Raw genomic sequence first — 144,179 nt, 5'->3', positions numbered from 1 at the left:
ATGGGGCATTATTCCTCCCACTGACACCAATGATGGGCACTATTCCTCCCCCCACTGGCACCAATGACGGGGCACTATTCCTCCCCCCACTGACACCAAGGACGAGGCACTATTCCTCCCCCCACTGACACCAAGGACAGGGCACTATTCCTGACACCAATTATGGGGCACTATTCCTCCCCCCGCTGACACCAATGACGGGGCACCGTTGGTGTCAGTGGGAGTTATAGTGCCCCACCATTGTTGTCAGTGGGAGTTATAGTGCCCCACCATTGTTGTCAGTGGGAGGAATAGTGCCCCACCGTTGTTGTCAGTGGGAGGAATAATGCCCCACCGTTGGTGTCAGTGGGAGGAATAGTGCCCCACCGTTGGTGTCAGTGGGAGGAATAGTGCCCCACCGTTGGTGTCAGTTGGAGGAATAGTGTCCCACCGTTGGTGTCAGTGGGGGGAATAGTGCCCCACCATTAGTGTCAGTGGGAGGAATAGTGCCCCACCGTTGTTGTCAGTGGGAGGAATAATGCCCCACCGTTGGTGTCAGTGGGAGGAATAGTGCCCCACCGTTGGTGTCAGTGGGAGGAATAGTGCCCCACCGTTGGTGTCAGTGGGAGGAATAGTGCCCCACCGTTGGTGTCAGTTGGAGGAATAGTGTCCCACCGTTGGTGTCAGTGGGGGGAATAGTGCCCCACCATTAGTGTCAGTGGGAGTAATAGTGCCCCACCGTTGGTGTCAGTGGGAAGACTAGTGCCCCACCGTTGGTGTCAGTGGGAAGAATAGTGCCCCACCGTTGGTGTCAGTGGGAGGAATAGTGTCCCACTGTTGGTGTCAGTGGGAAGAATAGTGCCCCACCGTTGGTGTCAGTGGGAGGAATAGTGCCTCACCGTTGGTGTCAGTGGGAAAAATGATGCCCCACCATTGGTGTCAGTGGGAGGAATAGTGCCCCACGGTTGGTGTCAGTGGGAGGAATAGTGCCCCATCGTTGGTGTCAGTGGGAGGAATAGTGCCCCACCGTTGTTGTCAGTGGGAGGAATAGTGCCCCACCGTTGATGTCAGTGGGAGGAATAGTGCCCCACAGTTGGTGTCAGTGGGAGGAATAGTGCCCCACAGTTGGTGTCAGTGGGAGGAATAGTGCCTCACTGTTGGTGTCAGTGGGAAAAATGATGCCCCACCATTGGTGTCAGTGGGAGGAATAGTGCCCCACGGTTGGTATCAGTGGGAGGAATAGTGCCCCATTGTTGGTGTCAGTGGGACGAATAGTGCCCCACCGTTGGTGTCAGTGGGAAAAATGATGCCCCACCATTGGTGTCAGTGGGAAGAATAGTGCCACACCATTGGTGTCAGTGGGAGGAATAGTGCCTCACCGTTGGTGTCAGTGGGAAAAATGATGCCCCACCATTGGTGTCAGTGGGAGGAATAGTGCCCAACGGTTGGTGTCAGTGGGAGGAATAGTGCCCCACTGTTGGTGTCAGTGGGAGGAAGAGTGCCCCACCGTTGTTGTCAGTGGGAGGAATAGTGCCCCACTATTGGTGTCAGTGGGAGGAATAGTGCCCCACAGTTGGTGTCAGTGGGAGGAATAGTGCCACACCGTTGGTGTCAGTGGGAGGAATAGTGTCCCACTGTTGGTGTCAGTGGGAAGAATAGTGCCGCACCGTTGGTGTCAGTGGGAGGAATAGTGCCCCACCGTTGGTGTCAGTTGGAAGAATGATGCCCCACCGTTGGTATCAGTGGGAGGAATAGTGCCCCACTGTTGGTGTCACTGGGAGGAATAGTGCCCCACCATTGGTGTCAGTGGGAGGAATAGTTCCCCACCGTTGGTGTCAGTGGGAGTTATAGTGCCCCACCATTGTTGTCAGTGGGAGGAATAGTGCCCCACCGTTGTTGTCAGTGGGAGGAATAATGCCCCACCGTTGTTGTCAGTGGGAGGAATAATACCCCACCGTTGGTGTCAGTGGGAGGAATAGTGCCCCACCGTTGGTGTCAGTGGGAGGAATAGTGCCCCACAGTTGGTGTCAGTGGGAGGAATAGTGTCCCACCGTTGGTGTCAGTGGGAAGAATAGTGCCCCACCGTTGGTGTCAGTGGGAGGAATAGTGCCCCACTGTTGGTGTCAGTGGGAGGAATAGTGCCCCACCGTTGGTGTCAGTGGGAGGAATAGTGTCCCACTGTTGGTGTCAGTGGGAAGAATGGTGCCGCACCATTGGTGTCAGTAGGAGGAATAGTGCCCCACCGTTGGTGTCAGTGGGAAGAATGATGCCCCACCGTTGGTGTCAGTGGGAGGAATAGTGCCCCACCGTTGGTGTCAGTGGGAAGAATGATGCCCCACCGTTGGTGTAAGTGGGAGGAATAGTGCCCCACTGTTGTTGTCAGTGGGAGGAAAAGTGCCCCACCGTTGGTGTCAGTGGGAGGAATAGTGCCCCACCATTGTTGTCAGTGGGAGGAATAGTGCCCCACCATTGGTGTCAGTGGGAGGAATTCACGGACTTTTGTGAATGATTGAACTGCAAGTCCCAACAGCCTTAGCGGCTGTTGGCTTGTAGTGTTCAATGAACTACCATGGTGCTGTGGAGCGCCGTGGTAGTTCATTAAATCTTCCTGTCAATATATCTGCGTGGTCATACATCCCGTATGGGCTAGCCAAGCAGATATTCTGACAGATCTACAGGAGACCTGCATGGCACCAGAGATCTGCTGATCGCTGGTGCAATGCTTTCCAGGCTCTTTCAAACAAAAATAATAACCTGCCAAAAAAAGGTGCAGTTTTTTTTATTTTAAGAGGTAAATGTATCCTTTAAACACTTATCTTTGTATTTTTTCTGCAATTATTCCTTTGTGCATTTTGGCTTGATAATACAGTGGGGCAAAAAAGTATTTAGTCAGCCACCAATTGTGCAAGTTCTCCCACTTAAAAAGATGAGAGAGACATGTAATTGGCATCATAGGTAGACCTCAACTATGAGAGACAAAATGAGAAAAAAAATCCAGACAATCACATTGGCTGATTTGGAAAGAATTTATTTGCAAATTATGGTGGAAAATAAGTATTTGGTCAATATCAAAAGTTCATCTCAATACTTTGTTATATATCCTTTGTTGGCAATGACAGAGGTCAGACGTTTCCTGTAAGTCTTCACAAGTTTGGCACACACTGTTGCTGGTATGTTGGCCCATTCCTCCATGCAGATCTCCTCTAGAGCAGTGATGTTTTGGGGCTGTCGCTGGGCAACACGGACTTTCAACTCCCTCCAAAGGTTTTCTATGGAGTTGAGATCTGGAGACTGGCTGGGCCACTCCAGGACCTTAAAATGCTTCTTACAAAGCCACTCCTTCGTTGCCCATTTTTGGGATCATTGTCATGTTGGAAGACCCAGCCTCATTTCATCTTCAATGCCCTTGCTGATGGAAGGAGGTTTGCGCTCAAAATCTCACGATACATGGCCCCATTCATTCTGTCCTGTACATGGATCAGTCATCCTGGTCCCTTTGCGGAGAAACAGTCCCAAAGCATGATGTTGCCACCCGCATGCTTCACAGTAGGTATGGTGTTCTTTGGATGCAACTCAGCATTCTCTCTCCTCCAAACATGACGAGTTGTGTTTCTACCAAACAGTTCTATTTTGGTTTCATCTGACCATATGACATTCTCCCCATCCTCTTCTGGATCATCCAAATGCTCTCTAGCAAACTTCAGACGGGCCGGACATGTACTGGCTTAACCTCCCTGGCGGTATAATTATTTCAGATTTTGGGTGCTGAAAGCGTTACCATTTTTTGCATGGAAATATGTATTTTTTTTTATTGTAGGCCTGTAATTTAGGAATAACTCACTGAAATCTGTCCGAACAAGAGTCTAGTAAACATCTCAGGTAGGATAAAACTTAAAACACAAAATCATAAATTATAATTTAATAAATAATCATAAAAAATAAAAATATAATAATAATAAATTTAATTAAACAATATAATCAAACCAAAAACACTGAAATTTGAAATATAGCGCCAAGTTCGCACATCGCTGAGCAAAGTCGAAGAATCATTTTCAGTGTCTGATGACGAATTTCCCCACGAATCATTATCACTCAATTCTGCAAGTGGTTCTGATTTACTATCGCTGTTGTCTAGCTGGTCTAAAACCGCTTTTGACATAATGGGACGCTTTTTGGACGCCATGGACGTTTCTAAGTTTCCAGGCAGAAAGAACAGTCAAAATGCAGGCAGGGCACAGGACAAAGCAGTAGGGACAAAATGTATGTGAAGTGTTTTGAAACAGCAATGTTTTACTATGTAATAATCATTTTTTAAAAAATAAAATTTTAAAAAAATTTAAAATTTGCCGCCTGTTCCGGCGCCCGTACGTCCCGCTGTCACAGGGACCGGAACACGAAAGCCGGATGCTGGCATCGGCCGAGGAGATGGCCGGGGACGCTGCAGGGGACGCATCGCGAGAGCGAAGGACAAGGTAAGCGCTGCAGGGGCTCCCTATGCAATGCTACATGGTAAGCCGAGTGTAGCTCAGGGTTACCGCTTTTGGTACTGAAACTCTACCCCGAGCTACACTCGGGAATACCGCTAGGGAGGTTAAGCAGGGGGACACGTCTGGCACTGCAAGATCCCTGCTTAACCTCGAGTCCCTGGCGGCGTAGTGTGCTACTGATAGTAGCCCTTGTTACATTGGTCCCAGCTCTCTGCAGGTCATTCACTAGGTCCCCCCGTGTGGTCCTGGGATTTTTGCTCACCGTTCTTGTGATCATTTTGACCCCACGGGGTGAGATCTTGCGTGGAGCCCCAGATCGAGGGAGATTATCAGTGGTCTTGTATGTCTTCCATTTTCTAATTATTGCTCCCACAGTTGATTTGTTCACACCAAGCTGCTTGCCTATTGCAGATTCAGTCTTCCCAGCCTGGTGCAGGTCTACAATTTTGTTTCTGGTGTTCTTCGACAGCTGTTTGGTCTTCACCATAGTGGAGTTTGGAGTGTGACTGTTTGAGGTTGTGGATAGGTGTCTTTTATACTGATAACAAGTTCAAACAGGTGCCATTGATACAGGTAATGAGTGCAGGACAGAGGAGCCTCTTAAAGAAAAAGGTACAGGTCTGTGAGAGACAGAAATCTTGCTTGTTTGTAGGTGACCAAATACTTATTTTCCACCATAATTTGCAAATAAATTCTTTCCAAATCAGCCAATGTGATTGTCTGGATTTTTTTTCTCATTTTGTCTCTCATAGTTGAGGTCTACCTATGATGCCAATTACAGGCCTCTCTCATCTTTTTAAGTGGGAGAACTTGCACAATTGTTGGCTGACTAAATACTTTTTTGCCCCACTGTATGTGCATATGTTATTAGATGTTTGGAATGAACAACACACTGTATATAATGTTATCTATTTATAGCAGCGCAGCATTATATTATTTTATTCTATTGTTTGTGTCATTTGGAGGAATAATGCCCTGTCATTGGTGTCAGTGGAAGAATTGTGCCCCATCATTGGTGTCAGTGGGAGGAATAGTGCCCCATCATTGGTATCAGTGGGAGGAATAGTGACCCATCACTGGTGTCAGTGGGAGGAATACTGCCCCACCATTGGTGTCAGTGTGGGAGGAATAGTTCCCCATTATTGGTATCAGTGGGAGGAATAGTACACCATTATTGGTGTCAGTGGAAGGAATAGTGCCCCATTGTTGGTGTCAGTGGGAGGAATAGTGCACCATTATTGGTCTCAGTGGGAGAAATAGTGTGCCATTGTTGGTGTCAGTGGGAGGAATAGTGCCCCATCGTTGTCAGTGGGCAGAGCTCTAATAGGAAGAGGTGGAGCCTTAATAGGAAGGGGTGGGGTTTACAGATGAAGGGGTGGATCTTAAACAGGAAGGGGTGGGACAAATTTAGATGCGGGGGTGCCCGATTTTAGTCTTGCCTAGGGCAGCACAAAACCAAAATATACCACTGCATTCCAGGACATGCTCCCCTGCGCGCCCCCAGCCCCGCCGGTGATTGCTGTATCCTACTGACACAGCTGATCACGGGGTGCGGTAATTGGCCAACCACGATGGCCTTTTACCACGTAATCAACTGTGTCCAATGACACAGTGATCACCGGGTAAATGCAGTTGTCACAGCGTGAGGAAAGTACTGCCGAGAACCGGCAATTGTCAGTGAAGGGATCGGCACTGATCATCAGTGCCCTGATGATCAGTCCCCAGCAGTGCCATCCACATAGAAAAAAGAATAATTAACGAGCGCTTGGATATGTATAACAAGCAGCTGGCATAAAAGGCACAAACCTCAAACCTTCACACTAAGACAATATCACATGCAGCGCTGTAAAAAATTAATATAAAGTAACATATACAGTAATATGTGGTGGACTACTAGTGCTTAGTAGTGATTTATAGGTGTCCTCATAGCATAATATAATAGTCCCAATAAACTGTGCAAGACGTGATGAACTCCGTGCTGTAAAATGTTTAATACTATGCACTCACCAGAAAGCGCATAATATGCGCATTTGAGTTGTCAGACCACTCCTGGTCCCAGAGGAGTTGAACCTATATGGATCATCTGGCAAGCTGTCACTCGGTCACTCCTTGGCCAGCAGGGGGATTCCCGACATCCAGAGACCCTTATAGGGTTAATCCAGGTTCCTTAACCAGGGCACTCATATGAAGTATCCACCTTAAGAGAGGGGGGCTTGACCAGAAAGCCCACCCCAAAAAATACTGATAGTGTAGTATGTTCCAACAAAAAATCCTTTATTGAAGATAATGTAAACACAGGTCACTCACAGGATTTCCCAGATTCAAAGATGGCCGCCGGCCTCCACGAGGTACGGAACGGCGTGACGTCACCGGCTAGGCTCCACCCTGACGCGTTTCGTGCGGACGAGCACGTTATCAAAGGGAGCAAGCACTAGCCGGACAAACCTATATATACTGTTCCACGCGCATGCGCGGTGAAACAAAAAAGCCGGTGACGCCATTTTGGCCCGCTCGCGCATGTGCAAAGCATGCGATAGCGGCCATTTTCTTGGTTGTCACGGCTCAGGGTAGGCGACTATTGTGCATTTCAGACGATCTCTCTCACCTGCCCTGTCATAACAAAGACAGGTATAACGGGGGGCGGCAGACCATGACTATAACGGTATATACTGACCGTAGGGAGTGTTATATGTATTATTAGACTGCCCATAACTCTCTTACAGTCGAGTTTGGTATAGGTGCAGTCGAGTTCACTGAATAAAGGCTAATTGCATAGCACTTATTGCACTTCCCTAGATATATATTTAAATATGGCCAAACATCAATCAAATTCAACAAAAATTTTATAAATGCTAGAAAACATGTCTAAAGACACCCCCCTGAGCCATGATACTTTATGTTTCACATAATATGGGAAACTGCTGTAAGACATATGCATAGAATAAAATATATAAAAAATATATATAAACATATAAAAATATGCAAGTGATGTAAATCGAAGTTAAAAAATATAAAATAATTAAAACATATCAACGTGTATCAATAAAACAATTGATGTCAAGGTCTACATTCAGGCCTTGAGGGAAAAAAGACTGTAGCTCATAAATCCACTTTGTTTCAAGTTTGGAAACCGATCTTTTTTTTAAAAAAAAAAAAAATATTAAAAAAGGTTTCAAGGACCACTCACTATCTTTACATTACAGGTTGTGCCATAACAATAATCCCAAATGCCTGAAATTTGCTGCGATAGATATCGTGAAACCATATTGGAGGGGCACCTATAAAAAAAGATCGGTTTCCAAACTTGAAACAAAGTGGATTTATGAGCTACAGTCTTTTTTCCCTCAAGGCCTGAATGTAGACCTTGACATCAATTGTTTTATTGATACACGTTGATATGTTTTAATTATTTTATATTTTTAACTTCGATTTACATCACTTGCATATTTTTATATGTTTATATATATTTTTTATATATTTTATTCTATGCATATGTCTTACAGCAGTTTCCCATATTATGTGAAACATAAAGTATCATGGCTCAGGGGGGTGTCTTTAGACATGTTTTCTAGCATTTATAAAATTTTTGTTGAATTTGATTGATGTTTGGCCATATTTAAATATATATCTAGGGAAGTGCAATAAGTGCTATGCAATTAGCCTTTATTCAGTGAACTCGACTGCACCTATACCAAACTCGACTGTAAGAGAGTTATGGGCAGTCTAATAATACATATAACACTCCCTACGGTCAGTATATACCGTTATAGTCATGGTCTGCCGCCCCCCGTTATACCTGTCTTTGTTATGACAGGGCAGGTGAGAGAGATCGTCTGAAATGCACAATAGTCGCCTACCCTGAGCCGTGACAACCAAGAAAATGGCCGCTATCGCATGCTTTGCACATGCGCGAGCGGGCCAAAATGGCGTCACCGGCTTTTTTGTTTCACCGCGCATGCGCGTGGAACAGTATATATAGGTTTGTCCGGCTAGTGCTCGCTCCCTTTGATAACGTGCTCGTCCGCACGAAACGCGTCAGGGTGGAGCCTAGCCGGTGACGTCACGCCGTTCCGTACCTCGTGGAGGCCGGCGGCCATCTTTGAATCTGGGAAATCCTGTGAGTGACCTGTGTTTACATTATCTTCAATAAAGGATTTTTTGTTGGAACATACTACACTATCAGTATTTTTTGGGGTGGGCTTTCTGGTCAAGCCCCCCTCTCTTAAGGTGGATACTTCATATGAGTGCCCTGGTTAAGGAACCTGGATTAACCCTATAAGGGTCTCTGGATGTCGGGAATCCCCCTGCTGGCCAAGGAGTGACCGAGTGACAGCTTGCCAGATGATCCATATAGGTTCAACTCCTCTGGGACCAGGAGTGGTCTGACAACTCAAATGCGCATATTATGCGCTTTCTGGTGAGTGCATAGTATTAAACATTTTACAGCACGGAGTTCATCACGTCTTGCACAGTTTATTGGGACTATTATATTATGCTATGAGGACACCTATAAATCACTACTAAGCACTAGTAGTCCACCACATATTACTGTATATGTTACTTTATATTAATTTTTTACAGCGCTGCATGTGATATTGTCTTAGTGCCATCCACATGCCCATCAGTGCCACCCACCTGTGCCCATCAGTACCACCCATCTGTGCCACTCAGCAGTGCCACCCACCTGTGCCCTGCAGTGCCACTCACCTGTGCCACTCAGCAGTGCCACCCACCTGTGCCCTGCAGTGCCACCCACCTGTGCCTATCAGTGCAACCCATCAGTGCTGCCCATCAGTGCCGCCCATCAGTGCAGCATCATCAGTGCTGCCTATGAGTGCCCAGCAGTGATGCCTATACGTGCCACCTCATCAGTGCCCATCAGTGCTGCCTATCAGTGCAGTCTCATCAACGCACATCAGTAAAGGAGAAAAATTACCTGTTTGCAAGATTTTATAATATATACAAAGATTTTTCAAATTTTTTGCTCTTTTTTGTTTATAGTGCAAAAAATAAAACACCCAGTGGAGATTAAATACCACCAAAAGAAAGCTGTATTTGTGTGAAAAAAATTATAGAAATTTCATATGGGTACAGTGTTGCATGACTGCGCATTTGTCATTCAAAATGCAATAGTGCTGAAAGCTGAAAATTGGGCAGGAAAGGAGTATAAGTGCCCCGTAGGCAAGTGGTTAAATATGTACAGTAAAAAAATTTAAAAAATCTAATTTCATCATAAATGTATGCCAGAATGTGTTCTGCTACATGTCTTTGCATTAAAAAAATCCCAATGCATGTAAATTAATTGGTTTACATGAAAGTTATAGCATCTTCAAATGGCAGTATAGGTACTGGAATTTTTTTTTCTAATACTAGTAATGGTGGCGATCAGGGACCTATAGCGGGACTGCGGGGGGTATTCTGACACTTGGGGGGAACTGACTAACTGTCTCTGACATCCCCAGGGAAACCAATACAGTGACCAGTGCTAATAAAAAGCACTGACACTGTACTAATTACACTGGGCAGGAAGGGGTTAACATCTGGGGTGATCAAAGGATTAACTGTGTGCTGTATGTTTTACTGTGTAAGCACACTGCTTTGTATTGATCTGATAAGCAGAGCAATACAAAGCAGCGTGCAGGAGCTGACAGGGGAGAGATCTGTATCGTTCACATACACACCTTTCCCCCATCAGTGATACTTGGAAATCACTGGGTGCCAACGGGGAATCACCAGTCAGGATCCGGTGATCAACAGCTGAAGCTGCCAATGGTGTGCACCCCCTACCCGGAAATGCGAAATCACGTATATATATGTGATTTAGTGCAGCTGTGCCGCAGTATTTATGCTATAGGGTGGCGGGCAAGCAGTTAATATGGCTGCAATGTTGGTTTGTCAGAAACATACTGTATTTAGATAGTGGAATGATTGGAATAAGCTACTAAACATTTTTGAGTACTCACAAAAGCACAGTGAGGGTGTAATTTATCAATACAGATTAACACTTGTGTGTTTGCAATCAACCCATATGGTACAAGTCACTGAAAAATTATGTATTGTAGAAAACCCATAGCTCCCAACAGTCCCTCATTTGCAGGGACTGTCCTTCCTGTCCCTTATGCAGCCTCAGTTGTCTCTCTTTTTGGCTTGATCTGTACATCTCTACTGTATATAAAAAGGCACTATTTTACTTCCAAAGTTTTATGCTGCACTAAAAATGAATTCAACCTCTATATTTCTAGAGCTCTTATTTTAAAAAGACAACATAAATTAAAAAATGGAGGTAAAAAAAAGCATTTTTGTGGGTTATCATTTTCACATCCTTTTCTGATGTATCCCTTTTTATCATTTCAGAAAGGTAGGAGGTATGGCAAAATGCTAACTCATTCTGGAAAGGTCAAGATGACAAATGATTGCCATTCCTTGGAAATTTCCATGGAGGTATTTTACAGGGCGATCTAAATTATGATATTCTCTACCTGATATTGTCTTTTGTTTTGTCTGTTCTTCCTTGTTTGTCAAAGGTGTTTGCACAGCTGCTTTTCAATGTAAAAAAAAAAATATCTGGACGCAATGGTTACAGGCTGTACATTTTTAAAGTGGTTACGGATTACTTTCTCTTCCCTTAGGTTAGAAAATATCTAGACTGGTGACACAGAGGCCTAATTTATATTTGCTGTTGTGATTTTTTAACATTTACAACTGTGACGCCTGCATCAATCTAGCCTGTAGCAAATTATTTACATTTCCGTGTTTAACTAAGATAAACAGAAATAAAAGATTAAAATAGAAGTTTATACATATAGTGAACATCCTTATTCCACCAGACAGCATTAATGTAAATACAACAAAAGCTTAAAAAGGTCTGGTCAGAACAGTGGAGTGTGGAGTGAAGGCCATAGAAAAGTAGAAAACTGAACGCAAATGTCGATGGACAGAGCTTTCAGTTTTCGTGATTTTCGTGCTGCAACTGGAAGTGCCTGATTGAACATTTTTTTTTGTTTTAACCTCCCTAGCGGTATTCCCGAGTGTAGCTCGGGGTAAAATGTCAGTGCCAAAAGTGGTAACCCCGAGCTACACTCGGGCTTACCATGCGGCGCTGCATAGGGAGTCCCAGCAGAGCTTACCTTGTCCTTCGCTCCCGCGATGTGTCCCCTGCAGCGTCCCCGGCCATCTCCTCCGGCCGATGCCGGCATCCGGCTTCTGTGTTCCAGTCCCTGTGACATCGGGACGTACGGGCGCCGCCGGCGGTGGAAATTTGAAAATTTTAAAAAATATCATTTTTTTCCAAACACATTTTACATAACAAAACATTGCTGTTTCAACCCATTTCACATACATTTTGTCACTACTGCTTTGTCCTGTGCCCTGCCTGCATTTTGTCTGTTCTTTCTGCCTGGAAACTGATAAAAGTCCATGGCGTCCAAAAAGTGTCCCTTTAGGTCAAAAGCGGGTTTAGATCAGCTAGAGAACAGCGATAGTAAATCAGAACTACTTGCAGAATTGAGTGATAATGATTCTTGGGGAAATTCGTCATCAGATACTGAAAACGATTTTGCGACTTTGCTCAGCAATGTGCGAACTTGGCGCTATATTTAAAATTTCAGTGTTTTTGGTTTGATTATATTATTGAATTAAATGTATTATTATTATATTATTATTTTTTATGATTATTTATTAAATTATAATTTATGATTTCGTGTTTCAAATTTTATCATACCCGGGATGTTTACTAGACTCTTGTTCGGACAGATTTCAGTGAGTTATTCCTAAAAATTATAGCCTACAATAAAAAAACTACATATTTCCATGCAAAATAATGGTACCGCTTGCAGCACCAAAAATCTGAAATAATCATACCGCTAGGGAGGTTAAACAAAGGAATTTCTAATCTAAAAAAATAAAATAAAAATGAAATGCGTAAGAGCTAGGAAAGTATGAACTGGAACTAAAAAAATGTTCCCTGTCGACATTTTCTAACGCAACTGAGAAGTGAGTATCAACTGCCGCCTCCACTTATCCCATTTGAGAACTTATGCTTGGAGACTGAACCTGTACAACACGGTCTCTTCATACCAACTCCTATCCCAACCACCTGAGGACTTCACCTCCAAATTAATTTCTATGTGGGAAAGAGACCTAGATGTTACGTTTACAGATAAAAAAAGGATAAAATGCTCCGGATGACATAGGGCCTCCATATCAAGCTCCACTCAGGAAACGGGATACACAATTATTTCCCGGTGGTATAGGGTCCCTGTGACTTTGCAGAAGCTTTTTCCTCAACGCCCTCCAACATGCTGGAGAAGCCAGGAGAGGGAGGGCTCCATGATTTACATAATTGGTTCCTGTCCAAAGATAACACCCTTTTGGAACCAAGTCAAACAAATCTTCTACATACTACAGATGCTGAATGATCCAGGGGCCTTCTTACTGCACTTGACCCCTGACGAGGAAACCCAAAATTCATGGGTTTTGGTAACATTTTGACTGCTGAAGCCAGATTGAAAAGTAGATGTGTTTATTATACAAGCATGTAACTAGACCTTCATGCAGGGAGAGCAGAACAATACATAGTGTTGGATTCAAAGTAATGCTCCAACTGTCTTGGAAAGCTAATGCAATTTATATGTTTATATGTCCTAAGATGGGTGGTAACTAGCTACCTAATCATTCTTTGAAGTTTCATTCTGGTTTCTGGTGGAGTTCTTTGAAATGTAAATGGAGATTCACAATGGTATGTTACTTCCCATAGCTCCTTTATATAGCAATCTTCCCAGCTGGAGGTATAAATAGCATTCTAACACAAGAAATACAGGTATTACACAATAAGACTTCTAATAACAATCAAAACAAAATGTTTGATATATAAAATGGCTGTTCCATTTTCCCTCACACCCCGTTGTCATTCAGGAAATATGTAGGGATGAGCTCGATGTTTTAGTCGAATGTAAGTTTGACTCGAACATCAGCCGTTGGTGTGTTCACCGAACACTCAAACAGTAAGGGTGTTTGGTGGACTGTTCGCCCACTACGTACCCCACAATGCACTGCACTCTCACAGTGCATTGTTAGAGCCATGATTGGCCAAAGCAATGCACCTGACCACAGGTCAGATTCAATGCTTTGGCCAATCACAGCACAATTGGGTGGAGCTAGCAGTGATGTCGATGTCACCGCTAATTCCACCCAATTGTTTACATCTGACTGGCAAATGGCAGACCTGTCAGGTTTTTTTTTACATTTTGGCAAGTCGGCATCATTGTGATAATGCTGGATGTCGTGATTGACAATGGATTACAACAATGGAACCATTTTTTTTTTTATTTTTTTTTTTACGGACTGTTGTTTTGTTTTCTGTTCAATTACAGGATTTTTTCAAAAGACTGGTCTCTTTATTTTTTTCTGAATTTAACCCTTTAGTGAATGGGTAGGGGTACAAGTACACCTTACTCGTTAACAAGGAGGGGGGGGGGGGTAGCATCAGGATGCTAATGAACAACCCTGCCCGCAGACCCCCACAACCACTGGGCCAGGTTTGTGGGGAGGAGGTCCTTGTCCCCATCAGCATGGGGACACCATCTGCTGAGAGTACGTGGCCTGGTAAGCCGCACGGTGGGGGGCACTCATTCCCCCCTTTCCTGCCCTTCCAGGCCTGTGCTTGGATCAAGGGTCCAGTAGGAATTTAGGGTGGACCCCAGAGTTTTTTCCCCCATTGTTTGGGGGTGGAGTTCCCCCTAACAGTCCTACCAGGCCTAAAGAGCCTGGTAGGGCTTTCAGGGGAAACCACAAGCACTTCCCCTTTTTTTTTTTTACTTTAACCCCTTAACGTCGGCACCTCCCGGCCCTTTAAGGGTTCCAGAAGCTGGGAGGCGGGACCTTTCCATGAGTACCGAACGTGTGTACTGGGAGCGAGCAGGGCGCGCGCTCTCAGCACATATGTTTTTTTTAATAGAACACAAATGTGCGGTCGCTCGGCGTCTAGGCCCAGACGCTGGGAGGTTAAGCAACTAAAAATGACTGCCCCTTTAAAAAATGGTACTTTTTTTTTTTTTTCACTGATTCATGTCCCTCAGGGCAGTACCCGAGTCCCCATACCTCTTTTATGGCCAATAACTTGCGTATAAGCCATAAAAATGGACACTTTTGAATTTACAAGTTCAAGTCCCATAGACTTACATTGAATTTGAGGTTCACGGTCGAAAGTTCATTAGGTTCGAATGTTCAACCGCAAACTGAACACGGGGATGTTTGGCCCATCACTAGAAATACAAACGTTCCCTACTTATCCACTTGCTCAACGCAGCCAAAGCATGCACTCCATGTTGGAGAAAACTTCAACCCCATTTTTTGGATTGTGATTCACCAAGATTAACCAGTTCCTGACTGTGTTATAGCCAAAAGACAGCTACAGCACGGTCGGCTAGTTCTGGGAGTATGTCCATGGACGTTTTTCCAGAACCACACCCCCTGCTTGCCCCCTGGGGCATGCACAGTGTGTGATCTGTGATCGCTGTGTCCTTCAGACAGAGCTAATCAAGTGTCCAGGTAAAGGGTCAATCAGAGCTGCCTTTACCATGTGAACATCTGGGTCCAATCACAGCTGATCACAGCGTAAAGAGGAAATGCCGGCAGTCCTCTCCTCATTCTGACAGCATGTGAAGAGAAGAGAGCCGGTAAGTGGCATTTCTTAGGGGGACATCTACACTGATCATCAGTGCCCTGATGATCAGTGTAGCCCCATCAGTGCCTATCAGTGCGGCCAATAGTGCCCATCAGTGCCCATAAGTGCTGGCTATCAGTGCCCATTAGTGCTATCAGTTCTGGCTATCAGTACCCATCAGTACTGGCTATCAGTGCCTCCTCCGTGCTGGCTGTCGGTGGCAATCAGTGCTGACTTTCAGTGCCGCCTGTTAGTGCCCATCAGTGCCACCTATCAATACCCATCAGTGCCGCTTATCACATACACATATGACATTATGCATATCCAGATATACTACACATTCTTGTATGACTCCCTATTATATGTACACTGCTCAAAAAAATGAAAGGAACACTTTTTAATCAGAGTATAGCATCCATTCAATTAAACTCCTGGGATATTGATCTGGTCAGTTAAGTAGCAGAGGGGGTTGTTAATCAGTTTCAGCTGCTTTGGTGTTAATGAAATTAACAACAGGTGCACTAGATGGGCAACATTGAGATGACCCAAAACAGGAATGGTTTTACAGGTGGAGGCCACTGACATTTTTTCCCTACACATCTTTTATGACTGATTTTCACTAGCTTTGCATTAGGCTAGGGTCAGTGTCACTACTGGTAGCATGAGGCGACACCTGGACCCTACAGAGGTTGCACAGGCAGTCCAACTCCTCCAGGATGGCACATCAATACATGCCATTGCCAGAAGGTTTGCTGTGTCTCCCAGTACAGTCTAAAGAGCATGGAGGAGATTCCAGGAGACAAGTAGTTACTCTAGGAGAGCTAGACAGGGCAGTAGAAGGTCCTTAACCCATCAGCAGGACCAGTATCTGCTCCTTTGCGCAAAGATGAACAGGATGAGCACTGCCAGAACCCTACAAAATGGTCTCTAGTAGGCCACTGATGTGAATGTCTCTGACCAAACAATCAGAAACAGACTTTATGAGGGTGTCCTGTGGGCCTGATGTCCTCTAGTGGACCCTGTGTTCACTGCCCAGCACCACAGAGCTCAATTAGCATTTGCCATTGAACACCAGAATAGGCATGTCCGCCACTGGTGCCCTGCGCTTTTCACAGATGAGAGCAGGTTCACCCTGAGCACATGTGACAGATGTGAAAGGGTCTGGACAAGGTTATGCTGCCTATAACATCATTCCGCATGACCGTTTTCGTAGTAGATCAGTGATGGTCGGGGGAGACACACCCATGGAGGGACGCACAGACCAGCACAGGCTAGACAATGGAACCCTGACTGTCATTATATATCGGGATGAAATACTTGGACCCATTGTCAGACCCTACGCTGGTGCAGTGGGTCCTGGGTTCTTCCTGGTACGTGACAATTCCTGGCCTCATGTGGTGAAAATATGCAGGCAGTTCCTGGAGGATGAAGGAATTGATACCATTGAATGGTCCTCAAGGTCGTCTGACCTAAATCCAATAGAACGCCTCTGGGATATAATGTTTGGGTTCATCCGACACCGCCAGGTTGAACCTCAGACTGTCCAGGAGCGCAGTGATGCCCTGGTCCAGATCTGGGAGGAAATACCCCAGGACACCATCAGGTAGTCTCATTAGGAGCATGCATACAAGCACATGGGGGCCATACAAACTACTGAGGATCATTATGAGTTGCTGCAATTAAATTCCACCAAAATAGACTAGCCTGCTGCATCATTTTTTCACTTTGATTTATTGTCTCTTCTCTCCAGATATGCACCTTCATGTGATCCATTCTAAATCCAATGTGCTGAACATACAGTTGTGTTCAAAATAATAGCAGTCAGACATCACTAACCTGATCAATCACTGTTTTTGGTAGAAATGATATTTCTACATGGTAATTAATTTACTAGCAGGTGTAGTAGAGTAATAGAAATCCAACAGACCCAATAGTCATGACATGCATGCTGCTGATTCTGTGTAATTGAATCACTAATTGAAAGGGGCATGTTCAAAATAATAGCAGTGTGGAGTTCTATTAGTGAGGTCATTCATTCTTTGAAAAACAGGTGGCAATTATTGCCCTTATTTAAGACAGGAAGGCAGCAAATGTTGTACATGCTGGTTACAGTGCATTTCTCTCTGAAATTCTGAGGAAAATGGGTCGTTCCAGACATTGTTCAGAAGAACAGCGTACCTTGATTAAAAAGTTGATTGGAGAGGGGAAAACATATAAAGAAGTGCAGAAAATGATAGGCTGCTCAGCTAAAATGATCGCAAATGCTTTAAAATGGCAACCAAAACCTGAAAGACGAGGAAAAAAGTGAAAAACTACCATTCAAATGGATAGAAGAATAACTAAAATGGCAAGGACTCAGCCAACAATCAGCTCCAGGAAGATCAAAGAAGGTCTAAAGTTACCTGTGAGTACTGTTACAATTAGAAGACGCCTACGTGAAGCCAAGCTATCTGCAAGAAGCCCCCACAAAGTCCCACTGTTGAAAAAAAGACGTGCTGAAGAGGTTACAATTTGCCAAAGAGCACATTGACTGGCCTAAAGAGAAATGGCGCAACATTTTGTGGACTGATGAAAGTAAGATTGTTCTTTTTGGGTCTAGTGGCTGGAGACAGTTTGTCAGACGACCCCCAAACACTGAATTCAAGCCACAGTACACTGTGAAGACAGTGAAGCATGGTTGCGCAAGCATCATGATATGGGGATGTTTCTCATACTACGGTGTTGGGCCTATTTATCGCATACCAGGGATCATGGATCAGTTTGAATACATCAGAATACTTGAAGAGGTCATGCTGCCTTATGCTGAAGAGGAAATGCCCTTGAAATGGGTGTTCCAACACGACAACGACCCCAAACACACCAGTAAACGTACAACATCTTGGTTCCAGACCAACAAGATTGACGTTATGGAGTGGCCAGCCCAATCCCCGGAACTTAATCCAATAGAAAACTTGTGGGGTGACATCAAAAATGCAGTTTCTGAGGGAAAACCAAGAAATAGAGAAGAACTGTGGAATGTAGTCCAATCATCCTGGGCTGGAATACCTGTTCACAGGTGCCAGAAGTTGGTTGACTCCATGCAACACAGATGTACAGCAGTTCTCAGAAACAGTGCTTATACAACTAAATATTAATTAGGTGATTCAAAGGAAAGCAAAATCTTCAAACATTTATCAGTTTATATAGTAAATGTTTGAGTTTGTAAAGAAGAATACAAACACTGCTATTTTTTTGAACAGTCTAATATTCACTTTTCTTCAATTTTTTTAGAGGAACAACACAAATTTGATATATTTTTCTTCATGTTTTGATTTGGAATAGAATGTGTAGTGTTCCCAGTGCATTTGTGTATATGGAAATAAAAGCTATTAGAAGGATTTTGAGCTTTATTCACTTTTTTCAACACACTGCTATTATTTTGAACACAACTGTATACCATCATAATGTCATATCTTCCTAAATTACGCTCCTTACAAACTAAGGTCTTAAAATTTATTTGGGGCCCTGTCAGACCCAAGCTTAATAGGTGCACCCTATATAAATCTAAATGATGTGGAGGTCTAGGAGTATGCAATATATTTATAAAGCTGCCCAGATTACGCCCCTATCCCATTACCATTATGGACTACCTTAGACATACTAGATGTTCATCCAGTCCCTCTTCCCTCTCGTATCTGGACCTCCCATCCTTATGGCCCAAACCCCTGCTGAACTTTCAATATGTACAGTATGTACTCTTTGTATCTCTATGCAATACATATGTGTTTTAAATTCCAATGTAGAAGTCAACATTTATCCAAAGAAAGAATAAAGCTGGCCATACATGAATTGAAATTTGGCAGGAAGAATGTCAATCTACATTTGGGCTAGCTGGTTGTACACAAGTTAATCTATTGATCGACTTGTGTAAACCAGACTGTAGAGTTTTTCCTGAACAATCAGGCCTTCCTGCTGGCAGAATACATGGATATATACCACCACATATATATACCAGTATCCGGTAACTGGGTATCATGTGATCGCTATGAATGGTAATATGGTCTATGATTTTCCATTCATGATCAGCTTGCTTACTGTTGTGATCTGTGATTGGTCCACAGCAATCACATGGTACCTGGTTACCTTCACCATATGATTAGCTTAGCTAATCACAAACAAAACTATATAAGCAATAACAGTGCAAAAAAAATCCTGGATTACCCCCATGGAGTACGTCACGTACCTGGTGATGGAGGCCAATGGAGAAAGGTCTTCCCTTGCGGCTAAGTTCCGGACTCCCCTGAGAGTGGGACAGCGGGGGTCAGGCCCAAAGTTGCACAGGTCACCTGTAGGAGTGCTGGTTGGTGGTCCACTCAGAAGCACAGCTGGTGCACGGATTTAGGTCTGCAGACAGGAGGCGCCTGTACGTGGTATGCAAGCCCTTCCAGGATTTAGATGTTTACTGGGTAATCGGTTCAAACCAAGGTCAGGTACCAGGTCTGAATCAGAGCAGACGTAGTCAGATGGGATAGCCAAGGTCACACACAGAGGAGCGAGAGAGAGTATCTGTAAGCTAGGCCGAGGTCAGATCAGGGGTAAGGCAGAGTAGACAGGTCCAGGAGCAAGTTGAGTCGGTAACAGGAAATCATGGGTCAAAGTCACAGGAAACAGGAACAGGGCACGGGGATCAAGAGATCATCCTGCAACTTGAGGAAGTGATGAGCCTCCTTATAAAGGCTGTCTGGCACCAGACTGAGGCTGATGAGTCCTTCTGCGGCCATGCAGAGTACTGACACAAATGCCAGATCTTCCAGAGCCTCTGCCATGGACAGGACCCTGACAGATTAGTACAGTGCTACTATAGTGACTCTGAGCTACTCTGATGACAGGATGTAAAAAAAAATAAAAAATTAACAATTAAAATAAACAATGTTAATCAAATTAAAAAAAAATTTAAAAATTGAATTAAAAAATATATTTTTATTTAAAATAATGACATCAGTCACTATTCCTGATCACAACCACACCAGTCATATGCACTGGTGACGGTATGTAAAAAAAAAATTGTGAAATAAAAACAATTTTACTTAATTTCTTTATCTTCCAAAAAATTATGACAAAAAAATTACAACTTAAAAAGCACACCATGCCTCTTAAATAACGCAGACTGTCTACTTTACAAAAATGAGTCATGTGAGTGGTAATTGTACTGCCCTAAAGTTTTAGGACCTCAAGAAATGAGACAGGCCATCAGTACATTAGGACTAATCAATTTTCAAATACTGTGTATGTGTATATACAGTCAGGTCCATAAATATTAGGACATCGACACAATTCTAACATTTTTGGCTCTATACACCACCACAATGGATTTGAAATGAAACAAACAAGATGTGCTTTAACTGCAGACTGTCAGCTTTAATTTGAGGGTATTTACATCCAAATCAGGTGAACGGTGTAGGAATTACAACAGTTTGCATATGTGCCTCCAACTTATTAAGGGACCAAAAGTAATGGGACAATTGGCTTCTCAGCCGTTCCATGGCCAGGTGTGTGTTATTTCCTCATTATCCCAATTACAATGAGCAGATACAAGGTCCAGAGTTCATTTCAAGTGTGCTATTTGCATTTGGAATCTGTTGCTGTCAACTCTCAAGATGAGATCCAAAGAGCTGTCACTATCAGTGAAGCAAGCCATCATTAGGCTGAAAAAACAAAACAAACCCATCAGAGAGATAGCAAAAACATTAGGCGTGGCCAAAACAACTGTTTGGAACATTCTTAAAAAGAAGGAACGCATCGGTGAGCTCAGCAACACCAAAAGACCCGGAAGACCACGGAAAACAACTGTGGTGGATGACCGAAGAATTCTTTCCCTGGTGAAGAAAACACCCTTCACAACAGTTGGCCAGATCAAGAACACTCTCCAGAAGGTAGGTGTATGTGTGTCAAAGTCAATAATCAAGAGAAGACTTCACCAGAGTGAATACAGAAGGTTCACCACAAGATGTAAACCATTGGTGAGCCTCAAAAACAGGAAGGCCAGATTAGAGTTTGCCAAACGACGTCTAAAAAAGCCTTCAAAGTTCTGGAACAACATCCTATGGACAGATGAGACCAAGATCAATTTGTACCAGAGTGATGGGAAGAGAGAGTATGGAGAAGGAAAGGAACTGCTCATGATCCTAAGCATACCACCTCATCAGTGAAGCATGGTGGTGGTAGTGTCATGGCGTGGGCATGTATGGCTGCCAATGGAACTGGTTCTCTTGTATTTATTGATGATGTGACTGCTGACAAAAGCAGCAGGATGAATTCTGAAGTGTTTCGGGCAATATTATCTGCTCATATTCAGCCAAATGCTTCACAACTCATTGGACGCCGCTTCACAGTGCAGATGGACAATGGCCCAAAGCATACTGCAAAAGCAACCAAAGAGTTTTTTAAGGGAAAGAAGTAGAATATTATGCAATGGCCAAGTCAATCACCTGACCTGAATCTGATTGAGCATGCATTTCACTTGCTGAAGACAAAACTGAAGGGAAAATGCCCCAAGAACAAGCAGGAACTGAAGACAGTTGCAGTAGAGGCCTGGCAGAGCATCACCAGGGATGAAACCCAGCGTCTGGTGATGTCTATGCGTTCCAGACTTCAGGCTGTAATTGACTGCAAAGGATTTGCAACCAAGTATTAAAAAGTGAAAGTTTGATTTATGATTATTCTGTCCCATTACTTTTGGTTCCTTAATAAGTGGGAGGCACATATGCAAACTGTTGTACTTCCTACACCGTTCACCTGATTTGGATGTAAATACCCTCAAATTAAAGCTGACAGTCTGCAGTTAAAGCACATCTTGTTCGCTTCATTTCAAATCCATTGTGGTGGTGTATAGAGCCACAAATGTTAGAATTGTGTCGATGTCCCAATATTTATGGACCTGACTGTATATATATATATATATATATATATATACACACAGTGCCTTGAAAAAGTATTCATACCCATTGAATTTTCCACGTTTTGTCATGTCACAACCTAAAACGTAAATGTATTTTATTTGGATCATATGTGATAGACCAACACAAAGTGGCACATAATTGTGAAGTGGAAGGAAAATGATAAATGATTTTCAACATGTTTTACAAATAAATATCTGAAAAGTGGGGCGTGCATTTGTATTCAGCCCCCTTTACTCTGATACCCTTAACTAAAATCTAGTGGAACCAATTGCCTTCAGAAGTCACCTAATTAGTAAATAGAGTCCACCTGTGTGTAATTTAAGCTCAGTATAAATACAGCTGTTCTGTGAAGCCCTCAGAGGTTTGTTAGAGAACATTAATGAACAAACAGCACCATGAAGGCCAAGGGACACACAGGCAGGTCAGGGATAAAGTTGTGGAGACGTTTAGAGCAGGGTTAGTCTATTAAACAATATCTAAAGCTTTGAACATCCCACGGAGCACTGTTCAAATCATCGTAAGAAAATGTAAAGAGTATGACACAACTGCAAACCTACCAAGACATGGCCATCCACCTAAACTGATAGGCCGGGCAAGAAGAGCATTAATCAGAGAAGCAGCCAAGAGGCCCATGGTAACTCTGGAGGAGCTGCAGAGATCCACAGCTCAGGTGGGAGAATCTGTCCACAGGACAAGTATTAGTCTGCACTCCACAAATCTGGCCTTTATGGAAGAGTGGCAAGAAGAAACCATTGTTGAAAGAAAGCCATAAGAAGTCCTGTTTGCAGTTTGTGAGAAGCCATGTGGGGAACACACTAAAACACGCAGCTATGTGTGGCAGAAAACTAACACTGCACATCACCATGAAACATGGTGGTGGCAGCATCATGTTGTGTGGATGCTTTTCTTCAGCAAGGGAGAATGTCACCAGCACACCAAGGATCACATGCCTGTTGAAGGGGTCCTGCGAGACTCCAAAAGTTTGCCTTGCTGTAACTATGTGATCGTTTATTAAAACTTTTGGACCCATATTGATGATCCTCGTGTGCTGGTGACATTCTCCCTTGCTGATTCTGTTCGGTTCCAGCCGATGGTCACTGTAGCACCCACTTATACACACAGCCATTTTTAATGCAGGAGCGTGTGCGTTTGGATTGTACACTTGCTTTTCTTCAGCAGGGACATGGAAGCTGGTCAGAGTTGATGGGAAGATGGATGGAGCCAAATACAGGGCAATCTTAGAAGGAAACCTGTTAGAGTCTGCAAAAGACTTGGGGCGGAGGTTCACCTTCCAGCAGGACAACGATCCTAAACATACAGCCAAAGCTACAATAGAATGGTTTAGATCAAAGCATATTCATGTGTTAGAATGGCCCAGTCAAAGTCCAGACCTAAATCCAACTGAGAATCTGTGGCAAGAAAATTGCTGTTCACAGACTTTCTCCATCCAATCTGACAGAGCTTGAACTATTTTGCAAAGAAGAATGGCCAAAAAGTTCACTCTCTAGATGTGCAAAGCTGGTAAAGACATCCCCAAAAAGACTTGCAGCTGTAATTGCAGCGAAAGGTGGTTCTACAAAGTATTGACTCCGGGGGGCTGAATACAAATGGACGCCACACTTTTCAGATATTTATTTTCAGTTCCACTTTAAAGCAGTATCAAATCCAAAAATGGAATTTATTGCAGCTTACCAATCATTAGATGGTGGGTGCATCAGTTTTCTTTTCTTTGGCTTTTTCACCTAGTGATCTGGCCAGTAACACACCTCCTATATTAGTGAGACATAACTCTGCATGAATGAGGACAAGAGGCACAGCAGACAGCAGCATTGTCAGTTTTTGGGGGGGAGGTTGTAGTGTTAAATGTATTAGCAGATTTAAAAATAGCAAATAATAGATCTGCTGCAACATGTACATCTGCTGGAACATGTAGCCCCCTTCTGGACCACTCTTCTGGGGTTCTCCCTAGATTAGGAAGTTTCTGTCACTGAACTCTTGCTGGATGGACCTTGCTCTCTGGAAAGGTATGGCAAAGGATTCTCTGGTAGCATGGAGGTCTGTGGATCAGCTCCCTCCCCAGTGGTCACATTCCCCATTCCCGTACCAACCGGAACCAAACCCGCATTACGGAGGCCCATAGCCTGGCCGAATGGTACAGAAGTGAAAGCGTTAAGTGTACACATGGGGTCCGAGCTGGGTGCGTGGCAAGACCCCAATCTGTCATGGAAGTCAGGGGGCACAGGCTCAGTGGTGTGTCCCTCCAAATTGCAACATACATCAAGTTAAGGTGTGTAGTGACACTGGACAACGTTTCAGGAGGAACTCTGTATTATTGCAGACAGTGACATGACGCATCTCTAAGTTGGGGAGCCGTCATACTTTTTTATTCTCACGTGAATGCGGTGCCCGCCAGGTCCCAGGTATTGATGAGTGCGTTTATAGTGAAAGGTATCCCCACATGCAGGGTGAGTGGCCCAGCCCAGAGGTATGCTATGCATTGCTCATACTTCATGATTAAATTCAATTGTTGTATAGCCTCCGAGATTGTTAGGAATCATGTTGTCTTTCCTCAGTATAAGCAGTCTAGCAGTGAATAGTATATGCATAACCACAGGTCTATATAAATCTATCTGCATCTATACTAAGAAGAGCTAAAACCAGATTAGGGCTTGTTAAGCAGCTAGTAAATTCAGAAAGGAGTTTAAATATTCTATTCCAGTAACTTTTAATATGTGGACAATCCCACAGGATATGGAGCTGTACAGTTGCAAGAAAAAGTATGTGAACCCCTTGGGATTACGTAGAGTTTTGCATGAATTGGGCATAAAATGTGCTCTGAACGTCATCTAAGTCACAACAATAGAAGAACACAGTCTGCTGAACATAATACTACACAAACATTAGATGTTGCCATGGTTGAATTGCACATAACATGTAAACATTCACAGTGCAGGGAGGAAAAAGTATGTGAGGCCCTAGCTTAATGACTTCTCCCAGAGCTAATTGGAGCCAGGAGTGAGCCAACCTTGACTCCAATCAGTGTGATGATATTGGATGTGTTGCTGACAGCTGTCCTGCCCTTAAAAAACACACACATGTTTTGGGTTTACTGGTTTCAAGAAGCACTGTCTGATGTGAACCATGCCTCGCAGAAAAGAGCTCTCAGAAGACCTACGATCAAGAATTGTTGACTTGCATGAAGCTGGAAAGGGTTACAAAAGCATCTCCAAAAGCCTTGATGTTCATGTGTCCATGGTAAGACAGACTGTCTACAAATGGAGAAAGTTTAGCACTGTTGCTACTCTCCCTAGGCGTGGTCGTCCTGTAAAAATGACTGCAAGAGCACAGCGCAGAATGCTGCATGAGGTAAAGAAGAATCCCAGAGTGTCAGCTAAGGACCTACAGAAATCTCTGGCACATGCTAACATTTTTGTTGACACATCTACAATAAGGAAAACATTAAACAAGAATGGAGTACATGGGAGGACACCACGGAGGAAGCCATTGCTGTCCAAAAAGAATATTGCAGCACGTTTGAAGTTTGCAAAAGAGCACCTGGATGTTCCACAGCACTACTGGTAAAATATACTGTGGACAGATGAAACCAAGATTGAGTTGTTTGGGAAGAACACACAACACTTTGTGTGGAGAAAAAAAGGCACAGCATACCAACATCAAAACCTCATCCCCACTGTATTACATGGCGGAGGGAGCATCATGGTTTGGGGCTGCTTTGCTGCCTCAGGGCCTGGACGGATTGTTGTCATTGATGGGAAAATGAATTCCAGAGTTTATCAAGACATTTTGCAGGAAAACGTACGACCATCTGTCCACCAACTGAAGCTCCGCAGAGGATGGGTGATGCAACAGGACAATGACCCAAAGAATACAAGTAATTCAACAAAACAATGGCTGCAACAGCACAGAATACGCCTTCTGGAGTGGCCCAGTAAGAGTCCTGACCTCAACCCGAATGAAATGCTGTGGCATGACCTTAAGAGAGCGATTCACACCAGACATCCCAAGAATATTGCTACACTGAAACAGTTTTGTGAAGAGGAGTGGTCCAAAATTACTCCAGATCGTTGTGCAGGTCTGATCTGCAACTAGAGGAAACGTTTGGTTGAGGTTATTGCTGCCAAAGGAGGGTCAACCAGTTATTAAGTTCAAAGGTTCACATACTTTTTCCTCCCTGCACTGTGAATGTTTACATGTTATGTGCAATTAAACCATGGCAACATCTAATGTTTGTGTAGTATTATGTTCAGCAGACTGTGTTCTTCTATTGTTGTGACTTAGATGACGTTCAGAGCACATTTTATGCCCAATTCATGCAAAACTCCACGTAATCCCGAGGGGTTCACATACTTTTTCTTGCAACTGTATATACCATTTATTATAGCAGCTTAGGTTACTGTCTGAGTTGGGATATTTAACAAGCCAAATAGTAGTGAAATCCCATTTGTGATAGATTTATTGCAATGGTTCCCAAATGTTAATACATTTGGTTTATCGCAAATGCTGTTGTAGGGCTGTCAACCACTGGGTGTCTGAAAAGGTAGTATTGGTTCCTGCTCCCTTTATGATAGGGAAGAGCTTTTGCTGAATACATTCTTAGATCAGGCTTTTTTCCCCATAAAACTGCAGCATTTTGGCATGGGATGGGATGCATCAACAATTAATTACCTGGTTATATTTCTGAATTTCCTGACAAAATTCTGCATTGATCAAAGGGGAAAAATCACTGTAAGAGTAGAAAACCTAGCCCATTCATCATGCATTTCCCTGTGTACTTACTTTATATACTGTACAAATAAAATATTACTTTTCAAACATATAAGCAGATTAAAACATGACTCACTACAGTATCCTTGTGGTGATGCATATGAAACACGTTATTCATGTGTTACATCTCATTGTGTACTTACGGTGGTAGATAGAACTATTTTCCTTTATGGACAAAGAGGGCATTGCATACTTTTATCAGGATTTGATTACGACAATAATAAATTCACCTAGTATTACCTCTTGTCTTGAATCATTCTAATACAGGAATTTAAGTCAAATGCCACTGTATGCATCACAGCTTTTACATGCCAGATACTTTATTGAGGATGATAATAGACCACTAATCCCCCAAATCCCCTACCACCCATACTAATATCATGTAGCACCATTGCCATGTGACAGCCTTCACTCCACTCATAGACTACACCATAGGCTACACCATAGACACACCATAGACTACGCTTTCTGTTCATTCCACCAGGAACTAGAAATATTTAATCGTTAAAGCTTATTTACTGAATGGAGCTGGGAGGATCAGTGTAGCTGGTGCAAAAAATGAAGGAGCAAGGCCCAGGCTTGTCATCCCATACTTTCATACTATTAGATTGGAATTACCAGTCAGATTCAGGGTTGGCTTTGATGTTTATGGTAAGTTTGAAGACAGCAATAATTAAATTGTAATTCATTTAATTAAGCTTTCCTGAATCTGTTGGCACTGAATGCAATGCAATGCAATGCATACTAGCACATTCTGATATTACCTTGCAGGGGGAAAACTTTTTTTTTAAGCTTTACTACCACTTTAATAATGTTTAATAACACAGCAGAAGGGAGCCCATGGTTTCATACACAATGTATAACAACAGAAGGAAATTCAGTTAAGCGTTTCCTTTTTGAAACCACCCGGATGCACATATTGTATGTCTTTATGTTATCCATACCTATAATTTATTTTAAAACCTAATACAAATTATTGAAACAAAAAAGTGCACTAGCTTCTTTGTGCTACAAGCTTCAAGTGTTTTTAGCCATAATACACTTCAATGGGAGCATTTATAAATGCACAAACACACAGGTTTCTTTTGCTAATAACCAAGATGTGTATAACTGTTATTCCAATGTACTGAAGATGGGTATAATTTTTTACAGACAGTGAATGAGTCCTACATAACACAACAGAAGGGAGAACATGGTTTCATACACAATGTGTAACAACAGAAGGTAAGTCAGTTAATGTTACCTTACCTATTTGAAACCACCCGGATGCACATACTGTATGTCTTTATGTACTGTTATCCATACCTATAATGCATTAAAACCTAATGAAAATTATTGAAACAGGAGTTTTACCAGTCCCTGTTCCCTCACATATATTGCGTATTCATCAGCGAAAACTCCTGTCTTTCATTTGGAATTCCTCTCGACCCAGGATTAACAAACAAATATCATTTGCTCGTAAGACCAAGGGTGGGTTGTCTGTCCCAAACCTTCAGTCTTACTATCTGGCGGCCAATATTGCCCCCTTAGCCCATCTCCATGCATCTCATCATTTTCCCTTGTGGGCTACTGTAGACTTGATGGACTCTCACCTGATACCACTCTCTTCTTTGCCGTGGCTTCCTTCTACTCATCGACCTTCATCCCTTAGTCCGACGCTGATGCAAATGCTTTGTCTTTGGGATTCTATTAAATATTCAGCTGACCTCATTTCTGCCCATTTACCGTTACTACAGTTGCTACATAACCCTTTATTTCCCCCAGGTCGCGACAATCCTGGACAGTTTGCTTGGTGGCAAGCAAATGGCTTCCACGATGTACATTCCATTCTCTCTCTCACTCGGATACTCACCTCTGCGCTCTTACGATATCCCATTGCGGGAACATTTTGGCTACCTTCAACTCCGCCACTTTATCAATACATTAATACAGACGCATTCGGGACCCTACAGGTTGACCCCATTTGAAAGTCAATGTATACATAGACCCCATGCTCCAGGCTTAAACTCCCTGGTCTACTCCTCCATTATTTCTCATAGAACTCCTCCAGTCCGTTCTTATCATCAGCGTTGGCAGTCGGAACTCGGAGGCACTCTAGATCAGCAGGATTGGCGGACTATGACCCAAGCATTATCTAAATGTCCTAGGAATGTTATCATTCTAGAAAATGCCTATAAGGTTCTTTATAGATGGTATTACACGCTTGCTCGCCTGGCTCGTTTTATCCCCACATATTCCCCGACTTGCTTTTGGGGTTGTCAACAAATGGGCACTATGGTGGACTTGCCCCAAGGTTTGCAGACTGTGGATCAGAGTTTATGCCCTTCTCCGCACTATGTTTCACACAGACATTAAGCGCAACCCGTATGAAGCGCTGTTATTTAAACCATTAGTGAGCCTACTTCGTCCCGAACGGCAGCTGGCTTCGCACCTTTTATGGCCACCAAGCTGACGATCGTGAAGGCTTGAAGACTCCCCTCCTCAGCTTCGAGGCTGTCAAAAACCGGATGAACTTTGTAATGGTTAACGAAAAGCTGACAGCCATACTGTCAGACACCCACACAAAATTTCTGCAGACATGGCGTCCTTGGCTTGATATTGCTCAACCGTCGAGATTCGACCAGTCCCTTTTGTCGATATAAAACTTACATATCAGTTTATTATTATTCTTTTTTTTTTTGCTGCGGGCCCCTGGAGCCCTTTTCTTTGTTTTTTGTTTTTTTTTCTGTATGTTTGTCTCCTTTCTCTTCATTCCTCTCTTTCATTTTGTCTAGTCTGTTTTTATGCTATTTGTGCTGATTGTGATTTCTGCTTTGAGTGCTGTACTAGCAATACTACATCCATATGCTGGACTCCTTTGAGAGCCCTGCGTGTGGAGTACCTATCTGTATTCAGAGAGGCTCCATTTCCTGTCTTTCTTGCCTTCTGTATGCTGATATAGTGCCAATTTTTCCTTAGAGTTTATTATGTCATTGGTCTCTAAGGCCCTGATTCACTATTGGGCGTGGGCGCATATTTATGGGCTTAAGCCCAATTTTCATGGGCGTCCGTCCATTTTTGACCCTGCAACCTAATTCACTATTGACCAGAGCCCATAAGCAGACGCCCAATCTAATTCACAAAAAGACACACGCCCGGAATCAGACTCACAAAAGCAGACTTGCTAAGAAGCACGTCTAACACCATGAAAAATCACTGTAGAGACATGTTCACTTAGAAATTTGCTTTGCCAAATATCAGGACTTCACTTTAAACAATATCTGCTATTTCCAAAAAAATTAAGAATGTGTTAAAAATCGTTTTTCTCAAGGAAATCGACACAGTAAAAATCTAGATGCCCGTGCAGTGTCTTTGGCAGATAGAACTGAGCATGTGCAGAACACATTTTAGTCCTCTGCCATGGGCGTTTGCTTTTTAGCCACTGACTAATAGTGAATCTGATTGTGGATTCCTCTGACAGCCGGCACTCGGTCGCGACTACTGTGTTTAATAAACAGCATTAAGCATATCTTCATGTAATCTAATTAGATTTCCTTCGTTTTAGTGATTATATTTTTGTTTCTTATCCTTTATAATTATTTCTGTTATGATTTTACTTATTTTGAAGGTCTAGATAAAATTTATTTTGAAAGCTGAATGTAAAAATAAAGGTCCGCAATAAAAAAAAAAAAAAAAAAAAAACAGCGTGGGTCCCCCCTCTCATCCATACCAAGCCCTTCAGGTCTGGTATGGATATTAAGGGGGAACTCCATGCTGAAATTTAAAAAAAAAACGGCGTGGGTCCCCCTCAATATCCATACCAGACCTTTATCCGAGCATGCAGCCCGGCAGGTCAGGAAAGGGGGGGGGGACGAGCGAGCGCCCCCCCCCTCCTGAACCATACCAGGCCACATGCCCTCAACATGGGGGGGTGCTTTGGGGCAGGGGGGCTCCCCCCCCCCAAAGCACCTTGTCCCCATGTTGATGAGGACAAGGGCCTCTTCCCCACAACCCTGGCCGGTGGTTGTGGGGGTCTGCGGGCGGGGGGCTTATCAGAATCTGGAAGCCCCCTTTAACAAGGGGGCCCCCAGATCCCGGTCCCCCCCCCTACGTGAATGATTCTGCGGTACACGGTCCACAGACTCATTCACAAAAAAACTAAGTGTGGTGTAAAAAAAACACAGTACAGGGTCTTTGACAAGTCCTTTATTAAAACAATGTCCCCCGAAGTAGATCCAACGTCAATCGCGGCGGCGGCGACCCGAAAAAAGGAAAAAAAAAAAAGGTTCCGCTCCCGTCCGAGGCTTCCAGCCTAGTGAAGAAAAGCCTAGCTGACAGTTCTTATATAGGTATGGGCGGGGCCAGCCGGGGACATCATCCCAGTGACCCGCCCCATGTCACATGCTTGCTGTTCCCGGCTGGCCCCGCCCATACCTATATAAGAACTGTCAGCTAGGCTTTTCTTCACTAGGCTGGAAGCCTCGGACGGGAGCGGAACCTTTTTTTTTTTTCCTTTTTTCGGGTCGCCGCCGCCGCGATTGACGTTGGATCTACTTCGGGGGACATTGTTTTAATAAAGGACTTGTCAAAGACCCTGTACTGTGTTTTTTTTACACCACACTTAGTTTTTTTGTGAATGAGTCTGCGGACCGTGTACCGCGGAATCATTCACGTAGGGGGGGGGACCGGGATCTGGGGGCCCCCTTGTTAAAGGGGGCTTCCAGATTCTGATAAGCCCCCCGCCCGCAGACCCCCACAACCACCGGCCAGGGTTGTGGGGAAGAGGCCCTTGTCCTCATCAACATGGGGACAAGGTGCTTTGGGGGGGGAGCCCCCCCTGCCCCAAAGCACCCCCCCCATGTTGAGGGCATGTGGCCTGGTATGGTTCAGGAGGGGGGGGGGGCGCTCGCTCGTCCCCCCCCTTTCCTGACCTGCCGGGCTGCATGCTCGGATAAGGGTCTGGTATGGATATTGAGGGGGACCCACGCTGGTTTTTTTTTTTATTCCAGCGTGGAGTTCCCCCTTAATATTCATACCAGATCCGAAGGGCTTGGACCAGATGGGAGGGGGGACCCCACGCTTTTTTTTTTATTATTTATGCAATAAAGGGAATTATTTTACATTCAGCTGTCAGTGGGGAACCCCGCTGACAGATGAAACATTAACTCATGGCTGTCGCTCCTACAATCCCGCATGAGTTATGTTATCAACTCATGCAGCATTTTAGTAATGAAAACCAATGCAGCGCTCATGTTTCAGCTGTCGGCGGATTTCCCCACTGACAGTTGAATGTCAAAGTATTGCAGTGATTTATAAACAGTTCTTTAAATAACTGGCGTGGGGTCCCCCCTCCCATCCATACTAAGCCCTTCGGGTCTCGTATGGATGTTAAGGGGTAACTCCACGCTGAAATTAAATAAAAAACAGCATGGGGTACCCCCCTAAATCCATAACACATACTTATCCGAGCATGCAGCCCGGCAGGTCAGGAAAGGGGGGGACGACGACGAGCGAGTGCCTCCCCCCCTCCTGAACCATACCAGGCCACATGCCCATACCAAATTATTCAAACATTTGTAAACAGACCAATTAACTGAAATGGTTTGACATTTGTACCCCAAATATGACGTTCCCTGAGGCGTTGGTAAACCGAGGTACGCCTGTATTAGTATTGCAATCCTTTGTATTGGGATACATAGAACCAACATACATCTGAATTGGCAACATAGCACAACATTTGTGTCACATTGGAGATATCTGGCTAGTTAAACTGACCATGCCCAGGGACCTAGGATTGATTCACAGCACAGAAATACAGGCTGGGTTAGCAATGTAGCTCCGTGGGTTAGTGGTTAGCACTGCTGCCTCACAACTCTAGGGTTGTCGGTTCGAATCCCAACCCCAGCGAGGTAGTAGCATGATCTCCGTGTGTGGCTGTCTTCACATACATGTTCTGGCAACATCTTTGCATTCTGTCTAAATGATCCCTAAAATGTGAATTAGAATGAGGCCTTGTCTGTTGAAACACCTTCAAAGCTGCACCTTATGTGAATGTCATACAATGGGATAAGATAAGGGCCTGAATTATTTGATAATGATGGTTTACACTCCACCCGCTTTTGTGAAGGATTTGGCAAGCAAAGAGCTGACAGAGAGAGAGAAGAGTGAGACGAAGAAGAGTGAGCGAGAGATACATATGAAGAGTGATAAAGAGAGACATTCAGAAGAGTGAGCGAGAGAGAAGAGCGAGCCAGTGAGACAAAGAAGAGTGAGCAAGAGATACATACTGAAGAGTGATAAAGAGAGACATTCAGAAGAGTGAACGAGAGAGAAAAGACTTGGTTGGTGAATCCACACATCAAACTTGTCACAAATCCTGGCGTGCATTTTTCCCCCAAATGCATAGCAGACCCTTATCCCAGCAGGCAGGTACCGCACGCCTTCAAAGATTTATTTCCTTTGTTGATTTTCCTGCTTCGCTCACACTATATGCAATTGAAAATTACTCTTTAAGTTGCCAATTTTACTGTGTTTTCTAGAGAATTACTAACTAGTTGTGTTTTCAATTGTGTGTAGCATTGCGATTTCTATTTGAGTCTAGATGTTAAATTGCTAATAAATGGCCACAATTCTCAAATACCTTTGAACTCTCGCTGCAACAAATGGTGTATGTTAATACACTCACATTCATTATATCCAATATCAGGTACGATGTCAATGCACAAATCGCACCTGAAATTGCACACCCTGGATGTGACTTGTCATGTGATTGGCATGGCCAGCAGCTTGCTCTTTGCATGGCAAATTGCACCCAATGTTACTGGGGGCCAACACCACTGTCACATCTAATCCGATGCTGCAATTGTCCAACTTACAGTGAAGTTGCACGAGTTCACAATCCAATTGGATGTGAACAGAGCCTACAGTGGCCAATAGGGTGCGACTTGGTCTACGATTTGCAAGTCGCCTGTCATGCCAATTGCATGGCAATCGCAAACAATGTTACTGGGGGCTACCCGGTCACATTAAAGCAGATTTCTAAGTGGTGTTATTGACACCACAGTCACATCATGTGACTTGCATAGAAGTTGCATGATTTCAAAGTCGGGGTACATGGTGATTTCAAGTGCAATTTGCAAGACATTCGACATCGATCTCTCAGCAAATTGCATGAAAAGTAGTGTATTCATTACTCTATTATTACTTGCGGCTCCTACCAAGTTTGAACCACAACAATATGAACGCTCCAATAGCGTGCTCATTGAGTGGGACTTGGCATGTGATTTGCACAACATGCAAGCTGTAAATCGTCTGCAAAGTCGTACCCTATTGTCTGCTATTAGAGTGACCACATGGGTGCATTTCAAACACTGATTTCTATAGTAGTACATGTACTACTTTAGTGGCAATTTGCATAGAGATCTGTGTCAGATGTCTTGAAAATTGCATTGAAATGGTCAACTTTACTGTAAGTTGCATGATTTGTAAATCAGCTTTGCCCAGAGTGTAATGTTTGGTGATGTTTGATTTCTGGAGTGTTTTACCAATTGATGGGAAATTCACCATACTAGTCAAATCGATTTGTCATTTTCAGTATTGCATACAAGATGTGGTCATGTGACTGTCTTAACTCATGCGAGAATCTGGAGGGAATTGTGACCATAGTAGCAATAAAGGTTCCAATTGGGGTTCCCTTTCACATCCCTGCTCAATGTTCTGTTGTATGCTGTACAGGTACATTTCACTGTATATATCTTTCTGATTTGTGGGGCCTGTATACCAAGGGTTAATGCAGGTAGGAAGCGGATTCATCAGGTGAAAACACTTTCACTGACCAAACTAAGGTCAGTGGTGGGTGTGGCTTCATTGGGTGTGGGGCCTTGTTTGGCACGCTCCAAATACAACCTAGCTTATATAAAGACGTGCAGTAGGGAGTGATTTGGCCTGTTACTAGGCCGGGTGGTTTGTGACTAAGTCCTTGCTTGTAGTGGTTTGGGGGAGGAAGAGATTTTGTGCTGAATTGCCCCAGACACCACTCAGGCTGTGTTTGGAAGTGGGCTGGAAATGTTTGCATATTTTTGGCCTTGTAAAGTGTGTTTGTGTGTTATTGCACAATGATTGTGTTTTTTCTTTTTGCATTGAAAGCCTCACACATGTCAATCGTTTTGTTTAAAATCTGCTCTTGTTTTAATTTTGCTTGCTTATTTAGACTCAAATGCATTTTTCTTACAAACCTGCTGACAAATGTATGTGTAGGGGGTTTGTAGAGGTGGGAGGGGTTTTTCACATATGTCTTGTTTTCTTTATATTTTGATGTGTAGACTTTTTTGTGAATGGATCTTTATACTAAATGATTGTGTAAGTAAACCTTATGTGCACGAAAATGTTACTTGATTCATCTTCCCCTTTGTTTCCTGCTATAACCTGAGCACACACAGTTCATTAGAAGTATCTTTAGATTGTAAGCTCTTATGAGCAGGAGTGTTTTCTTTTTGCCACATCAATCCTATTTTTGTGACTCACCAAGATATTGACTGTACCTACTTGTTCCTGCTGACCAAATAAATGAAGATATATTTGATCAATAAATGTCTGACCGATGTTTTTGTGTTTATTTTATGTTCAATATATGAAAAACCTTAATAGTTACTTTGTATACTTATATAATCTGCTCAAATGTAGCTTGTAAGAGCGTGAATATGCAAGTGGGTGCAAACTGGCTTTTTCAAAACCAAACAAAAAAATAAAAAACCTGCTTGCACCACAATATTATGTACTAATGAATATGTCACATTCACTGTGCAGCCAGCTACAGGTTTTCTACAATTTGATTTACAGTAATAAAATAGTCCCCACTGTATGTTGATTTTTGGCCTTTGGCAACAAAGATATATTAGCCAAGGTTTAAAAAGAAAAAAAATCACTAAAACACACATTCGCGAAAGCTATCATAGCCGTGCATAGAAATGAGCGATCGTGCATAGATATGCGCGATCGTGCACAAATAAACGCCAAACAGGTGTCCCCCATGGCGCACGAGCAGCTATCCTCCTGGAAGTCCGTCATCTGGTGCGCACGCACCCGGAAGTGGTTGTGGGGAGTGTAAGTGGATGAGAAGTGGTTGGAGGTTTTGTGTTGGTTGAAAATTTTGATAACTTTATTGGCATTTGGACATGGCGAGAGCACAGTTCTCAACTGAGGAGATGATCCTTATATGTAAAGTAACTGTGGCCATTGCAAATATGTTTATAACATGTGAGGGACAAGTAATTGTAATTTTGTGGGTGGGGCCTAGCAGAATCTCACTTGGTGCACATGCTACTTATCTGTACATTAGCTCCTGGGTATTGATGGGTCAATTATATTAACCACTTGCCTACTGGGTACTCATACCCCCTTCCTGTCCTGGCCAATTTTCATCTTTCTGCACTGTTACCCTTTGAATGACAATTGTGCGGTCATGCCACATTGTACCCATCTTAAATTTGTATCAGTTTTTTCAGACAAATAGAGCTTTCTTTGGGTGGTATTGACTTGCTGCTGTGAGTTTTACTTTTTGCTCGATAAACCACAAAATAGCTCATAATGAATAAAAGGCTGTTTATATTATAACATTTGGTAAACTGGTAATTTAGCAACACTGATGTGCGTTGATGAGGCGGCACTGCTGGCCACAGGTGGGCGGAACTGTTGGGTGGCACTGGTGGGCACTGATCATCGGGGCCGACCCCTGCTTTGATAACTGCTGGTTCTCGGCAGTACTTTCCACACATTCTGACAGCGTGATGAAAGTGCAGCCAAGACCCGGCAAATGCATTTCCCAGTGATCAGCGTGTCATTGGACATGGCTGATCACATGGTAAAAAGCCGCTGTGATTGGTCTTTACCACATCACGTGATCAGCTGTGTCCTTAGGACACAGCAATCACGGAGAGCGCGTTCTGCCAGGATGTCATATGACACCCTCCCAGAGCTGCCTGGATGCAGTGTAGCGTTATTCGGCTATCTGCGGTCGCCAAACAGGTAACCAGCTAGGCCTTCATGGCTAATCTTTGAATATCTGGACATGTATACTGCGTATAATGCATTACATTCTACAATGTGTTGGTGTACACGGTATCACAATGTGCAATGTGTTGCTGGATTCTGCATGACAGTGGACAGCGTATCACAGTGTGCAATGCGTAGCTCCAGCCTGCATGACAGTGTACAGTGCATTACAGTCTACAATGTGTGGGTGTACACGGTATCACAGTGTGCAATGCGTTGCTCCATCCTGCATGACAGAGTACAGTGCATTACAGTCTACAATGTGTGGGTGTACACGGTATCACAGTGTGCAATGCGTAGCTCCAGCCTGCATGACAGTGTACAGTGCATTACAGTCTACAATGTGTGGGTGTACACGGTATCACAGTGTGCAATGCGTTGCTCCATCCTGCATGACAGTGTACAGTGCATTACAGTCTACAATGTGTGGGTGTACACGGTATTACTTTGTACAGAGTATTACAGTGTGCAATGCGTTGTACACTGCAGTGTGCACTAAAGCATTTTACACTCATGCACTGTACACACTAACGCATTTGACATTTCTAGTGTGCAATGCATTAGTGTGCAATGCCTTGGACAGTACAATGCATTTGCAGTATTGGTGTATGTTTATTAAGCACAGATAATTCATCTGATTTTAGTTATCAAGGAGAAGTCTTCTCTGTCCCCCTGTTTATGAGGTGGAGGACAATTGTTTTCCGAAGAGGAGAGGAGACATTTTTTCAAGGAGATCTGTATAGATTTCCAGAGATATGTGTAGATGGTTGAGGGGCTGCATGTGATCTCCGGAGATAATTGTGATTAATGATCACCTGAGTTAAACCAGTGAATGAAAAGTGTAAAAAAACATGGATTGAAAATAATCTGCACTGACCACTGTGCTTTGTCAAGCCACATATTGGCACATTCTGGTGTCACACAGATGCCATGTGAAATTTGCAGTGTTTTCTGTGCAAGCGCTGCACCGCATCACAACCGCAACCCCTTCATGCCACCTGCTGCGGCTTTCTAGGTGAAGTTACCAACACACCAATATTGGTACACAAAGCGTATTGCGATTTGCCAAATTGGATGGCATGCCTATTCACACCCATGTGCATACCCTGAAAAAGGGTCCTGCACATTTTTGGCCCGGATGCGGTGCAATTTGAGGTGTGCAAAATGTTTGTCTCTAATTGCAACGCACACAAATTGCATGTGATTTGCCCAGGAGTGCGGTGTTAGACCACAATGCATGTATGTGAAGCCAGAATAAAAGGATGTGGATTTTGTCTATTTTTACTTGCGCATGTTAACATTATGTAAGTGCATTTTTCTTCTGTTTAACATGCTATAGAAATGCAACATGCATTTGGATGGAGTGTTTTTGTATGTGCATTTTGGAAGTATTCTAAACACACATTGACCCTAGGGCCACACCATATCTTATGCAGGCCATAGATGGGTCGAAAATCGGCCGATTTTTCGGCCGAAAATAAAATCGGCCGATTTTCGGATCGTTGGTGGGCTATTTGTTCGGCCGTTTTTCGGTATTTTGGCAGATTTTTTTTTTCGGTAAAGTTGGAAAAAAACGGCCGAATTTGCCGATCGGCCGATTTTTGCGGCAATGATGGGCAAATCGGCCGATTTTTTTACTGATAAAAAATCTGCACATGAGCAGTGACCTGCAAGAGGAAGACAAAAAGAAGAAAAAGAAGAAGAGGATGATGATGATGAAGATGATGAAGAAGAGGATGATGATGATGAAGAAGAAGAAGATGATGAAGAGGAAGAAGAGGATGATGATGAAGAAGAAGAGGAAGAAGAAGAGGAAGAAGAAGGATGAAAAATGAGAGGAATTCCAGTATGGCAAAAAGTGTCCCTGCAGAGAGCTCCGCTATTTCTTTGACAGTTCCTTGACATTTACAGCGGTTGCAACATTGTATCTATTTGTTTCCGAATAAAAACATCTGTATCCGAAATGGATACAAATACATTGTTGCAACCGCTATAAATGTCAAAGAACTGTCAAAGAAATAGCGGAGCTCTCTGCAGGGACACTTTTTGCCGGCTGTAGACGGGATGAAAATCGGCCGATTTTTTTTTTTACCATTGCTGGTAACGTCGGCCGCTTGAACAACCGATTTTTCATTTTTTAAAAGAAAAATCGGCTGTTTTTCTCCCCGTCTATGGCCTGCATAAGCATTAGTGTGCCTGGGGGAGAATTGACTGTCATGATGACGTGTCAATGATTATTTGCTCTCATTTTTGAGGAGTGGTACTGCTTGCGGTTGAAGCTGGTAGAAATCCACCTTCACGTCCTCCACTCACCTTCACTTGTGGCCAGTGGATATTTTGTGGCCGCAGGCAAGAACTGGCATCGAGGACCTGCATAATGACCCTGGCATGCCAGAGGTGGTTTGGAAGCAGCACAGCAATTTGACCATCCCTTTCCTCTATGTTGGTTTTAGGGGTGCAGAATTGCTTCTCGTTCGTGAACGGACTGTCGCCGGATATCAGAGTCCCCATATTTTCAAGATATGTTTTAGCCATGTTGGCTTATTTTTATGTTATTTTCCAAGTGTGTCGCACCTAACCGCACAGTAGTGTGGTGCCATGCGTATTTGTGGCTGTGAATGGGGCTGTTTTTAATAGACGTGTGTAGGTGCAACAACGTTTTCATCATGGTACCTGCGCACATCTACACAGGGCATTGCATTTCTTTGCTGTGCTGGAAAATGTGTGTTCTTGCATGCGTTTCTGCACCACCAATTGTGTGAACAAGTCCTAAGGGCTGGTTCACACTATAGAAACAGTCTAGATGTGTTCCTGATGGGTTTTTTTCATGCCCTTTTGGCATGCATGTTTAGTGTGTTCCAGTACATTTTGGATGCGTTTTGGACATGTTTACATTGCATTTTTGTATCCCTTCCACTTATTTTTTTCTATTTTCTTTGTATTCAATGTAGTTAGGGACATGTGTGTTTTAGTACATTCAAGGACATTTCAATGTGTTCCAGTACAGTTCTGTGCAGAAACAATGCAGCGTGGTCAACTTTGTTTACAGCACCTGCAATGCATTGAAAATGCAAGCGCTGATGTGAACTATGACATTGACAACCATATAACCTTCTTTCTGTGCGTTTGTGATGCTGAAAAAGCAACTGAAACACATGTAGTGTGAACTGGCCCTAAAGGTTATTAGAGGTCAGGGAACAGGACTGACCAGGAATTGTGAATTCAATCAGACTAGTGGTGAGATACAATCAGAAATTGTATAATAATGTGAGATCTGAGCTGTAGCTGATAGAAAATGAGACACATTCACTTGATCAGTAAATAGATAGTTAAAGAGTGGGGCGGTGATCCATAGATTTGCATATGGGACAGGTGATGATGGGGTGGGGGAGGGGGTCAAGTTGTATAAGGAGACAGATTTAAAAGAGAAAAAAGTTACAATGAAATATACACGGCATGAAACTTGCACATGACCTAATTGGCAGAAGAACAGTACGCAAGTAACATTCATCCACTTTCTAGTCATTAGGCAAAATCATAATTGATTGATCAATATTCCTGCCACAACCCAGAAAATTGATCTCCATTTTTTTGGGATGTTGCCAAGACTGGGATTAGAACCCATGACCCAAGTGCTGTAAGTTCTGAGCTCTAACCACTAAACCACTGTGGGAAACACAGTTTGAGTTATAATGTAGAATAGTTACATTGTTTAAAAATGATAAAGCGAGCGCTGGTCAAATGATATAGACTAGTAAAATGGTATTACACAAGATAAATATAACCACGAACAGTAGTGCATGAACTCGTGAAAGGTCATCCACCCCTGTGACAGTGTACTACACTATTGAGCACCTTTCTGGCTCCTGTGGCTGAGCTAATTCCTCCCCAGGACCATTTGGGCACCCACCCTGATGGATGGATGGATGGATGGATGGATGGATGGAGCTGGATGACTAACCCATAGCTGCCAGCATACCGCTGCACCCCCAGATGTGCGATGTGTATAACCCATGCACATTAATACTTTTGTTCTGGTGAGTGTAGACCAGTCCCAAGGGTGGTTTACCTTTCACGAGTTCATGCACTACTGTCCGTCACGGAGAGAACACATGTGCCATTCATAGGCACTCTCTGAGTTGGTACTCTCACACCAAGGACATTCCATTATTCAGGAATAATTATATGAACTTATTTTAGCACGATTTACCAGTTTACATCATTATTGCAATTCTTTACACTTTTTGGTTTTTACATGCGTTCATTATTGATCACATGCATTTATAGCGCTGCACTTGTCTTTAACATAGAATAGTTATGTGATTAAAGAGAATGAAGATATATAACTATATTGGGAAATTAGAAGTATATAAATTATTTGAGATATAAGTGTGAAAATGTTTAACATTTGAAAATAGAATGTATGACATTCATTAGTAAATGCAATACTTTCCTGATCATTTTGGAGAAACAGCAAAAAAAAAAAATAGCAAAAGAGAATTTTCAGAATGTAATAGTACAGCTGTATTAGAATTTTCTATCAGAAAAACGCCAATGTTAATAAAGCCCGCGCTTGTGCGCCATCTAGCGAATATATCCGGTATTGCACCTAAAAATGTGCCAGACAGGATACCTCATTCACTAATGGCAAAGTAGTCAGTAGACGCTCGTTAATGAGCTTGCTAGACGCTGGTCAGACCACTGATTGATTGACCGGAGTCTGCCTGAATGGTCAGTCTCTGCTATTACACTCACATCTTAGTGAATCAGGGCCTAAATGTCTATCATTTTTGCAATTTATTGTGTTTTTTTCCCTTTTTTTAAATTATTATATATACAGCACTTGTGTACGCAGTTTATTTTCATGTCTTTTCATCAGTACATATTCTGTATTACTCATCGAATCCCTTGTATGTTTCATTCCTGTCGGTCAATGTATCTGTTTTCAACTGAATCTCTGCTGTTACCTATTCTATAATAAAACTCTTTGTAAAGGAAAATTATTGAAACAGAAAATGTGTACTAGCTTCTGTGCGCTACAAGCTTCAAGCCTTTTAGCCCCAATACACTTAAAAAAATGAACAAACACGCAGGTTTCTTATGCTAGTAACTAGCTTTAAAATGGCAAAAAAATAATAAAATAAAAACTCAAGACTCAGACGTCCTTCAAAACATGCAAAAACACCTGTACAAAGGTTCAAAAAAACAAGAAAACAAAATAATAATTAAAAAACAGCCTGTAAAAATGCTCAGCTCAACTGTGAAGGCAGCCTTACACAAGTGGTGAAGGCTGATGGAATCTAGCAGCCTCCTGTTACTAAATTGGAATAAGACTGATATGGTTATTCAGGTTTTTCGACATTTTTGAAACCGCTGACCCAGAACAAGTATGCGCATTAGAAGGTCTGATGCCAGCAGCTACATGTTTCTTTCACAGGTGAGGAAAAGAAGCAATAGGGTTCTTTCAGACAGGCGGTCTGTTTTTTTCATCAGTTCAGTCACGTTTTTTCAAAGAAAAAACGGATGTTTTCATCAGTTTTTCATCAGTTTACATCGGTTTTTTCATAGTTTACATCCATTTTTCATCAGTTTACATCAGTTTTTTCATCCCTTCTTCATCCGTTCACATTCTTTTTCATCTGTTTTCATCTGTGTTTTGTCCATTTACATCTGTTTTTCGTCCATTTCAGGGTTTTTTTATGGAAGAAAAACAGGGTTTTCTGCCGTTCAAAAAAATGGATGTTAACGGATACAGAAATTAACAGATGTAAACGGATGATCATCCATTTATATCTGCTACTCTATAGAAATACATGGGTGTCTGGTGTTCATCCGTAAATGGACAGATGAAAAATGGACATGAATAATGACGAATAATGATGATGAATAATGGCCCATGTGAAAGAGGCCATAGTGATGATAATAGTAATGATCATTTCTTGCAGAAACTGCAGTGTCTCAGTAAGCTGCACTAACTACACTGTGAATTGAATGTTTATAAGTCCTGATTTAGGGATGGTTCACAATACCCACACTGTAAAAAGCCATGCTCTATCATGCAGGAAATTTAATTTCTGGCTGGCAACACCCAGAGCAGAACACTGTTTGCTTTTTTTAACTTTATTGAAAAAACACAACGTGATATTTCATTTATTTCTATACACCGCAGCAGAGCTGAAATGCATAGGAACACAGACAGACTAGAGCTGCAGATGAGCAAAAATGTAGACCTGTTGCAGATTTCCGCATTGGCACCACAGCTCACCTGAAGGCTGCGTTTGAGTGTGAACAGAGCACATAGAAAATAACAGTTTTCTGTGTGCCCATGTGGAGATCAACATATTTCTAGTACAGAGAAACATCAGTCTCTGTGAATGAATGTGTATGAATGAATAGGTTGCCATCGCTGATAACGCCAATTGTATGACTGTCATCCTAATAACCTCAGTACTTAAAACTCCTGATCCCAGATTATGCATGGGGGAGTGAGAGCACTGCTCCCGTTTGTATCCGACACAGCTGATTTCAGCGTCAGCTGCAGGGGAGTAAGGAGGACAGGTAAAGTTTTTGGGTTGGGGGATGCCTTTTGCAGAGACTTGCATGGGCAGGGTGACATTCTTTTAAAAAAAATACATCTTAAGAACCTAAAAGCAGAGATCTAAAACCAAAATAAAATTGTAAAAATATAGTATAAAAAATATACACACAAAATAATCCTTGTTATATATCTAGCTCTGTCTGCAGCCAAAGAAGGGAATAATTCACTATAATGTTAGTTGATGGACCCAAATTATGATATTATTATCGCAATTGCAAAAGAATAGATGAACACAGCAAGATGTATATAACTGCTATTCCAAAGTATTGAAGATGTGTATACGTTTTTACAGTGAATAAATTCTACATAACACAACATAAGGGAGTCCATGGTTTCCTACACAATGTATAACAACAGAAGGAAAGTCAGTTAAGCGTTGGGATGAGGTATTCTTCACAATACACATACACTCCAGCCTGGCATTCTGCTCCATCTGTTCTTGTAATACCTATCAGCTTAGCTTGTGTCATTTACATAAACACAAAATAAGAAAAAACACTCATATAGTTAATATAATATGGACTTTAGCTACAAAAATGGCTGCACTTCAGTATAAGCAAAGCACATTTCTCCTTCATTTACCCACTTTTGGTCATAAAAGTGACCGCATCCTACCTCTCTGAGTTCACATATTCCAGAATACCCTCTTTGTCTTCAGCTCTTTGTGTACTTTCATTTATTAAATGACTGTTATCTACTTGGAATAAATTAGCTTCAGAGTAACAAATGTTGTGATTTGGCTGAGACATAATTGCCTTTTCTTACATAATATATGCTATAAAATCCCCATTATCTAATTCCTTCAGCCACTAGATGAAGTCCATGTCACTTACTCATCGTCTTGTCACAGGAAGTGCTGTTGTAGGATACCTCACATCCGATCTTTATAGGTTTCTTATTTGTCTTGTAAGTTTCTAAATGTTTCTCACTTGACCATTTGTACTCAGTTCTGAACTCTTTTGTATCAGAGTACTCCAGTTATGTCCAGGCATTGTATTATGAAGTCTCACTGACCACATTCAGTCTCATGCTCTCATAGCAAGTTTTATCTATGGTACACAGTTACATTGCATCCAGAAAGTATTCACAGCTCTTAACTTTTGCCACATTTTGTTATTTTACAGCCTTATTCCAAAATGAATTAAATTCATTTTTTTCTCAACATTCCACAAACAATACCCCATAATGAAAACGTGAAAAAAATTTGTTTTGAAATCTTTGCAATTTATTAAAAATAAAAAATGAAAAAAAAAAAAACACCTGAACATAAGTATTCACAGCTTTTGCTCAATACATTGTTAACATAAAATGTGGCAAAAGTTAAGCTCTGTGAATATTTTCTGGATGCACTGTATACATCAAAGGAACATCAGTCACTTTTGGTATTATTGCCATTTTAGCATTTATGGTAGGAGACCAGGCATTTGGGAGACGTCAGATATTAATGGCCAATAGATACAGTCATGGCCGAAATTGTTGGCACCCTTGATATTTTTCCTGAAAATCAAGTATTTCACACAAAAAAGGTATTGCATTAACACATGTTTTGCTATACACATGTTTATTCCCTTTGTATGTATTGGAACAAATATAAAACAGAGGCAGAAAAGCAAATATGACATAATGTCACACAAAACCCCAAAAATGGGCTGGACAAAAGTATTGGCACCCTTAACTTAATATTTGGTTGCACACCCTTTGGAAAACATAACTGAAATCAGTCGCTTCCTATAACCATCAATAAGCTTCTGACACCTCTCACCCGGAATTTTGGACCACTCTTCCTTTGCAAACAGCTCCAGGTCTCTCTTATTGGAAGGACACCTTTTCCCAACAGCAATTTTAAGATCTCTCCACAGGTGTTCAATGGGATTTAGATCTGGGCTCATTGCTGGCCACTTCAGAACTCTCCAGCGCTTCTTTGCCATCCATTTCTGAGTGCTTTTTGACGTATGTTTGGGGTCATTGTCCTGCTGGAAGACCCAGGATCTTGGACGCAAACCCAGCTTTCTGACACTGGGCCCTACAGTGCGACCCAAAATCCTTTGGTAATCCTCAGATTTCATGATGCCTTGCACACAGTCAAGGCACCCAGTGCCAGAGGCAGCAAAACAACCCCAAAACATCATTGAACCTCCACCATATTTTACCGTAGGTACTGTGTTTTGTTCTTTGTAGGCCTCATTCCGTTTTCGGTAAACAGTAGAATGATGTGCTTTACCGAAAAGCTCTATCTTGGTCTCATCTGTCCACAAGACGTTTTCCCAGAAGGCTTTTGGCTTACTCAAGTACATTTTGGCAAACTGTAGTCTTGCTTTTTTATGTCTCTGTGTCAGCAGTGGGGTCCTCCTGGGTCTCCTGCCATAGCGTTTCATTTCATTTAAATGTCGACGGATAGTTCGCGCTGACACTGATGCTCCCTGAGCCTGCAGGACAGCTTGAATGTCTTTGGAACATGTTTGGGGCTGCTTATCCACCATCCGGACTATTCTGCGTTGCAATCTTTCATCAATTTTCCTCATCCGTCCACGACCAGGGAGATTAGCTACAGTGCCATGGGTTGCAAACTTCTTGATAATGTTGCGCACTGTGGACAAAGGCAAATCTAGTTCTCTGGAGATGGACTTGTAACCTTGAGATTGTTGATATTTTGCCACAATTTTGGTTCTCAGGTCCTCAGACAGTTCTCGTCTCCTCTTTCTGTTGTCCATGCTTAGTGTGGCACAGACAGACACACAATGCAAAGGTTAAGTGAACGTCTCTCCTTTTTATCTGCTTTCAGGTGTGATTTCTATATTGCCCACACCTGTTACTTGCCCCAGGTGAGTTTACAGGAGCATCACATGCTTGTAACATTCTTATTTATCCGCAGTTGTGAAAGGGTGCCAATACTTTTGTCCAGCCCATTTTTGGAGGTTTGTGTGACATTATGTCGAATTTGCTTTCTTTCCTCCCTTTTTTTGTTTTGTCCCAATACACACAAAGGGAATAAACATGTGTATAGCAAAACATGTGTTAATGCAATACGTTTCGTGAGAAATACATGATTTCCTGGAGAAATATCAAGGGTGCCAACAATTTCGGCCATGACTGTACATAAACAAGACCATAGCTTTGTCATCATTCCTCAGCTGTGGCTTCCTTCTGGTTGTAGCCTTACAGTCAGTGGATTGCTGATGTTATTGGGCAACAATGCAAATGGCAAGCAGGAAATCTCAATAGTGCAATTCTTTGCCCAATAACGAGAAGATTCAGCAGCACCTTTAGTTTATACAGATGGGAGAAGGACATGCAGGTGTGCAAGGCAATTACTGAAACAAGTGTCAGCGGAACCCAATTACTGTATCTATTGCACAAATGTACATTTTATGACCTATTTACTAACATGGCTTAGTTCACAACTAGTTCAGCATTCCACACTTCTTGAAAATCTATTTAAAGAGACAAAAATAATACATAAAATACACAAAACAGAATTGAGGTGTATATTAAAAAACATCAAATTACAAACATTATGTCTCAATTAGTCAGTAATTGTCTTATAGGTGTGCAGTTAAGTGCCATATTAAATACTAACATACATAATTCATCCAAAAATATCTACTCGGAAAACAGCAAAAACATAACTGCTGCACAATTTAAAAAATTAGAAAACATACATAGTGACATATGTGAGTTCTTATCCGCTTCTTAATCAATGACAACAACAGGGCACACAGATAAAGTTTTCGTTCTCCAGAAGTCTAGGAGGAAACAAACAGGTTTTTTGTTCTCCAGAAGTCTAGGAGGAAACAAACAGGTTTTTTATCTTTTGACATGCAAAGTAGTGCTGAACAGTCATGTTGATGGTCCTTCCTGAAATGAAACACCTTAGGTACTGTAGATTTTTACTCACTGCTTTCAAAAAGCACAAGACTTGAACAAAAATTGATGTTAGACTATAAACATATATGCTATATATTTCCTAAATTCAGTTTCATAAAATGTTTTTTCTTTTTTTTATGGTCTCTGCTGTGAGATACTATGTATATGACGCATGCACACATATAAAACAAAAGAGTATATTATGTATTTAACAATCACAGAATGTACTATTTTATGTCTGTCAGATTATATCTTAATTAGAGATGAGCGAATCGAAGTATCCGAAGTGGAATTCGAGTCGAATATCGGAAAAATTTCGATTCGTGCCGAATCCGAAAAATAGCCTAATTCGGACGCGCGAATCGAAATTTTTCAGAAAATGGCGGCTGACATGTGCGGCGACGGAGCGGGGATGTCTGGGAAGGCGCGCAGACAAGGCGCGCTGACCCATAATGCATTCCTCAACTACATGTGATCGCATCAGCCAATCAGCAGCCAGCCAGCCAGCACTGTGTAATGGTCGAGCTATAAATAGCGGCCATTTTGGAATTCTTCATTTGCCTGCAGTTATTGAACAGAGGCAGACCGCTCTGTACTAGGGACAGGGACAGAGTTAGGGCCACAGAAACGATAATTGGGGACAGAGAAAAGTTACTTAGGGACAGAGAACCATTACTCAGGGACACAGACTTGTTAATGAGGGCCACAGAATCGTTATTTAGGGACAAAGAAACGCTAGTTAGGGCCACAGAATTCATAATCAGGGACAGACAGAATTGTTACTCAGTGCCAGAGAATTGTTACTTAGGGCCACAGAAACGTTATTAGGGCCACAGAATTTTTACTCAGGGACAGACAGAATTGTTACTGAGTGCCAGAGAATTGTTACTCAGGGACAGACAGAATTGTTACTGAGTGCCAGAGAATTGTTACTTAGGGCCACAGAAACTTTACTTAGGGCCACAGAATTTTTACTCAGGGACAGACAGAATTGTTACTGAGTGCCAGAGAATTGTTACTCAGGGACAGACAGAATTGTTACTGAGTGCCAGAGAATTGTTACTCAGGGCCCCAGAAACTTTACTTAGGGCCACAGAATTTTTACTCAGGGACAGACAGAATTGTTACTGAGTGCCAGAGAATTGTTACTCAGGGACAGACAGAATTGTTACTGAGTGCCAGAGAATTGTTACTTAGGGCCACAGAAACTTTACTTAGGGCCACAGAATTGTTACTCGCACAGACACAGAATTGTTACTCGCACAGACACAGAATTGTTACTGAAGGCCACAGAACTGTTACTTAGGGCCACAGAATTGTTACTCGCACAGACACAGAATTGTTACTCGCACAGACACAGAACTGTTACTGAGGGCCACAGAACTGTTACTTAGGGCCACAGAATTGTTACTCGCACAGACACAGAATTGTTACTCAGGGCCACAGAACTGTTACTTAGGGACAAAGAAACGCTAGTTAGGGCCACAGAATTCATACTCAGGGACAGACAGAATTGTTACGGAGTGCCAGAGAATTGTTACTCTGGGCCACAGAAACTTTACTTAGGGCCACAGAATTTTTACTCAGGGACAGACAGAATTGTTACTGAGTGCCAGAGAATTGTTACTCAGGGACAGACAGAATTGTTACGGAGTGCCAGAGAATTGTTACTCAGGGCCACAGAAACTTTACTTAGGGCCACAGAATTTTTACTCAGGGACAGACAGAATTGTTACTGAGTGCCAGAGAATTGTTACTCAGGGACAGACAGAATTGTTACGGAGTGCCAGAGAATTGTTACTCAGGGACAGACAGAATTGTTACTGAGTGCCAGAGAATTGTTACTTAGGGCCACAGAAACTTTAATTAGGGCCACAGAATTTTTACTCAGGGACAGACAGAATTGTTACTGAGTGCCAGAGAATTGTTACTCAGGGACAGACAGAATTGTTACTGAGTGCCAGAGAATTGTTACTCAGGGACAGACAGAATTGTTACTGAGTGCCAGATAATTGTTACTCAGGGCCCCAGAAACTTTACTTAGGGCCACAGAATTTTTACTCAGGGACAGACAGAATTGTTACTGAGTGCCAGAGAATTGTTACTCGGACAGACAGAATTGTTACTGAGTGCCAGAGAATTGTTACTTAGGGCCACAGAAACTTTACTTAGGGCCACAGAATTGTTACTCGCACAGACACAGAATTGTTACTCGCACAGACACAGAATTGTTACTGAAGGCCACAGAACTGTTACTTAGGGCCACAGAATTGTTACTCGCACAGACACAGAATTGTTACTCGCACAGACACAGAACTGTTACTGAGGGCCACAGAACTGTTACTTAGGGCCACAGAATTGTTACTCGCACAGACACAGAATTGTTACTCAGGGCCACAGAACTGTTACTTAGGGACAAAGAAACGCTAGTTAGGGCCACAGAATTCATACTCAGGGACAGACAGAATTGTTACGGAGTGCCAGAGAATTGTTACTCAGGGCCACAGAAACTTTACTTAGGGCCACAGAATTTTTACTCAGGGACAGACAGAATTGTTACTGAGTGCCAGAGAATTGTTACTCAGGGACAGACAGAATTGTTACGGAGTGCCAGAGAATTGTTACTCAGGGCCACAGAAACTTTACTTAGGGCCACAGAATTTTTACTCAGGGACAGACAGAATTGTTACTGAGTGCCAGAGAATTGTTACTCAGGGACAGACAGAATTGTTACTGAGTGCCAGAGAATTGTTACTTAGGGCCACAGAAACTTTACTTAGGGCCACAGAATTGTTACTCGCACAGACACAGAATTGTTACTCGCACAGACACAGAACTGTTACTGAGGGCCACAGAAACTTTACTTAGGGCCACAGAATTGTTACTCGCACAGACACAGAATTGTTACTCGCACAGACACAGAACTGTTACTGAGGGCCACAGAACTGTTACTTAGGGCCACAGAATTGTTACTCGCACAGACACAGAATTGTTACTCAGGGCCACAGAACTGTTACTTAGGGACAAAGAAACGCTAGTTAGGGCCACAGAATTCATACTCAGGGACAGACAGAATTGTTACGGAGTGCCAGAGAATTGTTACTCTGGGCCACAGAAACTTTACTTAGGGCCACAGAATTTTTACTCAGGGACAGACAGAATTGTTACTGAGTGCCAGAGAATTGTTACTCAGGGACAGACAGAATTGTTACGGAGTGCCAGAGAATTGTTACTCAGGGCCACAGAAACTTTACTTAGGGCCACGGAATTTTTACTCAGGGACAGACAGAATTGTTACTGAGTGCCAGAGAATTGTTACTCAGGGACAGACAGAATTGTTACGGAGTGCCAGAGAATTGTTACTCAGGGACAGACAGAATTGTTACTGAGTGCCAGAGAATTGTTACTTAGGGCCACAGAAACTTTAATTAGGGCCACAGAATTTTTACTCAGGGACAGACAGAATTGTTACTGAGTGCCAGAGAATTGTTACTCAGGGACAGACAGAATTGTTACGGAGTGCCAGAGAATTGTTACTCAGGGCCACAGAAACTTTACTTAGGGCCACAGAATTTTTACTCAGGGACAGACAGAATTGTTACTGAGTGCCAGAGAATTGTTACTCAGGGACAGACAGAATTGTTACGGAGTGCCAGAGAATTGTTACTCAAGGCCACAGAAACTTTACTTAGGGCCACAGAATTTTTACTCAGGGACAGACAGAATTGTTACTGAGTGCCAGAGAATTGTTACTCAGGGACAGACAGAATTGTTACTGAGTGCCAGATAATTGTTACTCAGGGCCCCAGAAACTTTACTTAGGGCCACAGAATTTTTACTCAGGGACAGACAGAATTGTTACTGAGTGCCAGAGAATTGTTACTCGGACAGACAGAATTGTTACTGAGTGCCAGAGAATTGTTACTTAGGGCCACAGAAACTTTACTTAGGGCCACAGAATTGTTACTCGCACAGACACAGAATTGTTACTCGCACAGACACAGAATTGTTACTGAAGGCCACAGAACTGTTACTTAGGGCCACAGAATTGTTACTCGCACAGACACAGAATTGTTACTCGCACAGACACAGAACTGTTACTGAGGGCCACAGAACTGTTACTTAGGGCCACAGAATTGTTACTCGCACAGACACAGAATTGTTACTCAGGGCCACAGAACTGTTACTTAGGGACAAAGAAACGCTAGTTAGGGCCACAGAATTCATACTCAGGGACAGACAGAATTGTTACGGAGTGCCAGAGAATTGTTACTCAGGGCCACAGAAACTTTACTTAGGGCCACAGAATTTTTACTCAGGGACAGACAGAATTGTTACTGAGTGCCAGAGAATTGTTACTCAGGGACAGACAGAATTGTTACGGAGTGCCAGAGAATTGTTACTCAGGGCCACAGAAACTTTACTTAGGGCCACAGAATTTTTACTCAGGGACAGACAGAATTGTTACTGAGTGCCAGAGAATTGTTACTCAGGGACAGACAGAATTGTTACTGAGTGCCAGAGAATTGTTACTTAGGGCCACAGAAACTTTACTTAGGGCCACAGAATTGTTACTCGCACAGACACAGAATTGTTACTCGCACAGACACAGAACTGTTACTGAGGGCCACAGAAACTTTACTTAGGGCCACAGAATTGTTACTCGCACAGACACAGAATTGTTACTCGCACAGACACAGAACTGTTACTGAGGGCCACAGAACTGTTACTTAGGGCCACAGAATTGTTACTCGCACAGACACAGAATTGTTACTCAGGGCCACAGAACTGTTACTTAGGGACAAAGAAACGCTAGTTAGGGCCACAGAATTCATACTCAGGGACAGACAGAATTGTTACGGAGTGCCAGAGAATTGTTACTCTGGGCCACAGAAACTTTACTTAGGGCCACAGAATTTTTACTCAGGGACAGACAGAATTGTTACTGAGTGCCAGAGAATTGTTACTCAGGGACAGACAGAATTGTTACGGAGTGCCAGAGAATTGTTACTCAGGGACAGACAGAATTGTTACTGAGTGCCAGAGAATTGTTACTTAGGGCCACAGAAACTTTAATTAGGGCCACAGAATTTTTACTCAGGGACAGACAGAATTGTTACTGAGTGCCAGAGAATTGTTACTCAGGGACAGACAGAATTGTTACTGAGTGCCAGAGAATTGTTACTCAGGGCCACAGAAACTTTACTTAGGGCCACAGAATTTTTACTCAGGGACAGACAGAATTGTTACTGAGTGCCAGAGAATTGTTACTCAGGGACAGACAGAATTGTTACGGAGTGCCAGAGAATTGTTACTCACGGCCACAGAAACTTTACTTAGGGCCACAGAATTTTTACTCAGGGACAGACAGAATTGTTACTGAGTGCCAGAGAATTGTTACTCAGGGACAGACAGAATTGTTACTGAGTGCCAGATAATTGTTACTTAGGGCCACAGAAACGTTATTAGGGCCACAGAATTGTTACTCAGGGACAGACAGAATTGTTACTGAGTGCCAGAGAATTGTTACTTAGGGCCACAGAAACTTTAGTTAGGGCCACAGAATTGTTACTCAGGGACAGACACAGAATTGTTACTGAGGGCCACAGAACTGTTACTTAGGGCCACAGAATTGTTACTCGCACAGACACAGAATTGTTACTGAGGACCACAGAACTGTTACTTAGGGCCACAGAATTGTTACTCGCACAGACACAGAATTGTTACACAGGGACACAGAACTGTTACTGAGGGCCACAGAACCGTTACTTAGGGCCACAGAATTGTTACTCGCACAGACACAGAATTGTTACTCGCACAGACACAGAATTGTTACTCGCACAGACACAGAATTGTTACTGAGGGCCACAGAACTGTTACTTGGGGCCACAGAAACGTTAATCAGGGACACAGAATTGTTACTGAGGGCCACAGAACTGTTACTTAGGGCCACAGAATTGTTACTCGCACAGACACAGAATTGTTACACAGGGACACAGAACTGTTACTGAGGGCCACAGAACCGTTACTTAGGGCCACAGAATTGTTACTCGCACAGACAGAATTGTTACTCGCACAGACACAGAATTGTTACTCGCACAGACACAGAATTGTTACTCAGGGACACAGAACTGTTACTGAGGGCCACAGAACTGTTACTTAGGGCCACAGAATTGTTACTCGCACAGACACAGAATTCTTACTCGCACAGACACAGAATTGTTACTCAGGGAAACAGAACTGTTACTGAGGGCCACAGAACTGTTACTTAGGGCCACAGAATTGTTTCTCGCACAGACACAGAATTGTTACTCGCACAGACACAGAATTGTTACTGAGGGCCACAGAACTGTTACTTGGGGCCGCAGAAACGTTAATCAGGGACACAGAATTGTTACTGAGGGCCACAGAACTGTTACTTAGGGCCACGGAATTGTTACTCGCACAGACACAGAATTGTTACTCAGGGACACAGAATTGTTACTCAGGGACACATAATCGTTTAATTAAAGAGTATGTCAGACAACATGCAGAGGAGTGGCAGAGGAGGCAATGTTTTAGGAGCGAGCAGACGTGGCAGCAGAGGAAGGGGTCGAGGCAGCACTATTCGCAGCCAGAGGCCAGTGCTCCCAGTGTCATCCAGCGGTCGTGTCTCCACCGACAACCCTGCCGTCATCGATTGGTTGGCTCGGTCGTCTTCCTCTTCCCAGGTCACCTCTGACACCTACAGCCAACGGTCGGTGGGTACGTCAGACACAACCGTTAGTTGGCATGGCCCGGGACCAAGCCCACTGAAATCACGTGTCCTCTACCTGCCCCTGTCCTTTGGTGTTCCCTCACCAAGCGAAGTATCGCATGCTGTGGGCTCAGCCCCACTGTACAGTGAGGAAGAGCTAACAGAGGGCGGTCAGGAACGGGGGGAGACATCCGCCTTTTCAGCAGCTAGGCGAAGAAGTAGTGGCGAGGAGAGTGGCCCGGTAGCCGGTCTAGAGACAGGTCTGTCTCCTGACCCAGACGCAGCCGAGGGGGCTAGTAGTGAGGCGGAGACCCTACTTGATGATGAGGAGGTTGATCGCACTTGGCAGCCTCGTCGTCATCAGGCAATTTCTTCCGCATCATCAGGAGAAGAGGGTGGCAGCTTGGCAGTGAGCGAAACAGTCGGTGGGTTGCCCAGGAGACAGCAGCAGGGTCGCAGCAGTGTCAGTGGAAGCAGTGTCAGTGGAGCCAAACGGCCACGGAGTAGAGCACCAGCTCCACTGCAGCCTACCACCACGGCCAGTAGTGGTGCCGGTGTGCACGGAGGAAGCAGCAGTCAGCCAGTGAGGAGTATCGGGGGCAAAGTTTCCTACTCGGCGGTGTGGCAATTTTTCGTCAAGCCGCCCGAGGAAGTAAACGTAGCCGTATGTCGACTATGTGGCCAGAAAGTCAAGCGTGGCCAGGGGGCCCATGTTGGGACTACAGCGTTGCGGCAGCATATGCAGCGTCGCCATTTGGTGGCCTGGGAAAACCGTGATAAAGATACGGCGGTTCTGCCCGCCCCAGCCCCCGCTCCATCACCCGCTCCGTTACTTGCTCCGTCACCCGACGTCAATCGCCCTCCATCAGCCAGTCAAGGCTCCAACACCTCTGCTGAGGGGAGTTGTCACTCGTTGGCATCTTCCGCTCGTTCAGATGCTCCTTCTCCTGCTACTCCTCTTCACGGATTCCGTCAGCAGTCTTTCTTGGAATCCGTTTCCAAGAGACAACAGTTTGCGAGCACGCACCCGACGGTGCAAAAGCTGAACGTCCTCCTGTCCAAGTTGCTGGTGCTGCAGTCCCTCCCTTTCCAAGTGGTGGACTCAGCACCTTTCAGAGAAATGATGGCTTGTGCCGCGCCGCGGTGGAGAGTGCCAAGCCGTCATTTCTTCGCCAAAAAGGCAGTGCCAGCCCTGCATTCACATGTAGAAGACATGGTGGGCCAGTCTTTGAGCATGTCGGTCTCTGCCAAAGTGCACGGCAGCGCCGACGTGTGGAGCTGTAACTATGGTCAGGGACAGTACATGTCATTTACGGCCCACTGGGTGAACGTGGTGCCGTCACAGCCGCACCAGCAACTTGGACAGGTCACGCCGCTTTTGCCTCCACGTTTGCACGTCCTTGGTCCGGCAAAGATGTCCGCCTCTACCACCTCTTCTTCCGCCGTGTCCTCAGCCGCCACCCCCGTGCCAAGTCCCATTACCCGACCGGCATATCACATGTGCAGGGCGCAACGGTGTCACGCTGTTCTGCACCTGGTATGCCTTGGCGAACGTAGTCACACAGGGGAGGAACTTCTGAGTGTAATGAACAGAGAAATCGACAGATGGCTGTCTCCGCGCAAACTGAAAATCGGAACCATGTTGACCGACAACGGAAAGAACATGGTGTCTGCTCTGCGTCAAGGAAGGTTGTGCCATGCGCCATGCATGGCTCACGTGTTCAATCTGGTTGTCAAGCGGTTCCTAAAATCCACCATCCCACTGCAAGACATCCTTAAAATGTCACGTAAACTTTGCATGCATTTCAGCCATTCCTACACCGCAAAGCACACCCTCCTTGAGCTGCAGCGGCAGAACGGAATTCCACAGCATCGCCTGATCTGCGACGTTGCAACAAGGTGGAATTCAACCCTACACATGTTAGACCGCCTTTACGAACAGCGAAAGGCCATCACCGATTTCCTGATGTTACAAGCGGATAAAGGTACTCCCCTGTGTAACTTCGATGTCAGCCATTGGCAGCTCATGCGTGACACCTGCCGCTTGCTCAGGCCCTTTGAGGAGGCCACGCTATTCGTGAGTCGGCAGGACTATGGGATGAACGACGTCATTCCTCTGTTGCACGTCCTTGAACAAATGCTGTTAACAATGGCTGGTCAGGGTGCGGTAGACGTGGCGCACAGATCTTAACGCCACATGACCCCTGTGGGGGCAGGACAGGAAGAAGAGGAGGAGGTAGAGGAGGACATTTGTGCTCAGGAATTATTGAGTGAAATGGGTGGTTTTTCCACTCAGCGGACAGGAGTGGAGGAGCAGGAGCATCTGGTAGAGGAGGAGGAGGAGGAGACAGAGGACCCAGACGCACCGTGGCAGTATGCTGTGGAGATGGAGGCAGGGAGTCCCTCGCATTCCTTGTCACAAATGGCCCATAGCATGCTCGGTTGCTTGCGTAGCGACAGCCGAATAATAACCATCAGACAGAGGGATGACTTTTGGCTGTCCACCTTGTTGGACCCTCGCTACCGTTCCAAAATGGTGGCCTTTTTCACACCTGCTGAGAGGGAGGCCAAAATAACGTACTATAAAAACCACCTATGTAGTCAGTTGGTCTCTGCCTTTGTGCGCCAACGTCCATCCTCAGACACTGTGGGCCCTGTGCGCTCGCGTTCCGCTGCCATGGCAGCAGGGGAGGGGTGGGGTGGTAGGAGCAGTGGCAGCTCCACCAGCAGCGGCTGTCTCAGTCTGCAGTCGATGATGAGTAGCTTTCTTCACCAGCGCAGTGAGGAAACTACTAACCAGCCGCAGCAGCAGCAGCAGCATCAGGTGGACCTGGAGCAGGACCTCAAACAACAGGCTTGGGCCTACTTGGACAGCACTCTGCCAACCGAGGTAGACAATCCCCTTGACTACTGGTCAACGAAACTTGACCTTTGGCCCCAACTAGCTGAATTTGCCCTTGAAAGGCTGTCATGCCCGGCCAGTAGCGTGGCATCGGAGCGCGTGTTTAGTGCGGCAGGAGGTATTGTAACTCCGCGGAGGACACGACTGTCCACCCAAAGTGTGGAGAGACTGACGTTTGTGAAAATGAATCAGGCGTGGATTAGTCTGGATTTCAAACCACCAGTTCCTGACACAACTGACTAAATCCGCCATGAATCATGCCTCAAACATGTGCCACTTTGAGGTCTCCTCACACACTGCTGGTGTGTAGAATTTTTTGACATAGGGTGCTGGCAGATTACGGGCCTCCCATAGCTGCTGCCAGGCCCCTAATCTGCCATAGGCCCCTATATACCGCCTCCTCATGCTGCTGCCAGGTCCAGAGTCTCTCATGGGTCCCTGTACGGCCTCCCATTGCTGCTGTCTCCATCACCACACTCTGCCATGTGCCACTTTCAGGTCTCCTCACACACTGCTGGTGTGTAGAATTTTTTGACATAGGGTGTTGGCAGATTACGGGCCTCCCATTGCTGCTGCCAGGCCCCTAATCTGCCATGGGCCCCTATATACCGCCTCCTCATGCTGCTGCCAGGTCCAGAGTCTCTCATGGGTCCCTGTACGGCCTCCCATTGCTGCTGTCTCCATCGCCACACTCTGCCATGTGCCACTTTCAGGTCTCCTCACACACTGCTGGTGTGTAGAATTTTTTGACATAGGGTGCTGGCAGATTACGGGCCTCTCATAGCTGCTGCCAGGCCCCTAATCTGCCATAGGCCCCTATATACCGCCTCCTCATGCTGCTGCCAGGTCCAGAGTCTCTCATGGGTCCCTGTACGGCCTCCCATTGCTGCTGTCTCCATCGCCACACTCTGCCATGTGCCACTTTCAGGTCTCCTCACACTGCTGGTGTGTAGAATTTTTTGACATAGGGTGCTGGCAGATTACGGGCCTCCTATAGCTGCTGCCAGGCCCCTAATCTGCCATAGGCCCCTATATACCGCCTCCTCATGCTGCTGCCAGGTCCAGAGTCTGTCATGGGTCCCTGTACGGCCTCCCATTGCTGCTGTCTCCATCGCCACACTCTGCCATGTGCCACTTTCAGGTCTCCTCACACACTGCTGGTGTGTAGAATTTTTTGACATAGGGTGTTGGCAGATTACGGGCCTCCCATTGCTGCTGCCAGGCCCCTAATCTGCCATGGGCCCCTATATACCGCCTCCTCATGCTGCTGCCAGGTCCAGAGTCTCTCATGGGTCCCTGTACGGCCTCCCATTGCTGCTGTCTCCATCGCCACACTCTGCCATGTGCCACTTTCAGGTCTCCTCACACACTGCTGGTGTGTAGAATTTTTTGACATAGGGTGCTGGCAGATTACGGGCCTCCCATAGCTGCTGCCAGGCCCCTAATCTGCCATAGGCCCCTATATACCACCTCCTCATGCTGCTGCCAGGTCCAGAGTCTGTCATGGGTCCCTGTACGGCCTCCCATTGCTGCTGTCTCCATCGCCACACTCTGCCATGTGCCACTTTCAGGTCTCCTCACACACTGCTGGTGTGTAGAATTTTTTGACATAGGGTGCTGGCAGATTACGGGCCTCCCATAGCTGCTGCCAGGCCCCTAATCTGCCATAGGCCCCTATATACCGCCTCCTCATGCTGCTGCCAGGTCCAGAGTCTCTCATGGGTCCCTGTACGGCCTCCCATTGCTGCTGTCTCCATCGCCACACTCTGCCATGTGCCACTTTCAGGTCTCCTCACACACTGCTGGTGTGTAGAATTTTTTGACATAGGGTGCTGGCAGATTACGGGCCTCCCATAGCTGCTGCCAGGCCCCTAATCTGCCATAGGCCCCTATATACCGCCTCCTCATGCTGCTGCCAGGTCCAGAGTCTCTCATGGGTCCCTGTACGGCCTCCCATTGCTGCTGTCTCCATCGCCACACTCTGCCATGTGCCACTTTCAGGTCTCCTCACACACTGCTGGTGTGTTGAATTTTTTGACATAGGGTGCTGGCAGATTACGGGCCTCCCATTGCTGCTGCCAGGCCCCTAATCTGCCATAGGCCCCTATATACCGCCTCCTCATGCTGCTGCCAGGTCCAGAGTCTGTCATGGGTCCCTGTACGGCCTCCCATTGCTGCTGTCTCCATCGCCACACTCTGCCATGTGCCACTTTCAGGTCTCCTCACACTGCTGGTGTGTAGAATTTTTTGACATAGGGTGCTGGCAGATTACGGGCCTCCCATAGCTGCTGCCAGGCCCCTAATCTGCCATAGGCCCCTATATACCGCCTCCTCATGCTGCTGCCAGGTCCAGAGTCTGTCATGGGTCCCTGTACGGCCTCCCATTGCTGCTGTCTCCATCGCCACACTCTGCCATGTGCCACTTTCAGGTCTCCTCACACACTGCTGGTGTGTAGAATTTTTTGACATAGGGTGCTGGCAGATTACGGGCCTCCCATAGCTGCTGCCAGGCCCCTAATCTGCCATGGGCCCCTATATACCGCCTCCTCATGCTGCTGCCAGGTCCAGAGTCTCTCATGGGTCCCTGTACGGCCTCCCATTGCTGCTGTCTCCATCGCCACACTCTGCCATGTGCCACTTTCAGGTCTCCTCACACACTGCTGGTGTGTAGAATTTTTTGACATAGGGTGCTGGCAGATTACGGGCCTCCCATAGCTGCTGCCAGGCCCCTAATCTGCCATAGGCCCCTATATACCGCCTCCTCATGCTGCTGCCAGGTCCAGAGTCTCTCATGGGTCCCTGTACGGCCTCCCATTGCTGCTGTCTCCATCGCCACACTCTGCCATGTGCCACTTTCAGGTCTCCTCACACACTGCTGGTGTGTAGAATTTTTTGACATAGGGTGCTGGCAGATTACGGGCCTCCCATAGCTGCTGCCAGGCCCCTAATCTGCCATAGGCCCCTATATACCGCCTCCTCATGCTGCTGCCAGGTCCAGAGTCTCTCATGGGTCCCTGTACGGCCTCCCATTGCTGCTGTCTCCATCGCCACACTCTGCCATGTGCCACTTTCAGGTCTCCTCACACACTGCTGGTGTGTAGAATTTTTTGACATAGGGTGCTGGCAGATTACGGGCCTCCTATAGCTGCTGCCAGGCCCCTAATCTGCCATAGGCCCCTATATACCGCCTCCTCATGCTGCTGCCAGGTCCACAGTGTCTCATGCCATGTGCCACTTTCAGGTCTCCTCACACTGCTGGTGTGTTGAATTTTTTGACATAGGGTGCTGGCAGATTATGGGCCTCCTATAGCTGCTGCCAGGCCCCTAATCTGCCATAGGCCCCTATATACCGCCTCCTCATGCTGCTGCCAGGTCCAGAGTCTCTCATGGTTCCCTGTACGGCCTCCCATTGCTGCTGTCTCCATCGCCACACTCTGCCATGTGCCACTTTCAGGTCTCCTCACACACTGCTGGTGTGTAGAATTTTTTGACATAGGGTGCTGGCAGATTACGGGCCTCCCATAGCTGCTGCCAGGCCCCTAATCTGCCATAGGCCCCTATATACCGCCTCCTCATGCTGCTGCCAGGTCCAGAGTCTCTCATGGGTCCCTGTACGGCCTCCCATTGCTGCTGTCTCCATCGCCACACTCTGCCATGTGCCACTTTCAGGTCTCCTCACACACTGCTGGTGTGTTGAATTTTTTGACATAGGGTGCTGGCAGATTACGGGCCTCCCATAGCTGCTGCCAGGCCCCTAATCTGCCATGGGCCCCTATATACCGCCTCCTCATGCTGCTGCCAGGTCCACAGTGTCTCATGCCATGTGCCACTTTCAGGTCTCCTCACACTGCTGGTGTGTTGAATTTTTTGACATAGGGTGCTGGCAGATTATGGGCCTCCTATAGCTGCTGCCAGGCCCCTAATCTGCCATAGGCCCCTATATACCGCCTCCTCATGCTGCTGCCAGGTCCAGAGTCTCTCATGGTTCCCTGTACGGCCTCCCATTGCTGCTGTCTCCATCGCCACACTCTGCCATGTGCCACTTTCAGGTCTCCTCACACACTGCTGGTGTGTAGAATTTTTTGACATAGGGTGCTGGCAGATTACGGGCCTCCCATAGCTGCTGCCAGGCCCCTAATCTGCCATAGGCCCCTATATACCGCCTCCTCATGCTGCTGCCAGGTCCAGAGTCTCTCATGGGTCCCTGTACGGCCTCCCATTGCTGCTGTCTCCATCGCCACACTCTGCCATGTGCCACTTTCAGGTCTCCTCACACTGCTGGTGTGTAGAATTTTTTGACATAGGGTGCTGGCAGATTACGGGCCTCCCATTGCTGCTGCCAGGCCCCTAATCTGCCATGGGCCCCTATACCGCCTCCTCATGCTGCTGCCAAGTCCAGAGTGTGTCATGGGTCCCTGTACGGCCTCCCATTGCTGCTGTCTCCATAGCCACACTCTGCCATGTGCCACTTTCAGGTCTCCTCACACTGCTGGTGTGTTGAATTTTTTGACATAGGGTGCTGGCAGATTACGGGCCTCCCATTGCTGCTGCCAGGCACGTAATCTGCCATGGGCCCCCGTACCGACTCCTCATGCTGTGACGTTGCAACAAGGTGGAATTCAACCCTACATATGTTAGACCGCCTTTACGAACAGCGAAAGGCCATCACCGATTTCCTGATGTTAAAAGCGGATAAAGGTACTCCCTGTGTAACTTAGATGTCAGCCATTGGCAGCTCATGCGTGACACCTGCGCTTGCTCAGGCCCTTTGAGGAGGCCACGCTATTCGTGAGTCGCCAGGACTATGGGATGAACGACGTCATTCCTCTGTTGCACGTCCTGGAACAAATGCTGTTAACAATGGCTGGTCAGGGTGCGGTAGACGTGGCGCACAGATCTCAACGCCACATGACCCCTGTGGGGGCAGGACAGGAAGAAGAGGAGGAGGTAGAGGAGGACATTGGTGCTCAGGAATTATTGAGTGAAATGGGTGGTTTTTCCACTCAGCGGACAGGAGTGGAGGAGCAGGAGCATCTGGTAGAGGAGGAGGAGGAGGAGACAGAGGACCCAGACGCACCGTGGCAGTATGCTGTGGAGATGGAGGCAGGGAGTCCCTCGCATTCCTTGTCACAAATGGCCCATAGCATGCTCGGTTGCTTGCGTAGCGACAGCCGAATAATAACCATCAGACAGAGGGATGACTTTTGGCTGTCCACCTTGTTGGACCCTCGCTACCGTTCAAAAATGGTGGCCTTTTTCACACCTGCTGAGAGGGAGGCCAAAATAACGTACTATAAAAACCACCTATGTAGTCAGCTGGTCTCTGCCTGTCTGCGCCAACGTCCATCCTCAGACACTGTGGGCCCTGTGCGCTCGCGTTCCGCTGCCATGGCAGCAGGGGAGGGGTGGGGTGGTAGGAGCAGTGGCAGCTCCACCAGCAGCGGCTGCCTCAGTCTGCAGTCGATGATGAGTAGCTTTCTTCACCAGCGCAGTGAGGAAACTACTAACCAGCCGCAGCAGCAGCAGCAGCAGCAGCATCAGGTGGACCTGGAGCAGGACCTCAAACAACAGGCTTAGGCCTACTTGGACAGCACCCTGCCAACCGAGGTAGACAATCCCCTTGACTACTGGGCAACGAAACTTGACCTTTGGCCCCAACTAGCTGAATTTGCCCTTGAAAGGCTGTCATGCCCGGCCAGTAGCGTGGCATCGGAGCGCGTGTTTAGTGCGGCAGGAGGTATTGCAACTCCGCTGAGGACACGACTGTCCACCCAAAGTGTGGAGAGACTGACGTTTGTGAAAATGAATCAGGCGTGGATTAGTCTGGATTTCAAACCACCAGTTCCTGACACAACTGACTAAATCCGCCATGAATCATGCCCCAAACATGTGCCACTTTCAGGTCTCCTCACACTGCTGGTGTGTTCCATTTTTTGTCATAGGGTGCTGGCAGATTACGGGCCTCCCATAGCTGCTGCCAGGCCCCTAATCTGCCATGGGCCCCTATACCGCCTCCTCATGCTGCTGCCAAGTCCAGAGTCTCTCATGGGTCCCTGTACGGCCTCCCATTGCTGCTGTCTCCATCGCCACACTCTGCCATGTGCCACTTTCAGGTCTCCTCACACTGCTGGTGTATTCCATTTTTTGTCATAGGGTGCTGGCAGATTACGGGCCTCCCATAGCTGCTGCCAGGCCCCTAATCTGCCATGGGCCCCTATACCGCCTCCTCATGCTGCTGCCAGGTCCAGAGTCTGTCATGGGTCCCTGTACGGCCTCCCATTGCTGCTGTCTCCATCGCCACACTCTGCCATGTGCCACTTTCAGGTCTCCTCACACTGCTGGTGGGTTCCATTTTTTGTCATAGGGTGCTGGCAGATTACGGGCCTCCCATAGCTGCTGCCAGGCCCCTAATCTGCCATGGGCCCCCGTACCGACTCCTCATGCTGCTGCCAGGTCCGTAATCTGTCATGGGCCCCTGTTGTCGCTTGTTGACATATTCCGCTCGTTCAGATGCTCCTTCTCCTGCTACTCCTCTTCACGGATTCCGTCAGCAGTCTTTCTTGGAATCCGTTTCCAAGAGACAACAGTTTGCGAGCACGCACCAGACGGTGCAGAAACTGAACGTCCTCCTGTCCAAGTTGTTGCTGCCAGGCTCGTAATCTGTCATGCGCCCCTGTACCGCCTCCTCATGCTGCTGCCAGGTCCAGAGTGTGTCATGGGCCCCCGTACCGACTCCAAATGCTGCTGCCAGGCCCGTAATCTGTCATGGGCCCCTGTACCGCCTCCCCATGCTGCTGCCAGGTCCAGATTGTGTCATGGGTCCCTGTACGGCCTCCCATTGCTGCTGCCAGGCCTGTAATCTGCCATGGGCCCCCGTACCGACTCCTCATGCTGCTGCCAGGCCCGTAATCTGCCATGGGCCCCTGTACCGCTTCCTCATGCTGCTGCCAGGTCCAGAGTGTGTCATGGGTCCCTGTACGGCCTCCCATTGCTACTGTCTCTATCGCCACACTCTGCCATGTGCCACTTTCAGGTCTCCTCACACTGCTGGTGGTTTCCATTTTTGTCATAGGGTGCTGTATGGCCTCCCATTGCTGCTGCCTCCACCGCCACACTGTGGCTCCACACTCTGGTTTTGGCCCCGTGACTGGCCAAATGAGTGAAGTGTGCGGTGATTCTAAGATCGACGGCACTCATCTGCATGTCATACTGCCTGACAGTATTATTTCTCTTCCCCAGCAGACTCCAAGGGCATTTAAATTAAAGGTACAGTGTTCAGCACTAATATTAAGTCTCTCTGAAGCCTAGAAACACCCTTTTTTAAGTTAAATTCACAGCGAATATATTCGACTCGAATCGAAATTTTTCCACGAATTCGCCGAATCAGTCGAATCGAATTTTTGAATACTTCGCTCATCTCTAATCTTAATCATCAGAAACCTTGCTTATGGATGAAGATCAGAAAACATATTTTATCACATAACAGTATTAATGTGATCAATTTTTATTCCACCTTTACAGATATTTTATACTTATTTATTGCATTAACATCTATACTAAAGTCCTTCATAATATTTAATATTACATGTATATTACTATGACACTGGATAAATCAAACATTCATAAAAAACAACTTGAAATCATTGCTACCTCCTCATAATAAATATTGAAATACACCATTTCAAAAACTTTTTTTTAAATATGTGTAGCACTGTCATTTCAAAGCCATTGTTTCTCATTTTTAGGGACTCTTCAATGACTGGTATAGTACCACAGGATTGGCGTAAGGCCAATATGGTGCCAATATTTAAAAAGGGATCAAAATCTTGACCAAGTAATTATAGACCTGTTAGTTTAACTTTTATAGTTGGGAAGATACTGAAGAGTGTAATAAAAGAACACATAGATGAGTTCTTGCTTCAAAAAAATATTTTAAGCAACAGACAACATGAATTCATGAAAGACAGAAGTTGTCAAACAAATCTGATTTCTTTTTATGAGGAGGTGAGCTAAACCTTGGACAGAGGGGTGGCTGTGGACGTGGTATACTTGGATTTTGCAGAAGAGTTTGACACAGTTCCCCACACACAGCTAGTGTAAGGTAAAGTCTACAGGTTTGGAAAAATCTGTATGTAAATGGATAGAAAACTGTCTAAAAGATTGTATTCGGACAGTAGTGGTTAATGATTCATACTCTGAATGTTCTAGGGTCATCAGTGGTGTACCCCAAGGTTCATTGTTGGGACCCTTACTTTTTAATATATTTATAAACGATATAAGGTCTGGGATTAAAAATACCATTTCAGCCTTTGCAGATGACACCAAGCTGTGCAGTGGAATAACGTCCTTACAGTATGTTTCCAATTTGCAAGCCGACCTCAATGCACTTTTTAACTGGGCAACTATGTGGCAAATGAGGTTTAATGTTGATAAATGTAAGGTTATGCACTTGGGGACTAAGAATATGCATGCATCATACATACTAGGGGGAGTACAACTGGGGGAATCAATGGTGGAGAAGGATCCGGGAGTTCTGGTAGATCACAAGCTTAATAATGGCATGCAATGCCAAGCTGCGGTTTTCTAAAGCGAGCAAAATCCTCTCTTGTATTAAAAGAGTCCAGAGAGAGAGATATCATTTTACCCCTGTACAAATCATTAGTAACACCTCATCTGGAATATGCAGTTCAGTTTTGGGCACCAATTCACAAAAAGAACACTGGGGAACTGGATAAAGTACAGAGAAGGGGAACCAAACTGATAAGTGGCATGGAGGAGCTCAGCTATGAGGAAAGATTATAGGAACTGAATTTATTCTCTCTTGAGAAGAGGAGATTAAGGAGGGATATGATCACCATGTATAATACATAAGGGCTATATGATCAACATGTATAATACATAAGGGGGATATGATCTCCATGTATAATACATCAGTGGTTCATAGTGAACTCAGTGTAGCGTTATCCACCCTGAGGTCATCACAGAGGACAAGGGGGCACGCTTTACGTCTGGAGGAAAATAGATTTAATCTCCAAATACGGAAAGGTTTCTTCACAGTAAGAGCTGTGAAAATGTGGAATAGACTCCCTCAAGAGTTGGTTCTGGCCAGCTAAGTAGATTGCTTTAAAAAAAGGCCTGGTTTCTTTCCTTAGATACACAGAATATAACTGGATACTAACATTTATAGGTACATTTGATCCAGGGAAAATATCTGATTGCCTCTCGGGGGATCAGGAAGGAATTTTTTCAGGAGCCAATTGGATCATGCTTTGCTGGGGTTTTTTTTTTTTTTGCCTTTCTCTGGACCAACTGTGGGTATAGGAATATAACTTTTTTATGGTTGAACTAGGTGGACCTTTGTCTTTTTTCAGCCAGACTAACTATGTAACTATATATGACTAGGTAACTCATGCCCTCTTTAGTGGCTGCAGAGTTTTTGTGGGTCCCCCTATGCCCTGCACAGCTAGGCAACACCCATTTTCCAACTTTGCATGCTTGGAGTCAGTAAACAGTCCTTGAGCTGGTTATTAGTTGCTTTTATTAAGAGGTTAACAACTTGGATAGGTTCTAGGGGTATACGGGATGCCCAAGGAACTGCAAAACTTGAGGACGAACTTCTTAGCAACAAAACCGGTACAAAATTGTGGATCAGAAAATTAGCGCTGTCTCTTTAAGGAACACTGAAATCCCCTTGATATACCTCCTCAGACCCCGGATGACTCCTCCACTTCACCCATCTGCACTAAGGGTATCCCTGGGCAAGGAGTCCCAAGAGCTAACAATGAAGTAGGCCTGGATGAGAACTAGTTGGATCTTGCACCTGACCACCCTCACCCCTTATCTGGTTCAGGGGGTGTAGGAGTACTCACACTATCCTGTCCTGTTAGCTTGGTGCCTTGGTGGCTGCCTTCAGGTCTTATGTTGGGATGCCTCCTTCCCTGCTGCTCAGGCTGTCCTCTCCAGGAGACGGTGGGTCAGTAGTGATACTCCCTTCCAGCGACCTGCCTGTAGGTATGCTCTCCTCCCAGGGGCCCCCTCCTAGGCTCTACAGTTCAGTTTTCCTCTCAGTCCATCTTCCACCCAACACTGCACACCTCTCCAGACTCTGTCATATTTAAGGGTTGTCCTTGGTTACCATGCCCAGCTTCCTGCCAGGGGATTGGCCAAGGTCCTCCTCCATCCCTGCTCCAGAAAGTTCTCTCAGTTTCTGGAAAGGTGGGAGGGCTCCGGAAGCCCTGCCCTGTTGTACCTCTCCAGCCTGTCCTGAGGTGAACTCCTGGCTCACTCCCAAGCTGACTCATCCCAGGCTGCAACTCATCCTCTAACTAAAAAAACAAAAAGCCTATATAGCTAAACGTAGAGGCGTTACATCTGAGACAAAAAAAAAACATTAGGCTGAATGCTGCTTTGCAATCTTATATTAATTTTAAAGGATTAAGAAGCATGCAATCTCTTAGAGTCATTAAACTATGTTGCCATAATAATATAATAACAAAAATACATAAAAACCCATACATTGTATAAACACTTTTTAACAGGTTTTTTTTTCCTTCTTCCATTTCTAAAAATTATGACAATGGTAATTCTTAAAAAAAACAAAAATGCAAATAGCATACCCAGCACGTTCAGGTAGTCTAAACCTATACAACATACAGAAATAATTTGGAATTTATTCCACCTGATTTAAAAAATATAACAAATAAAGAGGCTTACCTTTAAACACACAAAAATGCATCAAGATCCTCCATAATATTCCAGGTACCTGAGCCCAAATCTCTGCAAACCTAATTACATTTTATTTTATACCAAAAGGAAAAACCTAAACAAAGTCACATAACGTAGAAGTGTGTATTCACATTTTTTAACAGTATCGTGCTTTAAGTAGTTGGCTGTCAGCTGGACAGCAGAAAGGATAATACTATGGTATATTCTGAAGGGATACTTTCCATATGCTGAGACATGAGCGTCTACAGATAATAGGCTTCCATTCACTAAAGCATATTGCATGCGGTATTTGGAACACGTGACACATTTTTTTCAAAATATTGCATGCAATAATGAAAATATCAATTCACTAACCCTTTATGCCGCATTTACCTCAAAAAACAACAAATTTTGGTAAATACTGCATAAAACAGTCTTAAAGTCAATTCACTATAGATAAATGAATGCATGTGGTAAAGTGATATTAAAGGCAATTAAAAAAAACAAAAAAAAAAACATGTTATACTTACCTGCTCTTTGCAATGGTTTTCCACAAAGCAGCCCCAATCCTCCTCTTCTCGAGTCCCCCGCTGGCATTCCCGGCCTCTCCCTCCTGCCGAGTGCACACAGAGCAAGCAGCTTACTTTGGGGGCACACAAACAGGCTTTCTCTCTGGTCACTGCTTTGTGTGTTCACTCACACACAGAGCCGCGGCTCAGCCCTGCTCACTCTCTCTCCTCAGGGCTCCTGCTGCTGTCTCAGCCAATGAGGAGGGAGAGTCCCCAGAGAGCCAAGGCTCTCATGCACATTGCTGGATCGCAATGGGTCTCAGGTAAGTATTAGGGGGGCTGGGGGGGCTGCTGCACACAGAAAGTTTTTTGCATAGAGCGCATGAAGGTAAACAAACTTGAGCTTTCACAACCCTTTTGAATAAGTAGTGGTCCAGGCATGTGATATTTAAGGAATGTATGAGTAATCTCTACCTTTTTGGATCAGTTTTCCAGATTTTCAGAGACTTATTTTGTGTATATACATGCATATACATAAATTTTTGCATAAACTTTCCAATCACTCCAAATATAATACAATGTACATACATATCACAATGGTCTAATCCCTCGGTAGAACATAAGTCATATGTAGTGGGAATACTTCACTTATTCGGAAATATCTTTGGAGATATCTTTGGCGAAGATTTTTGCCAGACAGAAACATTATTGTATGTTCTATTACAAAAACCTTAATAAAAAAAAACAAAACAGGAAACACCAATGTTCTCCAGGCCATATCAGTAGGCCAAGCATTGTTAGACCTGAAAAGTGCAGATCAACTGTAATTACAGGTCTTGAGGCATATTCATAAGAAACATCGGTGTCACATCCCAGTTTGACACACACCCAAACATCTTAATGATGAGAAGATTTTTAGGATCAACCATATCCTGGACATATCTGAATAATGTATCCGCAACAAAGATAATGTTTTGCTTGTTGCAGTCTTAAGATAAACCTAAAACTTAAAGCTTAAAACTGGTATGGGTATCTTTCACAATAACATCAAACTGGAAACACCCACAACCCCCTTTTCTAATACCTATGCTAACTATCCTGTGTAAGAATAATGACTTCATAGAAAAGCCACTTCAGTCCTGTGAGGTGAGTCTTCTCTCCAGTGTTATCCATTGTAGAGACGTGTCCACCACACCTGGTCAAGAAGCCTATGGGTAGCATTAAGGATTGTTTGCACAAAAAATTCGTTTGTAATACTGTTTACTCCACATGTGGCTACATCTGTCTGATACACCACTAAAACAGATGGAATATACAAATATTTTTACAAAGGTGTGTAAGTTGAGCTGTTAGGAGAGGGGTTTTCATCAATTTGAAGGTTTGGCAAAAGGATAAAAGAGTGTGACTTTGAAGAACAGCAGTGAATGGCAATGGGGGGGGATTTACTAAAACTGGAGCACAGAGAATCTGGTGCAGCGGTGCCTAATAACCAATCAGCTACTAGGAGTTATTGCTAAAGCTTGATTGGACAAGATGAATTTAGAAGCTGACTGGTTACTATAAACAGCTGCACCAGATTCTCTGGCCTTCAGTTTTAGTACATCTCCCCAATGGCTACTCTATAGCAAGACAAAATAGACCTGTCCAAAGATATAGCAATGAATTTGCCAAATATCACAGCAAACATAACTTTAAAGTGTAATTAAAGGCAAAACTTTTTTTTCATTCTGGATAGAGTAAGGGAAGGTTAGAACCACTTTTTTTTTTTTTGCCATCTGTGTCCCACTAGGGAGATTTACCCTCCATTAGTGTTTCTGTGTAAACCCAAAATGTGGGATTTTCTTTCACTTTCAATGATAAGGAGAAACAGTAGAAATAGAGAGAATTAATCTCTATAATGGGGGCACAAACACCAATAAAAACTGTCAGGTGTTCTAATTACTTTCTGCTGTATCCATCCCACTGGATATGATGTCATATTATAAAATACCGATTGGTTTCATGAGATAAATACAGCAAATTTGGATTAAAAATACCAAGAACAAAAACCCCATGGGACTTTAAAGGCAAGAGCACATAAGGGTATAGAAGGAAGATGCCAATTTTTATTACAAGACTTACATACAAGTACAACATACAAAGCCCAATCCGGGATACCCTTCCTGTTTGAGATACACCAAGAAAGAATGCGTTTCAGAAAAATTCCGTTTCAGGGGAAGAGAGGGGTATACCAGATCTATAATACAATCACAACAGTAAGTAAAATACATGTATTGTAAAAGTACTTACAGTGCATATATTTTCCTTACCATCATGATTGTATTAGAAATCTGGTGAAATGCATCACAATCTGCCTGATGATCATACACAAACTGACCAAGCTGAATGGAGGTTTTTTTCTCTTTATGGATCCTGTGGGAGCTGGTCACATTGATTAGAGCCATTTAAAGGGGAATATCGAGCTGGTCTTGGTCTGGAAGTCATATGCTGTTTCCCCTATTGTGAAATTGTTTGGAGGATACGATCTGATTTGGGAGGATCCAGGAGTGATACTAAAGGCTTGTAGGCCCTTTTAGGGTCACTGTAAGGAGGTGAGGAGCCAATCTAGCTGTGTGTGTGTGGAACCATCACCAGAGGCACCAACACACAAGAATCACCTGCATGTTTTTTATATATTTGTGGACACTGGTGTCTCTATTGTCAAATTGGATTTGCATTTTGCTGAAGATTTAAATATATATATATATTTTTTCTATTCACAATACTGTCATGTGTATATTACTGGATTAATCATATTTTTATAGGGGTTTATATATTTATTTACAAATTTGTTACAGGATTTGAGTGTTTTGGCATGGAGCAATTGTTTGTCACTTTTTGTGCAGGATTTATCTCCCAGTGTTGGGATCACATGTGTGTTTTCACTATATATCAATACATTGTATTGAGGTTATTCACTTGTGCCATTTTATCCAGTATTGGGATACCATAAGTTTGTTTTTTTTACTATTTGTCACATTATTAATCCCGATTGGGGATTCTAGTCACTGTTCAGTTAGACAGCACTACACCAATTATATGTATTTTTGCTTTTTCACTTTTAGATAATAAGGTGCAGGTGTTAGCAGCCTTCTATAGTTATATTAGATTCTGAGCGCAGGAGGTCCTCTTTATCATATATCTACATCACTGAAATCATTAGGCTTCTCTATAGTGCCACACAATCAGAATGCAACAATTAATCACAATGTGCAGCAAGTAATCATAGCTATATAAAGTGCAAAAATCAACAGCTTTAAATCCATCAATCTAAAGTGCAATACAATACAGGATAACAATAAAAATAAAGTATATAAGTGTGAAAGTGCATAAAGTGATGATAAAGTGCAAAAATGTCCTGTATAGTCCAGAAAGCATACAGTATGTAATATAAATTCTTCACCAAGACTCAGATTGTTGCCAGACTTCTCCCAGTGTAAGGAAGCACCAGCCACCATCTTATGACATGAGCACTTACCAGAAAATGTGCTACAAAATGTGTAGCAAGCTTAGCATGTCATCGTAGTTTAGTTGTCATCCAGAGTAGCCTATGCATCCATCCACAGTGCTCTTCTCTCCTGTTCCTGGCACCGATCCAAGCTGCAGCAAATAAAGCTCACACTGGAACCAGCAAAGATGGTAGGAGTTTATTATTTATTGCTCCATAAGAATCACATACATAGCACACCAAACAGACCGCTATATCAATACAAAACCGCTGTAACGCACATAGAATGCTGCTGCTACACTACTAAATACTGCACTATCAACATTCATTAAGAAAAAAACCCAAAGCTTCCTATGAATGGCTGAGCTGTGACTCAAGTACGTCTGACAATGGGTTTGAAAGTCCCATCCCTCTGCCAGAATGCAAGTGTACAATCCAAACGCACAGGTTTCTGAGTTAAATATGGCTGTGTATATCAGTGGGTACTGCCGCAACCGTTGGATGGAACCGAACAGAATCAGCAAGGGAGTATATATCCAGCACACCGAGGATCACCAATATGGGTCCAAAAGTTTTAATGAATGATTACATAGTTACAGCAAGGAAACGTTTTGGAGTCTCAAAGTACCCCTTCATCAGGCATGGTCACATGCCTGATGAAGGGGTCCTGCGAGACTCCAAAACGTTGCCTTGCTGTAACTATGTGATCAGTCATTAAAACTTTTGGACCCATACTGGTGATGCTCGGTGTGCTTGTAACGTTCTCCCTTGCCATCCCTCTGCCAGAACACAGTGCTGTATACTGCTTGTAGCTAATGTTTCATACTGTTTATACAGTGCTCACAGCGGGCACATCTTTTAGTATAGTTGATAGTGATAGAAACTATTTTAAAAGTAGAGAAATCTGGAGTTAGGATTTAATATCATCATGTAGCACTGGACAGGGCTAGCCATTTAGTGGCAGGTTTGTTTGACAAGGTGGGTATGCTTGTCATTAAGAAATAACACAGTTCTTCTCCTTAACATGCATCAGGTTGGGTAAGCTAAATTTATAGGGCTCACATGTACGAAGGTAATCAAAATAAAAGTCTTACTATAAACTGATTCAGTGTAGGTGTGCATTGTCAGCCTTTAAAACTAAAAGGACCCCGTATACAAATGATATGTCATACTGTGATGTTTTACATGTAAGCATACAGTGCTTACCTTTAACTCTATATAAACAAATGTTGCACAAAAATCTCCAATTTTTAGACAAGAAGGGATAACTACAATGAAAAGATTTGGATTTTGCAATTGAAAGAAAAGGAAAGTGTGACAGAAAGAATATGGTATGTACACACCTAGGTGAATAGTTTCCGTATAACCAGGAAGGCTGATACTATCAATAAAGGTATCATTAGGCTTAAACAAGCAACTATGAGTAGTCATAATTTGCTCAGTTAACATCAGCACGTCATTATACCGTGCAAAACCTGTTGGAGGTGGTTGTAGTTCCAGGATTTAAAGTATTACCAGGTGCATTACACAAATCTACAATGAGTTATTCATTGTTAGGTGTTGAACTTGGCTGTTGAAAGGAAATTTTTACGTTGTCAGCTGGCATTAGTTCAGAGGGGAACACTATCAATGGACTGCCAGTATGCAATGCTAACCACAAGAACGTGAAATTGGAATTAAAGTGAAACTCTTAAGCTAAAGAGCTGAATACACAAAAATGCTGTCAGGTCTTAGCATTTTCAAAGCAGGCCAATCTGCAAAATAAGAGAGGGAATGCTTACCAGTTTTTCCTGTAGTGCCAGAACACCACTCTGTTCAGCAGAAAATTTCCTCCAACATCGACAGGGAAATCGACACTTCCGAGAATGTCATTCTCCTAGATCCACACAGATCTCACTGGTTTACAGACAGTTGTGACATGGAGGTCAGCAGGAAGAACCAGTGACAGCTGTAGGGGGTCCAAGAAATTGACTGAGTTGGTTTCCCAGCAGACTTATTTTCTATTGAATAGAGCAGAAGCAGTGTTCTGGTGATGTGGGCAGCGTGAAAGGTTTAACCACTTCCCACATGGCCTATTGTAATATGATGGCTGGGCAAGAGCAGTGTTATCCTGGGTGGACGTCATATGATGTCCTCCAGCTGTGTGCCTTGTGCATGTCCTAGGAGGAGCGCAGCGACACGATCTGTCACCTGCTGTGTCCACCGGACACAGCGGAAGACAGATCATTGTACTAGGCCAGCCCCAGTCCCATGTGATCACTGTGACCAATCACAGCAATCACATGTCAAAAGTACAGAATGACTTTTATTCATAGCCATTCATTGTGTACTATTGGTTTACTATTGTGATCTCCGTAATTGGTAATAGTGATAACATGGTACAGGGACCATTCACAGTGGACCTGTACCATGTGATAGCTGTGGCCAATCACAGCTATTACAATAGTACACAATGGCGCATTAATGGATCATCTCATTACTGTAATAAGCAATCATAGTGAAACAAAAATCCTGATCACCTCTCCAGAGCAATACAGTGTCACTATGGTGACACTATACTGCTCTGGTAAAAGTATCTAAAAAAATGTAAAAAGAAAAAATATATATTTTTATATATTTTTTTTTTACATACTGTCACTAGTCAGTGTCCCTGATCACCATGACACTGTACTACTCTAGTGATAGTATGTAAAAAAAGCTAATTTTATTTAATTTCTTCATTTTACAAAAAAATTGTAGCAAAAAAATTAAAACTTCAAAAAACTCACCATGCCTCTTGGACTGTCTTCTTTCCAAAAAGGGTCATTTGGGGGGTACTTGTACTGTCTTGGCATTTTAGGGTCTCAAGAAATGAGAGGCTGACAGTACATCAGGACTGATCAATTTTTAAATATATATACATATAGTTTGTTCAAAATATTTGGTATTTTTTAATTTATATAGCAAAAATATAAATAAATCACCAGTGATGATTAAACACCACCAAAGGAAAACTCTGTCTCAAAAAATGATAAAAATCTAATTTTGGTACAGTGTTGCATGACTGAGTAATTGGCATTCAAAGTGTGAGACCACTGAAATCTGTAAATTGACCACGGCAAGAAGGAAGTGAATGTGTCTGGTATTGAGGTAGCTAAATATTCCCTCTATTATTTTGCAGATGTAGCGCTACCCTGGAGGAGCCGCTTGTATTATTGCCCAGGTCTCCCCTTGCTTCGCCCCCCAGCTAGGCACAAAGTATTTTCCACAGCCAGGTGCACACACTCTTTCGCTCATTGTCTTCAATGACCAGTCTAGGGGATGTTTTGGAGTTTTATTGTAGAACTGGGGATAGGGATTGGGAATTTAGTAGGATACTCCAAAATTAGAACTATTCACAACTGAGGACATCTAGCTGATCTCTTTGTTAAGCAAGTCCCGGCTGAAAGCAGACTTCTCTTTAAATTGTAGTAAAAAGTAGTTTAGGAGTGAGCAAAGTCCCTTTAGCAGTAGTAGTTGCAGGGCTGAGCTCCTCAGATATAGGCCTGTTACGGCAGACTGTGGCAGTCCAAAAGTAATAGAACTGAACAAAGTCTTTTGTGGTAGCAATAGTTATGATTAAGCACGCGATCATGTGAAACGCGTTAAGTCCTGTATTTATGTCCTGGTGTTTTGTGTGTCCTATGGATCAATAAATACACACTACATTCATCTATCCTTCGGTGTGCGGCTGACCCTTCTTCCTATTGCAGTAGCAACAGTTGGACAAGCTCTCCAGACTCACGCTGACTATCAAGCACTAGAAGGGTAGCAAGCACACAGAGTCCCCAAGATCTCTTAGTGTTTGTACTCACAAGTCCAAGGACAGAATGGTAGCCTCCTTCAAATCTTCCAAGAGACTTTCTCCAGTGATACCAGACAGATCTTTGGCAGACAGCTCCCCTCAGTCAGCTCATTGTAGAACCAGGGTCACTCTTTCTAACTTCAGACCCTCAAGTTTCCCACCAAGGTCCGCATGGCAGCAAGCGCCAGCTGAGGCAAACCTGCCTCCAGCCTGGTTTGGTGCAATCCTCTCCAGTGAAAGAAGCCGAACCCATGTGCTCACAGAACATAAATACCACTCCCAGCATGCAAAGGGGCCACCCTCCCCTGCAACTGGCCAGAGCTGTATTCACATTCATGCTGCTAATTTGCCTAGTTCCCTCCCGGGTTCTGGAAGGCTCTCATAGCTTCCCGAAGGTGGGCAGAACTCACAGCAAGCTTAGCAGCATCAGAGCATCATGAGCAGACCTGACTAATCCATCACATCACTCTGTTAAGCAGAGAGCCCAATTAGATTTTTCTAACAGTCTCTCTGTTAAGCAGAGAAACAAAGTATATAAATCCTAGCACCTTATTAGCAGGGTATTACACAGATATGTTCTGTAAAACATTATGTCATAAAGCATAATTTCTGTTTTTACTACAAAAAGCCCATTCCCTCCTAAAAATCCAATGCAAATACATACTTTCAGAAAGTCAGTGTACGTATAAGGCTAGGACCATTCCCCATGTGATAGTGCCAAGGCCTGGAAATAGGTTGCTTAGGTATTGAGCACTGTGAGATATTGTGAGATAGGAAGGGACCTCCTACCTTTAAATTTGTACTTTTGAAGTAGATAGGGAAGATGGCTAAGCGTTTTGAAAGTATAATGTAACTCTGGAATAGCCTGGAAATGGTTTAGTAGAAACATACCTGTTCTAAGTGGAATTTCTATTATATTCCCCAAGATATGCTTTAAGAGAGAGGGACTAAAGCAGATCTTGCAGCACAAGTCTGCTTAATACATTGGGGGCCCTCTCCCTTTTCACATAAAGCAGCTTTAGAGATAACAAAGCCAAAAAAATATGCTTGTAGGTACTTAGCTGATCCCCAGCTTCCACCTGCAGCGGCTTGGCCAAGGGAATGCTGGGTATCCCAAATCTAGCTAGAACATGGCTCTGCACTATGTATGAACAATTTCTCACACAATTGGAGGTACTTGTTATTCTCCAGGATCACACTAGAAGCAGTATGACGTCACCCACAGCAGTACAGAACCTGGGGTAAAGGTAAGTATATGTACTATTTTTATTTCCCTAAAGATTTTTTTTTAAACTCTACAGCTAAGATATGTGAGGGAGAGGACCTGATGTACTCAGTGGAACTTGCAGTTTACTGTAAAATCCGCTGTAAACTAACAATTTAAATGGTAAGGATTTCTCTATACTTTATGCAGCATATACTATTCCTGCCCCATGCCCCTGGAAGCTGGAAATCACTGAAGGAGACACCGCTTCTTCAGTGATTTCCACTCTACATATGCATAATTTCGTGTATCACCCTCTTAGGTGAGTTCTAGGATTAGATAGATAGAATGTGCTTTTGATAGAAAAATTTAGTTGTCACTCTGTAGTCAGAGAGGCTGTAAATATGTGCTAGGAAAAAGCATAGGTGTTCTTATATGAAACAGAGATCTGTGGCGATCCTGAGGATCATTGCTCATCTCAGATCATTAGTGGTTTAGGAAACAGAGATGATCAGCAGAGAACATGTTTTCTGTTGATCATGTTGATCATCTCAGCACACAGATGGCCAGTATATGAAGGAGCGATGTCAGCCCTTCACTGCGAGATTATAGTAAAAGCAGCCGTTTTCCAGTGTTCAAAGCGTTTGTAGGTCGCTTCTCCCTTCATTCGGAGAAGTGATCTACACTGCTTCATAAAAAGGCATTCAGAGGAGAACTCTCTCCTCTGAGAATACCAGAGAACTGTACTTGGAGAGATGTGATTATTTAGTTAGGTCTGCTCTGTGTACTCAGCTGCTGCTTTTCTGCCTGGCTTCCTCTGTATCCAGGAACCTGTAGAAGTTTTTGGATGATAAGTTATGCAGATGGAAGCATGAATATTGATACAGCCTCAGCCTATCCCAGAGAGAGGGGCTTTAAGGCATGCTGGGTAACTGTATATATTCAGTGAGCACACGGGGCCCTGGGTTCTTCCCTGTCCAGCACTGGTCCAACCTGGGCGAGGGCACGTTGTTCTCGCAGGCATCTACTGCCATGCGGCCTCAGGTGGCCAACCTGAGGGCCTGAATGCTGAGATCCATGTTCTGCTTCGCTGACTGAGGGGCTGTCTACTGAAGATCTGGTCTGGTATCACGGAGGAAGATATCCATCTGCTCTTGGACCTTGTCAGTACAGACACCCCTAACGGATCTTAGAAACCAAGTGCTGTTTAACCTTCTCTGGTGCTTGGAAGTCAGCTGTGGGTCTAGCAAAGGGAACACCGGCTTGTGTTCCAAAGAGCTTTGTCCACCTGTCCACTACTACTTAAAGGGAGCTGGTGTTAATTAGGAAATGTGAACTGCACTTACAGTTGTGTTCAAAATAATAGCAGTGTGTTGAAAAAAGTGAATAAAGCTCAAAATCCTTCTAATAGCTTTTATTTCCATACACACAAATGCATTGGGAACACTACACATTCTATTCCAAATCAAAACATGAAGAAAAATATATCAAATTTGTGTTGTTCCTCTAAAAAAATTGAAGAAAAGTGAATATTAGACTGTTCAAAAAAAATAGCAGTGTTTGTATTCTTCTTTACAAACTCAAACATTCACTATATAAACTGAAAAATGTTTGAAGATTTTTTGCTTTCCTTTGAATCACTTAATGAATATTTAGTTGTATAAGCACTGTTTCTGAGAACTGCTGTACATCTGTGTTTCATGGAGTCAACCAACTTCTGGCACCTGTGAACAGGTATTCCAGCCCAGGATGATTGGACTACATTCCACAGTTCTTCTCTATTTCTTGGTTTTGCCTCAGAAACTGCATTTTTGATGTCACCCCACAAGTTTTCTATTGGATTAAGATCCGGGGATTGGACTGGCTACTCCATAACGTCAATCTTGTTGGTCTGGAACCAAGATGTTGCACATTTACTGGTGTGTTTGGGGTCGTTGTCTTGTTAGAACACCCATTTCAAGGGCATTTCCTCTTCAGCATAAGGCAGCATGACCTCTTCAAGTATTCTGATGTATTCAAACTGATCCATGATCCCTGGTATGCGATAAATAGGCCCAACACCGTATTATGAGAAATATCCCCATATCATGATGCTTGTGCAACCATGCTTCACTGTCTTCACAGTGTACTGTGGCTTCAATTCAGTGTTTGGGGGTCATCTGACAAACTGTCTCTGGCCACTAGATAGCTTATATATTCATATCTGGAATTCTTCTTTAAAGGCAATTTCTTTAAAGGTCCCCCATGAATGCCTGGAGTTACATCAACAGTGGCCACCCATGCAAGTTTGCAATACTGTACAACTGCGCATTATGGCAAGTGTTCCTGGAAACCCATGGAGGTTCGATTTGACTTTAAAGTGGTTGTAAACTCTTACATATACCAAGTGACGTGACTGGCCTCAGGTGATACACATGGGTGAAACAAATTCTCCTACATAAGTTGTACCTGTCTATCTGCAGTCTTTTCTATAGTCGTTCAGGGTGCAGAATTTATACAGCTCATCTGAGCATTCAAAAATCAGGGGTGGAGAGCTGAAATTTCACTCTGCAGAGGTCAGAGAGGAAAGCTCTGAGAGCTGATTGGAGGGAAGAGGCACATCCCTCTTCACACAGCACACAGGAACAGAGCTGAGGCTGTCAATATGATGGAGGTCCCTCCCCTGTCACCATTTTTCTCTTGGTGTCAGCATAACTTAACAGAAGTGATTCATTTGAGACAAGTACACATATTTCAAGTTTACAACCACTTTACTGAGTGTCACACAAATATAAGAACCAGCTTTAAATTGCATTGTTTAATTAAAATTCACATACATTTTAAAACACTGCTACAGCTATTATTACAAAACTGGCTACCCACACTGGGCTTCAAACATGTCTTTCTTTATCTCCATTATACAGTAGTTTACACAAGAAAGATAAGATTGTTTTGCTATCTATTCAGCTCACCAGGATACTGCAGTTTTGGAAAGATTAACAGATTTCTTTACTTTCTTAAAAATATGTTTGAAAAATTAAACTAAAGCTGGGTATAAATGGACTGAAATTTGGCCAGTTCAGCAGAAACTGGCCAAATTGTGATTCATCTATGGGCATGCAGGTTGTACAGAAGTCAATCTATAGATCAACTTCTGCACAACCAGCTTGTCAGGTTTTTTTTCCGCTCAATTAGTGCCGCCGGCTATAACTGGTAAAACTGATCATTGTATTCTTACGGGAATCAAATCCTTTTTGTTTTTTTTTGTTTTTTTGTTCAGCCTACTGGTTGAATGAAAAAAAAAACAATCTATGGCCTGCTCAAGATAGCCACTACAGGACTGGTAAGCTATGATATATTACATTTTTGTGCTTGGGTTTATTTGTATTATACAATTTAAATATGACATCCATGCACTGATATATCCAGATATCAATTATAATAATACTAAGTGTTAAGTACTAAACAGCAAAATTGTACTGGACTGCTGCTACCATTATTGCAGTGTACCTCAAACACAACTACCAGTAAGTGATAAAAGAAAAAATGGTGCACTGTCCCTAACCAGACCTGTTGCCTCCAATATAGGTGTGGCTCAAAGAAAAGAAAAGTATTGCATCTCATAGTGCAACACCGTAATTTAAGATTAAAATTAATATCCGATAAACCCTATGCACTCACAGTGATACAAGCATAAAAGAACAATAAGAATGCTTTCAGCAAAGTACTCCAGTGCCCATATGGATTCATTCATAAGAGTGCTTTCATTGCAGTGTTCGCATGTCCAACACAGGATCCCACTACCTCTGTGTACAATGTTCGTTCACCTTAGTATAGGACCTACAAAGAAATTGCTATACATACCTGTTCTGCAGCCACTCCAGCCCAGTCCTACGCTATGCTGTCAGCGGTGGCCAGGGGCGGACTGACCATTTGGAAACTCGGGCACTGCCCGAGGGCCCGGGGTCAGTAGGGGGCCCCATGAGATGCCCCTGGTACCTTTTTCATAGGCTTTTTTGAGTTTGGGCAAGGACACAGGGGTCCCATGATCCCCTATTGCCCGGGGGCCCCATGAGTTGTCAGTCCGCCCCTGGCGGTGGCTTCAGTGTGTTAGGCATGTGCAGGAGAGACAACTGACAACAGAAGCCCCATAGTACGTCTATGGGTGACGTCACTTCTCAGGCATTTCCCAGCCGTTGTCAGTTCTCTCTTGCACACAGCATCCACCATGAGACCAGACCGGATCGGCTTCAGAAAAGGTATGTATAGTGATTTCTTCTTTACAAGGCTATATAGATTAGCTTTAGAATGTGGCTACAAGTAATTTTAGAATTAGTTACAGCGAAGGAAATAAGTATTTGATCCCCTGATGATTTTGAATGTTTGCCCACTCACAAAGAAATGATCAGTCTAATCAGTTTGTTACCTGTATGAAAGACACCTGGTAGCCAGAAATCCGGCTGAATGATAGGGGACCAAGTACATATTTCCCTCATGAACATGCAAATCAGTGTATAATTTGTTAGACATGCATTTCTTTTGAATTTTTTGTTGCTATTCTGTCTCTCAGTGTTACATTGGGGGCCCTCTCCCTTTTCACATAAAGCAGCTATAGAGATAACAAAGCCAAAAAAATATGCTTGTAGGTACTTAGCTGATCCCCAGCTTTCACCTGCAGCGGCTTGGCCAAGGGAATGCTGGGTATCCCAAATCTAGCTAGAACATGGCTCTGCACTATGTATGAACAATTTCTCACACAATTGGAGGTACTTGTTATTCTCCAGGATCACACTAGAAGCAGTATGACGTCACCCACTGCAGTACAGAACCTGGGGTAAAGGTAAGTATATGTACTATTTTTATTTCCCTAAAGATTTTTTTTTAAACTCTACAGCTAAGATATGTGAGGGAGAGGACCTGATGTACTCAGTGGAACTTGCAGTTTACTGTAAAATCCGCTGTAAACTAACAATTTAAATGGTAAGGATTTCTCTATACTTTATGCAGCATATACTATTCCTGCCCCATGCCCCTGGAAGCTGGAAATCACTGAAGGAGACACCGCTTCTTCAGTGATTTCCACTCTACATATGCATAATTTTGTGTATCACCCTCTTAGGTGAGTTCTAGGATTAGATAGATAGAATGTGCTTTTGATAGAAAAATTTAGTTGTCACTCTGTAGTCAGAGAGGCTGTAAATATGTGCTAGGAAAAAGCATAGGTGTTCTTATATGAAACAGAGATCTGTGGCGATCCTGAGGATCATTGCTCATCTCAGATCATTAGTGGTTTAGGAAACAGAGATGATCAGCAGAGAACATGTTTTCTGTTGATCATGTTGATCATCTCAGCACACAGATGGCCAGTATATGAAGGAGCGATGTCAGCCCTTCACTGCGAGATTATAGTAAAAGCAGCCGTTTTCCAGTGTTCAAAGCGTTTGTAGGTCGCTTCTCCCTTCATTCGGAGAAGTGATCTACACTGCTTCATAAAAAGGCATTCAGAGGAGAACTCTCTCCTCTGAGAATACCAGAGAACTGTACTTGGAGAGATGTAATTATTTAGTTAGGTCTGCTCTGTGTACTCAGCTGCTGCTTTTCTGCCTGGCTTCCTCTGTATCCAGGAACCTGTAGAAGTTTTTGGATGATAAGTTATGCAGATGGAAGCATGAATATTGATACAGCCTCAGCCTATCCCAGAGAGAGGGGCTTTAAGGCATGCTGGGTAACTGTATATATTCAGTGAGCACACGGGGCCCTGGGTTCTTCCCTGTCCAGCACTGGTCCAACCTGGGCGAGGGCACGTTGTTCTCGCAGGCATCTACTGCCATGCGGCCTCAGGTGGCCAACCTGAGGGCCTGAATGCTGAGATCCATGTTCTGCTTCGCTGACTGAGGGGCTGTCTACTGAAGATCTGGTCTGGTATCACGGAGGAAGATATCCATCTGCTCTTGGACCTTGTCAGTACAGACACCCCTAACGGATCTTAGAAACCAAGTGCTGTTTAACCTTCTCTGGTGCTTGGAAGTCAGCTGTGGGTCTAGCAAAGGGAACACCGGCTTGTGTTCCAAAGAGCTTTGTCCACCTGTCCACTACTACTTAAAGGGAGCTGGTGTTAATTAGGAAATGTGAACTGCACTTAAAGTTGTGTTCAAAATAATAGCAGTGTGTCGAAAAAAGTGAATAAAGCTCAAAATCCTTCTAATAGCTTTTATTTCCATACACACAAATGCATTGGGAACACTACACATTCTATTCCAAATCAAAACATGAAGAAAAATATATCAAATTTGTGTTGTTCCTCTAAAAAAATTGAAGAAAAGTGAATATTAGACTGTTCAAAAAAAATAGCAGTGTTTGTATTCTTCTTTACAAACTCAAACATTCACTATATAAACTGAAAAATGTTTGAAGATTTTTTGCTTTCCTTTGAATCACTTAATGAATATTTAGTTGTTTAAGCACTGTTTCTGAGAACTGCTGTACATCTGTGTTTCATGGAGTCAACCAACTTCTGGCACCTGTGAACAGGTATTCCAGCCCAGGATGATTGGACTACATTCCACAGTTCTTCTCTATTTCTTGGTTTTGCCTCAGAAACTGCATTTTTGATGTCACCCCACAAGTTTTCTATTGGATTAAGATCCGGGGATTGGACTGGCTACTCCATAACGTCAATCTTGTTGGTCTGGAACCAAGATGTTGCACGTTTACTGGTGTGTTTGGGGTCGTTGTCTTGTTAGAACACCCATTTCAAGGGCATTTCCTCTTCAGCATAAGGCAGCATGACCTCTTCAAGTATTCTGATGTATTCAAACTGATCCATGATCCCTGGTATGCGATAAATAGGCCCAACACCGTATTATGAGAAATATCCCCATATCATGATGCTTGTGCAACCATGCTTCACTGTCTTCACAGTGTACTGTGGCTTCAATTCAGTGTTTGGGGGTCATCTGACAAACTGTCTCTGGCCACTAGATAGCTTATATATTCATATCTGGAATTCTTCTTTAAAGGCAATTTCTTTAAAGGTCCCCCATGAATGCCTGGAGTTACATCAACAGTGGCCACCCATGCAAGTTTGCAATACTGTACAACTGCGCATTATGGCAAGTGTTCCTGGAAACCCATGGAGGTTCGATTTGACTTTAAAGTGGTTGTAAACTCTTACATATACCAAGTGACGTGACTGGCCTCAGGTGATACACATGGGTGAAACAAATTCTCCTACATAAGTTGTACCTGTCTATCTGCAGTCTTTTCTATAGTCGTTCAGGGTGCAGAATTTATACAGCTCATCTGAGCATTCAAAAATCAGGGGTGGAGAGCTGAAATTTCACTCTGCAGAGGTCAGAGAGGAAAGCTCTGAGAGCTGATTGGAGGGAAGAGGCACATCCCTCTTCACACAGCACACAGGAACAGAGCTGAGGCTGTCAATATGATGGAGGTCCCTCCCCTGTCACCATTTTTCTCTTGGTGTCAGCAAAACTTAACAGAAGTGATTCATTTGAGACAAGTACACATATTTCAAGTTTACAACCACTTTACTGAGTGTCACACAAATATAAGAACCAGCTTTAAATTGCATTGTTTAATTAAAATTCACATACATTTTAAAACACTGCTACAGCTATTATTACAAAACTGGCTACCCACACTGGGCTTCAAACATGTCTTTCTTTATCTCCATTATACAGTAGTTTACACAAGAAAGATAAGATTGTTTTGCTATCTATTCAGCTCACCAGGATACTGCAGTTTTGGAAAGATTAACAGATTTCTTTACTTTCTTAAAAATATGTTTGAAAAATTAAACTAAAGCTGGGTATAAATGGACTGAAATTTGGCCAGTTCAGCAGAAACTGGCCAAATTGTGATTCATCTATGGGCATGCAGGTTGTACAGAAGTCAATCTATAGATCAACTTCTGCACAACCAGCTTGTCAGGTTTTTTTTCCGCTCAATTAGTGCCGCCGGCTATAACTGGTAAAACTGATCATTGTATTCTTACGGGAATCAAATCCTTTTTGTTTTTTTTTGTTTTTTTGTTCAGCCTACTGGTTGAATGAAAAAAAAAACAATCTATGGCCTGCTCAAGATAGCCACCACAGGACTGGTAAGCTATGATATATTACATTTTTGTGCTTGGGTTTATTTGTATTATACAATTTAAATATGACATCCATGCACTGATATATCCAGATATCAATTATAATAATACTAAGTGTTAAGTACTAAACAGCAAAATTGTACTGGACTGCTGCTACCATTATTGCAGTGTACCTCAAACACAACTACCAGTAAGTGATAAAAGAAAAAATGGTGCACTGTCCCTAACCAGACCTGTTGCCTCCAATATAGGTGTGGCTCAAAGAAAAGAAAAGTATTGCATCTCATAGTGCAACACCGTAATTTAAGATTAAAATTAATATCCGATAAACCCTATGCACTCACAGTGATACAAGCATAAAAGAACAATAAGAATGCTTTCAGCAAAGTACTGCAGTGCCCATATGGATTCATTCATAAGAGTGCTTTCATTGCAGTGTTCGCATGTCCAACACAGGATCCCACTACCTCTGTGTACAATGTTCGTTCACCTTAGTATAGGACCTACAAAGAAATTGCTATACATACCTGTTCTGCAGCCACTCCAGCCCAGTCCTACGCTATGCTGTCAGCGGTGGCCAGGGGCGGACTGACCATTTGGAAACTCGGGTACTGCCCGAGGGCCCGGGGTCAGTAGGGGGCCCCATGAGATGCCCCTGGTACCTTTTTCATAGGCTTTTTTGAGTTTGGGCAAGGACACAGGGGTCCCATGATCCCCTATTGCCCGGGGGCCCCATGAGTTGTCAGTCCGCCCCTGGCGGTGGCTTCAGTGTGTTAGGCATGTGCAGGAGAGACAACTGACAACAGAAGCCCCATAGTACGTCTATGGGTGACGTCACTTCTCAGGCATTTCCCAGCCGTTGTCAGTTCTCTCTTGCACACAGCATCCACCATGAGACCAGACCGGATCGGCTTCAGAAAAGGTATGTATAGCGATTTCTTCTTTACAAGGCTATATAGATTAGCTTTAGAATGTGGCTACAAGTAATTTTAGAATTAGTTACAGCGAAGGAAATAAGTATTTGATCCCCTGATGATTTTGAATGTTTGCCCACTCACAAAGAAATGATCAGTCTAATTAGCTTGTTACCTGTATGAAAGACACCTGGTAGCCAGAAATCCGGCTGAATGATAGGGGACCAAGTACATATTTCCCTCATGAACATGCAAATCAGTGTATAATTTGTTAGACATGCATTTCTTTTGAATTTTTTGTTGCTATTCTGTCTCTCAGTGTTACAATACACCTACCATTCAATTTTTAGACTGATCATTTCTTTGTGAGTGGGCAAACATTCAAAATCAGCAGGGGATCAAATACTTATTTCCTTCACTGTAAGTTTTGGGTTAACTTTTACTTTAAGTTATTACTAAAACCAGTAATGAACAAATGCAGAAACAGTTATCAATTATGATAAAGAGTAGTTACATGTATATACAGTTGTGTTCAAAATAATAGCAGTGTGTTGGAAAAAGTGAATAAAGCTCAAAATCCTTCTAATAGCTTTTATTTCCATATACAGAAATGCATTGGGAACACTACACATTCTATTCCAAATCAAAACATGAAGAAAAATATATCAAATTTGTGTTGTTCCTCTAAAAAAATTGAAGAAAAGTGAATATTAGACTGTTCAAAAAATAGCAGTGTTTGTATTCTTCTTTACAAACTCAAACATTCACTTTATAAACTGAAAAATGTTTGAAGAATTTGCTTTCCTTTGAATCACTGTGAACAGGTATTCCAGCCCAGGATGATTGGATTACATTCCACAGTTCTTCTCTATTTCTTGGTTTTGCCTCAGAAACTGCATTTTTGATGTCACCCCACAAGTTTTCTATTGGATTAAGATCCGGGGATTGGGCTGGCCACTCCATAACGTCAATCTTGTTGGTCTGGAACCAAGATGTTGCACGTTTACTGGTGTGTTTGGGATCGTTGTCTTGTTGGAACACCCATTTCAAGGGCATTTCCTCTTCAGCATAAGGCAGCATGACCTCTTCAAGTATTCTGATGTATTCAAACTGATCCATGATCCCTGGTATGCGATAAATAGGCCCAACACCGTAGTATGAGAAACATCCCCATATCATGATGCTTGCACAACCATGCTTCACTGTCTTCACAGTGTACTGTGGCTTGAATTTAGTGTTTGGGGTCGTCTGACAAACTGTCTCCGGCCACTAGACCCAAAAAGAACAATCTTACTTTCATCAGTCCACAAAACGTTGCACCATTTCTCTTTAGGCCAGTCAATGTGCTCTTTGGCAAATTGTAACCTCTTCAGCACGTCTTTTTTTCAACAGTGGGACTTTGCAGGGGCTTCTTGCAGATAGCTTGGCTTCACATAGGCGTCTTCTAATTGTTACAGTACTCACAGGTAACTTTAGCCCTTCTTTCATCTTCCTGGAGCTGATTGTTGGCTGAGTCCTTGCCATTTTGGCTATTCTTCTATCCATTCGAATGGTAGTTTTTCACTTTCTTCCACATCTTTCAGGTTTTGGCTACCATTTTAAAACATTTGCGATCAATTTAGCTGAGCAGCCTATCATTTTCTGCATTTCTTTATATGTTTTCCCCTCTCCAATTAACTTTTTAATCAAGGTACGCTGTTCTTCTGAACAATGTCTGGAACGACCCATTTACCTCAGAATTTCAGAGAGAAATGCACTGTAACCAGCATGTACAACATTTGCTGCCTTCCTTCCTTAAATAAGGGCAATAATTGCCACCTGTTTTTCAAAGAATGAATGACCTCACTAATAGAACTCCACACTGCTATTATTTTGAACATGCCCCTTTCAATTAGTGATTCAATTAAACAGAATCAGCAGCATGCATGTCATGACTGTTGGGTCTGTTGGATTTCTATTACTCTACTACACCTGCTAGTAAATGATTTGCCATGTACAAATATAATTTCTACCAAAAACAGTGATTGATCAGGTTAGTGATGTCTGACTGCTATTATTTTGAACACAACTGTAGATACAACCGGCCCTTTGAGGGCAACCATAATGCTAATGCGAAATTGAGTTTGACACCCCTGCTCTAACAGGAAGTCAGATCACAGCAGCTGAATTTGGAGATTTGGAGAAGACTGAGGGAAATAGAAGGTATTCAAATATATTAATAGTAAAAAGGTCTGGTCAGAGCATGTAGGCCCTTTACAAAATAATCTAGAGTGGGTGACTGGGGACAAAGAGAAGGAAAATTTATTAAATACATTCTTCAGCTCTGTGTATACAAAGGAGCATGGGGGAGCTCTTGTCCATAATGGGCATGGTATTGACACAGCTCCAGATGATCCACATTGGCTCACAATTGATAAGATCCAAAAATATTTAGACAGAATAAAGGTGAATAAAGCACCTGGACCGGATGGCATACACCCACGGGTCCTTAAAGAATTGAGCTCTGTCATTTCAAAGCCATTGTTTCTAATTTTTAGGGACTCTTTAATGACTGGAATAGTACCACTGAATTGCCGTAAGGGCAATGTGGTGCCAATATTTAAAAAAGGGTCAAAATCTTTACCAATTAATTATAGACCTGTTAGTTTAACTTTTATAGCTGGAAAGATACTGGAGAGTTTAATAAAAGACCACATACTGTAGATGAGTTCTTGCTGGAAAAAAATATTTTAAGCAACAGACAGCATGGATTCATGAAAGACAGAAGTTGTCAACACATCTGATTTCTTTTTATGAGGAGGTGAGCAAAACCTTAAACAGAGGGGTGGTGGTGGACGTGGTATACTTGGATTTTGCAAAAACGTTTGACACAGTTCCCCACACATGGCTAATGTGTAAGGTAAAGTCTACAGGCTTGGAAAAATCCATATGTAAATGGATAGAAAACTGGCTAAAAGATTGTATTCAAAGAGTAGGAGTTAATGATTCATACTCTGCGAGGTCTAGGGTCATCAGTAGTGTACCCCAAGGTTCAGTGTTTGGACCCTTACTTTTTAATATATTTATAAACGATATAGGGTCTGGGATCAAAAATCCCATTTCAGTCTTTGAAGATGACACCAAGCTGTGCAGTGGAATAACGTCCTTACAGGATGTCTTCAGCTTACAAGCCGACCTCAATACACTGTTTTATTGGGCAACTATGTGGCAAATGAGGTTTAATGTTGATAAATGTAAGGTTATGCACTTGGGGGCTAAGATTAACTGGGGGAATCAATGGTGGAGAAAGATCTGGGAGTTTTGGTACATCACAAGCTTAATAATGGCATGCAATGCCAAGCTGCGGTTTCCAAAGCGAGCAAAATCCTCTCTGGTATTAAAAGAGGTATAGACTCCAGAGAGAGATATCATATTACCCCTGTACAAATCATTAGTAAGACCTCATCTGGAATATGCAGTTCAGTTTTGAGCACCAATTCACAAAAAGAACATTGGGGAACTGGAGAAAGTACACCGAAGGGCAACCAAACTGATAAGAGACATGGAGGAGCTCAGCTATAAGGAAAGATTATAGGAACTGAATTTATTCTCTCTTGAGAAGAGGAGATTAAGGGGGGATATGATCAACATGTATAAATACATCAGTGGTTCATATAGTGAACTCTGTGTAGCGTTATTTACCCTGAGGTCATCACAGAGGACAAGGGGGCACTCTTTACATCTCTAGGAAAAGAGATTTAATCTCCAAATACGCAAAGGTTTCTTCACAGTGAGAGCTGTGAAAATGTGGAATAGACTCCCTCAAGAGTTGGTTCTGACCAGCTCAGTGGATTGCTTTAAAAAAGGCCTGGATTGTTTCTTAGATACACAGAATATAACTGGATACTAACATTTATAGGTAAATTTGATCCAGGGAATATCTGATTGCCTCTCGGGGGATCAGGAAGGAATTTTTTCCCCTGCAGGAGCAAATTGGACCATGCTTTGCTGGGTTTTTTTACCTTCCTCTGGTTCAACTGTGGGTACAGGATTATAACTTTTTTTTTTAAATGGTTGAACTGGATGGACTTTTGTCTTTTTTCAGCCAGACTAACTATGTTACTATGTAACCATGTAAGAGTATACTGTGTACTTGAATAAAATAATTTTTCCTAAAACCAGAGTTTAATGTTCATTTCCTACATAATTCCACGCTGAATTGAGGAGGTAATCCATAGATTAGTAAGAAGGTAATTCTGCGCACAGAGTGCTGCAAGGAATAGCAATGATGTAAAACACTGTGGAATAAAGAATAATGTCCATAAACAAACAGAAATGTCTTTTTGAAATTCTCTCGGGCAATCCGCCCAAAGATTAGCGTAAATTAACGGAAGCTATCATAGGAGCAAAGCCAACTCTGTATGCAAGAACAAAAGGAAAGAAACAGGAGGCGCCCATCTAAGTGCAGTAATTAAAACCATGTTTAATGGTAAAGGATAAAAAAAACTAACAAGAGTAATAAAAAAAAACAAGCTCATCTGTGTGTGAGAGGGATGATCGTTCCTCAACGTCCTGCAGGCCCCACCGGTGGCATGGAGGATGTATGCTGGGCTGATGGAGATGTGTGAAGGCACAATGGAGGTCTGTCCTGTAGAGTAATGGTGCTGTGATGCCGATCCAGCAGTGTCTGTACAGGAAGTGACCTACAACCAGCTTGGAGTGCTCCGGTGGAAGTGACATCACCGGGATAGGCGGAGGGTCAGTCCGATCAGGAGGCACAGATGTGGGACAAGCAGGTTACGCACTTGGAGCCTCTAGCTCCTTCAATTTGCCACTTGAAGGAGCTAGAGGCACCGGTGCTACCTGCAGAACGTTGAGGAATGAACATCCCTCTCACAAACAGAAACATTAAACACGGTTTTAATTACTGCACTTAGATGGGTGCCTCCTGTTTCTTTCCTTTTAATCCATAGATTAGTATGATTCTAAAACAATGGTTTTAAAATAATGGTAATCTATGGATTACCTCCTCAGTCCAGTGTGGCAGTAAGGAATTAACCTTCCCGTGATCAAATCATCAGAGTACAGCAGAGCTGCTCTTCCTGTCCTTGTGGCTTATCTAAACTACAGTGCCTTGCAAAGTATTCATACCCCTAGAAATTTTCCACATTTTGTCATGTTACAACCAAAAATGTAAATGCATTTTATTGGGATTTGATGTGATAGACCAACACAAAGTGGCACATAATTGTAAAGTGAAAGGAAAATGATAAATGGTTTTCAACATTTTTTACAAATAAATATCTGAAAGGTGTGGCGTGCATTTTTATTCAGCCACCCTAAGTCAATACTTTGTAGAACCACCTTTCTCTGCAATTACAGCTGCAAGTTTTTTTGGGAATGTCTCTACCAGCTTTGCACATCTAGAGAGTGAAATTTTTGCCCATTCCTCTTTGCAAAATAGCTCAAGCTCTGTCATATTGGATGGAGATCATCTGTGAATAGCAATTTGCAAGTCATGACACAGATTCTCAATTGGACTTAGTTCTGGACCATTCTAACGCATGAATAGGCTTTCATCAAAACCATTCCATTGTAGCTCTGGCTGTATGTTTAGGGTTGTTGTCCTTCTGGAAGGTGAACCTCCACCCTAGTCTCAAGTCTTTTGCAGACTCAAACAGGTTTTCTTCTTAGATTGCCCTGTATTGGGCTCCATCCATCTTCCCATCAACTTTGACCAGCTTTCCTGTCCCTGCTAAAGAAAAGCATCCCCACAACAGGATGCTGCCACCACCATGTTTCACGGTGGGGATGGTGTGTTCAGGTTAATGTGTAGTGTTCGTTATCTGCCACACATAGTGTTTTGCTTTTAGGCTACAAAGTTAAATTTTGGTCTCATCTGACCAGAGCGCCTTCTTCCACATGTTTGCTATGTCTCCCACATGGCTTCTCACAAACTGCAAATGGAACTTTTAAGTCTCTCTTTCAACAATAGTGTCTTCTTGCCACTCTTCCATAAAGGCCAGATTTGTGGAGTGCCCAACTAAAAGTTGTCCTGTGGACAGATTCTCCCACTTGAGGTGTGGATCTCTGAAGCTCCTCCAGAGTTTCCATGGGCCTCTTGGCTGCTTCTCTCATTAATACTCTCCTTGCCCGGTCTGTCAGTTTAGGTGGACAGCCATGTCTTGATAGGTTTGCAGTTGTGCCATACTCTTTCCATTTTCGAATGATGGATTGAACAGTGCTCTGTGAGATGTTCAAAGCTTGCGATATTTTATTATAACCTAACCCTGCTTTTAACATCTCTACAACTTTATCTCTGACCTGTCTGGTGTGTTCCTTGGCCTTCATGATGCTGTTTGTTCACTAATGTTCTCTAACAAACCTCTGAGGGCTTCACAGAACAGCTGTATTTATATTGAGATTAAATTACACACAGGTGGACTCTACTTACTAATTAGGTGACTTCTGAAGGCAATTGGTTCCATCAGATGTTAGTTAGGGGTATCAGAGTAAAGGGGGCTGAATACAAATGCACGCCACACTTTTCAGATATTTCTAAAAAATTTTGAAAACCATTTATTATTTTCCTTCTCGTTCACAATTATATGCCACTTTGTGTTAGTTGATTACATAAAATCCCAATAAAATACATTTATATTTTTAGTTATAACATGATAAAATGTGGAAAATTTCTGCCGCATCTTCTCCTTCCTGCTCCAGCAGTCTAAAGTCCTGATGTCATCAAGTCCGATGCATTGTGCATGATGACTCCAAGAGACAGTCAAGCTTCGAACCTTAGGGGAGTGCTGTCTGACAGGTGAGCAAAGGATTGGGTAAGTAAAAGCACTTTTACTCTCCGCTAGAATGAATAGCAATTAACCCTTACAGTGTGGGTTCAGTCCCACTGCAAGGGAAGATTTTCAGATTTCCTGGAGTTGGCCTTTGACCACCTGCCACCATTAGGACATCATATTACGTCCTCAAGCATTCAAACAGATATAGAGCCACTCGATCACATCTACAGGTGGTGGAAGGGGTCCCATAGACCGGTGGCATCTAGTGCACTGCACAGAGAGAAAGGAACTGATGTTGTTCTTCCCTCTCTGTGAGTTCAGAAACCAGAAGCAATGAGAATTTAGTCACTTCCGTTACCGACTTGTGAAAGCATCTGATCAAAACAATCTCGGTTTGATCAGATGCTTTGGAGGCCAGAGGAGAGATACGAGGTCTAATAGAAGAAGTGTCACTTCCCATGCTATCACAAGGGATGTTGTTCATCTCTTGTGATAGTAATAAAGTTGATTAAAAAAAAATAAAGGTGCACTGTTAAAAAAGTACATTTAAATAAAATATATATGCAAAGTAGAAATCAGCGAAAGAATGAATAATTTTGGCAGCTAGCAACACAGGTCAGTACACATATATTCCTCAAAATAACATACTTTTATAGGATGCAGTGCCAAAATATAATATAAAAACAAATCAATACGTGAAAAGAAAAAAGAAATCACAAAAAAGTAATTCCCCAGAAGCTCAAGTGAATGTATAAGATACTGTTCCTTTAGGAACAAATATCCTATAATGTAATATGATAAAGTTCACTGATTAAATCCACGTGTCTGTGTATTTCTTCCAGCAAATAAAAGATAATGACACCACTGTGTTATCCATTCACCATCAATGCACACTCACCAACTCCCAAGCTGTATTTACGTAAGCAGCAAACAACGCATGTAAAGCTTAAAGCCAAGGACGTCTGTAGGACTTCCTCAGTTAGAGGGAAAGCAAACCTACACTTCAGAAAGCCATCCAATCCAAGTAAAAGAATCAATCTTGCTTTACACAGGAGTAAAAAGACATATAGATACCATATAAAGCGTTAAAAAAAAAAGCCATATTCAGCAACCTAACACCAAAACAATAGGAGAGCACTCATTGCGATGGCCGCTGATCCCAAAACCAGAAGCGGCGTCAAGATGCCAGCACATCTCTGCCCTGAAGACATGCTATTGCATGAAACACATTGGAGTGGAGCTATGTGCTGACAACGTGCCGCCAATTCTATTTCTGGGACCGGCAGCCATCTCAGTGAGTGCACTCAAATTATTTTATTGCTATGTTGCTGGATATGACATTGTTTTATTTTAAAGCTTTATATAACTTCTATATGCCTTTTCTCTTCTCTGTAACACAAGATTGATCCTTTTAGAACACCTGTGCATCCCTCTGCAGGTAAACACAGCCTTGCAGGGGCATATGCTGTAGTATATTCTGTGTGAACAAGGCCTTACTGTTTATTTTTTTGTATTTTAATTTTTTTCACAATTTTATTTTTTAATATTTTGTACTTTTTTTGGTGAGGGTGGGGCTTTGGTGAGATATCAGAGGTCTAAGCAGACCCCTGATGTCTCTATTTTGAGACAGAGAAAGCGACTGAAGACAGTCCCTTTCTCTGCAGCCTGAGCTGTATAGAGAAACTTATTCTGTATAGAGACACTTATTCATTCACAAATCTAAAGCATAGTAAACACTGTTTACGAGGAGGGAATGAAAGCAGCACAGTGGGGACTGATCAGTGGACCGGGGGGGGGGGGGGTTAGAATATAAGTATTTTTAACGCCTCTGTGGCTGCCCTACAACACCTGAAGCTGGTAGCTGTAGTGTAGCCACAGGGGATCAGGCTGCGGTCGGATCAGTGCGAGGGGTTGGGATCAGTGCTGGAGAAGGCGGGGGTGAGTGAATCAGCAGGGAAAGGGGACAGACTAGTGTGTGTGGGGGGGGGGCATTTAAAAGCAGCAGAACCACAGCAGGGGGGGTGACAGGCTGGAGGCATTTAAAAGCAGCAGCATTAGTGGGGGGGTGTCACATTTTATGTGCATAGTTCTGATCAGCGGTGTTAGATGCTAATCAGAGCTATCTTTTTGAACAGTTTTGCTATAAGCTCAAGGTTACCGATGTGACCATGAGCTTGGAGCAGGGGGAATGTCAGATGGAAGCAGTGCTGCAGCTGCAGACCTGGCAGCAAAAGGGTTAAAGCTTGCTAAAAGTCTTTTAGTAGCTTGTTTAAAGTGACAGTCAGCATTCCAATTAAGATCTGTGTTTAATATTTCCAAACAGGAACATAAGGGTGCTTTAAAGGTTTCAAAAAAAGCTGCATGAAGCTTGCTGTTCACACTGCTGAAGCCTGTATGACCCTAGGCCATGTACAGCAGGTGTAACTGAACCAGTGCAGCATAATGTACATGCCATGTGTTTTGATACAAAATGTTATGAGCAAAAGCATGTGTAAGATGAGGGAAGAAAAGCACTTTCTCTGTATCCTTGAAGGAATGACTCCACAACATTAACAATAATATCGTCTCCCATGCGCTTATGTGCATCTTTCTGATATCGCTCATTTGTTGAGACATTGTCTAAAGTTGGTTTGAATAGCTGTATGTTCATATTACATGGGAACAAGTCATAACTATATGGGAGGCTTTTGAGGAGGCACAATTTGTGTATATGTTTTAATCACATCTTGTTATAATTTTAGAATACTCAGAAATATTGTTAACCACTTGCCTACCGGTCACTTATACCCCCTTCCTGTCCAGGCCAATTTTCAGCTTTCAGCGCTGTCACACTTTGAATGACAATTGTGTGCTCATGCAACACTGTACCCATATGAAATTTTTATTATTTTTTTTCACACAAATAGAGCTTTCTTTTAGTGGTATATAATCACCACTGGGTGTTTTATTTTTTGTGCTATAAACATGTCATTGGATACAGCTGATCACGTGGTAAAAGACCACTGTGACTGGCCTTTTACCACATCAGTAGGACATAGCAATCACAGAGATCGTCAGGGGCGCATTCTGGGAGGACGTCATATGATGCCATATGAACCGCACTGTAGCCGTCGTTCGGCTATAGCGGGTTGGCAAGTGGTTAATGTTGTGGAGTCATTCTTTGGAGGGGGGGTGTACCAAGAAAGTCCCCTTTGTTCTTCATTATATACATGCTTTTGCTCTTTGCATAGATTTTTGGATGTGTTGCCCCACTACTAAATATTTTGGCACTTTCATTAGAATATTCAATGCAAAAAAAAAAAAAAATGCAGGCCATTTTTGTCCATATGACCATGTTACACCTGTTCATAATATGGTGTACGTCAATTTCAATACTACATGGTAAGATTTAATTAAAAATGGCTGTTTAACACATAAGGAAATATAAATATGCTTTTTGGATAGGCAAAAAATGTTCACCCCAGTGCCCTAGAGAAAAGCAACTTTTTCAAATACTGCAACAAGTAGAAATTTAAAATGGCTCTTTTCACTTTCATAGGACAGGGATTGCCGTTTTCATTTCTCAATAATCCAAGAACAATGGTTTAAACAAATATGTAGGCCAAATGCCTTTCTGATCTTTCATTCAGTGTAGAAATAAAGTTCTAATCCATAAAATTTGGATATTGAGTGAAAATCATGAGGCTAAGTTTTCACAATATTCCCATGCCTTTATTATTGTGCATTCATCAGAGGAAATGATGTACACCAACCAAAGTTGCTCAACCTTTTTTCAGTCACGGAACACTTTAAAATTCTGCACAATCCTGAGCAACCCATTCTAAAATTCAAAAAAACTAAACTAAAAGTTTTTACATAACACAGCATCATCCACACACATAGGAGACCCAACGTTATAATATAGGTTATTCTTCCAAAGCAAACACACCTTTGCACACTGGTACTGAGTATTATTCCAATTTTTCTCTTCTGCCTCAGTTTTTCTCCCTCACTCAGATAATGCAACCTCAGTGCTGATGGAGATGGACAGAGAAAGAGCAAACAAGGATGCTGTGCATGCACCCAACATCCTTTTTATAAAATGACATCATTGGTTGGTGGGACATCGGTGGCTAGAAGGTTGTACTAGTGCACAATGAAAACTTGTGGTTTTGTGTCACTAAAAGACAGGCTGATCCATCTGCAGGTTTGAGTACAATTTTTAGGTATTTTGCCAAGGTACCCCTGGAGACATCCGAAGGCAGCCCAGGGTGCCTAGACACTGATTGAAATAGGCTGCCGTACACCATGTTTTTGCATTCAAGGGTGTTTAACCATTAGAAACATGCTTATCACAACTATCTCAAGCCTAAAGTGAGAGCTTTGTCAGGGCCCCTGCCTCTACAGCAAACCTAAGGTTTTAATCCAAAGACATGCTGGTAGGTGAATTGGCTCCTGTCTAAATTGGCCCTAATATGTGTATATATGGATGTGAGTTAGGGACCTTCGATTGTACACCCCTCGAGGGTTAGGGACTGATGTGAATGAACAATATATATGAGTAAAGTGCTGCGCAAATTGATGGCGCTATACAAGTACCTGGAATAAATAGGTGTTTTCTGTACAAACCATTATCTGAGCTCTCCAAGCAGAAGCTGAATCCTGTAGTTGCATGGTAAAAGTTTAAATTAGCTATGGAATCAGAGAAGAAGCACTCACACTACATCCACTTGTGATATCTGAAATATGCCTCATTAGCAATTTATATGTATTTTATGTTCATTGAGATTGTCAGGTGGGATGTCAATTAGTAGAAAATGGAGCTTCCAGAAGGCACCCTATATTAAACATTGCATGACATCCTGAGGCTCAATGCATACGGGCATTTAGCCACACTGCAAATCCCAGTGGCAAAAATCTACTGCATGCAGATAGCAGCAGCGGCTGACACTGTACAGTGCAATGATGAGCTATCAATGGCTGCCATTACTTGTGCCTGTTCACACAGCCAGGTATTAACTGCGGTGATCGGCGCTGGACCCAAGTGCAGGTAATCTCTGACTGTACAGTTAGGAATGGCTGCGGCTGTCAAAAGCATGTCATTGCAGTGTGCGGGCTTGGTGGCTTAAGCGATCCACACACAGCTGTCAATCCTAACCACAGGAATCAGTGGATGTGTGGCTAAATGTCTGTGTGAATGGAGCCTAAAGCTGACCCCTAACCACACCCAGAATTCAATGCACTCACCTCTCCTAAGATTAAGCAGACAGGCTGAAAGGTTAAAAAAAAATAACTTTGAATTGCAGGATGAGGGTGGGAATGCATTGCAGTGCTTTAGACAGGTACATTGAGGGGCTTACGATCAAGAAAGCTAAAGGAGGGTTAGAATCCCGCTCATGTTTTATATCTTCCTTTGTCACCCATTTTCTCCTAGCATGGCGACAGAAATCCCAGCTTTTACAGCTGGCACCAGCACAGATTTTCCAGTGACAACTGTCGTGGGATTTGCTTTCACTTTCCGCTCCAGCAAACTTTGTCAAGACATAAAATGTAAGGAAATCTCTTCAACAGGAAAAAGAAAACTAAAACTGCACACCAAATATTGAAATATGTAGGGGTGCTGCGACTGACAGAATGGATGGTGCTAGTCCAAATGAACTGGCTTGGAATCCTACTAGGTCTCAAAATGTCTACATTTGAGGACAATTTTCTTATGACATCTCTTTTGTCTAATGGGATGGAACCAAATTGAGATCCTAAGGAATCACAGGATACTGAATTAGAGGTATGACCCATTAAACACATTAAATAAAGGTTTTAACAAATGGAATTGAAGCCAAAAGGTTTCTGAAAGAGTGCACAAGGTCCAAATCTGTCCCCTAAGAGTACCTAAGAGGCAGTTGTTGGTCTTGTACTACTGATTTCAGGAAGGCCATAATGCGAGGTACCAAGCACTCTCTGGGGTTCAAATGCCTGTGTTCACACCAGATGAATAGGATTTCCAGGTACACAATTTAATAGTAAAGGTCAAAGAGGCATGGCTTTAACCCCTGCTGCCTATGGCCCTGGTAAGGCCCATGGAATCTGACATTGTGGCAGAAAATTCCTCAGTGGCAGACAGGACAGAGCGGGGGGCAACCATAAAGGTACTAGGACTCCGGATGGATAAACTATCAACCCCGGGGACACTTCCTCCTCATTGGCTGAGACAGCAGCAGGAGCCATTGGCTCCCATTACTGACAATCACACCCAGTGAGCCAAAGAGGAGAGAGCAAATGTGTGAATGGACACACAGAGCAGTGGCTTGGGAGCACCCATAGCAAGCTGCTTGCTATGAAGCACTCAGCAGGAGGGAGGAGCACTGGTGGAGGACCTGAAAAGAGGGGGATTGAGGCTGATCTGTGCAAAATCACTGCACAGAGCAGGTAAATATAGACAGGTTTGTTATTTAAATAAAAAAAAAAAAAAATAAATCTGCCTTTAATATCACTTAAAACTACTATGCCTCTAGATCATGTTTTTTTCATTTTTTGCATACACTTGTAGAAATCTGCATTTTTGGCCATAAAATTAATTAAAACCCCCAGAACATTATATATTTCATGAAAGCAGAGGGCCTGGAGAACAAAAAAATTAGTACGTAGCTGCAATATTTCATGTTGCATATTTGCATAACTTTCAATTCAATCACCTGGAAGGAAGCTGCATATAACCGAGTCATACCAATAAAAAGCCTGTGTCATATACTGTACAGGAAAATCTTTAGAACTTTAAAGTGTCACTAAAATAAATAAATCCCTTTATTTATAATAAATAAGTTACTGCTGCAGTGGCCAACAGTGTCAAGGATGTGCAGCACCCTTTCCAGCACACTGCGCATGCTCCCCTCCTACAATGTAATTAGGCAATATCTACACAGGTCTTGCTATGAAGGAAATCCCTTAGCTGGTTACTATGACCCAAGCTGCGGGCAGGGCCAAGGCGGAGTGGGTCCTCAGCTTTTTCAGGCCCTCCCTCCAGGCCACACAAAATGGAATGGAGCCGTCAGTCAAGAATCTGATCCTCCCAAAGGGATTGGTGAATAGATCAGTTCTGCTTTGCACAATCTTTTCCTTAGGCGGCCACCATTCTCAGCACAGGGCAGCACACAGGCTTACAGCACTCCACTGTGATAGGAACCGGTTCTGTGATCATTCCGCTCCAGCTCAATTGAGAATGCTCTGTGATGCGAGCTGGATGATCAAATGCCGTTCTGACTCACTGGTCGCTGTTAAAATGATTGCAAAGCTCAGACATGAAATATGAACAAAAGCATATCCCTCTATACTGTGTACTTGCTTCTATGCAAAGCACTGAGTGTTATTTCGCTCACACGTTCACTTCCGAAAGGTTTTTCGACACGAATAAAAAGGTGATGGGAGAGAGCTCCAGAACACAGCCTGTGACTGATATCCCTAGCTCTGCATATTCTCTGTGTATTGTGTGAAGGGGGATGTCTCTCTTCCCTCCAATCAGGGCTCAGAACTGTCCTCACCGAGATCTGCACTGTGAGACTTTAGATCCACGTGTCCTTGCTTTTAGGAGCAAAGATCCTGTGTAAATTCTGAGGTTTGAATGGCTCTAGAGAACAGGTTGGGACAGATAAAAGTTACAACTTAAGTAGGTGGATTGTTTTAATTTCTGTGAATCATCTGATGCTAGTCACTTCATTGGGTATATATGTGTTTGCAACTGCTTTAAATTGTAACAGCGGCCAGTGAGCCAGCTCCCATTCTCAGCTGAGCCGCAGATCAAGACACAAGATTCTGATCACAGCGGGTGCTGTACCAGCCTGCATGCTGCTCTGTGCTGAGAACAGTGACAGCCTACGAAAGATTGTGCAAAGTAGAGGGGAGCTGTAAGTAAAGGATATGATTGGATATGATTTCTGGCTCAGACCCGCCCCCACACACACACACTACATTCATAAATCATTAGATGTGGGAGGCACTATCAGAGCTTAGAACCACTTTCAAGGAGAGTACTGAATACTTAAGTTTGTCTAATGCCAATCTATCCAATAGGAAAACGGCAATAAAAGCCTATCAAAGGTTGTACCTTTTCTTCAAATCTGGAAAAAACTGGCTAAAACATGTTTTTGTATACTTTTAACTAAATGGTGACATTCCAGTTGCAGCTAAATAGGCTTTTTCAGCTACCACTAGAGGATCACAAGTTTTTGTTTTTTTTTAAATAGTATGACTTTTAACCTTTATATGTGGTCTTTCAGCAGATGGACTTTAACGCCGAATAGCCACATATATGCAGTCCTATGTAAACACCTTACTGTATTGAAAGTGCGCTTCCAACACAGAAACAAAGGTGTATCCGGAAAGTGCTGATGCACACATGCAACCAGGAAGCTTTCCAATTGTGTGACTGCTGGGACAGTATTTAGGTTTCCTTAAAATGATCGAGAAGGGGTCAAGTATATCAAGATAATCAAATTTCCATCTATGGTTGTTCAAAATATTTAAAAAAAAAAAAAAAAAAAAAACAGTATAAAAAATCCATTTTCCTATGTTAATACTCATGATGGAGATGTAAACTTGAAGGCGTTACACTTCAATAGACATGGTAGATCATTGTATTTAAGTAGAGCTGTAGGCAAAACCTTTTTTCTTCATTTTAGGATAAAGTAAACAAGGATGTAAATTGTTTTGCGATCTGTGTTGCTTTCGGGAGATTTTGCTTCAATTCCTGTCCTATAGCCAAAACAGAAAGTGAGAGGAAATCCCTGATAATTGAAGGAATCCCTTGAGGCCCCCCAGATCACAGAAATAGTGTCCCTATTGAACTTCCCCTCTATTACTTTTCAAGGGATAACCCAAAATTTGGGGATTTTCTTTTACTTTCAATGAGAATAGTAAACAGGACAATTAGAGAGAGGGTGAATCTCAGGGGGCACACAAAGCAATAAAAAACTGACAGGTATTCTAAATCAAAAAGGTTTGTGTTTAGCTATACTTTACATTCAAAGATCTATTAAAACTACAGCACACATTGAGCTCCTGCTTTTCCATTATGCTCAGGAAACCTTTGAAAGGAATTGAAAGGAATTAAAACGGTTATCTTTCAGCACACATTTATTAAATAAAAGTTTATTTGACATATTTCCCCAAAACAACAAAAAGGCAACTTCACATCTGTATAAAAAAACACTTTTGTAACAACCTTTTGTGTAAATGGAGGTGAGAAATAGACTACCAAAATATTGGAAATCCTGTTTGGATGTGCTAGCTTGTCTGGGAGATCTCAGTGACATAAATAAACAGTCTTGTCCATGGCTCTCAAGGAAAGGTTGTAGTTCAACAGAAACCAATGCAGTTTGTGTTCTGTTCTTCTTACTCCACAGTGTTTGAACCAGTGTCTGAAAATGAAATCAAAGGGTCACTGGTTAAATTTAGTTCTCCAACCCGTAATAGACAGCAGGTAGAACTGCAATGTTCTCAAATTGTACACTTAAAGCTTAACTCTGGAAAAATGGAGAGTTACAGTTAGGTCCATACATATTTGAACACAGGCACAATTTTAGATTTTTTCAGGTATTTACCAAAACATATTCAAGCTATAGTTATATAATGGATATTGGTTGAATGTGAGGGTATGTAAATCCAAATTGGAGGAAGGGTTTACTCTTAACAGTAGCCATCACCCCTTTAAAAAGGGACCAAAAGTAATTGGACAATTGAATAAATAAAATGTTCATTCTTAATATTTTGTTGAGAATCCTTTACTGGCAATGACTGCCTGAAGTCTGGAACCCATGGACATTACCAAAGACTGGGTTTCCTCCTGGTGCTTTGCCGGGTTCCAACTGCAGCTGTCTTCAGTTGTGGGTCTTTCTGCCTTTAGTTTTGCTTTCAGCAAGTGAAATGCATGCTCAGTTGGGTTGAGATCAAGTGATTGACTTGGCCATTGCAGAATATTCCATTTTTTCTTCAAAAGCTCCTGGCTTGCTTTTGCAGTGTGTTTTGGATCATATCCATGTGTACTGTGAAGCGCCGTCCAATCAATGTTGCTGCATTTGGCTGAATCTGGCCTGACAGTATATCTCTAAACACTGCAGAATTCATCCGGCTGCTTCTGTCTTTTGTCACATCAATAAACACCAATGACTCAGTTCCACTGGAAGCCATGCATGCCCATGCCATCACACTGCCTCCACCATGTTTTACAGATGACGTTGTGTGCTTCGGATCATGAGCTGTTCCAAGCCTCCTCTGCACTTTTTTCTTCCCGTCATTCTGGTACAGATTAATCTTAGTTTCATCCATCCAAAGAATGCTTTTCCAGAACTGGTTTGGCTCTTTTAGATTTTTTTTGGCAAAGTATAATCTTGCTTTTCTGTTCTTCAGGCTTATGAATGGTTTGCACCTTGTGGTGAGCCCTCTGTATTTGCTCTCATGAAGTCTTCTCTTGATTGTAGACTTTGACAATGATACGCCCACCTTCTGTAGAGTGTCCTTCACTTGTCTGGATGTTGTGAATGGGTTTTCTTTACCATAGAGAGGATCCTGCGATCATCCACCACTATTGTCTTCCATAGACATCTATGCCTTTTTATGTTGCTAAGCTCACCAGTGCGTTCTTCTTTCCTCAGAATGTACCAAACTGTTGATTTGCCACTCTTAATATTGCCGTTCTCTGACGGATTTGTTTATTTTTTGAAGCCTTACAATGGCCTGTTAACACTTGCATGGGCAGCTCCTTTGAACGCATGATGTAGGCTTTCAGCAGTAGATTGCAAATACTACACTTCGAATCAACTCCAGACCTTTTATCTGCTTAATTGAAGAACTAAGGAGTAGCCCACACCTGGCCATGAAACAGCTTTTGATTCAATTGTCCAATTACTTTTGGTCCCATGAAAAAGGGGGGATGGCTACGGTTAAGAGCTGTAATGCCTAAACCCTTCCTCCAATTTAGATGTACTCATCCTCCAAATTAAACTTGAGTGTGCGCACTCTCAGCCCATATCCATTATATAACTATAGCTTGAATATGTTTTGGTAAATACCTGAGAAAAACTAAAATTGTGCCTGTGTCCAAGTATGTATGGACCTAACTGTATATTTTGCAGTGGGGCTGTGCCTGCGCTGCAAGGGTTAATTGCTTGTTTTGTCTACAGGGGAGGAGGAACACTTACATTTGATACACACTATTAGTTTTGCTTTTTTCATTCAACCAGGGTGCTGAATGAAAACATACGTAAGATTCCTGCATCCACACAAGCAATGTAGGTGGAGAAACCTTCCCCCACTGTGCTACAGTAATAGGTCCATCTAACAATTGGCTTCTGTCGAAAAAGGGAGGCCACACAGATCGAAATTTGGCTGGTTCCTGCTGAACTGGCTGAATTTCAATACGTGTGTACCCGGGTTTACTTGCCTGATTCTCCACTCCCCTGACAGATGGCGCTCACCCACACTGTGGTGGTATATTGTCCACTGGGGTCAACACATCCAGTGCAGGGCTATGTATCCTGCATTGGACTTTCTTGACATTCAGACCCTAGACTGCTGAAGAGTGAGGGAGAAGCTGCAGGGACCAGTCTGGCAGTGGGGAGGAGCAAAAGATGAGGTCAGCAAATCTTTTACTGTTCCCTTAGCCCAGGGCTTGAAAAATTTGCTTTAAATCTAGGAGCGAGCTAAAAAAGTTAGCAGTTGTTTTTTTTATTTTGGCCAACGGCTTTATTTTCAATGACGGAGATGGCAGATCTGGAATTTGCGTATGAAGGGGACTGAGACGGCTTGTTAGGGCTGAGGTATTTGATGTGTGTGTGTGGCATGCTGTGTGGGGTGGACTCTGCTTGCCTCTAGAGCAACGTGTGGGTACTAGCAGGGAGGAGGAGAGGTGGCCACAGTATGCACGGATTGGCTGGTGTCAAGGAAGAGGGGAGTGGGGAAGAGACTTTCTGCACAGCGGTGGTGGGTCTGCTGCGGGAAGGTGCACGGGGGTTCCAGTTTGTGACGAGGAAGGGAGAAACTTTGGCTCTGCTGCGGTAAGCAGCAGAGCTGTATTTTTTTGTTGTTGGATGTTTGATGTGGATCGGCTGCCTGGCACATGGAGCTTCATGTCTGGAGCGTTGGGCAATGGGAGTTGCTCGCGCCTAGTGCTGGCGGTGAGTGGGTTGGTGGAAGCTCAGGTGCCAGGATGTGGTTTCGCTTCTGGTTGCCACGGCGACCTGGGATTTGTCAAGCCCTGCCCCCCCCCATATACCCTGGGTGTGGTTTTCACCCCCCTTTTTCTATATGCACCCTGCCCCCCTCCCCCATATAAAAATTGTCCTGTCCTCCACCTCTATATACGCCCCAGGTTTGGTCCTCCCCCCTGTATACACCATAGGTCTGGTCCTCGCTGGGCCCCAAAACCCGCCATGCCCATTTTTTCTGCTTTCAATGCATCAACTACATGGACAACTTGTTAACTTGCTGCCTAATATATCCCACCGACTTTCAGTTGTAACGGGATAATCAGGGTTATTCACTTAACCGGTTTTATTTTCATAAATATATATAAAAATTTTAATCTGGGAGTCTAAAGTGAGTATTCTATTTTTTAATGTTTTAAAATAAGAGCCTCATTTAATAAAAAAAAAAAAAAAATTGTGCCATTAAAACAAACTTACTTTTCCCATCACAGGCTACAATTTTTACTTTATCCACCTTCACCAGGTCAGTCACTTCTCTGAACTCGACATCATTTAGAACAAAGGTCCAGACGTTATCACAAAACCGATATGTATTTAATGATCCCTTATTAAAAAGAAAAAGATAAAATTAGTTGTTAGATTTATTTTGCCAAAAGTAAATGGACAGACTTAACTGTGAAAACACAGCAACAAAGAAATGTAGGCATTATGCAGAAAAGCTGTGCTCTCAGCATACAGCATTATTGCATGCCACGTCCACAGCTCTGGCATGAACCAAGACAATGTAATAGCCGCTTATGATGCAAAATACATTTGGCTATGTAACGCGAAAAATGAAACTTCACCAAGTCTATGGATTATAAAGCAGTCTTCCTTGAGTTATGCAAATAAATCTTTTTACACTTCTACGGTGTTCCACATATCATTAGGGAAACACCAATACATCCTCCTCTTAGTGGCTCATAAAGACAACACTTTGAGCAGGATAAGCCAAGCACAAATAATGTTCACAAACTCAGAAGTGTGCTGCTGCAAATGTAACGCACCTCAAAAACGCAATGCAATTACAAAAGACCGCACATCTGTTATTTGTCCAGCATTTGCAGACTGTTACAAAAAGGACATTTAAAGTATTATTAAATCCCAAACCAAAAATGTAATATATATATTGCAGCTTAATCAGATGTAGTGGCTGTATTTTTTTTTTTTTTTAGACTTTTTCTTTCCCCCCCTCTGCTTTCACCTGGTGATCTGGCCAGTAACACGACTACTGTTTATAGACACCAACCACATAGACAGATGGATCAAAATTCAGCCGGTTCAGCAGGAATAGTCTGAATTTCAATCTGTCAATCGACTTCAGTATCACCAGCCTGTCAAGTTTCCTTTGTGCAATCACTGCCAGCGGCTATAGCTACCAGAGTGATCATTGTAATCTGATGGTTGGGAAACCTTCCGTCAACCCTGAATGTGTTGATGGGGGAAAATGAGAAATTTTCCTCCCTTCAACCTGTAGTTGAAGGAAAGAAAACTGTATAATGTATGGCTTGCTTTAGAAGTACAAAGAGGTTAACATACACTAACAAATTGAAGCTGAACTCCATTGAATACTTTATAATCAGTTACAGCAAACTGTTTTTTATTCCTTTTTTCAGGATAAAGGTTTTCATAAATAAAAGCTGACCAGTTTAATTAGTTTTAATACAGACCTTTTCCAACACACTTTTTTCATGTAAAAATAAATCAATATTTTTTCCTAGAAAATGTAGTTAGAACTCCAGAACATTGTATATTTTTTAAAGCAAAAGCCCTAGAAAAAAAAAATCGTTTAGGTCACACGGTATTTGTGCAGCGGCTTTCAAACGTCATTTTTTTTGGAAAAAATACTTTTTTGAATTTTAATTGCAGAAAAACACAATAGAATACCGAATTGTTTGGTGATATAGAAGATTGTTATACCAAGTAAATAGAAACCAAACATGCAAAGCTTTAAAACTGCGCACTCCCATGCAACAGCAAAAAACTACGTAAATTTGATTATACATAGGCGACACTTTAAAAGCTTCTACATGTTACCACTTTTAGGTGGTCTGGTGCTAGAATCAACATTCACAGCGGTACCTCACGTGTGGTTTGATCGCCATTTAAGCGTGTGGGAACGACATGTGCATTTGCGTGCAAGCATGGGGGGGGGGGGGGGGGTGTTTTGGTTGGGGTACTTAAAAAAAATAAATAAAAAGGAACAGTGCAAAAATAAGAGGAAAAATTGTAATCACTTTTATTGTTATCACAGGGAATATAAAATATCCCGTGACAGCAATAGGCAGACTGCTAGACCCCAGATCTCTCCTCTACCCTTGATCATACCAAGATCAGTGCGATCCGATGCTTTTTTCAAACCACTAAGGGTTTGTTTACAATCAGAGGAACTGGAAGTGATGACATGCTCAACGCTTCTGGTTTCTTAGACTATAGAGATGATCAGAGCAATCCAGACTCTGATCAGCTCCATGGTCAGCCGGCAGAAACAACAGCTGCACTCTTGGGTTCCCTGATGGGATGGGAGAGCACAAGAGAGCCTTGGAAGGCTGTGGGAGGAATACTCCCTCCCTCCCTCTGTAAAAGCAATTCAGCAGCTAATTAGCTGCTAGGATTGCTTTTACAAGAAAACCAACCGCTGGCTGAAAAAAAAAAATCCAAAAACAACAGCGGGATGATGCCTGCAGCTACAGGCATCATCCCAGTATACCCACTCAAAGTCCAGCTACATACGTGTACATCACTGGTCTGCAAGTGGTTAGGCACCCCTGTCAGTGTTAAATGGTCCATATCAACCCTGTAACTGCTAGAGAGCTTTTCTGCTGAAAAACAACAGACTTACTTACTATCTGGACAGACATATGAAAATAAAAGAACTGGAATGAAGAATTTTTGAGCCAAGTTAAGCTGTTGCGTATAGCCTCCAAACTGCACAATTTCCCTTGGAAAATTAAACAAGGAATCTACTTTCTGCAAGCAATTTGTTCACCATTCCACCATTTTTATTTGCAGAGTTTTCTTTTGAACAGCACAACCAGCACATCTTTAGACAGGCATTTGCTAATACAACAGAGATTAAATACATATATGGGAATGGCCTTACCTACCAAAAATTCTATTAGGTATCCTGTTCTGCCAGATTTCTAATCCATGCAATCCTGTCACAAACCATAGGCCATGACCACAGACTTTTTTTCTACTGCAGTTAAGGTAAAAGTTTAGTTCAAGACAGTGAAAGAGTAACAGTTCAATGGTGAATTTATATGTGCTTCTCCCCCAGACAGCATGGTTCATCAGTAAGATTTCCCACACTGTCTTGTCGATTTCCAGTGATCATGTTTGTGGATGATTTTGTTCATTTGTTTGTTCATGTCAGGATCCTTTACCTCCCTAGTGGTCTGATTATGTCCATATTTCTGTGCTCAAAGCGGTACATTTTTTTGCATGGAAATATGTTGTTTTATTGTAGGCCTGTAATTCTTAGGAATAACTCACTGAAATCTGTCTGAACAAGAGTCTAGTAAACATCCCGGGTATGATACAATTTGAAACACAAAATCATAAAATTATAATATAATAAATAATCATAAAAAATAATATAAATAATAAATTTACTTCAATAAATGTACTCAAATCAAAAACATTGAAATTTGAAATCGAGCCCCAAGTTCGCACATCACGGAGCTTAGTCGCAAAATCGTTTTCAGTGTGACGACTAATTTCCCCACGAATCATTATCACTCAATTCTGCAAGTAGTTCTAATTTACTATAGGGTAAAATATACAGTAAGCGCTCAACAATAGTGGCAGCAGCTGAACATAAAGGAAAACGCATATAAAGTCCCACAATTCATATATATAAAAATGCAGCGCTTGAAAAAAAGTGATAATAAAACACAGTCCAGTGAAAAAAGTGCTCCGTGTTTCCTAGTGCAAATGGTAAAAATTTACACTAACCAGACAGCGTAAAAATATACGCATGTGTATATGTATCCTGTAGAATCCCCTTCTCCACTCAGATCTGGTCAAATGAATAGCCGGAAAAGGTAGACATCCTACGCCCTCATGTGGTGAAAGAGTGGTCCAGCAGATCAGAGCGATGCCAATCAGAGTAAGCCTCCCCCTTCACAGGAGTTGACAAGGAGATCCCTTGGGGCTGTAAAAGTTGAGGAAGCTCCTCACAGGGGACACAGGGAAGTATTCATAGTGTAGTAGGTAAGGGTTTATTAGAAAAACATAGGTGCACAGTGAACAGGGTATAGGCAGGTATGGATGAACACACTGACCCCTTGGTATTAAAGATGGCCGCCGGGCCTCCTCGTGGCACCGGCGGCTTAGTGTCAACGGCGTCCTAGGTCCCAGCTGACGCGTTTCGTGCGCACGCACTTCAGAGGTGGAACAAGGACCGCCGTGACCGTCTCCTCTAACGTATATACCGTATCTGGCGCATGCGCACTAATGCGGCGCCATCTTGCCGAGGTCCGAGCGTCCGCAATCATCAAGTGCGCATGCGCGGGTGCCATTTTACCATGGGCAAAGATGAATGCAGGCATCTAAACAGCAGCTCCCTACTAGTGGAGTCCGGGCGTCCGTATTGCGCAACCGCGCATGCGCGGGCGCCATTTTGCCATATGCCAAAAGACAAAATACCCAGCGCTGACAGAGACAATATTAATAATATCGGACGTCATACACGCTGTGATAGAATTAAATGTTAGATGGTATTGTGTGGGAAACCCCCACAGGAGGCATCCAATGTGGAATAATGTTTAGGAGAGGAGAATTTAAACAAATTCCCAAAGAATGTGAACTGGCCGGGACAAGGGCTCATAGGGTTGATAATAAATGAACCGGTGTCCTAAATAGGGGCCAATGGGTCCATAAACCCCATAGAGTGAACCAATTGTTAAAATGTAAATTTTAATCTAATAGGGTGTCGAGCCCTATACCTAGGTAATAATCCTATGTATTAGGACAAAGCAACATGGTAAAATGGCATTTTGAAAAATATAAAATACCTGTCACATGGAGGTTCAAGCCCATAATGACGAGGTAAATAAACAGAAAAAAATATAAAATACACGCTTATGTTCAACACCAAAATAAATAAAAGTACTAAGAAAGACATGTGTCATAAGCATGTATCATAAAATGCAAAATACACAAAGGCTGGGGATGGATATAATCCGGTTCTATTAGGCGTCCTTGATGGGTGTGTAGATAATGAGGTTACACTAGTGTAAGGTTACCATACGCATGAAGTTAAAAATAAAATTTAAAATAAAATTTAAATATATAGTAGCTCCCCGTTAACCCAAAGATGTAACCAGCATAGTTTCGTGTGTCAGTGTCATACAATTGACCCTCGTGGGTTCAGCTGTTATCAATATAGCAGTTGACGTCAAGCTCAATATTCAAGCCTGCGGGGTGCAAAGTGTCCAATTCAAAAATATATTTAGTCTCCATCTGTGAGACCGCCCTGGTCTTAAAGGTTCCTCTCCAGTGTGCGGTTACTACATCAATGCCAACGAATCTCAGACTGGAGGGGTCTCTATGGTGATGTTTCCTATAATGGAGGGACAGGGAGTGTTCCTTGTACCCCTTTTTTATGTTGTTGACATGTTCCCGGAGGCGGTCCCTAAGCCGCCTAGTTGTCCTCCCAATGTATTGCTTGGAGCAAGGGCATTCTAATAAGTATACAACATACCTACTGTTGCAACAAATGAATTTTTCAATATTGTAAGATTTCTTAGTCTGGTTAGAGGCGAAAGTGTCTATCTTTCTCTTCCTCACCCCATTGCACTTGCAAGAAATGCATTTGTTGCATGGATAGAAACCTGTGTAACTAAACAGAGAGGGAGATGGTGTGGGCAAAGAGACCACGTTAGGAGCTATTTTATCTCGCAGAGTAGATGACCTGCGGAAGATAACTTCAGGTTTATCCGGGAGTATCTTAGCGAGCGTGGAATCAGCCTTCAGGATCCCCCAATTATTAGTGATATGTTTTATGGATCTATACTGGGCCGAGAATGTGGTGATAAATGGACAGACCAAAGTTTTAGATGGTTTAGTCTGGATACTCAATAATTCCTGTCTGTCCGTATTAGCTATTAATTCCATAGTGCCATCTAACATCGCCTTGTCATAACCTTTTTCAAGGAATCTATCTTTAAGGATATTAGCCTGCGTGTGAAAGGCATCAATGCTGGTGCAGTTTCTCCTAAGTCTAAGGAATTGTCCTTTCGGAATTCCTGCCAACCAGCTGGGGTGGTGACAGCTTCCTAGGGGAATAAAGCTGTTACGATCGGTGGGCTTGAAAAAGGATTTTGTAGCAATATGCCCCTCTAGATTTAATAAAGTAAGGTCTAAAAAATCAATTTCTGTATTGCTGTAGTTATATGACAATTTGATATTAACCGTATTATTATTGAGAGTGGTGAAAAAATTAATGAGGGACTGCTCCGTGCCATTCCAAAATAAAAGTACGTCGTCGATGTACCGCTTAAAGAAAAGTAATTCGGGCCAGTCCATAGCATAATATTGTCCTCCTCCCAAAAGGACATAAACAGGTTTGCCAAGCTGGGGGCAAACTTTGCCCCCATGACTTGACCTGCAGATAGTACTTACTATCGAACCACATATAATTTTTTGACATGGCAAAGTCCAGGAGTTCTAGTATAAAATCAATATGTGGGGAGAGTAACGAACTCTCATGTGTGAGATAGTGTTTGGCAACAATCATCCCATCTTTATGATTGATGTTGCTATACAACGCCTCAACATCCGCTGTGACCAGAAAGGCGGATGGAGGGATACAGATATCTTTAATAGAGTTGAGAACATGCTTAGTGTCTCTTAAATAGGATGGAGTGTGGAGTACTAATGGTTGTAAATGCTGGTCAATATAGGCGCCTATTCTTGAGCAGAGTGAGTCGATGCCACTCACTATCGGCCTACCTGGTGGTTTTAATGGATTCTTATGTACTTTTGGCAAGATATATAGGACCGGAAGGCGGGGAGCCTTAGGGCACAAAAATTCCTTCTCTTTCTTATTGATGATGGAACCATCATACCCATTTTTAATAATGGTCTTAAGGATGCGTTTATATCCAGGCAAGGAATCTTTATGAAGCAATTGATAAGTTGACGCATCCCCAAGGATATTATACACTTCTGCTGTGTAATCACTCTTATTCAGAACCACAACCCCTCCGCCCTTGTCCGCTGGTCTTACTACAAGGTCTTTTTTCTCCAAAAGAGATTTGATGGCTGCATCGGTTATGGGGTCCTTATATATTCTCTTGGGCGGGAGATTTTTTAGGTCTTTCAATACTTGGTCTTTAAATAAACCCACAGCAGAATTACTCTGTGGTGGGGGGTTGAAAGTGGATGCATTAGCAAGGGAGGTGTACTGACCGGAGGGTTGTTTAGAGATAGGGTTATTCAGAAAATATCTTTTGATGGATAACTTTCTTGCAAATTTCTGGATGTCAATAAAAGCCTGGAATTTATTCATAGGCCTAGCAGGGGCAAATTTCAAGCCTTTATCAAGGAGAATGAGTTCATTATCAGAAAGGGGAGTTGCACTAAGATTAAAAATGCCCTTCCCTATCAAGTTCTCCTTCGTTTTGTTGGATCTATTGATTCTCCTCCCTCCCCTTTTGCCTCTATATTGTCGCTTCGTTTTCGTACCCTGCCTCTCTCTAAAAAATGATGGCCATTATTGGTGCGGGTATCTGGAGTTCTGGGGGTGGGAGGTGCGTAATACTCCTCATATGGTGGTCTCCAATATTGATTTTGGTAGTCACGGGGGTACTGATCTCTATAATACCCTTGTTGTGGGGAATTATAATAGTGATAATCATTTCGGTTATCAAAAGGAATTCCTCTGCGAATGAGCAGGGCCCTGGTGATGATTGTTCTTATAGTAAGTTTTACGTTTATTAGGTTTATTGGGTTTATGCTGGGTATTATATGAGACAGGATTTCCCTGTTTAGGATGAGCGTTTGGATGCCATCTGTTATCCCTAGACCCAATATTCCTATCTGATAGTTCCGCTAGTGGTTGAAATTTCTGGGTGGTGATGTTATAGCCTACCTTATTTGAGTTGGAAGGTCTCACCTTGCTCTGTAAATTAGTGGGATTTTGCTGACCTTGTTTATGAGCCGGGGTAGAGGGTAGATGGGATCCACTGCTACCTGCCATATTATTGGTGTCCAAAGTTTGCCATTAGTAAAAATAATTTTACTATTAGTTTGCCATAGTAAAATAGTTCTAATTTACTATCGCTGTTCTCTAGCCGGTCTAAAACCGCTTCTGACCTAAAGGGACGCTTTTTGGACACCATGGAAGTTTCTCAGTTTCCAGGCAGAAAGAACAGTAAAAATGCAGACAGGGCACAGGACAAAGCACTAGGGACAAAATGTATGTGAAATGGTTTGATACAGTAATGTTACACTATTAAATAAATGTCACATTTTTACCCCCCCCCCCCCCACATGTCCCGACGCTCACAGGGAATGGAACCTGGAAGACGGATGCATCAGCCGGAGGAGATGGCTGGGGACGCTGCAGGGGGACATCACGGGAGCACAGGACAAGGTAAGTGCTGGAGGGATCCCAGAGCAACGCTGCAGGGTAATCCCGAGTGTAGCTCGGGGTTACCACTTCTGGTAATGAAAGTTATCCCCGAGCTACACTTGGGAATACCGCCAGGGGGTTAAGGAGCTCATAACCTTCTCCCATGACATCACTCCCTTGCTGGCCAAAGCAGTAAGATGTTTTGTCACTGTTCTCTCATTAGCATGCAATGTTTTACAACTCCAAAATCGAAGAAAAAAAAAATAAATAAAGCTGTGTAAAATATACATAAAAGCTGAATGTAATGGATTGGAAATTTCAAAAACCCATATCTTGTTCACAATAGAAAACATCACATTTTTAACCTAAGAAAATGTACCATTTTTTTAAAAAAATAGGGTCATTTTGAAATTTATGGCAGCAACACATCTCAAAAAAGTTGGGACAGGGCAACAATGTAAGTGGTACCAGTGTCGTAGAGCTGGAAGAGCATTTTGCAACTAATTAGTTTAATTGGCAACAGGTCAATAACATGATTGGGTATAAAAAGAGCATCCTAGAGAGTGTCTTAGAATTAAAGATGGGCAGACGTTTAGCAATCTGTGAAAAGCTGTATCTAAAAATTGCTGAACAATTTCAAAATAACGTTACGTAAAATTGCAAGGACTTGGCTGAAATGCAAAATTGGATACCGGTGATCTTCAGGCCCTCAGATTGCCCTCCATCAAAAACAGGCATGATTCTGTGATGGACATCAACTACGTGGGCTCAGGAATACTTCCAAAACCACTGTCTGTGAACACAGTTTGTTGTGCCATCCAAAAATGCAAGTTAAAGCTCTATCATGCCAAGAAACCATATCTGAACATAATCCAGCTCAGTAAAAAATGCTGCGTGTCTGATGGTATATAGTGTGTATGGAATGGGCAGCTTGCATATCCAGAAAGGCACCATCAATGCTGAAAGACATATCCAGGTTTTAGTGAAGCATATGCTCAGGCAAGATTGGGACAACATTCCTCTTCCAAAACCCCAGCAACTCATCTCCTCAGTTTCCAGACGTTTACAGAGGGTTGTTAAAAGAGGGGATGCTACACTTTGGTAAACACAGCCATGTCGCAACTTTTTTGGAATTGGGATTGTAAGTGTATTTGCCAGTGAGGGAGTTATATCCTTTAGGGTATGTCTTAGGTTGCACTTTGCTGATTCCTTTGCTGGCACCACCTTCTCAAAATGACCAGTGTGACATAAATTGTCTTACTTTCCTCTTCCAGTCTGAACGATAGCATTCAAGGAATTACAGGAGGCCAGCACAAAGACAGACTTCAGAACCATTTAAAAACACACTAAATTAGTAATGTTCCTAATTATTTTACTCTTTAAAGCTGAAGTTGTTTTTTTTTTTTGGTACTGTTGGTGTATATCCCATTACTTGCAGGAGGCTGCCTCTTTTAAAAATCTTCCCTTTAATGCCTCTTTCATAGCCGCCAGAGGCTGCCCTAAGTGGCTGGTCTTCCGGCATTATGACAGTCAGCAGCAGCCATTGGTATTGAGAAATGTTGCGCCGTTTACCCTAAAAAAAAAGCTTTAAACTTACATTTATAGTACAAAAGCCTATTGTGCTGTATAGTAGCAAAGAACATGATATAGCTAAACAAAGCAACTTTACTATAGACTGTAGTAAGCTCCAAGTACTGTTACTTGTCATAAAGATAATTTTCAAGAGCTGAATATTACATGGAATGAAATTAAAGATCATGATCGCAAATTAGAAGTCTTAGTTCTTACTGAGCTAAGCCCTGACAACACAACCCAGAAAAAATATGTGGTTTTCAGACTTGTGAAGTCTGCAAACTAGACTTGTGAAGTAATGAATAACTTGCATGAGGAGACTTTTATATAGCAAACGTGCTCCATCTACTGGCACAACTCCTAAATGAACAGTTTACACGTTATATAAAAATTTTACTGGTGAAATCATTTTCATCAATTTACATTTTTTTTAGTTAAGGCGTAGTAGAAAGTTTTGGCAGATAAGTCACACAATTAAATAGAAACGCCAATATTCCTGTGTAGTAAAAAGCAGGTTGCGAAGGTTTAACAAATAGCTTTGCCTGATTGCTCCGGGTAGATATCTGTCCACTGACCACCATTTAACTCTAAAAACTTCTAAGAAAATAAGGAGTCAATAGTACAAACTGGAGGTAAGATTTCTGATAGTGCTCTGTAAAGTACAATAAAAAAAAGCAATATACAAAGAGTCTTTTTGATTACATTAAAAAAAAAAAAAATAATAATAATATCAAATATATCAGCTACCGATTCGAACGTAAAGATCATTTTCAAAGCGATACTTCAGAGTTTTTTTGTTTTTTTTTTAAACAACAAACATGTTATACTTACCTGCTTTGTGCAATGGTTTTGCACAAAGCAGCCTCAATCCTCCTCTCTTCAGGTCCCTTCCTGGCTTCTGCCTCCTGGAGGAGAGCAGGCAGTGTTCTGAGCACAGCAGGAGAACTGACCACACTGCGTTTTCATGCCTAGTGTGGTCCATTTTTAATAGGAAAGCAGAAGGACTGGCAGGAACACCAGGGATTTTACACAAAGGAAACCGTACACAGAGAATGGGATACTTTTTCATACAAATATATGGTACAACAGACATATCAGGAATATAAAATGTTGGATTTACATATTCTTTAATGCACATACATAAAAACTGTAGCTGCTGACTTTTAATAAAAAGGACACTCACCTGTCCCAGGATCCAACAATGTCCTGACCCTACCAGTTTCTTCACCTGGCTTCAGTCCCTGGCACCAGCATAGTGACTGTGGGCATCCGGCTGTGACTGCTATCTGCTTCGCAGCCATATACTCATTGCGCATGCGCGAGCCGTGCTGCACTATTTGAATGGTCTCACAGCTTTCTGGGACCTGTAACATGTGTAATGTCCCAAAATGTGTAGAAAAGGAGGAGGAGCAGGAGGAGGAAGGGGAACTTCGGATTTAATGTACGGTATTATGTATTAGGGCAGCCAGTTCATCAAGAATAGGCTGAAAACGAATGCCAATAGAAGAGGAAAACTTTTTTTTTTTCTTTAACCGCTTCCATACCTGGCACTTTTACCCCCTTCCTGCCCAGGCCATTTTTCAGGTTTCAGCGCTCTCACACTTTGAATGACAATTGTGCAGTCATACAACACTGTACCCAAAACGTAAATTTTATCATTTTCTTCACACAACTAGAGCCTTCTTTTGGTGGTATTTAATCAACACTGGGGTTTTTATGTTTTGCTAAATTAACATCAAAGACCGAAAATTTTGAAAAAAAACCCCACGTTTTTTTTGTTATAAAAGTTTGCAAATAAATAATTGTTCTTCATAAATTTAGGCCCAGATGTATTCTACTACATTTCTTTGGTGAAAATAACCCAAATTAGTATTTATTATTTAGTTTGTAGGAAAGTTATAGAGTTCACAAACTATGGGATATATCTGAAAATTGATCAATCCTGAAGTACTGACAGCCAATCTAATTTCTTGAGGTCCAAGAATGTCAGAACAGTACAGATATCCCCCAAATGACCCCTTTTTGCAGAGTAGACAGCCCGACGTACTTCATAAGAGGCATGGCGAGTTTTTTGAAGTTGTAATTTTTTTGTAAATTTTTCTGAAAATGTTAATTATTCTCGCTATTTTTTTTCTTTACATACTGTCACCAGTGCAGTACAGCATCATCATATAACTGGCATGGCGGTGATCAGGGACACTGACTGGTGACAGTACAACAAAAAAAAAGGTTTTAATTTTTTATTAAATTGTCTTCTCTTAAGATTTTTTTTTCATATTTTACTATGACCAAAGTAGTATAATGTTACCATAGTAACATTGTACTACTTTGGGGAAGTGATCAGTATTTTTTTTTACACAATTTGCTTATAGCAAAGAATTACTTTGCTATAAGCAAGCATTTACCTGAATGACATCAATTCATTAAGGTTTTTTTTTTGTGCTCAGCTGTGATTTGGCCACGGCTAATCACGACACAGCTGAGCTGTCATTGGCCCAGCTTGTGCATGTGATCGCTGTGACCATTCACAGCTAGAGACACTTGTATACAATGGATGGCATGAAAGGAAGCCATCCATTGTATATAACTGTCATGTGACCTGCTGTAATTGTTCACAGCAGGTCACATGGTACTGGCAATGGGGCCGGTACTTAGATCTGTCATCGGCCGTGTCCAAGGTACAGGGCCGGTGACAGATCGCGCCGCAGAGAGCACTGCGCATGCCTGAAAGGACGCCATATGGTGTCCACCCAGAGGGACGAGCTATAGCCAGATGGCGGCCGAGCGGCAACTGGTTAATGCAGTACGCCACAATGCACCAATTGACAGTGCCATTGCTTTACTGTGTGTTGAGGTAATGCATTAAAAAAAAGAATATTACTGCAATGAATAGATCTGAAGACTAACTATACTTTCAATATTAACACTGCACCATGACTCAAACTCCCAGCACCTCTGCCACTGCACCCCCAAACTGCAACCAGTCGATAACACTGCAAAAACACACACTTATTCACTCGCAGTCACCCCACTGAAATGCATTTCTATATACAGCCCATTCAAAGAATGGGCATACTTTTGTCAGTATTAATACAAGGCTCAAAAAAATTAAAAAGAACACTTTTCAATCAGAGTATAGCATCAAGTCAATTAAGCTCCCGGGATAGTGATCTGGTCAGTTAAGTAGCAGAGGGGGTTGTTGATCAGTTTTAGCTGCTTTGGTGTTAATTAAATTAACGAAAGGTGCACTAGATGGGCAACAATGAGACCATCCCCAAAAACAGGAATGGTTTTACAGGTGGAAGCCATGGACTTTTTATCCCTACACATCTTTTCTGACTGTTTTTCACTAGTTTAGCATTTGGTTAGGGTCAGTGTCACTACTGGTAGCATGAGGCGATACCTGGACCCTACAAAGGTTGCACAGGCAGTCCAACTCCTCCAGGATGGCACATCAATATGTACCATTGCCAGAAGGTTTGCTGTGTCTCCCAGCACAGTCTCAGGAGCATGGAGGAGATTCCAGGAGACAGGCAGTTACTTTAGAAGAGCTGGACAGGGCCATAGAAGGTCCTTAACCCATCAACAGGACTGGTATCTGCTCCTTTGTGCAAAGAGGAACAGGATGAGCACTGCCAGAGCCCTACAAAATTATCTCCAGTAGGCCACTGGAGTGAATGTCTCTGACCAAACATTCAGAAACAGACTTCACGAGGGTGGCCTGATGGCCCAACATCCTCTAGTGGACCCTGTGCTCACTGCCCGGCACCATAGAGCTTGATTGGCATTTGCCATTAAACACAAGATTTGGCAGGTCTGCCACTGGCACCCTGTGCTTTTCACAGATGAGAGCAGGTTCACCCTGAGCGAGAGTATGCAGGCAGCTCCTGGGAGGATGAAGAAAATGATACCATTGAATGGCCCCCATGCTCGCCTGACCTAAATCAAATAGAACACCTCTGGGATATCATGTTTCAGTCCATCAGATGCCACCAGGTTGCACCTCAGACTTTCCTGGAGCTCAGTGATGCCCTGGTCCAGATCTGAGAGGAAATACCCCAGGACACCATCCGTCATCTCATTAGCAGCATGCCCCGATGTGGTTAGACATGCATACAAGCACGTGGGGGCATACAAACTATTGAGTACCATTTTGAGTTGCTGCAATGAAGTTTCAGAAAAATGGACTAGCCTGCTGCATCATTTTTTCACTTTGATTTTAGGGGTGTCGTTGAATTCAGTCCTCTGTAGGTTGATAATTTTCATTTCCATCAAACGATGGGGCATCTTTGCATTCCTAAAACATTACCCAGTCCATATGAGTATAGATATCCAGCATGGTATTTTTCCCCATTGAGATCGGATGTGTTTTCAAAGTGTTCCTTTAATTTTTTTGAGCAGTGTATATTACACCCATTCACACTCTATTTCATCAGTTGTACAAAGTGAATATTTTATTAAATTGTTTTCTATACATTTATACCATCATATTTATTACACAATCATACAGATTTGATATTATGGTATTTTATTGCTAGTTATTATCATTTTTTACCATTTATATAAATTGATATTCTGCTTTGTACTAATTTTGACTTGGACATAACACTTTCAATATCAATTTTTTTTCCATACTGGTTTAAGCTGCATATTTACATTTGTTAAATTTTTTTTTCTTTTATTAAACTAATTATGCAATAATATACTGGCATAAAAACTGTACACCATTACCGTATTATTTAAAGTGATATTTTTTTTTTTTGCATTAAAATAAAACCCATCCCATTTCTCCATCCTCCCCCTTCCCAATGTGATAGGGGAGAATAGATCCAGCAAAGTGTACAGCTGCATCTCTTCTACCCTCTCCCTCTTTACAAAAGGACTCGAACAGCAGCAGGAGCCATTGGCTCTTGCTGCTGTCAATCAAATGCAGCAAGGAGGAAGTGGGGACAGTGCTAAGACCCACTGTGTGAGTCTATGGAGCACGGCTACAAAAAGACACACAGCTCGGCTTATTATGGTGACACACAAAGAAGAGACAAGGAGGAGCCAAGATCGCCAGCGGGGGACCTGAGAAGAGGATGATTGGTGTTGCTCTGAACAATACCACTGCACAGAGCAGGTAAGTACAACATGTTTGTTATTTTAATAAAAAAAAAAAAAAAAAAAAAAAAAATAGACTTTAGTAACACTTTTAATATATATGTTCTCACCATATAGGATATTAAAAGTCTCTTACCCTAAAGTTGACTCTGTTTCGGACTCGCTGTGCCAGTGCTGAATTTATTGCCTTGTCAAACTGAAGCAGAACTTGTAGTGCCAGCTGAGGGTTAATCTGCTGAGACTGTAGGGAAGAAAAAACAAAAAAATTAAAAAAAAAAACAAAAACAAAAAACATGATTATGGAATGTGTGCCTTTTTGTTAAAGCAAACAAGGATGTAAGATCCTAGATCAGCTTTTCTTTACTTAAAAGCTGACAGGTCTACTTTAAAAGGCTAGGTTCAGAGGGAACATGTTACTCCCATATTTAACCACTTGCCCTCCAGAAGATTTACCCCCCTTCCTGACTATGCCATTTTTTGCGATACGGCGCTGCATTACTAAAACTGACAATTGCGCAGTTATGCAACTCTGCACCCAAAATAAATGTATGTCCTTTTTTTACCCACAAATAGAGCTTTCTTTCAGGGGTATTTCATCACCTGTGCGGTTTTTATTTTTTGCGCTATAAACAAAACAAGACTGACAATTTAAAAAAAAAAAACAATATTTTTTACTTTTTGCTATTAAAAACATGTCCAGTGAAAAAATTTTAAAAAATAACTTTCGTCAAAAATTTAGCCCAAAATGTTTTCTGCTACATGTCTTTGCTGAAAAAAAAGATCCCAATACGTATAAATTAATTGGTTTACATGAAAGTTATAGCTTTTGCAAATGGTGGTATATATACACCAGATTTTCTTCTTACTAGTAATGGCACCGATCAGCAACTTAGTTTGGGACTGCGGCGGGCATTCTGACACTGGCGGGGAACTGACTTGGTGTCACTGACATCCCCAGTGACACCAATACAGTGATCAGTGCTAATAAAAAGCAATTATACTGTAGTAATGGCACTAGAAAGGAAGGGGTTAACATGTGGGGCAATCAAATGGTTAGCTGTGTGACGTTTTACTATTGGGCTGTGTCTGTGCGCACGTTTTACAACAAGCACACTGCTTTGTATGGCTCTGCTATGCAGAGCCATACAATGCAGTGTGCAGGAGCTGACGGGGAGAAATCTGTATGGTCTACATACAGGTCTCTCCCCCATCAGATATCCTTGGGTGTCAGAGGGGAATCACCGGTCGGGACCCGATGATTGACAGCCGAGGTCGTGAATGGCAGCGCACCCCCTACCCAGAACGGCAAAATCTATAATTATATATAATATATATACAGACACAAACACATATACATACATACACACATTATTTTGCACACCCGTGCCATCCTGTAGTAGTTTTTCTGCTATAGGACAGCGCGGAAGCGGTTAAGGTGTAACATGTGCCCAAGCACCCCTGCTCCTCCGTGACAGCGTGCAAAGGTTGCTCTCACCCATAATAGAAAATATGGCAGTGTGACAAGAGCAACACTACCTGCAAAAAGTGGTTAGTTGAAAATCCAAGCGGAGTAATTTAACTGCATTCAATAGCTACAAAAATATTTTATTTGATCCCATGGATCATAAAGAGGTTGGACATAGACATGGTGAACAAATCAAAATAAAATTACAAAGTTAAAAGCATTCGGCGTCTTCAAATCTGGATAATTATCGGCAAGCAGGAATCCACATAAGGCAATAGGGTTCCCTAACTACGTGATCATAGGTTTCCATATGTTTCTGCATTGTATCTGGATAAGGAGAAAATTCTTCAAAGATATTCTCTGGTAAGCACCACAATAAGCGGAATGACTTCCTATAATGGAAACCAAAAAAGGATCATAGTAGTGGAAACATAAAAATAATGTATGCACAAGTCCTATACTAGAACAAGGAAACCAAACAAAATAGTAAACTTATGATTCCATTACCTTCTCATGAGCTTGACTGTCATGACAAAATGGTGAATGCAAGGCCTTCCTGGGTAACCACCCCAAGTGGAAATGAATCCACAATAGCAAGTGATTCTGAGAATGTATAAACATAAATCATGAATATCAAACAAAATACCTGAATGGAGTAAATATAGAGGTAAAAAGTATATATTACCATAAGTTGGATCAAGGAGACTTCACCTCACTTGAAATGAGATCAGGTCTTTGTGTTTCCAATAATGAATATGGGGGTGGAAAGCCAGGTGGTCTTAGTATATAAAATCCAGGCTGATTGTAACAGGCAGAATATACCTGAATATATGTACCCAATTTAGGGTTTCCAAAAATTGCTCTTACTGAGAAATGATGCGGTTCCTTATAGATATATGAGCCTACTATCACATACCACAGCACGTATGTAGCATAATGTAAACATATTTCTCCAATAGGAGTTCAAAAATTCCCCAAAAACAGGGCTGATGGGCACACGGTTCCCAGTATGTGGAGTATACTTCCCGTATATAAATAGCAAATAGAGGCCATCTAAGCCAAACAAGCTAATAACTTGCCACCGGTGGAAGTGAGCTGTGACTCTTAAGTCGCCGTGTGCGGGCTGCTTAGGATGATAGCCTCATCGTAGTCTTTAATGCCTCGTGCCTTTCCAATATGGAACTGAAGCAAACCGCTTCTTCCCTCCTCGTGGGCACCGCACCCTATGAAGACGCCGAGCGTAATGATATCATCACGTTGATGCGTTTCATCCGCCAATCACCGCAGACTTCGTCAGAACTGGGAGGGGACTTCTCTTCCATTGCCTTATATAGTGCCCTAATTGCATACAGAGTTCTTTGTCGCCCTCTTGTGTTGAAAAACTATCACTACATTAAAATCCAAAATCACAGAGAAACATATACTAAATGGTGACATTACAAGAAAAAGCCTTATTCAAATGAAGAAATCATCTTGAAAAATGTCACCATTTAGTATATGTTTCTCTGTGATTTTGGATGATCGCATTGATTGGCGGATGAAACGCATCAACGTGATGACATCATTACGCTCGGCGTCTTCATAGGGTGCGGTGCCCACGAGGAGGGAAGAAGCGGTTTGCTTCAGTTCCATATTGGAAAGGCACGAGGCATTAAAGATTACGATGAGGCTATCATCCTAAGCAGCCCGCACACGGCGACTTAAGAGTCACAGCTCACTTCCACCGGTGGCAAGTTATTAGCTTGTTTGGCTTAGATGGCCTCTATTTGCTATTTATATATGGGAAGTATACTCCACATACTGGGAACCGTGTGCCCATCAGCCCTGTTTTTGGGGAATTTTTGAACTCCTATTGGAGAAATATGTTTACATTATGCTACATACGTGCTGTGGTATGTGATAGTAGGCTCATATATCTATAAGGAACCGCATCATTTCTCAGTAAGAGCAATTTTTGGAAACCCTAAATTGGGTACATATATTCAGGTATATTCTGCCTGTTACAATCAGCCTGGATTTTATATACTAAGACCACCTGGCTTTCCACCCCCATATTCATTATTGGAAACACAAAGACCTGATCTCATTTCAAGTGAGGTGAAGTCTCCTTGATCCAACTTATGGTAATATATACTTTTTACCTCTATATTTACTCCATTCAGGTATTTTGTTTGATATTCATGATTTATGTTTATACATTCTCAGAATCACTTGCTATTGTGGATTCATTTCCACTTGGGGTGGTTACCCAGGAAGGCCTTGCATTCACCATTTTGTCATGACAGTCAAGCTCATGAGAAGGTAATGGAATCATTAGTTTACTATTTTGTTTGATTGCCTTGTTCTAGTATAGGACTTGTGCATACATTATTTTTATGTTTCCACTACTATGATCCTTTTTTGGTTTCCATTATAGGAAGTCATTCCGCTTATTGTGGTGCTTACCAGAGAATATCTTTGAAGAATTTTCTCCTCATCCAGATACAATGCAGAAACATATGGAAACCTATGATCACGTAGTTAGGGAACCCCATTGCCTTATGTGGATTCCTGCTTGCCGATAATTATCCAGATTTGAAGACGCCGAATGCTTTTAACTTTGTAATTTTATTTTGATTTGTTCACCGTGTCTATGTCCAACCTCTTTATGATCCATGGGATCAAATAAAATATTTTTGTAGCTATTGAATGCAGTTACATTACTCCGCTTGGATTTTCAACTAACCACTTTTTGCAGGTAGTGTTGCTCTTGTCACACTGCCATATTTTCTATTATGTACTTTGGGTTTATAAATCCACATTTATACTATAAGTGAGACGGAGATATTATTTTGACACGGATGTACGTGTCAGATTAGGTGGCTTTCTTCTCTTTGTTTGCTCTCACCCATAGCTGCTCTCACATTTAAAAATCGAAGCAGCTGTGCTTGACTGCGCTCACACAACCACATCATTCATTCACAGATATCTGTGAATGAATTCAACTACAAGTCCCATCCACCACAGTGGCAGGTGGGACATTTAGTTCTCAATGGACTAAGAGTGCAATTTTACTCCACGGACACTTCTTTCAGTTTTCTAACTAAAAGCCGTACAGGCAGAGAGCTGGAGGAAGAGTGCGCAGCGCGATCCTGCAGTGATATTGTGTTTGCATTAAAAGGGTTAATTTGCTTATGCATGAATTTGTCCTGATATAGATACACACAAACACATGATGTTTGTCCTAAACCTTATTTTTTTACTTAGGGGCGTGTGTGATGCCAGACTGTAAAATCGTTGAAGAAAACCCTGGGGGGGGGGGGGGGGGGGGGTGGACACACAAAAAAAAACAAAACACACCTTTCTTCCCAGCTGGAAAGGGCAGGACAGTTATGCATTACATCTATAGCGTAGATACAAAGATATGACAACAGATCCAATAGGAGTAGAAACAGACCCCTTACACACTGTCTACCAAACTGCAGTCACCAATGAGGTCATGGATATGAACACTTCTGTAGGTGTTCACCTTTACACCTACAAAAGTCAAAGGGCCAGGCCTGCAGTTTACTGCTTTTTCTTTGGCAATGCTTCTTAGGATTTGTTCACACCAGCAGCTGCCTTATGGTGGCCCTACACTATACAATCAGTTTGTACAATCTTCTTAGATCTACCATCAACTATGTAGTGCAGAGGCCTGGCTGATTTGATACCATTTGATTAAAGGTTAATCAAATCAGCCATAATACATAATTTTGGCAACTCTAAAACATATTGTACAATCAGAGTATAGCGTATAGCCAACTTTAGAATGCAGCTGCTGTGCGTGGTGTGAAAGCAGTGGTGCCGATGTGCAATAAACTGCACCGCACTGTTTACTTTTTTTGTGCAAACATTTCTGAAATTTCACAAAATAAAAGGGTCTGTATTTCTGTATTTTCCAATTCAATTCACTATTATCAAGATGACTAAAGTGCAGCCTTGATGACAGGCAGTTACAAAAAAGGGGAAAAAACTAAAAAGAAAGTTGAATTAGCCCACCTAGAACTCACCTGAACTTCTAAAATGGTGAGGTGACTCAAAGAAACTGATTATCTACACCAGCTTTTCTCAACCTTTTTTCACCCTTTAAAATTAGGACAATCTTAAGGCACCTAAAAATGTGAAAAACTATTCTAATAGTTGTCTATCAACGCAGCAACATCCACACATGTAGGACACCTAATGTTAGAGGGGATTTATTCTTCCAAAACAAAGACACACTATTGCACGCTGCTACTGACTAGTATTCCAAGATTTCTTCTCCCTCCGTTTTTCTCCATCACTGAGCTAATGTGACCCTAGCATTGATGGAGAGGGGCAGGGGAGGGTCAAACGAGGATGCTGTGCAGGCAACCAGCATCCTCTTTATCAAATTATGTCATTGGTTTTCAGGACGCCGGCAGCTAGAAAGTCTTAATAGTGCACAATGAAACCTGTGGCTTTGTGTAACTAAAAGGCAGGCTTGTTCCACCCGCTGACTTGTGTACAAATCTTTTAGACATTTTGGCTGGGCACCCTGGTTGAGAAAGGCGGATCTACACCGACATACAATGCTTACAATGGTCAACCTTTCTGATATGGTATTTTGCAAGGGAAAACCACCTGCTGCTATAAGTGCTTCGAACATGTTAGCTGGAGTTAAGCATTAAAGCAAATCTTTACCCATAACTTAATAAAAAAAATTGTTTTCGTTAGCAAGGTACATACATTCCACATGAATAATTATGCTACCAAAGTTATTGTGTGCCTTCAGCATTGTTTATGGTTGTATCTTACTGAAGCTCAGAGCCCCTGAGCAGCAGTAAATCTTTAGGCTGTCAACAGACTGACTTCTGGTGGTTCTGATTTTTGGCAGAAGAGGGCGCAGGACACATGCACGCTGCTTGAACAGCTCAAAGTGGCTATTACTAAGCTCATCCAGAGGAGAGATCTCACTGCGCAAGCATACAGTTTGAATGGCAGCTGTAAAAAGGGGGGTGGGGGTGGAGGTACGAATATATGGGTAGATTTAGTAGAGCTGGAGAGTGCAAGACCTGGTGCAGTTGTGCATGGTAACCAATCAGCTTCTAACCTCAGCTTCTTCAATTAAAAGTATAACTAAAGGCAAAACCTTTAGTTTTGGACAGAATGGAGATGGTGTCATTTTGACATACGGTCTACTTTTGACTGCTCCCACTACTTCCAGGTGCAGGTGATAGCGATGGGGACTACTTGTGCCCCGTTGTATGCCAACCTGTTCCTGGGGGGGGGGGGGGGGGAATCGAATGGAGCGGTTAATTGTTAGCTCAGAAGTGATGACACAGTACCTTCAGTATGTGTCATCAGGGATGTTTAATTTGTATCACCCAACGCAGGTAGCTCACCTGTCAGGTGGAAGCATTCGGGTGGCAATGCCCACAGTGTCAACGCCCCCCCCCCCACTTGCAAAGTCTCCCAGGCTCAGCTTGCCCATCTGCAGGCCCGGGACTGGCTCAGCATGCGCCGGCATCTAGAGTGGAGGGAGGAAAGCAAACACGTCTGCTCCCCTCCCCGTCCTGACCCGGAAGTGACGTTTGACATAACTTCCAGGTCCCCATTCACAGATTTTCAGTTATTGAAGCTGGGAAAGAATGTAATGCAGTGTGATGTACACTGCATTACATTCAGGGGAGCAGAGGGGAGACATCCAGGGTCTTTTAGACCCTGGATTTCTCATTAAAAAGAAACTGTCAACAAAAAAATCATCAAAGAGGGGAGAAAAAAAAAAGTCCCCTATGTAATGAAAAAAAAAGTTAAGTACAACTTTTTTTTTTAAATAGTAAAAAAAAATCAAAGTTGCACCCAAGCACATAACATCCCCTAAAAAAAAAATAAATAAAAAAAAAATAAAAAATAAAATTTGAGCCCCACATATACGCATGTACAAAAGTAAAAGCACACGCTGAGGCGCCTCTGCATGAAAACGTTGATTGCGATACATGTTACATGTCACCGTGCACGCCAGAATGAGAACAATTCTAACACCAGTCCTCGTCCGTAACGCTAAACTGATGACCTATAAGGGTCACCTATAAAAACTATAGGGTAACGAAGTTTGTAGTCATTTCACGAGTGCATGCAAATTCAAGGTTTGACATATTTGTTTACTCTGTGGAGCCTAACCTTTTATACTTTACCAAAAAAAGAGAATAATTTATTGGTTTTTGTGCCCTAAAATTAATTTTGTGTATTATTTACAGAAATATTGCGTTTCTTAGACCTTTGCGAAAATATCATGTGACATAAAATTGGAGCTTCCACTATTTTATTCTCTAGGGTCTCTGATTTAGGAAAATATATAACGTTTGGGGGTTTTGTGTAATCTTCAGGCCTAAAAATATTTTTTAAACTTGTGTAAAAAACACAAAAATGGCTCTGGCAGCAAAAGGGATAAAGGATAAGCCCGACACTCCCCTTTCCTGTCAAGCACCCAAATAGTACACATTACATTGCAAGGTCTCTCTCCTCCCTGCTAGTTCCCAGGTGCATTGCTGGAGACAAGCAAGGAGGGGAGGAGGAGATAAAATGGTGCAATATTAAACAATTAAAATGTTTAAGTTGCCAAGAAAGTCCCTTTTGATTTTAGAAGTCCCAGACATTCCTAAAAGCATTTCAGATTTAATTACGGTTTGGGTTAAATTTTTGTTTTTTTTTTAATCAGGCCAAGTAGATTGAGACAACAATTTAGTCCCTGGACAAGTAATTTTATCAAAAGTTTCCACATTCCTGGTCATTATGGAGAAGACATAACGGTGACATATTGATATTGTGGACAGGATCTCATTGAGTTTTTTTGCCCTGGCCCAAATACACCCCCACAGAGTGGGGGTGACTTTGACCAACGTATATTACAAATTGAGGCAAGGTGGATTTATAGATTAAATGCTACTGCCCCTCCTGGACTAAAAAGGATTCCATGAGCTTTGCCCCATTCTTAACAGAGACTTGATGTCCCTGCAATACTTCTGTATCTCTATTTTAGAGACTATCAAACAAAGGTGGAGTAAAAGATGAGGGTTTTTATTCGGTGTGTATTTTTGAAGACTGCAAGCTTTTTAGGTTAGTGACTGTGGACATCTATTTTATGTAGTTTATTTTACTTTTTTCTTCCCCCCCCCCTTTTTTTTTTGGCTCCATTTGATTTTTGTTGTGTTTTATTTCATTCTGTTTTGTTTTGACGTGTTTGGTCTTCAGTTGCATCTAGGATGACTTGTCTCTGTGTAAACCTGGGAGTTGTGAGCCTTGGGTGGTCATATTTCATTGTAGTTCATGTATGCCGCCTGTCCTTTTCTGTCCTCTAGATGCAGCACTGTCTAAGGTAGATGTTCTGTGTTTAGGATGATCTCTGAGTGCATGCGCGCATCATGTCATTATGCATATGCATGGTGACGTCATTTCCGGCGCCGCGGCCATCTTTAGTGTTTTTGGTCCACATGCCAAAAAGATGGTGAAGTAATTGACGGCTTTGTCTGCTTTTAGATCACCTGTCTACAGGCTCCCCAGGGGAGAAAGGGCCATCCTCTCTTCTGGCCCCTCCAAGGCTGCAGGTTACTTTTTATTGGTAGTTATTTTGTGGCTAGTTATCTTTGGGCGGTTCCTTGGAAGACACAGGGACTATAAGATGGGCTAGTAGGGGGGCATGTCTTTTTCTTCATTTTTTGCAACATTTGTACCAGGATAGTGGTGGGTTCTCATGTATGTAATACATCTAAAGTGGTGAGTGTTTTAGACCAGTATGGCTTTTTGAATTTTTATAAATGAGTATGATGCTGAATGTCCTCCCCCTGTGTTTTGTTTGATTCTTTTAGAGGTCAAACCATATATGAGACACATCTATGGACATTGGGGTCTGTCTTCTCATTACATCTTTATATCAGATATATATGTTCCATCTTCATTCTGAGTAGTGGCATGGCCTTTCCTATGAACAGTATCAGCTGGGAGATCTCCCACCAGCTATTTGGGAATTTGAACTACATTGTTAAGAGTATGTAGGTTGTGGACTAGGAAATGTCAATATATATATGTGCATCTTTTTGATTTTTCACATGCTTATACTGGTAGTTCACCCTTTATCCCCCCCCCTTTTTTTCCTTTCTTGTATATTGGTATTGGAGAATGTCAGTTGCTAATCCTGTGCCCCCGTTAGGGGGATTCACCTTATCTATTTGTCCTGTTTACCATTATCATTGAAAGTGAAAGTAACAGAAAAATCACAATATTTGTGTTGTACCCACAAAAAGGATAGACGTGAAATCTTTCAATGGGGACACTAGTTCTGGTGATCTGGGAGTCCCCTAGGGATTCCCTTAAAGTGATTCTAAAGGCATTTTTTTTTAAATACTTACCTGCTGTGTCCAGTGGTTTTGCACAGGGCAGCCCAGATCCTCCTGTTCTCTGGTACCCTGCAGGCTCTCCTGGCCCCTCCCTCCTGTCATGTGCCCCCACAGCAAGCAGCTTGCTATAGGTGCTCCAGCTGCTCCATGTGTTAATTCACACAAGGAGCTGTGGCTCGGCACTGCCCTCTCTCTCTTCTCATTGGTTCACTTGCTGTGACTGACAGCAGTAGGAATTGCTGAGACTCCAGTGCACATCGCTGGATCGAGAGGGGGCTTAAGTATTGGGGGGGGGGGGGCTGGGGGATACTGCACACAGGTTTTTTTACATTCATGCATAGAATGCATGAAGGTAAAAAGACCTTCAGCCTTTACTTTACAACCACGTTAAATTTGCAGGGATTTCTTCTCCCTTCCTGTTTATCTATGCAACAGGAAGTGAAGGGCATTCTTCCCAACTGGATGCAGATGGCAAAAAGTAAACCATGCGCCAGTTTTAATAAATCAACCCCATCCTGAAAAAAGCAGAATGGAGGGTAATCGAGAGTCCTGCATGTGTAATGAGAGGAGGTACAGTATTTGAAACAGAAGAAGCGCTAGCATGTACTAATCAAAAGGATAAGGAAAATGTATAGCTTGTTTTTTTTTGGAAATGTGGCTAAAGGTGAACTTACACTTTAAAACAAGTGAAATAAGCAGAAGTTGAAACCTGCAGTTTTCATTTATCGTATCAAATGGTTAAAAAAATAAATAAAAAATATGCAGCTATAAGGAAGAGATGCAAATATTAACAGACAAAATGATTTGCATAAAATTACCCAGCCACCTGGCAACAGACAAGGAAAAGCTCAGAGCAATGTCAGCCACACTCCATGACAGCAGGCATCCTTCCATAAAGCTGTCAAGATCCACATAGTAATTAACTGAAGAGTGACATTTGATATCTTAAAAATGACAATCAGAATTCAAGGTTAATTCAAGGCATTGATTTAAACACACATGCATACACTCACACCAATTTATTAGTAATACTCTACTAATCTGGTCACAATCTCCCTCTCTCCTCAAACCGGTAGCGGTATGAATTACACATTCAAAAATAAGTTCCTTTAAGATTTTGGTCTGCGCTGACATGGATTGCATGGTGGTGGATATTTTTAGAGGTCTAGTTTCTGAGTGTTAAATTCATTCTCAGTCATTCTAGTTTGTAGCCAATTTGTGGGCAAATCATTTGACACACTGCTTTGTGTTAGCAATGGATGGTATAAATAAAGGATAAGTTCACTTAAAAAATGTGCTTTTTTTTTTAACAGATGAATGCGCATTTCTTATAATTTTTTATTTTTTTTTGGAGCCTGTAAAGCATTGCACCAGCAATCAGCAGATTGCAGGTGCCATGCAGGTCTCCAGCAGACTGCCAGTTTAATCTGTGTGCTTGTACCTTTAACACCGACCCTGGCTCATATACACTGCTGAAAAAAAAATTAAAGGGACACTTTGATAACACATCAGATCTCAATGGGGAAAAAGATCATGCTGGATATCTATACTGATATGGACTGGGTAATGTGTTAGGAACGTAAGGATGCCCCATCGTTTGATGGAAATGAAAATCACCAACTTACAGGGGACTGAATTCAACAACACCCCTAAAATCAAAGTGAAAAAATGATACCAGTAGTGACACTGACCCAAGCCAAATGCAAAACTAGTGAAAAACAGTCAAAAAAGAGGAGTATGGAAAAAAATGTCAGTGGCCTTCACCTGTAAAACCATACTTGTTTTGGGGGTTGACTCATTGTTGCCTATCTAGTGCACATAATTAAATTAACAACACCACCAAAGCAGCTGAAACTTATTAACCTCCTCTGCTACTTAACTGACCAGATCAATATCCCAGAAGTTTAATTGACTTGATGCTATACTCTGATTAAAAAGTGTTCCTTAATTTTTAGAGCAGTGCATATGAATATGAAATCTTGGGTTTACATATTAACCACTTCAAACCCGGAATGTTTTCCTCCCTTCCTGACCAGGCATTTTTTGCGATTTGGCACTGCGCTATTTTAACTGGTAATTGTGCCATCATGCAACACTGTACTAGGTATTTTTTGTACACAAATAGAGCTTTTTATTTTTTCGTGATATAAATAAAAAAATACTGAAAACGTTGAAATAAACAATATTTTCTACTTTGTGTGTATATATATATATATATATATATATATATATATATATATGTATATATATATATATATATATATATACACACACACCTTCTATTTAGTCAAATTTAAACCAAAATGTATTCTGCTACGTCTTTGGTAAAAAAAAAAAAATTGCAATATGTGTAATGTGAAAAATCGACCGATAAACGAACCGTCTATGGCCTGAATTAGTCATAAATTTAGGCCAATATGTATTCTGCGACATGTCTTTGGTAAAAAAATAAAATAAAAATCCCAATACGTGTATATTAATTGGTTTGTGTGAAAGTTATAGCAACTACAAACTATGGTATATACTGTATATTGGAACTTACACAGCTTTCACTTTCTGACTGCCTATCACATTTCTTGTGGTACTAAAATGCCAGGGTGGTACAAGTCTTCTCCCCCCGCCCACATGAAAGAACTTGCTGAGAGGAATGTTGAGTCCATGGAAGATTTTATTTTTTGGCACAGATACTTGGAAAATCACTACACACAACACAAAGTTGTCACTTAAATCATATAGAGTGGGGAAAATAATTATTTGATCCCCTGCAGATTTTGTAAGTTTGCTCACTTACAAAGAAAGGGCCTATAATTTTTTATCATAGGAGTATTTTAAAAATGATGGAGAATGAATATCAACCAAAAATCCAGATAGGTCCGCTCTGTACAATAAGTCCATCCGTGAATTTTCCTTGCTACTAAATATTCCACGGTCAACGGTTAGTGGTATTATAACAAAGTGGAAGCAACTGGGAACAACAGCAACTAAGCCACGAAGTGGTAGGCCACGTAAAATGACAAAGCGGGGTCAGTGCATGCTGAAGAACCACAGTGTGCAGAAGTCGCCAACTGTCTACAGAGTCAATAGCTAAAGACCTCCAAACTTCCTCTGGCCTTCAGATTAGCACAACAGCATGTAGAGAGCTTCATGGAATGGGTTTCCATGGCCATGCAGCTGCATCAAAGCCCTACATCTCCAAGTGCAATGCAAAGCGCTGGATGCATTGTTGTAAAGCATGCTACCGCTGGATTCTAGAGCAGTAGAAACGTGTTCTGCAGAGTGACATCACGCTTCTCTGTCTGGCAATCCGATGGACGTGTCTGGGTTTGGCGGTTGCCAAAACGGTACTTGCCTGACTGCATTGTGCCAAGTGTAGAGTTTGCTGGAGGGGGGGGGGTTATGGTGTAGGGTTATTTTTCAGGGGTTGGGCTTGGCCCCTTAGTTTCACTGAAGGGAACTCTTAAGGCATCTGCATAAAAAGACATTTTGGACAATTTCATGCTGCCAACTTTGTGGGAACAGTTTGGGGTTGGCCCCTTCCTGTTCCAACATGACTGCACACCAGTGCACAAAGCAAGGTTCATAAAGACATGGATGAGCAAGTTTGGTGTGGAGGAACTTGACTGGCCTGCACAGAGTCCTGATCTCAACCTGACAGAACACCTCTGGGATGAATTAGAGCAGAGACTACGAGCCAGGCCTTCTCGTTCGACATCAGCACCTGACCTCACAAATGCGCTTCTGGAAGAATGGTCAAACATTCTCATAGACACATTCCTAAACCTTGTGGTCAGCTTTCCCAGAAGAGTTGAAACTGTTGCAAAGGGTGGGCCAACTTCATAATGAACCCTACAGACTAAGACTGGGATGCCATGAAAGTTCATGTGCCTGTAAAGGCAGGCGTCCCAATAATATTTTGGCAATATCGTGTGTTCTATATAAATATAAATGAGAGAGAGAGAGAGCGCATTTATCCCCAATACATTATTTACCTCAGTAGCACAAAGCAAATCTATCAGTGGCTCTGTTTGGATGGAAAGGTTCGCTTTTTGGTTTTCCAGTGCTTCCTGGGATATCTCAAACTTGCAATATTTCCAAAACAACCTGAAGCCAACGCTGAATACCCAGTTCCCGACTGCCATATAGCATCTTTACTGTTACAGGGTGGCCACTCGGGTAGTGGGCACGTGCAGCATCTGCTGTGATTAGTCACACTAGATGATAATCAGTGGGTGATGGCCAATGGATGACCGCTGGCACCCGCTGATCGGTGAGGAGCCACACTGGACGGAGCTCCGCATATGTAAACAAAGCAGAGCTCTGTCCTGTTAGCGGAGATGTGCAGGATTTTGTTTCCCTGCAAAGCAGGGAATAAAATCAAGAACATCCCTTAGTGAAAGCAGCAGCATACACAAAAAAAAAAAAAAAAAAATCAATGGATAGGCGCACATTTAACCCTTTGATTACCCTTTGTTTAACCCCTACCCAACCAGTGTCATTAGTACAGTGACAGTGCATAGTTTTAGCACTGATCACTGTACTGTCACAGGTTCCCACAAAATGTCAGTTAGTGTCATGTTGTCTGCCGCAATATCGCAGTCTGCTAGAAGCTGCTGATCTCCGCCATTACGAATATAAAAAAAATAAACTCAAGTATACATACACACCATCGTTTGTAGATGCCACAAATTTGCGCAAACAAATCAATATACACTTATTGGGATTTTTTTTTTAACCAAAAATATGTAGCAGAATACATATTGGCCTAAATTTATGAAAACATTTAATGGTTTTAATTTTTTATTGGATATGCTTTATAGCAGAAATATATCAAGTCTGAAGTATGCCTTACTGGAATTCAGGGTTGAGGAATCCTAAAAAGATCAAAGATGGCTCATCACCTTCAAATTGTTTTTGGCAAAAATGACTATTGCTAAGAATTGGAAGTCACCTATTGTACCTGCTCAAGCACAAACGTTCCCGAATAATGAAAAATGAGCGTTTATCAGCGATCATAAATGACAAAATGAAAGTCTCTGAAAAGGTGTGGGACCCGTAGGTTAAATATATAACGGGTGACCCTTGGACTATACCCAATTGAGAAACTCCAAAGAGGGAGTGGGCCAGAGCATGGAGGCATTTACCCACCCCTTCATCTTCTTTCTCTTCCTATTTTTTTTTTTTTAAGTATTCTAGCCTTTTCTTTTCTAAAATAGTGGTATTACAACAAACTCAGGGGAAACATTTATAACTGTACAACTTTCGAGGTAGGTAGCCCTAATTGAAAGGAATGTATGGTGTGCCTACATGGTTAACCTCCCTGGCAGTATGATTATTTCAGATTTTTGGTGCTGAAAGCGGTACAATTATTTTGCATGGAAATTTGGCGTTTTATATTGTAGGCCTGTAATTCTTAGGAATAACTCACTGAAATCTGTCCGAACAAGAGTCTAGTAAACATCCCGGGTAGTATAAAACTTGAAACACGAAATCATAAATTATAATTGAATAAATAATCATAGAAAATAATAAAATAATAAATTTAGTTCAATAATATAATTAAACCAAAAACACTGAAATTTGAAATATAGCGCCAAGTTCGCACATCACTGAGCTTAGTCACAAAATAGTTTTCAGTGTCTGATGACGAATTTCCCCACGAATCATTATCACTCAATTCTGCAAGTGGTTCTAATTTACTATCGCTGTTCTCTAGCTGGTCTAAAACCGCTTTTGACCTAAAGGGACGCTTTTTGGACACCATGGACATTTCTCAGTTTCCAGGCAGAAAGAACAGTAAAAATGCAGGCAGGGCACAGGACAAAGCAGTAGGGACACAATGTATGTGAAATGGTTTGGTACAGTAATGTTTTACTATGTGATTTTAGTGATTTTTGTGAATGTCACTTTCAAATTTCCCGCTGTTCCGTCCCCGTACGTCCCGACGCTCGCAGGGGATGGAACCCAGATGACAGATGCCGGTATCTGCCAGATTACATTGCCGGGGACACTGCAGGAGGGACATCGTGGGAGCGCAGGACAAGGTAAGTGACCGAGGGATCGCGGAGCAGTGCCACATGGTAACCCCGAGTGTAGCTTGGGGTTACCGCTTGTGGTACTGAAACTTTACCCCGAGCTACACTCAGGAATACCGCCAGGGAGGCTACCTTTATTTTTAAACACAATATTATAAGTATTATGCTCTTATAGGATCATCTACCTCACTGATGGGCTATTGCCCTAAGGCAGTAAGTTACCTGGAGTTTACTAGAGCTGTTTTTACAAAATCTTAATTCCTTATGTCACTATGCAATCTGTGTGTATTTTTATAGTGAAAGGAACACTATGTTGTCATTCTCCTTGTAACCTTCTTCATGTATTGTGAAAAATGTAAACAAAATATTGGAAACGAAAGTAAAAAAATATAATTTTTTTTTAAATTGGGTCTTTTATTTTTTTGCACTATTAAGAAAAGAAAAAAAAAAGGGCTCACCTGTCAGGTAGAAGCACTCGGGCAGCAGCGCTGCTACTGATTGCTTCTACATGAGCCCACTATGGTGCCAGGCTTTGCCCCCTCGTGTACCTCCGTCTTGCCCGCTGTGTCTCCCGGGCCAGGTTTGCCCATTTGCAGTCCCGGGACCAGATCAGTGGGTTCCAGCGTGTAGAGATGTAAGAGAGCCGACAAGACCACTACCCACCTCCTCTTCTCCGGACCCGGAAGTGACATTATGACGTAGTGTGATATGCACTGCATTACATCCAGTCGAATACAGGGGAGACATGCAGGGTCTTTTATACCCTGCACGTCTCAATAAAGAGAACCTGTCACCAAAAATCATCACATAGGGGACTTCTTGTTCCCTATGTGATGAAAAAAAAAAAGTTAAGTAATTTTTTTTTAACTATAAAAAAATTAAAAAAAGTTACACCCAAGCACACAATACCCTCCAAAAACATTTTGATCCCCCTACCCCCACTTATACGCACGTACAAATGTAAAAGCACACGCCGGGGCACCTACTCATGAAAACTTTGATTGCGAAACACATTACGTATTCCCGCACACGCCCAAACAAGATCAATATTTCTAGCACCAGCCCTCCTCTGTAACAATAGATTGGGCATTTAAAAGCGTCACTACTGAAAATACAGGGTACTAAAGTTTGTCACCATTTCACGAGCACACGTGAAACTCAGTGCAACCTCATCTTTTATTTTTTAAATAAATACCAGAAAAAGGGCAATTTATTGCTGTATTATGCCTACAATTAAGTGTATTTTTTAGTGAAATGTTGTGTTTCCTAGACCTTTGTGGTAATACCGTGTGACACAAATTGGAACTACCACTATTTTATTCTCTAACAGCACTGCTTTCAGAAAATATATGTTTTGGGGGCTTAAATACAGTTTTGGCTAATATGTCCACTCTTCCTACCACTCCATCCCCCACAGCCATTTCCTCCTGTACCACTATCCCCTCCCTCCTAGACTGTAAGCTCCAAGGAGCAGGGCCCTCGAACCCCTCGTGTATCACATTGTATTGTTACCGTACTGTCGCATGTTCTGTCTCCCATTGTAATGTACAGCGCTGAGCAAACTGTTGGCGCTTTATACTGTATAATAATATGTATTTATTTTTGTCAGGACAAGTAGATTTGGATCTTGATTTAGTCCCTGGACAAGTAGTTTTATAAAAAATTTCCACACCCCTGAAGCCTCTCAAAAGCTGTCAGACTTCTATGGAGGCTTTGGAGACGCTTTGAAGCACCAAGAAAGTGACGCAGGGTATAATTTTTGGAAGGAAAACAAAAGCAATGTGTAAACAGGACTGTAATCTTACCACTTTGTTAAGCGACAGGCTGGCAGAGCCCTTTAAAAAAAAAAAAAGTGTGTGGGGAAGCCACATTTGGAAGCGGGTGTAAACAAGCGCTGCGGGTGTTTTTTCTCCTGGGAGGACAGAAGGCGTTTAGATGCTCAATGTGCATATGAGGCCTTCATGGTGCCCCCTCACCCACATGGATGATGACACAGGATTTACACAGCACCAACAGTTTGCATACCTGCTAAAGTGTCTGCCATTGCAGGCTGGGAACACGGCCAATGTCCAGCGTCTTCCCCAGCCACTGTGTGGACCTAGACTAAGGGGTGTGTGTGTGTTAGACAGCGGTGCCCTGTGGGGGAGGGGGAATCCTCTGACCTGTATCAGCTCGTCCAGGCTCTCCTGCAGACTGTTGCCCAGTGTGGTGTTCCTGTACAGCTGATAAGCCATGATGTACGGAGCTCACACACGGCCACACCAGCCGCCCTGCTCGCTCTCCGGCTGTCCTCTGCACAGTACGGCACACAATTCCCGCCGGTCGCCGGGGCAAACCTCCTCTTCCACCCGCCGTATAGAGGGGACCGGAGACCGGAAGTTCTGTAACTCGGCAGCGGCGAATTCCCATCCACTGGAGGGAGGCGGAAGTGATGTCAGGAGAGGAACAGGAAATGGGCGGGGCACGAATGGAGCAATCTGGGAGCCCGGGAATAGTCAGATTTCCTCATCACTAAGGAAGGTATTAGCGGTGTAGCAGTAGTCCGTACCCTGTACTATGGCGCATGCGCCAATCCAGCAACATGTAAACATGGGGTAGGGAGGGCCGCTGACAACTAACACAAAAGAAAGCAGAGGGGCCCCAAACAGCCTGGAAGTTCAATCCATGCTAAGCATACTTAATTATGTCAGGTACTTGTATAGCGCCGTCAATTTACACAGTGCTTTACATATATTGTACATTCACATCAGTCCCTAACCCTCAAGGGGCGTACAATCTAAAGTACTTGTAACTGATCCTAGCAAAAATGCGTATGCGGATTTACCACGTTTTTTTTACAGGAAATATGACTCAAAAACACATGGTGGGGTGTCTTTTGCTACGTTTTCTATTGATGTGAATGGGAATGTGTTTGTAGTGCGTTTTATGTTGCTACAGTAAGGATGCAGCAATCAGGATTTAAATAAAAAACACAGTGGACCCGCGCCAGATCAGTGTGAAGAGCTCCATAGGAATGCATGGTCACACATTTAACTTCCATTTGTTGAGGGCCCGTTCACACCTATGCAGTTTGCTTTGCATTTTTCTATACATGTTTTGGACATTTGTGCGCAGCTTTTTTTTTTTTTGTTACAGCGGAGTTCCACTTTAAAGACTCCTCATTAAGGATTGGCACCTTTGGGGAGCAGAGGGGGGGGGGGGGGGGGGGGAACGTGAACCTGAATTTGACAGGCACCCACTCCCACTTCTGCTGCGATCACCTAGGTGATCGGAAGCAGAAGTTGTCCTTCTACCCTACCTTCCCAAAGTCTTGTGGGACACGTGACAGGTCCCAGAAGATGACGGGGCCATTCAGGAAGAGCAGCGCTACTCGTGCATGCGGCCCCCAGCTGTGCAGCCGCAAGCTGTCAGGTACCCACAATGAAGATGCCGGCCTCCTGGAATACAGGACGGCCGGTGTAACGGGCTGTGAAGGGGGCAACACGGGATCGTGGGACAGGTAAGTGGCTGTTTTTTTAAAAGTCAGCAGCTACAGTTTTTGTAGCTGCTGACTTTTATTTTTTTACAGAGTAAGTGGAACTCCACTTTAAAGTGGAATTTGTTTTGTTGCTGGGCAGAATAAAAATGCACAACGCAGCAAAAATGCACTACCATGTATTTCACCAGCTTCTCCATTGAACTCTCTTGTAGCTTTTTGCTTTTAACCGCTTCCCGACCACCCTACAGCAGAACTACTGCTACAGGGCGGCAGGGCTGCGTACAATCATGTATATATGTGATTTAGCATTTTCAGGTAGGGGACACGCATAGCAGAGCAATACAAAGCAGCTTATTTCCCTAGTAAAACACACACAGCACACAGTTGATCACCCCAGATGTTAACCCCTTCCTGCCCAGTGTCATTAGAACAGTGTCAGTGCTTTCTATTACTATTAGTGTCACTGGTGATGTCAGAGACAGTTAGTTCTCGCCCAGTGTCAGAATGCCTGCCGCAGTCTTGCAGTTCCGCTGTAAGTCACTGATCGCCGCTATTACTAGTATAAAAAAAAAAATTCCAGTATATATACCGCCATTTGTAGACACTATAATGTTCAATTAAAAACCAATTTATTTACATGTATTGGGATTTTTATTATGGCGAAATTTGATTTTTGTAATTTTTTTACTGGATATGCTTTATAACAAAAAGTTTTTTTTTTTTTTTAATTTGTTAGACTTTTTTTATTTATAGCGCAAAGAATAAAAACCACAGAGGCGATCAAATAGCACTGAAAAAAAGCTCTATTTGTGGGGGAAAAAAAAGGACATAAATTTCATTTGGGTGTAGCGTTCCATGACCGCGCAATTGTCAGTTAAAGTAACGCAGTGCCCTATCACAAATGGCCTGGTCAGGAAGGGGGGGGGCTAAATCCTCTGGAGGGCAAGTGGTTAAAATAAGTCTCTGACCCTTTCCAAAAACATAGCAGCTCAAAAAAGCATAGATGTGAACATGTTCCATAGGAAACCATGTTAACCGCTTCCCAATCACCCTATAGCAGGCAGATATACGGCTACAGGGCGGCACGGGTGCACAAAATCATATATATATATATATATATATATATATATATATATATATATATATATATATATATATATATATATATACAGTGGGGATCGAAAGTTTGGGCACCCCAGCTAAAAATTTGTATTAATGTGCATAAAGAAGCCAAGGAAAGATGGAAAAATCTCCAAAAGGCATCAAATTACAGATTAGACATTCTTATAATATGTCAACAAAAGTTAGATTTTATTTCCATCATTTACACTTTCAAAATAACAGAAAACAAAAAAATGGCGTCTGCAAAAGTTTGGGCACCCTGCAGAGTTAATATCTTGTACTGCCCCCTTTGGCAAGTATCACAGCTTGTAAACACTTTTTGTAGCCAGCCAAGAGTCTTTCAATTCTTGTTTGAGGTATCTTTGCCCATTCTTCCTTACAAAAGTCTTCCAGTTCTTTGAGATTTCTGGGCTGTCTGTCACGCACTGCTCTTTTAAGATCTATCCATAGATTTTCAATTATGTTGAGGTCAGGAGATTGTGAAGGCCATGGCAAAACCTTCAGTTTACGCCTCTTGATGTAATCCCCCGTGGATTTCGAGGTGTGTTTAGGATCATTATCCATTTGTAGAAGCCATCCTCTCTTTAACTTCAGCTTTTTCACAGATGGCATCAAGTTACCATCCAAAATTTGCTGAAATTTTATTGAATCCATTTTTCCTTCTACTCGTGAGATGTTCCCTGTGCCACTGGCTGCAACACAACCCCAAAGCATGATTGATCCAACCCCATGCTTAACAGTTGGACAGAGGTTCTTTTCATTAAATTCTGTGCCCCTTCTTCTCCAAACGTACCTTTGCTCATTCCGGCCAAAAAGTTCAATTTTAATCTCATCGGTCCACAGAACTTGTTTCCAAAATGCATCAGGCTTGTCTAAATGTTCATTTGCAAAGTTCAAACGATGATTTTTGTGGTGAGGACGTAGAAGAGGTTTTCTTATGATGACTCTTCCATGAAGACCATATTTGTACAAGTATCTCTTTATAGTGGAATAGTGTACCACAACTCCAGTGTCTGCCAGATCTTTCTGGAGGGATCGTGCAGTCAAATGTAGGTTTTGAATTGTTTTTCTCACAATCCTGCGAGCTGTTCTGTCTGATATTTTTCTTGGTCTTCCAGATGTTGCTTTAACTTCCACTGTTCCTGATGACTGCCATTTCTTAATTACATTCCGAACAGAGGATATTGTCATCTGAAAACACTTTGCTATATTCTCATAGCCTTCTCCAGCTTTGTGAGCATCAACTATTTTCAGTTTCAGTTTTCTAGACAACTGCTTAGAAGAACCCATGGTGCTGATTGTTGGGGCAAGGTCAGATGAGTCTGGGCATTTAAAACCTTTGAGATTGACATCACCTGGTCTTCCCAGATGATGATCGAGAACAATCCATGACACTGGCAGGTCTCAGCTTTGCAAAGGGGGCAGTGCATGCTATAAATTCTGCAGGGTGCCCAAACTTTTGCAGACGCCATTTTTTTGTTTTCTGTTATTTTGAAAGTGTAAATGATGGAAATAAAATCTAACTTTTGTCGACATATTATAAGAATGTCTAATCTGTAATTTGATGCCTTTTGGAGATTTTTCCATCTTTCCTTGGCTTCTTTATGCACATTAATACAAATTTTTAGCTGGGGTGCCCAAACTTTCAATCCCCACTGTATATATATGGGATTTTGCATTACCGGGTAGGGGGCGTGCAAGTGCCCTGTTTGCACCATCGTTTGCAGCTGCGGCGGTTAATCACATGGTCCCAGCCTTTGATTACTCGCCAGCGGCCGGTGATTGCCGAACATCTCCGGCGGGGTTGAGAACTGTTTGTAAACAATACAGTTCTCCCTGCCAGCATGTGCACACTGCTTTGGATGGCTGTGCACAGCCATCCAAAACAGTGTGCTTACAATGAAGCACACAGGCACAGCCCAATGTAAAACAGCACTCAGTTAACCCTTTGATTGCCCCTCATGTTATCCCCTCCTGCCCATTGCCATTAGTACAGTGTCAGTACTTTTTATTAGCACTGATCACTGTATTGGTGTCACTGGGGATGTCCCAGTCCCGCTATAAGTCGCTGATTGCCGTTGCATGACAGCATAATTGTCAGTCAAATTAATGCAGCACCGTAACGCAAAAAATGGCCTGGTCAGGAATGGTAGGGGGGGGGGGGGATAAATCCCCAGCAGGGTAAGTGGTTGACTTGTTCCCTACTGCGCTATAGCCAAAAGACAGCTACAGCGTGGTTGTCTAGTTCTGGGAGGGTATTCATGGACGCCCTCCCAGAAAACACCTCCTGTGGCCCCCAATGCCGCCGGTGATCGCTGTGTTCTACAGAAAACGGCCAATCACAGCTGCCTTTTACCATGTGATCAGCTGTGTCCAATGACACAGCAGATCACCGGGTAAATACAGTTGCCGGTTATCGGCTGCACTTTCCTCACGCTGTCACAGCATGAGGAAAGTACTGCCGATAACAGCAATTGTCAGAGGACATGACGATCAGTGGCACCCACCAGTGCCACCCACCTGTGCCCAGCAGTACCAGCCACAAGTGCACAGCAGTTCCACCCACCTGTGCCCAGCAGTGCCACCTATCAGTGTCCAGCAGTGCCGTCAGTGCCACCTGTCAGTGCTGCCTATCAGTGTAGCCTCATCAACTTACATCAATGAAGGAGAAAAATTACCTGTTTGCAAAATTTTATAATAGAAAGAAACTTTTTTTTTATAGCGCAAAAAAAAAACCACCCAGTGGTGATTAAAAACCACCAAAAGAAAGCTCTATTTGTGTGAAAAAAATGATAAAAATTTCATATGGGTACAATGTTGCATGACCGCACAATTGTCATTGAAAGTTCAACAGCGCTGAAAGCTGAAAATTGTCCTAGGCAGAAAGGGGGTATAGGTGCCCGGCAGGTAAGTGGTTAAGTGGACTGTACTGCGTTTCTGCAAAAAGCACTAAAAACGCATTAGCATGACCAGAGCCTTAAGTGCAAAAATGGAAGAAAAACGGATCAGTGTGAAAGCAGCCTAAGGGCTAGTACACACCAACCAGATGCAGTCAAAAATGCATGCACAGTGTTTTCCATGTATTTCAATGGCCCTAGTTCACACCAGCACAGTCACTTCCAGTCCATTTCCAATGCTCAAAGAAAAAGCAGACTATGCTGTATTTTTTCTGCATAGAACTGTACTGGAACACAGTAAAACACATCAAAAACACACCGGGATTATGGTGTGAACTACAAGCAAAAACGCATTTGGAGTGTGTTTTTGTGGTAGTATTCACAGACTGCTGGAGACAGGTGGGAGTCGGGAGGATAAGATCACAACTGGACACTCTACTTGCAAGTATAGCTGGGATAGGCCTTTCGAGAAATTCTCATCACTGTCTGGTGAAAAGGACGTTAAGACTTCAGAAACACATATCCCAGCTATCCTTGTGAGCAGGAAGTGTCCGGCTGCAATGATGTGCTTAACTCCTGCCTCCCACCTGTCTGGATACTGGTGGCTTCAGCGGGTCCATGCAGGGTCAATGTTCCATTCCCATCGATCCATTCACGGCTCAGACACTGCTCCATAGTCAAATACTCGGAACTCTTCTGTGACTGTATATTATTGTGTTTTTTTATGTTTAGCAATAAATTTGAAGAACTCCAGGATAGGCATAAATCACTTATTAGTACACACCCTACATAAAACACTAAACTTTGAAAATCCTTACCATTTAGGGGAAAAGTCTAACTGAATTTTCATGA

At 42.7% G+C, this 144,179-nt stretch overlaps 1 protein-coding gene across 1 annotated transcript; it reads right to left on the bottom strand.

Moving 5' to 3' along the window:
- Positions 1-101,577: 101,577 nt before the first annotated feature.
- Positions 101,578-138,271, bottom strand: GTF2A2 (general transcription factor IIA subunit 2). The gene is made up of 4 exons (XM_089652430.1): positions 137,993-138,271; positions 120,095-120,199; positions 105,141-105,267; positions 101,578-101,879 (listed from the first exon to the last, which is right to left on the bottom strand). The coding sequence occupies exons 1-4, from the start codon at positions 138,062-138,064 to the stop codon at positions 101,854-101,856; spliced, it is 330 nt and encodes a 109-aa protein (XP_089508556.1). The 5' UTR covers positions 138,065-138,271; the 3' UTR covers positions 101,578-101,853.
- Between the last annotated feature and the right edge of the window lie 5,908 nt (positions 138,272-144,179).

Source organism: Staurois parvus, unplaced genomic scaffold, assembly GCF_062004578.1.
Source record: "Staurois parvus isolate SC_StPar_1 unplaced genomic scaffold, SC_StPar_1.0 ptg000682l, whole genome shotgun sequence".
In the NCBI taxonomy this organism is placed as follows: Eukaryota; Metazoa; Chordata; class Amphibia; order Anura; family Ranidae; genus Staurois; species Staurois parvus.
Note: the sequence above shows the minus strand (reverse complement) of the source record. Positions and strands in the feature narration are given on the sequence as shown.

Bases quoted from the DNA above. Each gene is read 5' to 3' on its own strand.
- GTF2A2 (XM_089652430.1), bottom strand. From the start codon at position 138,064: ATGGCTTATCAGCTGTACAGGAACACCACACTGGGCAACAGTCTGCAG. The intron at 105,268-120,094 runs GTAAGAGACTTT...CTTTTTAATAAG, and splicing joins GAAACAGAGTCAACTTTAGG to GGATCATTAAATACATATCG. The intron at 101,880-105,140 runs GTAAGTTTGTTT...TTTCATTTTCAG, and splicing joins TGTAGCCTGTGATGGGAAAA to ACACTGGTTCAAACACTGTG.